The sequence below is a fragment of the Somniosus microcephalus genome, chromosome 9, assembly GCF_052327205.1.
Source record: "Somniosus microcephalus isolate GS21.2 chromosome 9, FLI_Smic_1.0, whole genome shotgun sequence".
Lineage (NCBI taxonomy): Eukaryota > Metazoa > Chordata > Chondrichthyes > Squaliformes > Somniosidae > Somniosus > Somniosus microcephalus.
The window spans coordinates 159,592,224-159,736,402 of record NC_140995.1 but is presented as its reverse complement, the minus strand read 5'-3'; the positions used below and the strand labels follow the sequence as shown (position 1 = coordinate 159,736,402).

The 144,179-nt window shown below is 45.8% G+C and overlaps 1 protein-coding gene across 3 annotated transcripts; it reads right to left on the bottom strand.

Moving 5' to 3' along the window:
- Window positions 1-24,756: 24,756 nt before the first annotated feature.
- On the bottom strand, window positions 24,757-113,369 carry ufl1 (UFM1-specific ligase 1). Of its 3 annotated transcripts, XR_015079568.1 has the most exons (20): window positions 113,119-113,369; window positions 108,554-108,699; window positions 106,086-106,114; window positions 105,204-105,301; window positions 100,168-100,282; window positions 93,068-93,198; window positions 91,981-92,039; window positions 86,656-86,802; window positions 81,473-81,648; window positions 80,657-80,836; window positions 65,535-65,658; window positions 63,069-63,185; window positions 59,850-59,970; window positions 54,836-54,996; window positions 37,936-38,066; window positions 37,346-37,426; window positions 35,105-35,190; window positions 29,447-29,627; window positions 28,412-28,737; window positions 27,426-27,546 (listed from the first exon to the last, which is right to left on the bottom strand). XR_015079568.1 is itself a non-coding variant. In XM_085997418.1 (19 exons), the coding sequence occupies exons 1-19, from the start codon at window positions 113,193-113,195 to the stop codon at window positions 27,322-27,324; spliced, it is 2,385 nt and encodes a 794-aa protein (XP_085853544.1). In that variant the 5' UTR covers window positions 113,196-113,363; the 3' UTR covers window positions 24,757-27,321. The 3 variants fall into 3 exon arrangements, 2 of the variants coding, with proteins under 2 accessions (XP_085853544.1, XP_085853545.1); XM_085997418.1 differs by lacking the exon at window positions 28,412-28,737 and having other exon boundaries at window positions 24,757-27,546; window positions 113,119-113,363; XM_085997419.1 differs by lacking the exons at window positions 28,412-28,737; window positions 105,204-105,301; window positions 113,119-113,369 and having other exon boundaries at window positions 24,757-27,546; window positions 108,554-108,612.
- Window positions 113,370-144,179: the final 30,810 nt, after the last annotated feature.

Below are 144,179 nucleotides of genomic sequence, written 5' to 3'. Positions count from 1 at the left end.
AAATTGAAGAGCACCAAGACACTGACGATGAAGATGTAGCACAGTCACACTTGCAGCCACCAGCTCAGATATGACACTCCATGGGGAGGATAGGTTAGAGGCGGGACCTGCACATGGCGAGTCACTGGGCACGAGTTGCCTACAGGGCTTTGCGCAGAGCTTAGAGCCCATGATTTCCAACATGGAAGTGATGGGCAACTCCATTAGCGCACTTGTGGACCCAACCATGCAGCATCTGATGGCCAATGTCTCAGCTTCCATTGCAGCACAAGCAGAAGCCACCAACTGTCTGAGTGCTGCAGTGGAAGCTCAGATGGCTCTCATGCAGGCTCAGTTTGCTGCCATCATAGCTGCATTTACCAGTGTGGAAAAGGACTTGCAGGGTCTCGCAGCAGTCCAGCAATCTGTCCACCAGTAGATTACCAGGATTGCTGAGGCATTGTCCTGGGGGAGTGGCAGTGGCTCCGTGGAGCACGAGCCTGCTGTCCTCTCTCAAGATGACAGCATTCGGCCTCCCACCACTGCCACTCCGCCTGTGCCCTTGTTGTCGCCTGTCAGCCAGCCAGCCCAGACTGCTGCCGCCCATGCCCAGGTGCTGCAATGTAAAGCCGGGCCTTCTAAGCCCAGAGCTGCTCAGGGTCATCCTGGAAGGCCATCTGCAGTCTCCCCCACTGAAAGTCAGCAACCTTCCACCAGCCATGCAGCAGCCATTTGGGTAGCACGTTATAGGACCACTAGAACAGGCAAAGGTACACAGAAGACAGGCACTAAGGGAATGCACAAGGGTGATTAATTGACTTTGTTATGTAATATTGGATGGATTGACGTATAAAGTTGGTTTGGAATATTTCTTTTATGGTGGTTTTTATTTCAGCATTGTGGCCAAGAGGACGCTGTGATGGTCCAGAACAGAGGGATGGTAAGGTGTGTGACTGTTGTACAATAGGGATTTGGGTTTGAGTTCAGTGGAACCGTAGTCGAATAAGGTGATCACGGACAGCCCGGCCAGAGACAGGATGTGCTGGTTGCCTCCTCCCTTCCTCTTCCTCCTCCTCCCCCTCCCTCTGCGAGCAGCTTGTACTCTTCTTTGCTGCCTCTGCTCCATCTGCCTGTCATGCTGTAGGCCAAGGGGAATGGCAACTACAGCAACCATGACTGGGAGCAAGTGGTCTGACCAGAATCCTTGAAGTCAGAACCAAGGCCTTCTCCACTTGCAGCACCTCTCCCAGTCATCTCACCAACTTTAAACAACTCTAGAAAGCTCCAAACACTTCCACAAACTTACAGAGCCAGTAGAAATGAATCAGCAACTGACCTGAGAGTGGTTGCTGATCCCTTTAAATATTGCTGGTAGAGGCTCCTTGTTGTTGCTGAACACATGTTCAGCTGTGCGAGGTTAAGACAGGCCGTTAGCTCCAGCGGTGAGGACAAAAATGGCAGCGCTGGGGTCAAATCAGGATGCCATTTTCAACAAAAAACAGCACCTGTAGCACTGAAAAATCGGGTGCTATGGAGCCGAAGTTCTAGCCTATTGTTCTGCCTAATACTCTCCTGTCTTTGAAATAGACAGACAGACTGTGATAAAAAAGAGAAAGGAAACATAACTAAAATGAAAGCTCACTTAACATGCCATACTATTCTAAATGAATTTGGATCAAGGGAATTCCAACAGTTTGCACAGAATATTAGTTCAGTCACACCCCCAGCTCACCAAGTATCTGGTCAAATGGCAAAACAGGAAAAATTGTTAAAATTGCAAAGGTACTTCTAGAAAATGCAAGAGAGTCCAGCACAGATCTTAACCTGGCTCTTCTTCACTAATGCAAAACACCAAATGAGATACTGGATAACTTTCCGTATCAAACACTGCTTGGCAGAAGAGCCAGAGCTCTCCACTCTATAGCAAGCTGTCTTCTGCAACTTAAGCCTACAATACCCGCTGCGGTTGTCCTGATTTCCCACTGTAACGTCAGCAGGAAAATCAGACGCTGGGAGGAATGTTCCGAGTTGCCACGCCACCAGCAGGGCCTCGCACACAACGGTTTTCTGATCAACCACATGCTGTGTGTGAGGTCCCACCGGTGGTGTGGGGCCATGGAAACTTCTGCCAACTATCTTTTAAACAGAACTGCAACAAATAAAGTTCTTACTGGAAGATGAAAGCTTTCCTACGATGCTTGCACAACTTTCAAAACAAATATTTATAAAAACTGAAGTGGAATACTAAGTATGATAAGCTTTTGCTTTTACTAAAGCATGTTGAGCAATATAATATGCCACTGCAAACAATCGAAACCACAACTTAATTCAAAGAGCTGGATATGGCTCAACTACAATAACATCCTATGCTTATTTATACAAGCAGAGAAGCATTTTATTTTAAGACACACATACTGAATGTGGTTCATATCTATCATGGCGCATTGATCCAACCATTTAATATTTTAATCTGAAAGCTTTGAAAGATAAACCTCAGCTTTCAGTGACTCAAAGCGTTTGAGTAATGTAAATATTTTTCCAAGTAACCTTTTATCACACATCACCCCAGGCATCAGTGAATTCCTAATTAATATAATGGAAGTGAGCAATACGGTGGTTTGTTTCACCTGGAGACCTCAATTTAAATACAGTCCAAATTAAATTGCAGGAATGTCTCTGTTTTCTGCTCACAGTAACAGTCTTAAGTGAGTGGAATTTGGGAAATTTCAACCCAGTTACTTATATAGATTACACAGGATATACAGCACAGAAACAGGCCATTTGGCCCAACCAGTCCATGCCGGCGTTTATACTCCACTCGAGCCTCCTCCCATCCTTCCTCATCTAACTCTATCAGCATAATCCTCTATTCCCTTCTCCCTCATATGCTTGTCTAGCTTCCCCTTAAATGCATCTATACTATTCACCTTAACTACTCACTGTGATAGTGAATTCTCACTACTCTCTGGGTAAAGAAGTTTCTGCTGAATTCCCTATTTGATTTCTTGGTGACTATCTTATATTGATGGCCTCTAGTTTTGCTCCTCCTCACAAGTGGAAACACGCTGGGTTGGATTTTTTCAACCTTGGCAGGTCCAGGGCGGGCGATGTCCATGGCGTGTGGAGACCTCGCATCTGTCTCGATCCTGGCCTCCAACAAGATTTTACGTTAATAGGGCTTGTTAAGCCCACCCTGTGAGGTTCCCGGCCAATTAATAGGAAGCGGATCTGATGACGTCATTTGATGACGCGTCATCAGCCGGTTTCCTTAAAGGGGCCATGTACAAATTGATTTTGCGAGTTGTGCTGTCAGTGTTCTGCAGCATTGAGGTGCTACAAACACTGACAAGCACTGCACAAAGGTGCACGGCTGCACCCAGACTCTCCCATTACTCCCTCCGTATGCTTATGGAGGGAGTCACAGCACGCAGGGAGGTTCTCTTCCCTTCCAATGGGCGGAAGACACCTCCCCAGGACACCACGCAGCCTGGTTGCACATTGCACAGGAGGACACAAGCAGGGATGTCATCAGGAGGACCAGGCTGCAGTGCCGCAAACCTTTCAATGATCTCAGTAAATCACGAAACATTACTGCAAAGCCACACTCAGCCTCATCCTGCTGTGCCACCCATCACATCCCCATAACTCTGCCTTCCCTACCCTACTCCTGCAAATCCTTACATCAGCTTACCTTGCACCTCCACCCATCCCTCTCTATCTACATTATCACATCTCACTAGCCATCCATCACACTCGCCCTAGTCCAATCGTACCAACTAACAACACACAAGAGTAGGCACTTGGGTGTTTTATCCAATGTTCATGTGAAGTTTCTGTTAATGTGTTGTCAAACATTGAAATCTCTATTTTCAACACTGCCTTCTTGGACAGATCTGTGTGCACCTTTGGAAGTGGCTTAGTGAGTTGCAGTGAATGGTGAGACATAACGGTACCCCATGCAATGGCGATGAATGTGAAAGGAATGGCTTGGGCATTGTAGGGATCCTTTATGTGCTGGTGTGGGGTGGTGCCAACCTGGCGCATCATGAGGCAGCCAGGGTGTACAGCATCAAGTGAAACAAACCTGACCATGGTGAGGCCATCCCTGGCCTCCCGGGCAGCCATGTGTTCAGGTGCTGATGCCCTGTGTCCTGTGCAGCACCAGGTGATTACGGAGATGGTTGGTGCTGTTGTTGGTGCTGCTGGTGTGCCTGGTGATGCTGGTGTGCCTGGTGATGTTGGTGTTGGGGCTGATTGTGGTGGGATTCTGAGGACCAAGGTGAGATTTTTTCCAGGGGCACCGATGCTGATGGAATAGATGACAGCTGAAGTTGAGATGACAGAAGCGATGTCAATGGTGAGAGAGGTTGCTCCAAGGAGGTGGCACTGGATAGCGAGTTTGCTCCAAACACTTCAAACCTCAATAAAGCTGAAAACTGTATTCCAAATCCTGAAGGCTCCAGCTTCTAAGACTAGAAATTGAACAGCTGTGAAATGGTAGCTTTTTTACCACTTTTGCAGCTGTCAACTATTCACAGGAATACAGAGTCATTGAGAACCCGACACACTTACCTGACGTGATCCCCGAACGCTGGGAACCTCGTAAAAAACATGGAAAAATTGTTAGGGCCTGGTAAAACTGCTGCTTAAATTCCTTTAAGCAGCTTCTTAAGTATCTCAATTGCCTGACCCGTCGCTTAGGGCTGCGCCTGCAAACCATAGGCAGGGCCGGCACTTGGGAAATTAGCAAAGAGGCAGGTTCAGAGCGAACTTCTGCTCCCGCTGTCAATCACTGCCATTTTGACAGTGGACCCGCCTCCGAACCCGCACTCTGACGCCAGCAAAATTCAGCCCTCTGTATCTACTCTATCAAAACCTTTCATAATTTTAAAGACCTCTATTAGGTCAATCAAATCAAATCAAATCAAATCAACTTTTATTGTCATTGTTAGTGCACAAGTGCAGTACAACGAAATGTAGGCTTGCGGCTCCCGAGAGTGTACAATTTGGATTAGGACACTTAAACATTTCAACATACATTTGTACATATATATTAGCATAAATATGACCATAATAAAGTGCATCGGCAGATGTGCAGGCTTTAGTGTTTATTTGTGGAGTTCAGTAGGATGACAGCCCTGGGAAAGAAGCTGTTCCTAAATCTGGTCGTACGGGTGCGAATGCATCTGTAGCATCTTCCAGATGGTAGGAGGGCGAACAGGCTGTGGCTGGGGTGGGTAGGGTCTTTGATGATGGACCGTGCCCTCCGTAGGCAGCGTTTCTGATATATATGTTCTATGGTCGGTAGCCGGGTGCCGGTAATGCGTTGGGCAGTTTTGACTACCCGCTGCAGGGCTTTCCGGTCATGGGAGCTACAGCTGCCGTACCATACCGTGATACAGTTTGTCAGGATGCTCTCTATAGTGCAGCGGTAGAAGTTAGAGAGGATCAGGGGTGACAGATTACATCCCTTCAGCCTCCTCAAGGAATATAGGCGCTGCTGGGCCTTCTTCACCAGAGAGGAGGTGTTGAGGGACCAGGAGAGGTCTTCCGTGATGTGGACTCCGAGGAACTTAAAGCTGGCCACCCTTTCCACCTCCGCCCCATTGATGTGGATGGGGGTGTGACTTCCGCCTTTGGACTTCCTGAAGTCCACGATTATTTCCTTTGTTTTCTTGGTGTTAAGGGCCAGGTTGTTGTCGGCACACCACTTCACGAGGTGCTGGACCTCCTCCCTGTAGGCTGACTCATCGTTGTTGGTGATCTGGCCTACTACCGTGGTGTCATCTGCAAACTTGATGATGGTGTTGGAACCATTAACAGCCACACAGTCGTGGGTGAAGAGGGAGTAGAGGAGGGGGCTCAGCACACATCCTTGTGGGGCCCCCGTGTTCAGGGTCAGGTGTGGTTACCTAATTTGACAGACTGGGGTCTGTTTATTAGGAAGTCCAGGGTCCAGTTGCAGAGGGAAGTGTTCAGGCCAAGAGTTTGGAGTTTGGTGGCCAGCTTGTTGGGGACGATAGTGTTGAATGCTGAGCTGTAGTCTATAAACAACATTCTGATGTAGGTCTCCTTACCATCTAGGTGATTCAGTGCCGAGTGTAAAGCAGTTGTGATTGCATCCTCCGTTGATCTGTTTGCCCGATAGGCAAACTGGTGTTGGTCAAGTTTGGTCGTTGTTGGTCATCCCACAGCCTTCTGTTTTCAAGAGAAAAGCGACCCAGCCTGTTCATCCTTTCCTGATAGGTATAACCTCACAGTTCTGGTATCATCCTTGTAAATCTTTTTTGCACCCTCTCCAGTGCCTCGATATCCTTTTCACAATATGGCGACCAGAATTGTACACAGTACTCCAAGTGTAGTCTAACCAAGGTTCGATACAGGTTTAGCATAACTTCTCTACTTTTCAATTCTATCCCTCTAGAAATAAACCCTAGAGCTTGGTTTGCTTTTTTATGGCCTGTGCCGCTACTTTTAGTGATTTGTGTATTTGTACTCACAGATCCCTTTTGTTTCTTGTAATTGCAGGCCTACAGTACAGAACTGCCTACAAATCTCACTCAAAGGGATTCATTTTAACCTAACCCGCACAGCGGGAAACTGACGGGATCAGGTCAGCAGCCTGTATTACACTCCGCTCGATTTGACTTTCCATTGAAGTTATTTCCATTGCTGGTAAAATGGGCACACTGAGTTCCAATTTCAACCCCTCTGTGTAAAGAATGTTTTCCTGCCCTCTGTTCTAAGGGGGAGAAATTCGGCATCGCCCTGTTTGGGGCGCAAAATTTTGAAAGCTGGAAAGATTAGCGCCAGGCGCGAATGATTCTCAGCTTTCGGTAAATTCAGTGTTAGCGTTCCAGGAAGGAAGTCGAGCGCTAAATCAAGCACTACCACTTATCTTCTGGAGCGCTAAACCAAGCAGGGGGGGCGGGTAGAGGTGCAGCGCTGCACAATGTCCCGTGCAGTGCTGCCGGGATCTGAGACTCCTTCCCTCCCTTAAAGGGAAGGGCCATCGCTGCAGGCTCTGCCTTTGAATGATCTCCATCGTTGCTGACGGCAGCCGGGGTCCTCGACGATCAGCCCCAAGCACTCTAACAGAGTGCAGGGCTGATCAATCGCAGCAGTTAAAAATTTTCAAAATGCGCCCGAAAGGAAGGAAACACATTTCCATTGCAGACCAGCGGCCTTACCTTTAATTACCGCTCCAGAAGCACCTGGCCTCCCGAACAGCGCCTCCTGCAGGTGTCGGTGTTATCAGCTGGCGATGCTAGAGAGGTCGTGACCGAATTTCGGGTCCGGGGTGCTACCGGGCGCAGGAAATGGTAACGCTAGGGGATACGGCCACCACAAACCTCCAGGTGAATTTCACAGATGGTGGTACTATCGCCGCACCTGGGCGGTAAGTCGTTAGTGCCCCGTTAGAGCCTCCCGGAGGCGTTAATGGGAGGTGCAAAGGAGGCAAATATCTAGCCTTAAATCTCTTACATTTGATCTTGTATCTATGAACCCTCACTCTTAACCTCCCAACTACTGGAAACATTCTGCTTCTATCTACCCTGTCCCATATTTTCATAATTTTAAACACTTCTATCGTGTCACCAGTAATCTGTGTTGTTCTAATGAAGAAAAACTTGGCATGGGCAGATAGAATGCAGTTGCCGTTCAATGTAGAAAAATGTGAAGTAATATATTTTGGGAGTAAGAATAGGGAAAAATAGATTTTAAATGGAGTAGATGAGCAGGAGGACCCTGGTGTACTAATGCATAGGTCAACAAGTAGATAAGGTTGTAGAAATGGCAAATGAAATCTTAGCGGGAGAAATTGGGTTGCTTTGCGCCTCTCGTTAGCGCCCCCGGGGGTGGGGTGCTAATGGGGCACAAAGGCCCTAGTGTCAAGGCGCGGTGCCGCTAACGCCTCCCGCAAAATTCAGTGGGACGTTAGGGGCGGCGGTAGCGCCCTGCTCCGTTGGTGATGATGATGTCATTGCCATGTGCAGCGTCCCAGCCGCAAACTTCCCTTGCGCCCCCTGAACTATCGCAGGGCGATGGGACCGACAGGATCAGGGGGCGGTTTTGCAGTGGCTGTAGCGTGCGGCGTCGCTATTTAAAGGACAGGTGTCGGGCGGCCATTTTTATTTTGGCCGACTGCCAGCGACTGCCCTCCTTTAACATTTCTATGCAGGGGGCCGGCTGCGATCGCTCAGCCCGGCACTCCTCTTGAGAGCTGGGCTGTTTCCATGGCACCCCGCTCCCTGGTGGTCCGGCAGGTCCCCGGTGCGCGCAGTGCTAGGCCCCTCCCCTTTAATAAACGCCGCGATGTTAAGAAGTAATGCCCCAAGAAGGAGGTGGAGCGCTTTCCAGTAGCACCCCGCCTCCTGCTTGGGGTGCTACCACCGAATTTACAGGGAGGGGCACTAACTCAACCCCTGCCCCCTTATGTGACAAGTGAAACTTTCTATTTGAAATTTTGCATTGCTTGCTTATTTTGTAATGTGTCCTGAATAGTTGGAGCTCTTATTTATCTGTATCTTAGAGAGAGCACACAAACAAGAACCTAAAGAGAATTCCTGCAGACATCTAGGCTTGGTCAGCAAATCAGTAAGCAGGATTCTAATGAGGCTGTTAAAATCATCCGAGCCTCACTGCTATCGCTCCTGGACAGGCTGGATATTCGCTGGGCCATGTTCCCACCCGGGAGCAAATACCAATTGCTGGGAGTGCACATTGGGAAATGTGTGTTTGGAGGTCTGCATGACCTGGGAATATTTTCCATCCTTATTTAAATTCCTGATATGCACTGCCAGTACACCAGGTTCTGGCCAAGAGTGTGAACTTGTAAAATCTACCTTTCTGCTTTAAGAATAAAAAAATTGGACTACATTTAAAAAATATTTGGTTAATGCAAGCTTCTTTCGGCTGAGACGGTAAAAGATCCCATTACACTACTTCGAAGAAGAGCAGGGGAGTTATCCCTGATGTCCTGGCCAATATTTATCCCTCAATCAACATAACAAAAAAACAGATGATCTGGTAATTATCACATTTCTGTTTGTGGGAGCTTGCTGTGCACAAAGTGGCTGCCGCATTTCCTACATTACAACAGTGACTACACTTTAAATTAACTTCATTGGCTGTAAAGCGCTTTGGGAGGTCCTGAGGTCGTGAAAGGCGCTACATAAATGCAAGTTCATTCTTTCTTTGAAAAAATGAGGGAGGTAAAAAAAGAAACAGAATTTAAGCTTTAAATAAAAAAGGTAATTGCAGATATAGTGGACTAATGATGCCAAAACATAAAAATCAAATCCTACCTTGTTACAGAATCTCATAACTGGTTGCGTAAAAAGTATATCTGAGCTGTTGGTCACTAGATATAGCCATTTAAAATCTATGTTTAATCAGCAATTGTACACATGCATGGCCTAGAAATTCGGTGGAGCCCCAAAAGGGTCGCCAAGCTCGCCTGGGTGCCGGAATTACCGCTGCGAATGGAGCCGTTGCGCCCGCCGGAAATTCAGTTTGAGCGCCCCAAGAGGGACGCGAGGCGCCCCGCGTCCCTCTTGGGGCGCTGAAACTGAATATCGCAGTGCAACCTGCCGCAGCGCGCGCGCTGCGGTACTGCAGGCCTTCCTCCCCTTCTTAAGGGGGAGGGGCCTGCACCAGCGTGATGACCGCTCGCGAGTGCCGGCAAAAGAGCCCGGCACCGAGGAAAAGTGCCGGGCTCTCGGGACACAGCCGGCACTGCCCAGGGGGGGGGTAATCAGGAGGCCGGGGACGGAGGTGCTGGCAGGCGACCACCAAAAAAAATGGCTGCCCCGCACCGCCACCATAATTTGTGCCACTGCCGCCACAGGTAGGCCCCGTGAACCGGGCGCGATTTGCGACCGGCGTTACACAGGCAGGCACGACCAAATATCGCGATCGGGGCGGTAGCGGGGCGCTGCGCACACCGATGACGTCATCGGTGGTGGCGCAGCGCTACAGGCTAATGCCGCCATTAGCGCCCCGCTAAATATCGCGGGAGGCGCGGCCAGTGGCGCTAAAGCCACTGAGTGCCCTCTTTAGGCGCTAACTGGTGGCGCAGCCCACCGAATTTCTAGGCCATGATCTCTTAAGATAGTACAGATTTTCCACTAGGTGTCAGCCGTGGCTTAGTTAGTAGCACTCTCCCTCTGACTCAGACATATTGTGGGTTCAAATCCCACTCCAGAGACTTGAGCACAAAATCTAGGCCGCGCTTCAGTGTAGTACTGAGGGAGTGCTGCACTGACAGAGGCGCCATCTTTCAGGTGAGACGTTAAACCAAGGCTCCGTCTTCCCTCTCTGATGGATGTAAAAGATCCCATGCCACTATTTTGAAGAACAGCAGGGGAGTTTTCCTGGTATCCTGGCCAATATTTATCCCTCAACCAATATTAGAAATCTACCTGTAAAAATGTCTAAAAAGGTTTGCTACAGGGTATACAACTCCTGCTTTATTGATTCTGATGCTGAAGTGCACCTGTAGGATGTTTGGGACCCACCAGGCACACACCCCCAAGCAGAGCAGAGCGGCTGAGGGCCAGTGGAGAGATGTGGCTTGGGCTGTAAATGCCAACTCAACCACATGACAAATTGTCACTCTGCAGGAAGAAGTTTAAGACTGTGGGAGACTACAGTCTCCCGCGTAAAGAAATAGGCAACACAGCGAGCTACAAGAAATAGGTCTTTACTCCAACTCTCACAATACAGTACTGAATTCGTAAAGCCCGCGAACCTGTGATGACTCACGGATTGGTCACCTGCTGGAACCTGATTGGTTTTCCTTCTCTCGGCAGCAGGCGAGTCTGAACATGCCTTATTCCTCTCAGCTTGCAACTGTCTTGCGGGGGGAGGGGAATACAGCAGTTAAAAGGGGATTATACAGGTTTATCTACATACACACAGTGTTTCCCCAATGTGGTAACGCCACATACGCCCCCCCAGAATCCTCGTTAACTGTAAAAGTCAGTCTCTGCGGAGGTTTGACCAAACGGCCATAGCGGCTGTAGTAGCCATCTGGCATGTGAGGAGGGCTGTCTGGGAGGTCGGCCGGTTGGTTCGTCAGCTGGTCTGGCGGCTGGTCAGCCGGTGGGCTGGCTGGACGGGCTGCCGGCGAAGGTGGGGCGGCGGCCGGGAAGTAAAGTTCTGGCGTGTCTTGGTCCTCTTGTGGGGCCGCCGCCAACGCGGGAGGTCTGCCCCGCCGTGGGGGAAGAGCCCGACGAAACGGGAAGCTGAGGTCCAGGTGCGCTGGTTTGAGGCGGTCTACTGAAATAAGGTCCGGCTTCCCGCCGACGTCGATAAGAAAAGCTTTGTCCCCCGTCTCCAATACTGAGAAGGGGCCGGTGTAAGGTGCCTGCAGCGGGCCTCTGTGCGCGTCCCGGCGCACGAAGACGAACTCCGCATGTCGTAAGTCCCGAGGCATGTAGGACGGCTGCGGGCCGTGTTGCGAAGTGGGCACTGGACGGAATTGCTGGGCTGCGTCCTGGTGCAGGGAAAGCTGTCTGGCGGCCGACCACGGCTCTGTTGTCAGGGGGAGGAAGTCACCTGGTACTCTGAGCGGTTGGCCGTAGACCATCTCGGCCGCGGAGGCGCGGAGGTCCTCTTTGGGTGCGGTGCGCAATCCCAGGAGGACCCAGGGTAGTTTGTCGATCCAGCTGGTGTCGGCCAGGCTGGCGTGGAGGGAGGCTTTCAAGGAACGATGAAAGCGCTCGCAGAGCCCGTTGGCCTGCGGGTGGTAGGCTGTTGTACTGTGCAACTTGGTGCCGAGGCCGGCGGTGATGGCATTCCACAAGTGGGAGGTGAACTGGGGGCCTCTGTCCGAGGATATGTCAGTCGGCACGCCGAACCGGGCCACCCATGTCGAGACGAATGCTCGCGCGACATCGGTCGTGGTGGTGGAGGCGAGGGGAACCACCTCGGGCCATCTGGTGGTGCGGTCGACGATCATGAGCAGGTGTGTGAAACCGTGCGACGGCGGCAAGGGGCCTACCAGATCGACGTTGACGTGGTCGAAACGCCTCTCGGGCACCGGGAAACACTCCAATGGCGCCTTGGTGTGCTGCTGGACCTTAGCGCGCTGACACGCCACGCATGTGTTGGTCCAGTCTCTCACATCCTTGGGGAGTCCAGGCCAGATGAACTTGGCGGACATGAGTTTCCGAGACGCACGCATCCCTGGATGTGAGAGGCCGTGGATGATGTCGAAAACTCGCTTGCGCCAGGCGGATGGGACGACCGGCCTAGGCGAGGGGACTGAGACGTCGCACAGGAGGGTTGTGCCGGCTGCGTGGAAGTGGATGTCGGCCAGAGTGAGGCTGGTGGTTGACGTCCTGAGGGCCTGGATCTCTGCATCGGCGGCCTGGTCTCTCGCCATGCTGGCGTAGTCGACGCCCAGGTGCACTGCGTGGAGCGAGGGTCTTGAGAGGCAGTCGGCCACCAAATTGTCCTTGCCGGCGACGTGGCGGATGTCCGTGGTGAACTCCGAGATGAAGTTGAGTTGGCGCTGTTGGCGCGCGGACCAGGGTTCGGTTACTTTGGCCATGGTGAAAGTGAGCGGCTTGTGGTCCACGAATGCGGTGAACGGCCGGCCTTCCAGGAGGAAACGGAAGTGCCGGATTGCCAGGAACAGGGCCAGGAGCTCTCTGTCGAACGTGCTGTAGGCCTGCTCGTTCTTGCGCAGCTGTCGGCTGAAAAATGCCAGTGGCTGCCACGCGCCTTCGACCCACTGTTGCTGGACAGCGCCGACGGCGTAATCCGAGGCGTCCGTGGTGAGGGCGGTCTTGGCGCCCGGGATGGGGTGGGCCAGTAGTGTGGCGTTGGCCAAGGCGCTTTTGGTCTGGTGGAAGGCTGTCGCCATCTCGCTGGATCAGGTGAGTTGCTCTTTGCCCGTTTTGCCCTTGGTGGCTTCGTAGAGGGGGCGCATGAGTGAGGTGGCCTTGGGCACGAAACGGTGATAGAAATTGACCATCCCCAAAAATTCCTGCAGCGCCTTGACCGAGGTGGGCTGGGGAAAGTCCGCCACCGCCTGCACCTTGGAAGGTAGGGGAATGGCTCCCCTTGGCGAGATTCTGTGGCCGAGAAAGTCAATTTGGGCTGCTCCGAACTGGCATTTGGCCGGGTTGACAATTAGCCCGTGTTGGCTGAGACGCTGGAAAAGAGAGCGCAAATGCGCAATGTGCTCGGCCTTGCTGGTGCTGGCCACGAGGATATCGTCCAGATAGACGAACAGGAAGCTCAGGTCCCGTAGGACGGAATCCATGAGCCGTTGGAAGGCCTGTGCGGCGTTCTTGAGCCTGAAGGGCATGCGCAGGAACTCGAACAGTCCGAAGGGGGTGATGACCGCCGTCTTCTGGACGTCTGCATGGTGGACGGGGACCTGATGGTAGCCGCGAATCAGGTCGACCTTGGAAAAGACGGACTTTCCTGCTAGGTGTGCCGAGAAGTCTTGGATGTGCGGAATGGGGTATCTATCGGGCGTGGTGGCGTCGTTGAGCCATCTGTAGTCGCCGCAGGGGCGCCAGCCACCGCCTGGCTTGGGCACAATGTGGAGGGGGGACGACCAGGGGCTGTTCGAGCGGCAGATGATGCCCAGTTTCTCCATCATGGCGAATTCTTCCTTGGCCACCGCCATCTTAGCTGGGTCCAGGCGTCTGGCTCGGGTGAACACTGGTGGTCCCGTAGTGGCGATGTGGTGCTCGACACCATGCTTGGCTGCCGCGGCTGAGAAGGTCGGTTGTGTGAGCCTCGGGAAATCTGCGAGTAGGCGGGCGTAGTCGTCATCCGCCGGGGCAGAGCAGGACCCGACGAGGGCCAGGCTGTTACTCTGCTGGCAGGCCAGTGAAGCGAAAGTTGCTGCATCGATCAGGCGCCTGTCACGGATGTCGACCAGGAGTCCGTGGGCGCAAAGAAAATCGGCGCCCAGCAAGGGATGTGCCACCGAGGCCGTCACGAAATCCCACGTAAATCGCTGGCCGTTGAAACAAACCTCAGCCCGTCGCTTTCCAAAAGTAGCGATGGCTGCGCCATTTGCCGCCACGAGGGGTGGGCCGCTGCAGCCTGCCTGGATGTTGAGCTGGGAGGCAGAAATTATGCTGCATTGGGCTCCGGTGTCGCAAAGGAATCTGCGCCTGAAAGGGAGTCGGTTATGTACAGCAATTTACCTGCAGTGCCGATGGCCATCGTGGCGGCGGGGGTGCGGTCGAGCGGGCCTAGACGGCAGCGCGGGGCTGGCGCGTTGGGCCGGGCGGCCATCTTGGTTTGATCGAAAGAGCAGGGTGCTCTGCAGCCTTGGGCCTTGTGGCCGAAACGCGCGTGGTAGTAGCATAGTTCTGCGGCCTGGCATGGCGGCGCACGCTCGGTGGTGTCGGGGAGCCTCGCGGCTGCACAGCCGAGTTGGGCGACGGCGAAGACTTTGTCCGCGGCGGCTGCCAGTTGTACGCAGTCCGTGATCGGGGACCCCGCGAGGGCAGTCTGTACCTGCTGCGGAAGCAGGCTGAGGAAAAGGGCCCGAAACAAGAAGCACTGCGGTTCAGAGCCCAGGAGCGCAAGCATTCGGCTCATCAACTGGGTCGGGGTAGAGTCGCCGAGGCCTGGTAGTGAAAGAAGCCTACGGGCCCTCTCCTCCCCGGACAGGCCGTAAGCCTGCAGCAAGCGGCCCTTAATGGTTGAGTACTTGCCGGTCTGTGGTGGGTTCCCCAGCAGGTCGAGAACTTCGGCGGCGGTGGAGCTTGCTAGTGCTGAGACTACGTGGAGGTACCTTTCTTCATCGTCTTGAACCCTGCGAAGGGTGAATTGGGCCTCCGTGTGTGCGAACCAAGCTGGTGCTTGGTGTTCCCAGAAGGTGGGGAGCTTCAAGGACGTGGCGCCGGCCGACATCGGGCTGCTGCTGGTTGCTGTCGGGTCGTTGCTGGCCTCTGTAGGGCTACGTGAGTCGGGGGCTTCGGCCGCCGACATTCGGGGTCACCAATGTGGGAGACTACAGTCTCCCGCGTAAAGAAATAGGCAACACAGCGAGCTACAAGAAATATGTCTTTACTCCAACTCTCACAATACAGTACTGAATTCGTAAAGCCCGCGAACCTGTGATGACTCACGGATTGGTCACCTGCTGGAACCTGATTGGTTTTCCTTCTCTCGGCAGCAGGCGAGTCTGAACATGCCTTATTCCTCTCAGCTTGCAACTGTCTTGCGGGGGGAGGGGAATACAGCAGTTAAAAGGGGATTATACAGGTTTATCTACATACACACAGTGTTTCCCCAATGTGGTAACGCCACAAGACGACCTTACCAGGTGAGGCAAGGCCAGCGGTGTCTGCCACACCTTCTAAGAATGCATGTCTGTAACTTAAAATCACCTTTGCTCTCAGTGTTGAACAGCTTACCAACACCATGGCCCAGGATTTAGGAAAGGCTACCCTTTGCATCCCCAGCCATCACCAGCAAGTGTTCCTTCAATCACTGCTGTATATACTTTAACCCCACAATAAGCCTCGTATTGTATGTAATTGCTTAGTCCATACACCTGTCATCACCCCTGTTGTGGTCTGCATGCTAACACCTGGATTTGGCTGCATCACATGACAACCCTTCTCACCTCTTATATTCTTTTTAAAGGCAGCAGAGACTGACAACAGGTGGTGCGATCCCCCAAACTTATACCCTCTCATTACATACAAGGAGGAAGTATTGGAGTTCCAGGGGAGATAGGACATAGAGGGATTCAGAGAGAGGGCTGCAAGAGGGCCAGCTGTAGGTGTATCACAAAATTCTGCTTTTCTTCTTTAACTTGCATTACCTGTCAGCAAACTACATCACAAAACAATCAGATTGCTCTCATCAACCGTGACATTTAAATTTTGCTCCTCAACAACTCTTTCTAGCCTTTTCTTTTAGATGTGTCTGGGGAAGTAGAGCAAATCACAATATATATTAATGATAGCAAAATACTGCGGATGTTGGAAATCCGAAATAACAACAGAAAATGCTGGAAAAACTCAGCAGGTCAGGCAACATCCGTGGAGAGAAATTTGAGTTGACGTTTCGGGTCGAACCCTTCTTCAGAACTGGAAAGAAAAGAAGATAGATCGGAGGCAGGGCTGCGATCGGACAAAAGAATAAAAGAAACAAAAGAAGTAAAAGAGACAATTAAAGGTATTAGAAGCTAGACGAGATGGTAATAGGCTGAGATTAGGTGTAAAGTGTACTGGCAGGGCAAGAGATAGCTGCCAGGTGTGAGAGAGAAATAAAAGGAAAGGGGGGGGAAGGAGTGGGAAAATTACAAGAAAAAATGAAATAGGGGCCGAGGTTATGATCTGAAATTGTTGAACTCGATATTGAGTCCGGAAGGCTGCAGAGTGCCTAATCGGAAGATGAGGTGCTGTTCCTCAAGTTTACGTTGACCTTCCGTGGAACAATACAAGAGGCCAAGGATGGTGAGGTCCGAGTGGGAATGGAGCGATGAATTAAAATGACAGGCGACCGGAAGCTCGGGGTCACCCTTACGGACTGAACGGAGGTGTTCCGCAAAGCGGTCACCCAATCTGCGTTTGGTCTCCCCAATGTAGAGGAGACCGCATCGTGAGCAGTGAATACAGTATACTAGATTGCGAGAAGTACAAGTAAATCACTGTTTTACCTGGAAGGGGTGTTTGGGGCCCTGGACAGTGGAAAGGGGGGAGGTTTAGGGGCAGGTGTTACATCTCCTCCGCTTGCACGGGAAGGTGCCAGGCGAAGGGGAAGGGCTGTTTGGGGTGATAGAGGAGTGGACTAGGGTGTCTCGGAGGGAGCGGTCCCTGCAGAATGTTGAAAGGGGAGGGGAGGGGAAGATACATTTGGTGGTGGGATCACTTTGGAGGTAGCGGAAATGCCGGAGGATGATCCGTTGAATGTGGAGGCTGGTGGGATGAAAGGTGAGGACAAGGGGAACCCTATCGTGGTTCCGGGAGGGAGGGGCAGGGGTGAGGGCAGAAGTGCGGGAGATAGAACTGACACGGTCGAGGGCAGTGTCAACCACGGTAGAGGGGAATCCTCGGTTGCGGAAAAAGGAAGACATGTCTGAAGCATTGGTGTGGAAGGTGGCATCTTCGGAGCAGATATGGCGGAGACTGAGAAACTGGGAGAATGGAATAGAGTCCTTACAGGAAGCGGAGTGGGAGGAAGTGTAGCCCAGGTAGCTGTGGGAGTCAGTGGGCTTGTAGTGAATATTGGTCAATAACCTATCCCCAGAGATGGAGACGGAGAAGTTGAGGAAGGGAAGGGAAGAGTCAGAGATGGACCATGTGAAGGTGAGGGAAGGGTTGAAATTGGAAGCAAAGTGAATGAAATTGTCAAGTTCGGGACGAGAGCTGGAAACGGCACCGATACAGTCATCAATGTATCGGAAAAAGAGGTGAGGGAGGGGACCCGAGTAGGACTGGAACAAAGATTGTTCCACATAGCCCACGAAAAGGCAGGCATAGCTAGGACCCATGCGGGTACCCATGGCAACACCTTTGATTTGGAGGAAATGAGTGGAGTTAAAGGAGAAGTTGTTCAATGTGAGAACAAGTTCAGCCAGGTGGAGGAGGGTGGTGGTGGATGGGGACTGGTCGGGCCTCTGTTCAAGGAAGAAGCGGAGCGCCCTCAGGCCATCCGGGTGGGGGATGGAGGTGTAGAGGGATTGTACGTCCATGGTGAAAAGGAAGCGGTTGGGGCCAGGAAACTGGAAACTGTTAAAGTGGCGGAGGGCGTCCGAAGAGTCGCGGATGTAGGTGGGAAGAGACTGGACAAGGGGAGAAAAGATAGAGTCAAGATAGGAAGAGATAAGTTCCATGGGGCCAGAACAGGCTGAAACGATGGGTCTACCAGGGCAGTCCTGTTTGTGGATCTTGGGAAGGAGGTAGAAGCGGGCTGTGCGGGGTTGGGGAACTATGAGGTTGGTGGCAGCTGGAGATCTCCCCCCCGCTGCCACCAACCTCTTAGTTCCCCAACCCCGCACAGCCCGCTTCTATGTCCTTCCCAAGATCCACAAACAGGACTGCCCTGGTAGACCAATCGTTTCAGCCTGTTCTTGCCCCACAGAACTCATCTCTTCCTATCTCGACTCTCTTTTCTCCCCTTGTCCAGTCTCTTCCCACCTACATCTGCGACTCTTCGGACGCCCTCTGCCACTTTAACAGTTTCCAGTTTCCTGGCCCCAACCGCTTCCTTTTCACCATGGACGTACAATCCCTCTACACCTCCATCCCCCACCCGGATGGCCTGAGGGCACTCCGCTTCTTCCTTGAACAGAGGCCCGACCAGTCCCCATCCACCACCACCCTCCTCCACCTGGCTGAACTTGTTCTCACATTGAACAACTTCTCCTTTAACTCCACTCATTTCCTCCAAATCAAAGGTGTTGCCCTGGGAACCCGCATGGGTCCTAGCTATGCCTGCCTTTTCGTGGGCTATGTGGAACAATCTTTGTTCCAGTCCTACTCGGGTCCCCTCCCTCACCTCTTTTTCTGATACATTGATGACTGTATCGGTGCCGTTTCCTGCTCTCGTCCCAAACTTGACAATTTCATTCACTTTGCCTCCAATTTCCACCCTTCCCTCACCTTCACATGGTCCATTTCTGACTCTTCCCTTCCCTTCCTCAACTTCTCCGTCTCCATCTCTGGGGATAGGTTATTGACCAATATTCACTACAAGCCCACTGACTCCCACAGCTACCTGGACTACACTTCCTCCCACTCCGCTTCCTGTAAGGACTCTATTCCATTCTCCCAGTTTCTCCGCCTCCGCCATATCTGCTCCGAAGATGCCACCTTCCACACCAGTGCTTCAGACATGTCTTCCTTTTTCCGCAAAAGAGGATTCCCCTCTACCGTGGTTGACACTGCCCTCGACCGTGTCAGTTCTATCTCCCGCACTTCTGCCCTCGCCCCTGCCCCTCCCTCCCGGAACCACGATAGGGTTCCCCTTGTCCTCACCTTTCACCCCACCAGCCTCCACATTCAACGGATCATCCTCCGCCATTTCCGCTACCTCCAAAGTGATCCCACCACCAAATGTATCTTCCCCTCCCCTCCCCTTTCAGCATTCCGCAGGGACTGCTCCCTCCGAGACACCCTAGTCCACTCCTCTATCACCCCAAACAGCCCTTCCCCTTCGCCTGGCACCTTCCCGTGCAAGCAGAGGAGATGTAACACCTGCCCCTATACCTCCCATCTTCCCACTGTCCAGGGCCCCAAACACCCCTTCCAGGTGGAGCAGCGATTTACTTGTACTTCTCGCAATCTAGTATACTGTATTCGCTGCTCACAATGCAGTCTCCTCTACATTGGGGAGACCAAACGCAGATTGGGTGACCGCTTTGCGGAACACCTCCGTTCAGTCCGTAAGGGTGACCCCGAGCTTCCGGTCGCCTGTCATTTTAATTCACCGCTCCATTCCCACTCGGACCTCACCGTCCTTGGCCTCTTGTATTGTTCCACGGAAGGTCAACGTAAACTCGAGGAACAGCACCTCATCTTCCGATTAGGCACTCTGCAGCCTTCCGGACTCAATATCGAGTTCAACAATTTCAGATCATAACCTCGGCCCCTATTACATTTTTTCTTGTAATGTTCCCACTCCTTCCCCCCCCCCCCTTTCCTTTTGTTTCTCTCTCACACCTGGCAGCTATCTCTTGCCCTGCCAGTACACTTTACACCTAATCTCAGCCTACTACCATCTTGTCTAGCTTCTAATACCTTTAATTGTCTCTTTTACTTCTTTTGTTTCTTTTATTCTTTTGTCCCATCGCAGCCCTGCCTCTGATCTATCTTCTTTTCTTTCCAGTTCTGAAGAAGGGTTCAACCCGAAACGTCAACTCAAATTTCTCTCCACGGATGTTGCCTGACCTGCTGAGTTTTTCCAGCATTTTCTGTTGGTATATATTAATGATCTGGACGAGGGAATTGGATGTAATATCTCCAAATTTGCAGACGACACAAAGCTGGGTGGGAGGGTAAGCTGTGAGGAGGATGTCGTGAAACTCCAGTACGATTTGGACAGGTTGGGTGATTGGGCAAAACATGGCAAATGCACTATAATGTGGATAAATGTGAGGTTATCCACTTTGGTGGCAAAAACAGGAAGGCAATTATTTGAATGGCAATAGATTGGGAGAAGGGGAAGTGCAAAGAGACCTGGGTGTTCTTGTGCACCAGTCGCTGAAGGTAAGCATGCAGGTGCAGCAGGCGGTTAAGAAGGCAAATGGTATGTTGGCCTTCGTAGCAAGAGGGTTCGAGTACAGGAACAAGGATGTCTTGCTACAGTTGTACAGGGCCTTGGTGAGACCACACCTTGAGTATTGTGTGCAGTTTTGGTCGCCTTACCTGAGGAAGGACGTTCTTGCCATGGAAGGAGTGCAGCGAAGATTCACCAGGCTGATACCTAGGATGGCAGGAATGACGTATGAGGAGAGATTGTGTCGATTGGGCTTATACTCACTGGAGTTTAGAAGATTGAGAGGGGATCTCATCGAAACCTATAAAATTCTGTCAGGCCTGGACAGACTAGATGCAGGAAGGATGTTTCTGATGGCCGGGGAGTCCAGAACCAGGGGTCATAGTCTAAGGATAAGGGGTAAGCCATTTAGGACTGAAATGAGGAATTTCTTCACCCAGAGTGGTGAACCTATGGAATTCTCTGCCAGAGGGCGGTGGAGGCCAGTTCATTAAATATATTCAAGAGTTGGATATATTTCTTAAGGCTAAAGGGATCAAGGGGTATGGGGAGAAAGCAGGGACTGGGTACTGAATTTGGATGATCAGCCATGATCTCATTGAATGGCGGAGCAGGCTCGAAGGGCCGAATGGCCTACTCCTGCTCCTATCTTCTGTTTCTATGTAAGACCCTTCTGCTCCTGACTCTGCCAGCACTTCAGAGCATGTTCTATCACTCACTCTTTCCCTCCTAAGGACCAATCCAGAGACTTCTATCTGGGAGCTTTAAAGAATGAGGTAGAGCAGGGCGCACGGGGTGAAACACAGAACGTGCTCGAAGTGGGGGTAGGTTTGGAGGAAAACATTGATGTCCAGAGTCAGGATACGTCACCCCTTGGCATGTGCTTGGGGAATCCAAATCTCATAGGTCCCATTTTTTCAAGAAGGGTGTTTGCAGAGTACCAAATGCTTGTGCAGGCACTGGGGACATTGTGCAGCAGATGGCAAGTCAATTGGGGGAGTCCAGTATCTGCAGCTGCAGTGTCCTGATGGCTGGCTTTACAGCACTACCCGTTCCAAGAACATTGGCAGAGTGACTCCAATGACATAGGCCCACGGGTGTCCGTGCTTCTTCCATGGATACTCTGACTGCTGCCAGAGGCCAGATCAGAGAGGGCTCTTCTTGATTCCAAGTGACTTGTGCAGAGATACACACTTCAGTGATATTAGTATCATTAGATCTGTTTTCCTCACAGCTCAATGAATGTGCAGAGTAAGTGCCTCATACTAATGGCACAGTAGAAATGCTCACTAATGATGGTGCTGGTTCTCAGTATAGCAGCATATGTGTACCCTCTCACCAGTCCTCTCTGATGCCTGCATGTGGCAGAAAGGACACAGGGCCACGCTGCCTATGCAGCAGCATAAGAGGTTCCTCTCAGAACTTAGCTACTATTAGACAAGGACCAGCTCAGTTGCAAGAGGCTCATATTGACCGACAGTAGCCAACCACCTCATGTAATCCTGCCACACAGGAAGCATGTTTGGAGCACAAGATTAGGGTTGAGTTCACACAAGGAGACGTACAATAGTAAGAAGCATTGGGCACCTATGGGGCTATTTACTATGGGGCCAAAAATTGATTGGCCAGGATAAGTGGGGAAGGAGGCAGATTGGCGGTCAGTGAGGTGGAATTTGGCGTGGTACTCATTTCCGCTGGGCTTCCATACCATTTGACTTCTGCCCTAAACTCGGGTGTGAGGTGAGCAGCTGATTCTTTTGCCTAGGGTCACTTTCCCCCCCCCCCCAAAGCCCCATACCTCAAGGGTGTATATCTGGTGAAGTTCTGGGATAATCCAAAATTCTGCCCATTATGCTCTCGAGGCCCAACAGAACATTTGCTAATTGCGAGCTGGCATAAGTTCCATTCAGGGCTTAGTAAAATCCCTAAAAGTTAGGTGGACAAAGGTAATCAATCCCAGTAATTTTATTTTTAAATCACAAGACACATTAAGGATGAGGAAGGCCAGTGAGCCCAAATTAATTCATCTACCCAGAACAAATCTGCACTCTCTCCATCTGCATCGAGGTTTCTTAAATGATTTCAGGGTTTCCACCTCCATCACTCTGCCCAAAAATTCATTCTAAATATTGATCACACTCTGTGTAGAGCTTTCTGATTTCTGTTCTAAAGTTGCCATTTACTAGTTTGAAACAGTGTCCTCTTGTCCAACTTCCACGGTTTAATATATATATAGTATTTCAGATAAACCTATTTCATGCCATTAACATATATTAACCTGCAAGATTAACTCGCACCTTTCAAGTCTTTCCCCACAACTCAGACCCCTGACACGAGGGATTAGGCTCGTGGTTCTTCTCTTCACTGCCTCCAACACTTGAATGTCTCACTTGTGTCTCCGTGTCTAGAACTGAGCACAGCACTCAATGTGTGGTCTGACCAGAGCACTGCAGTTTGATCACAACCTCCTCCGATTGTATTCTACTGTTCTGGCCATGTGGGTCAACATTCTATTGTCTTTATTGATTGCTGCATTGCATTGGCTGGATATGCTAAGCATTGATCTACTAGGTCTTCTCAACTTCATCCATACCTATTTCAATACCATTCATAGAGTATACATCTTGCCCATTTTTCCTTCATATGATCAACACTTTACACTTTTCTGCATTAAATTTCATCTGCCATTGTTCAGCCTGCTCATATATTTTGTTTAACTCTTTTTCTAGTTGCTGTCTCTTTCAATTCCACTGGCCCTCCTGGTTTGGTACTATCTGCAAATGTAACCAATGTGCATTGAGTTTCAGAATCCAAGTAAATTAGAAACAGTGGTGTAATACCAACAGCAAGCCTTGGGGCACCCTAATCAGTACTCCCCCTCACCCTGACATTACCCCTCTTAACGTGTACCAGTAGTTTCCTACCCTTTGGTGAGTTTCTGATCGACAACCAACTTTTGCCCTAAATCCCCACAGCTTTGAGCTTTATTATTAATCTTTCACGTGGGCCTTTGTTGTAGGACTTACCATGGTCGATTTGGGTTGTAACTTCCTCAAAAAAGTTAAGGATGTTGGCTAGGCAGGATCTTCCCCATCTAAAGCTGTGTTAAATGCAGTTTATTTCATCATTGTTGTACAATTCCTCAAGTTTACTCCTGAAACTTGGGCTCCATTATTTTACATGGAATTGCAATAACACTAATAAGCCTATCGTTGCTCATCTGTTTTATCACCATTTTTAATATGGGCATCAAATCAGCCCGTTTCCCTCAAAATGCTCATCAGTGCCTCGCAAATCTCCTGGCTAGTCTCTCGGCATGCTGGGATTTATTTGTTTTAAGCCCTTTCAACTCCCTCAATGACTTCCATCTCATTTATTTCAAAATCCTGAATTGTGCCTTGATACTCTTTTAAGGGAGCACATGGTATACCCTTCTCTTGTGAAATACATCAAGGAAATAATAATTCAGAATATTTACTATCTTTGTGCTCATCCTCAATTTTAAGTCCATTTGGAATGTAAAAAACCCCACAAAAACAAAATACAGCAGATGCTGGAATTCTAGAAAAAACAAAAACAGAAAATGCTGGAAACACTCAGCAAGTCAGGTACAGCAACTGTGGGGAGAAGTGACAAGATTTCAGGCAGAACCCTTTATCAGAATGGCAGTTATGCCTGAAACATGAACTTGTCACTTTTAATGTTCCCATTTTGTCTGTGGCAGCTATTATAATACTGAAAGAACTTTTTTTACTGTAATTTTAGTATCTCTTTACCCTGTGAACTCTGCAGCTCTCTGGTTTGAAAATTGATGTTAGCAAATTCAGACCTTGTTACCTGCCCAATTTCTTGCCTATTTCTCCCACTTCAACAGCCTCCATTTTGGATGTTTTTTTGTGCATCTATCCTATGCTTTTTCAGTGCTATACTAATGTACTTTCATGTCATTTTGCTATTTTGCCTTTAATATACAAAGATTATCTTTATACATCACCAATGTTCACCCCTTTCTAATATCTTCAAAATCTGTTTGCAATCAAGTACTTAACCACCTCAGTCAGCATTCCTGACTCTTGACTTCCACCGACTGTTCTCCTCCCCTTCCCTCCCTTCGTTTTGTTCCATCTGATTGAGATTTGATTATTTTTCAGTTGCCAATTCTGACAAAGGGGCTGCAGCTAAAACACTACAGTTCTTCTTTTCAGATGCTGATGGACCTGCTGCAACTTTATTTTTATTTAAGTAATTGTATAGGTTCTGTTCAATAACCTATTACATTCTTGTCACGACGGGTCACTTATATACAGGTATGACTATGCCCAATAACAACAGAAAATGCTGGAAATACTCATCAGGCCAGGCAGCAACCGCGGAGAGAGAAACAGAGTTAACGTTTCAGGTCTGGGACCCTTCATCAGAACTATTATATTATATTATATTATATTTTGCTATTATATGACTATGCCCATCTGGTAAACTTTAGGATAAATTTTGCAAGGCCCCATCAGTGGTATGAAGCCTCAGAAAATGTATCCATATATCTTAAACATCCGATAAATGAAGCACTGTTGCTTAACTCATTTTTTATTGAAGTTAAAAGAAATCCAAGGTTTAACCAAAGATACAACTTTGATGTAAATTAATTTAAAACAATTGTCTCTCCATACATTTAAGTTACTTTTCTTGGTTAGCAAAGTAGAATGGGCCAAGCTGTGTACATTGAACTGGTGACATCAGTCCTGGTATTCCTTCAATCCATCACGTACAATTATATAGAAAAGAAAACGTTCCCCTTCCTCTCAATGTTACCCTCCTGCCTCAAGCACAGGCCCTCAAACTAACTCTCAGGGAAATCTTGGAGAGCAGGTGGTCAATCAAGACAGTGATGCAAACTGGAGTCTCCTAGTCAAGAGTCTATCACTGTAGTAACTGGGCAAACATACTTTCCACATTTCCACAAAATGCATGTTCACAGTGCTAACTGTGGAGTAGGCAGTTGTGTATGGTATAGGAACCTAACTGGAAACAGTTAAGAGGACATACTCTCTGAATGTGGCAGAAAAAACTACTGAAAACAAAAGAAAACCCCAGCCTCAGCAACAAATCCATTATAAATAAAAGGAAAAGCACCTCACAATAAATGGATTTACTACTGTATATGGGAAGTAATACAATATTTGAGATCAGAGTTTAAAGTTTCCTGAAGCATGGACTTCTTGAATTTGAATGAAACATATTAAGCTACAATAATGAAATACCCTTTTGGAGTCATGAAATCTGCAGTGAAACTTTCTAGCACTTTGCATCATTTACCAAATATAATCTAGTATCACCAAAGCCCTTCTGAAAGTTAATACTGTGCTGACAGGGAGTACGAAGTACTACATATACTATAATCGGTGGTTTATGCCAACAAAAAACACAACTCGATATATGGAAATATTTCTAAAGTCCCAATGTGATTTGAATTTGGTAACTCATGGTACTATTCCTTTAAATTGCAAGTTTCATATGAAAGAGGCAACTTCTTAATATAAAACGACAGGATTCCACTTACTTCTAAAATTTACAGATTAGGTTTGCAGTTTGCCCTGTCTGATGTGTGTTAACACTGTAAGAGGTGGTGAAAACCTGAAACTCTAGGCACAAAGTTTCCGACACATCAATGGGATGGCAGCGAAGAAAAACTAGACCCTTTTCCTCAAAGAGAAAGAGGAAGGGTGGGTATGGCAACTTAGGGGGCTATCACAGCCTTCCTAGAGTCTAATTACAGACTGGCACAAGAGTAGGCAAAGACAGGGGGAAATTGTGTAATGATATAGCATACTATGCTATAGTTTCTTCATTACTCTAGACCACAAGTTAAGCAACTATGTATTTTAAACTAAATATACTGCAAACTTCTGTTTCATGAATTTCACCCAGTATTTTTATTTAATGAAAATTAACTTTTTTGTTACTGTAGTAGTAGACATCATTTAGCTTTCCCATAACAAAATTGCATTCAAAATTTCAGCAGCTATTCTTTGGCTGGTTTTCAGGAAGGAACTGTCTGCACAGTACTATATTGATACTGCAGTGCACAGTTCACAGGCTGCAATGGATCTAGCGAGCGTGTCTTTTCTCATCACTGTGGTACCGTGATCAGTTGGTCTTTTTTTTTTATGACCAAGGCACCACATCTATCCTATCCTCATGCACTTTCTGATGGGTATCGTGAATTTCTTTTCTCTTTCCCTCCCTAGGTTTAGGGTACGAAGATCAATTATAAATTATTAAACAATTTTATGTTTTAAAAGTAGGCTATTTAAGATTATCTGTTGTATAAGTTGGCTCAAAGCTTTTTAAAACTTCACTACTTTTTCCTACTTACATTAGTCCCCAACCCTTCATTCCAACTTAATTGGCATCTGCTCCATTTGGACCGAGAGGAACTGCTAGGATAGTTAAGCTCACTGACATCCGATGGGGCTGATAGTATAATGGTGTGCTGAAAAAATTCAATGCCCAAGAGATGCACCCTGAATGCAGGTAGATAATGCAAATGAGCTGACCTTGCATTGTGTGGTGAGATCTGCCCATATCTGTGCAGGCGCAGGCATCAATGGTGCATCGCCGCTTTGGCTGTATTATCGGCCCCCATCAGGGCTACTCGCTCTTTGGTCCATCATTAGGAATGTTTGAGCACTGTGCTTAGGGATTCTAACGTTGTCAATTCTTTCTCTTTCCAGCTCAAAAAAAAACTGCACCCTTGGGGAAAACAGTGTTAGTGGCAGTCCAGGCAGGTTAATACCTAGGCATTCAAGCACATCTGGATGAAACTTTACACATGTCCCCATATCTCAAATGTACTAGACGATAAAGAAAAAGCACATTGCTATCGCCAGCAATTGGATGACATTTGTTACAATTTGAAATGAAAGAGACTCGTAGATCCAATAATTCTATTAAAACTAATCGTCGTTACCCTCGTGTTAGGTATTTAATCAATAAAATCTGTTCCAGCGCAGCAGTTTAGCCTGTGTTTCAGATATAGATGGAATTTTTAAATTTGTCTAATTATAACCGGTTAATGCAGAAGTTGCTCGGTGAGCGTGGGCCATTCCGTTAGATCCCATTTCAACTGGCATTTCACTCTTCTGTCAGGGAGGTTTTTCTGGGTTTCAGTACAAGGTCTTTGATGAATGGTGTTAATTCCTGCAGCTCCGTTCGAACCGCCTCTGCATCATATTCACCCTCTTTCTCAACGTTGTTGCACTCGCCAGAGTCATCATCTCCTTGGCCTGCTTTTTTGTGCTGACCTACAAGTTGTTTCACTACCAGACCTTGGTACTTCACTAGGAGCTTGTACTGATCCTGAGGAAAAAAAACAAGACCCAACTTATTTAACAACAATTTCTTTTTGTGACAGCTAGTTATTTTCCCAACTGAACCATCGAGGTGTCTGAAGATGTGGTTAAAGCTGCCACGGATTTTAATACAAGAACACTTGAGGAAAGCAATGTGATCATAAGAATCTACATTTACAAATCTCTAGAGGTGGATTAATTAAAATACTTAGTTATTCCTCCCTGGGTAGCAATGGGATATGGTCCAAGGCTGCTGCAGACTTTGAACCAACAATGCAAGGAGTCAGGATGGAACACAGAATGGTGCCATCAAGGCTCTAATTTTCATCTCGGTTGTGCCCCATAAATGGGCACACAAGAGACATAATGGGCAGGAATTTCACTCAGGAGTCGGGTTGGAGGCAGGACTACAACTTTCGGGGTTGTAGTCCCACCTCCATTGAGATGCGGCCAATCCACGCGATTTTAACTTGATTGACCTTGTTGAGCCCACCCAGTGGGCTCAGCAGGCCAATTAAGGGTCACCCGGCAACAGGTGACGTTACAGACTGAAATTTCATCTGTCAAGACGTGTTGACAGATGAAGTATCAGTGTTTCACAGCTGTTTGAAGCTGTCAAACACTGACAGTCTTACTTCTAACCTGAGTCCTTCTCCACAGACTCAGTTAGAAATCTCTCCTGCACAATAAGCTGAAGGCTGTCACTTTTGATAGTTCGCAGCCATTCTGCTTTCTGTGCCAGTGAGATGAGGGACTCCCGGAACCTAAAGGAAGGAAGGCTGAAAAGGTAAGAAAAGGTATGTAAAACTTCTTTAAATCACTTTAGACACACCAAACACACTTACCTTTGCACTCATGCACACATCACTCACCTGAACACCGACATCTCGACCCCTCCAAGTCCTTCAACCCGATGGCCCGTCTCCTCTAACTTGGCGTGGTTTGGAGCAGTCGGGAATCCCACACTTCAACATCAAAAATAGGGATTAGGCTAAAAACTACCTGTTAACTACCTGTTAACAGGCAGTTAATTGGCACTAATCCCTTCCCACCTCGGGTACCCGCCTCCTTTGAAACTGGCATGGAGGCGGGTTTGGGTGCGGGAAGGGGTCGGGACCCCTGATTTCGGGATTTTAACCCCCCCCCCCACGCCTCCAATCCCGACTCCACGGCACAATGAAAATCCTGCCCAATGAATCTGAAAAACAAAATCGGCAAAGATCAGATGCCAAGTCTCTGCCCATTTTGTGCCCGACATGAAGTTACGGTGGCCATTTAAATTAATGCAGGAAGCTCCCACCAAGGAGAGGCAAGAGGATCATTGCAGTATGGTAATGAAGGCAGGATGATGCAACTTAAACATCCCATGACTCTTGGCCATTTATGTTGCTTCAACATTGATTCCTCATAACTTAAGAAAGCATGGAATGAGAAAAGCCATTCGGCTCATCAAGCGACAGGTCTTGTACAACTTACCCCACTCATTTAATCTTACAAGGGAAATTCTGCACAAATACGGAGTACAGATTATCAAGCATTATTCAAAATATTCATCCATCCTCACATTGCCACTATTCATTACTGAACTGCTAAGCTCCAGAGATTCCCACCCCAGCAGCAGAAGACAATTATGGTTCACGATCACAGACTACACATAGCTCCATAGCCTTTAATCCTGTTCTCAAAAACATATTACAAACTGGGCAGAAAACATAGCTCCAGCCGCTTGTTGCTTTTAAGAACCATTAGGAAAATTAGCACTGGTTTGATCAATGACACCTCATTTATATCTTAATTTAAAAACTGGCCTCGCAACATTTGATTTTTTTAATTTTTTTTTACATATACCAAAAAGTGAGCAGTTTTTTTAAAAACACTGAACAGTTGTGTTTAAGATGACAAGTTACCTCAGGAATCTTGGTGCTGAGGAAAGTGATAGTCTGTGGTACACATCTGCCAGGCGCGTGAAGCATGTTGTGTGTCGACAGCTGGAACAGCAGAACCGATGTCAGATGCAAAACTAGTGCCGAGTCCTCAGTGGCCTTAACTTGTTCAAGTAATGCCTGTCTGTGCTGGAAAATGACTTGTCTAGGACAAGAGAGCATTTTGGATAAAAGTCAGCCAGTGTTCCACACATTTTAGGACATAATTCAGATCTGTATTGATTCTGCACCTGATTTACATTCAACATAGTCCAACAGTAATAATGCAGAAATACAATCTTTGGTAAAACACTCTCTGTGTTGTGGATATAAGAAATTACCAAATGAAGAATTAATATTTGGAACAGTTGAGAAATTGTAAAAATAATTAAATTACATAAGAATTAGGAGCAGGAGTGGGCCATACGGCCCCTCGAGCCTGCTCCGCCATTCAAGAAGATCATGGCTGATCAGCGACCTCAACTCCACTTTCCCACCCTATCCCCATATTCCTTAATTCCTCTGGAGTCCAAAAATCTATCTATCTCAGCCATGAATATACTCAACGACTGAGCATCTACAGCACTTTGGGGCAGAGAATTCCAAAGATTCACAACCCTCAGTGAAGAAATTCCTCCCTCATCTCAGTCTTAAAAGGCCAGCCCCTTATCCTGAGGCTATGCCCCCTAGTTCTAGACTCTCCAACTAGGGGAAATAATCTCTCAGCATCTACCCTCAGCGTCAATCCCCTTCAGAATCTTGTGTGTTTCAATGAGATCACCTCTTATTCTTCTAAACTCCAGAGAGTATAGGTTCAATCTCTCCTCCTAGGACAACCCTCTCATCACAGGGATCAATCTAGTGAACCTTCGTTGCACTGCCTCTAAGGCAAGTATAACTTTCCTTAAATAAAGAGACCAAAACTGTACAACAACAACTTGCATTTATATAGCACCTTTAACATAGTAAAACATCTCAAGGCGCTGCACAGGTGTATTTCAATACAAAAAATTTGACACCGATCCACACAAGGATAAATTAGGACAGGTGACCAAAAGCTTGGTTAAAGAGGTAGGTTTTAAGGAGCGTCTTAAAGGAGGAAAGAGAGGTAGTGAGGTAGACAGGTTTAGGCAGGGAATTCCAGAGCTTAGGGCCTAGGCAACAGAAGGCATGGCCACCCAAAGGTTGAGCGATTATAATCAGGGATCCTCAAGAGGGCAGAATTAGAGAAGTGCACATATCTCGGGTGGGGGGGGGGGGGGGGCGGTGTTGTGGGGCTGAAGGAGATTGCAGAGATAGGGAGGGGCGAGGCCATGGAGGGATTTGAAAACAAGGATGAGAATTTTGAAATCGAGGCGCTGCTTAACTGGGAGCCATTGTAGGTCAGTGAGCACAGGGGTGATGGGCGAACGGGACTTCGTGCGAGTTAGGACACGGCTAGCCGAGTTTTGGATCACCTCAAGTTTACGGAGGGTAGAATGTGGGAGGCCAGCCAGGAGTGCGTTGGAATAGTCAAGTCTAGAGGTAGCAAAGGCAGGGATGAGGGTTTCAGCAGCAGATGAGCTGAAGCAAGGGCGGTGATGGGCAATGTTACGGAGGTGGAAGTAGGCAGTCTTTATTATGCTGCGGATACGCCAGGTCAATGTGTTCCCTCTAATTTTTATTTGTACTGGGCGGGCGATAAACTCCTCTGAGCGTGACGTTGTTGTTAACTGCCCATGGACAAAAATAACAGCAACAACGCCCTACCCAACAACAGCAGCAACAACAGAAAATTCAGATCTTTAATTATTTTTGTTCATTGCGCAAATTAATTTACTAGAATTTTACCAGGGATGAGGGACTTCAATTATCTGGAGAGATTAAAGAAGCTGCGATTGTTCTCCTTAAAGCAGAGGAGATTAAGAGGAGATTTAATAGAGGTGATCAAAATTTTGAGGGGTTTTGATAGAGTAAATAAGGAGAAACTGTTTCCACTGGCAGGAGGGTCGGTAACCAGAGGAGAATTTTTTTTTTTAACGCAACGAGTTGTTGTGATCTGGAATGCACTGCCCGAAAGGGCTGCGGAAGTAGATTCAATATTAACTTTCAAAAGGGAATTGGATAATATTTGAAATAGAAAAATTTGCAGGGTTATGGCAAAAGAGCAGGGGAATGGGACTAATTAGATAACTCTACCAAAGAGCCGGCGCAGGCATAATGGGCCAAATGGCCTCCTCCTATGCTGTATGATTCTATCTGATATCTTTCATCAAGCCCAAAGGCAGGTTGAGGGCAGGTTCGGGAATGGAAGGGGTTCCAGGCCCAGGATGCTGGGCAGGGGGAGTTGGGGAATTTTTTAAGAATGGCATTAGGCAAATTATTCCTTTTTATTTTCTTACTTATGTTTTCATTACTATTGTCTCTAAATCCCACTCAAACTTGCACAATAAGTAAAAAGTAAAAACAGAAAATGCTGGAGAAACTCAGCAGGTCAGGCAGCATCTGTGAAGAGAGAGAGAGTTAACGTTTCTGGTCGATGACCTTTCGTCAGAACTGGAAAAAAGCAGGAAATGGAACAGATTTTTAAGCAAGTGTAGGGGCTGGGAAATGGGGGAGGGGATGAAAGAACAAAAGGGAAGGTCTGTGATAGGATAGAAGGCAGGAGAGATTAAGAGACATTAAGAGATATTCAAGGCAAAAGGAGGTGGTAATGGGACAGGTTAAGAAACAAAGGATGGCTCTAGATGAAGTGTAAATTGCACTGGCAGAATGAAAGACAGCTGCCATGTGGGAGAGAAGAAAAGTAGAAACAAAAGGTGTGGATAATAAATATATATATGATAGGGGCTGAGGTTATGATCGAAAACTGTTCAACTCTATGTTGAGTCCAAAGGGCTGTAAAGTGCCTAATCGAAAGATGAGGTGCTGATCCTCGAGCTTACGCTGAGCTTCCGTGGAACAATGCAAGAGGCCGAGGACGGTGAGGTCTGAGTGGGAATGGAGCGGTGAATTAAAGTGACAGGCCACCGGAAGCTCGGGGTCCCCCTTATGGACTGAACGGAGGTGTTCCGCAAAGCGGTTACCCAATCTGCGTTTGGTCTCCCCAATGTAGAGGAGACCACATCGTGAGCAGCGAATACAGTATACTAGATTGCAAGAAGTACAAGTAAATCGCTGTTTCACCTGGAAGGGGTGTTTGGGGCACTGGACAGTGGGAGGGGGGAGGTATAAGGGCATGTGTTGCATCTCCTGCGCTTGCACGGGAAGGTGCCAGGCGAAGGGTAAGGGGCGTTGGGGGTGATAGAGGAGTAGACCGGGGTGTCGCGGAGGGAGCGGTCCCTTCGGAATGCTGAAAGGGGAGGTGAGGGGAAGATGTATTCAGTGTTGGGATCACGCTGGAGGTGGCGGAAGATGATCCGTTGAATGTGGAGGCTAGTGGGGTGAAAGGTGAGGACAAGGGGAACTCTATCGTGGTTCCGGGAGGGAGGGGCAGGGGTGAGGGCAGAAGTCCGGGAGATAGAACTGACACGGTCAAGGGCTGTGTCAACTACAGTACAGGGGAATCCTCGGTTGAGGAAAAAGGAAGACATGTCGGAAACACTGGTATGGAAGGTGGCATCGTCAGAGCAGATGCGGCGGAGACGGAGAAACTGGGAGAATGGAATAGAGTCCTTACAGGAGGCGGGGTGGGAGGAAGTGTAGTCCAGGTAGCTGTGGAAGTCAGTGGGCTTGTAGTGAATGTTTGTCAATAACCTATCCCCAGAGATGGAGACAGAGAAGTTGAGGAAGGGAAGGGAAGAGTCGGAGATGGACCATGTGAAGGTGAGGGAAGGGTGGAAATTGGAAGCAAAGTGAGAATGAAATTGTCTAGTTCAGGGAGAGAGCAGGAGACGGCACCGATACAGTCATCAATGTACCGGAAAAAGAGGTGAGGGAGGGGACCTGAGTAGGACTGGAACAAAGAGTGTTCCACATATCCCACGAAAAAACAGGCATAGCTAGGACCCACGTGGGTTCCCATAGCAACACCTTTGATTTGAAGGAAGTGAGTGGAGTCAAAGGAGAAGTTGTTCAATGTGAGAACAAGTTCAGCCAGGTGGAGGAGGGTAGTGGTGGATGGGGACTGGTTGGGCTTCTGTTCAAGGAAGAAGTGGAGCGCCCTCAGGCCATCCTGGTGGGGGATGGAGGTGTAGAGGGATTGTACGTCCATAGTGAAAGAGAGGCGGTTGGGGCCAGAAAACTGGAAACTGTTAAAGTGGCGGAGGGCGTCGGAAGAGTCGTGGATGTAGGTGGGAAGAGACTGGACAAGTAAAGTTGCAACACCAGACTTATATCATACAAACTTAAATGGAATGAACATCATAAAAAGAATATTTTATCCAACATTCTTTAACCATATAAATTTTGATTTAGCACTTGTTTTGTTGCTTTATTTTCCTTTTTTGATGTTTTTATCTTGTTTTTGGCTGTTTTTATTTCATTTTTGCCCCCCATTTTCAATGGGTTTATTTTGTCTTTTGATGAATTTTATTTTGCTTTTCTAAATTTTGATTGGTTTATTTTATATAACATTTTTGTTGAGGTGGGAGGGAGTTGGGGAAAGGTGAGGCAATTCACATTTCCATGTTGATTGCATTGAAGCCCCATCGAAACATATCACCAATTCTAGCCCTGGTTATAACAGTCCAACTTGATTGTTGACATTGACTAGCCATGCGCCGCTTATGTCACTCTTAATTTTCAGAAACATTTTTTCTCTTCTTTCCAGCGGTTTACTATATAAAAGCAACCGGATGTGGCAATTTTTTTTTTTTTTTAAATCATGGTTGACAGGCTGGTGGAGAAACATAGAAAAATAGGAGCAGGAGTAGCCATTCGGCCCTTCGATCATGTGATCATAGCTGATCCTCTATCTCAATACCATATTTCCGCGCTCTCCCCATACCCCTTGATGCCTTTTGTGTCTAGAAATCTATATATCTCCCTCTTAAATATATTCCATGATGACTTGGCCTCCACAGTCGTCTGTAGCAGAGAATTCCACAGGTTCACCACCCTCTGAGTGAAGAAATTTCTCATCTCAGTCTTAAATGTCCTACCCCGTATCCTGAGACTGTGACCCCTCGTTCTAGAACCCCCCCCAGCCAGGGGAAACATCCTCCCTGCATCCAGTCTGTCTAGCCCTGTCAGAATTTTATACGCTTCAATGAGAACCCCTCTCATTCTTGTAAACTCTACTGAATACAGGCCTAGTCGACCCAATCTCTTCTCATACGACAGTCCTGCCATCCCAGGAATCAGTCTGGTGACCTTCGTTGCACTCCCTCTATGGCAAGTATATCCTTCATTTATATTATAGAGTTTTTAAAACAAAATAATCAGTTATCCAAGTGAAACTGCCCAGAATGCTCAGAGCCAATGTTCCTGCTAAGCTGCGTGGCCGCGCAGCGGTCTGGAGGTCCCACGCAGGCCGCTCACCGTCTTTTACAGGAAAGAAACCGCTCATGCGCGAAGATTTGAATGGGCCGCGCACCCAGTTAAAGGAACCCCACACCAAAAAAAAATTAGAGGGAACATTATTCAGAACCACAATAACATTAACTCCTATAGCTGGAGATTACACCTCCTGATGTACATTTTCTAGGTCTTACTGAGCTTTACCTTTCTTTCTTTTTATCTCCCTTTTTGAGCATAATTCCACAGACTTCTGCCACACCATCCAATATGGAAAGAAACTCTTCTATATTCTTGAGGGAAAACAAAGAAAAGCAGTCAGTCAACCTAAAGCCTTTCTTAACTCAATCAGAAAATTTCCTCCAGAAGAGTTAATCCTGTTTTAAATGCATTGCCCCATTTACTAACCCTTTCGATTGGTACCCATTGCTTCAGGATTTTGATGCTTCACCATCTGCAAGTGCAGGCTAAGTAAGATTGCTGGGCAGGATCTAACTGCTTTCTCAAGTTTCAATCTCCAGTATACACCTGTGCAATCTTAAGAGCTACAGCATTTGGTGTTTTTTTTAAATCTGTTATCAAAGGGCGCAGAACAGCTTTGTCACACCTAATTTCATAATCTGCTCTGTGTTAGTCCTGAAAACTTCAGTTAGGATGCATCCTCCGTGAACACCCTAGACTACTTGTGCTGTTCCCCCAATTGCAGATTGGGCGCTGGAGTTTTAGCTCAGTCCAGCCCCACCAACCATTGTTCTCTTTTGAAATATCTCTCTTGATACAGTGGTCATGAAGTGAAAAGCTCCCCAAAAAGTAAACAAAGAAGCAAAAACTTTGGTGACAATTAATTTAATTCCCAACATCCTTAGCAAGTTAAGAAATTGCAGAAAGTGACTTTTTGAAGTATAAATTTGTCTGGGTTTCGGGCCCAGAATCGGTGCTGCGCAGATAGTGGTGCCAAATCACCTGGGCACGACTAGGAATTGAAATTGGTCAGGAGCCCCATTATCATTAAATAGGTAGGCCGCCAGCACTACTACCATTATTGATTGGCAGCTCTTGTAATGGGAGGCGGGAATATCTTGGGTTCCTGACACTTTTTAAAGGCAGTCTACACTTCAAGGGGAGGTACACTTTGGCTGCAAACAACTGTTACTGAAGGTTTCTCACAACAGCAGGCAAAAGAGATGTAAAGCCTGGCCCCTCCCCCTCCCCATGGATGCTGCACTGGAGATACTGGTAGAGGAGTTCAGCAGGAAAAGGGATGTCCTCTTCCCACCAGGCGGCAGAAAGGTCTCCAGACAAGCTGCTTGGCAGCTGTGGGCAGAACGGGCAAGCACCAGGTAACATCACGCCACAGACCTGGCTGCAATGCCGGAAGAAGTTTCATGACCTGACCAGGGTTGCTAAGGCAAGACTCCATCTCAGATCGCGCATTACTTTCTGCGTAACCCTGCACTACTTGTAGCTCCGGCACTCTCAACCCTTCACTCCCCCGATTACCTGCATGCTCCTCCCCCTATTACCTGCATGCTCCTCCAATAACTGCAGCACACCTCACTCCACCCCTTTCTGCTCCGAATGCCACTTTGCACCCGCTACTCTCCTCACTATTATTGCCTTCATCTCCTCAAACCTCTGCTAACCTTAACACGCTAGCACCACTATTCATCAGTGACGTGCACATCCTCAAAGCATCTCACTAGGCTACCACTAACAGTATCCCTTCTTTCTTGCAGGACAAGCTCACAAACAGGTACAGGGAGCAGGCGAGGACAAGAGAAGGGAGAGCATGCCTTGACGTCCTCTCCCCAGTTGAGGAGGACGTCGTGGAGATTATTGGGAGGGGGTTGCATCAGGATGTCGCGAGGTTGGGGTTGGATCCTGCAGGGTTCTTGGCTATCATACACTCTTTGTCTTCTCACTGAAATCTCACCCTCATACACTATGCGGGTCGATGTGTAGCTGCTTTCAGCAGACACTCATCTGTCTTGACGCTAAATGCTAATCCTTTTCACTCTCTTCCCTTTCAGGTGAAACAAATGTGGAGCGCCAAGAGGCCAAAGCACTAATAAAAACAGTCACTCGACCATAACCTAGCAAGTACCAGCTCAGATACTGGCACCACACGTTCTTTACAGGATAGGCTAGATGGGAGACTCACTGAGCACGAGTGCGCAAGAGCATGGGCAAGGAGACAGGATAGCCCCGGAAGCAGCTTACTGGAGGGAGAGTTCGCATCCTAGCCCTGTTGTCAGAGGGTGATCTCGATGGCACAGCCTACATAAAAAGACTGATCCCTATACACCAGGACCTTCTGACTGCACTAGTTAGCTTGAGCGTAATGGTACAGTACATGGAGAAATAGTTGTACAATTCGGCCTCTGTTAGCCAAGGTTTTAAAAAAAAAATTGTACTTTGTTGAACAATAACTGAAGAGACAAAACTTACTTTGCCATTCAGCGAGTTATGGAGCTTCAAGAGAGGACCTCTGGCTTCCTCAGGTAGTTTTGCCAAGATTTTCAATCTGAGCTGAATATAAAAAAAATTTCTTCAGAACTTCCACAATTTTACCTGAACCATGAAAGACCACTATAAACTGATAAATCAAGGGACACTTCAATGGCAAACTCTCCACTTGCAAACAACCACCATGGAAGTAAGAGATTCTGCCATACTGAGCCCAAAACATACAGCAATGGAAATATTTGACTAAAGATCAATATGCTGGAAAATATAAGGTTGTCTTCACTCACTGCAATAGTAACAGCACTTGATGTGCAAAGCATATGCTACTCATTTATTTAATCCTTGTGATTTAGCCTAAAATAAACAATCTTCATCACACATTCTTCACACCTCTGACCCAGGGTTATTAGTCTTGAGAATACAGGGCCTTTTTTATGATGCAGATTGAAAACTGCTTGAAAGCTAGATCTGCAAATACCATAATTAATTTATAATTTAAACCTCACCAAGTTAAAGGAGTAAGAATAAATGGCACAAACTTATTTCACACACAGCTACTCAGCTCTCCATACCTCGGAGGTTATTGTAGTGTAGCTTTCCACTGCCATCATTAGGTCTCCGGCCAAGAAGTTGAAAAGGAGGTTGGAAATATCGGTGCATATTGTCTTCAATAAATGTTTTCCTAGTTGAATGTGTATGTCATCTAAAATATCCAAGAACATGATTTGTTTGCATGGCATAGCTAACAAAAGGGAACACCATTAGGCAAATGTGATTATCAAACATATGTTGACTTTCAAATTCTCAGCACATCACAGTTGGCAAACAACTGCACTTCCTGGATGCATAGTGCAATGGTCACTGCACTAGGACATAGCAAAAGTTTGCTGTAAAGGCTGTTGATGAGGTTTACAAGTGCACACATAAGCTGATCCATAAATGTAATCATTCCTGTAAATTTCACACATCACTTCTATTGTATGTTGCAATAAGTGCTGTCTATAACAAATAGAGCCAACAAATAGCTGGAAGTATATTCCAAGGCTGTTAACAAAGAGGGATTCTGAAGCTATCAGAAACCGCAAGCTGTGTCAGGGGAAGATTACTCATCAAGATTTACCTGCTTGAATGAGTGGAAGACCAAGATGACATTTTTCTTTTCCCATCAATTTTCTCCCGTGCCCTCCTCCTCTCCTAAAGGCAAGGACTCCTTGGTAGTTTACATTTTCACAGGCATCAGGCCCCCTACAGTACATCACCCGAACGGCCATTCTTCAAGAGGGTGCATAGATTTAGCCTCAAAGTTATTTGATGTTGGAGGTCTGACCCTCTCCTTATTCACAGAATCATACTTTGCTGAAGAAGGGCATTCGGCCCACTGTGACTGTGCCGGCTTTGAAAAAGCTATCAAATTAGTCCCACTTCTTCCCAATAGCCTTGAAATATTTTCCTTTTCAAGTATATATCCAATTCCCGTTTGAAGGTTACTATTGAATCAGTTTCCACCACTGTTTCGGGCAATTAATTCCAGATCATTATAACCTGCTGCATAAAAAAATTCTCATCTCCCCTCTGGTTCTTTTGCCAATTATCTTAAATATGTGTCCTCTGGTTACTGTCCCTCCTGCCACTGGAAACAATTTCTCCTTATTTACTCTATCAAAACTCTTCATAATTTTGAACATTTCTATTAAGTCTCCCCTTAACCTTCTTTGGTCTAAGGAGAACAATCCCAGCTTGTCTAGTCTTTCCACATAACTAAAGCCTTTCATCCCTGGTACCATTCTAGTAAATCTCCTCTCTAAGGCCTTGACATCCTTCCTAAAGCGTGGTGCCCAGAATTAGACACAATACTCTAGCTGAGGCCTAACCAGTGATTTGTAAAGGTTTAGCATGACTTCCTTGCTTGGGTACTCTATGCCTCTATTTATAAAGCCGTATGCTTTTTTAACAGCATTCTCAACTTGTCCTGTCATCTTTAAAGATTTGTGTATGTGAACCCGCAGGTCTCTCTGATCCTGTACTGCCACGTGTCTGCTTATTTCACCAGTCTGTCTATGTCCTCCTGAAGTCTGTTACTATCCTCATCATTGATTACTACATTTCTGAGTTTCGTATCATCTGCAAACTTTGAAATGATGCCTCGTATACCCCAAGTCCAGGGAACACCACTGTACACTTCCCTCCAGTCTGAAAAACATCCGCTCACTACTCTCTTCTTTGTCTTTTAGTCAATTTTGTATCCATGAAGCTACTGTCCCTTTAATCCCATGGACTTTAATTTTGCTAACAAAGTCTATTATGTGGTACTTTGTCAAACGCCTTTTGTAAGTCCATATACACAACCTCAACCGCACTACCCTCATCAACCCGCTCAGTTACTTCATATCACACTGTTAGCAGGGCTTGTTAGATAGCAATCAGGAGCAAAATCCCAGGCAATTTTATCTTCCCTTACGTGGAGATAAAAAAACTAGTATCAGTAATGGTGACCATGAAACTACTGGATTGCTGTAAAAACCCATCTAGTTCACTAATGTCCTTTGGGGAAGGAAATCTGTTGTCCTTATCTGGTCTGGCCTATACGTGACTCCAGACCCACAGCAATGTGGTTGACTCTTAACTGCCCTCTGAAATGGCCCAGCAAGCCACTCAGTTGTACCAAACTGCTACAAAGAAGTATACTCACTGTGGGAGCACCTTCACCCCACGGACTGCAACAGTTCAAGGCGGCGGCTCACCACCACCTTCTCAAGGGCAATTAAGGATGGACAATAAATGCTGGTCTTGCCAGAGACGCCCACAACCCATGAATGAGTAAAAAAAAAAAAGATGCTGAGGCCAATTACACTGTTCCTATTACAGGTCGGTCTGAGATCAGTTATCTCAGTATAGACGAGTCAGAAACCTCCTTGGTACGTATGGTTCAGATACTCGGAACCTTCGCCAACTGTGCCATTGTATTGTCTATATTCAATATTTCACAATTAATTAAATTTCAAGGTTCGTATGTTATTGTTCTAGGTGCAGTGGTTTGTATAGTAAGTGGATGGTAACAGAAAACAGCATTCAAAACCTGGGATAATATTAATGGCCCAGAAATTCGGGTCGGAGGCTTCCTGCGAGTGCAAGCCTCTGACCTGCACTTACCTAGCGCGCCGGCCGTTGTGCTGTGGGCCCGCGTGGGATTCCGATCCTGGGCCTGCTCCAACTGCCAGTGCGCAGTGCTTGCGTATCCCAGGGGCGCAGTTAGTTCAAAGCGTCCCCTGGGATCACGTGGGCCATGGAGAGCCAATGGTAGCAGGGAATCTGTCTTCACAGATTTGACAGGAAGGCTTGTCAAATCTATGAATACAATTCAGCCCCAAAATATAACTAAAACTTCAAATAAATTTTTAAAAAATCACATTTTTAAAATAACTGTAAATTACATAAAATAACTATTTTAAACAATAATTTAAATTTTTGAAAAAATTAATTACAGTTTCTAACGGGGCTAAAAATAAACTTACCTTTCTTTAAAGTATTTAAAAATAATAAACCTGTGGAAAAAATGTTTTTATTTTACTTAATTCACCACTTACCTTGTTAAAAGCAGGATTTGCGACTGCTTTTTAAAAGCGTAGCTGCTGGAGACTTACCCTCCTGGAAAAACCTGCAAAAAAAACGGAAGTTCCAGGCGTACGTGCTGCCTCTCCGGTGCACGCGTTCGACCTGTGAACCCCTTCCTTTAAGGGAACGGAAGTTCCGGTTTCCCGCGCATGCACGAAACCGGCATTTTCGTTGGGCCTACGCGTGTGTACCCAGCGCGTACTCACCCGTGGGGACCCGAAGTTCTGGCCCAATAACATTTTACATTCATTATTTCATGTCCAAGAAAGCGGAAAACAGTAGCTTATGGTTGGGCTTTGGGCCATAAATAAAGGTGGAACTTGCTGCTACCCAGAGACTTGCAGGTAACCATGGTAGCTGTGTGAGGAGCAGGAAAATAGGTAAGTCAAAAATCCGACATTGGTAAAGTCTTCTCTACCAATGCCAGTTTTTTTCCGGATGCCTTCTGATTCTTTCCTCCCTCACTCCATACCAGACACCTCTTCGTGCTCAAGTACTTACTCCCACTCTGACGTCCTGCAGTCTCCCTCCTGTCTGACCAGCATGCTTTTGTAACGTATCCTCCCAGCTCTAGCAGCAAGTTACACATTCAGGGAACATGGTACCACAGCCAAATGCTACTTCGAGAGGGGTTAGGCCTAAAGAGGCAACGCTTCTCAATAGAGTTTGCTGAATCTCTTTTGCAGTGAAAAAGGAAGCAGATATGACAGCATTACTTTAGACAGAATACGAAACATAGCAACTAGAAAAAAGGAAATAATATTCTGATAATTTAATATATTTATTCATATATTTTATCAACAGAATTTTCATTTTTCTTAAGATTTAAGCCTGAAAGTTTGGTACTTGTTGGACTGACTATTTTTGAGATACCAATATGCACTGTGAGCAAACAACTTGCATTTATATAGCGCCTTTAACATAGGAAAACATTCCAATGAGCTTCACAAGAGCATTATCAAAGAAAATGCAATACAGCCACATAAGGAAATATTCCAGAGAATTGCAGAGCTGAGGGCCTAGGCAGCTAAAGGCATGGCTGCCAATGGTGGGGCGGACAAAATATGGGAATACGTAAGAGGTCAGAATTGGAGAAATGCAGTAATAGAATCGTACAGCACAGGAGGAGGCTGTACAGCCCGAGTCTGCGCCAGCTCTTTTGAAGAGCAATCCAGTTAGTCCCACTCCCCAGCTCTTTCCCCATATCCCTGCAATTTTTCTCCCTCAAGTATTATCCAATTCCCTTTTGAAAGCTACAACTGAATCTGTATCCTACATCCTGTCAGGCAGTGTATTCCAAATCCTAAACATTTGTTACATAAAAAAGTTTCCCTTAATATCGCCTCTGGTTCTTTTGTCAATCACCTTAAATCTGTGTCCTCTGGTTATTGACCCGTCAACCATTGGAAACAGTTTCTCTCTATCTACTCTATCTAAACCCTTCATGATTTTAAACAACTCTATCAAATCTCCTCTTAGCCTTCTCTGTTGTAAGGAGAACAACCCCAGCTTCTCTAGTCTAACCACGTAACTGTAATCCCTCATTCCTGAAACCATTCTAGTAAATCGGTTCTGTATCCTCTCCAAAGCAGTACCGACCTTCCTAAAGTGTGGTGTTCAGAAATGGACACAATACTCCAGCTGGGGCTGAACTAGTGTTTTATGTAGATTTAGCATAACTTCCTGGCTTTTGTACTCTATGGGGACGATTTTGCCAGCCCTAGGAAGGCGGGACTGCCGGGAAAATGGCAGAATTTGGGGGCTTAGCGAGGCGAGGCGAGTACTGGGTCTGCGGGGGGGGTGCAAAAGTGTGGTGTGAAGGTAAGTGATGGGTGCAGGAGTGTAGAAGTGGGTATCTGAGGTAAGTGCAAGTGTTTTTAAAAGTGTACTTACCTTTGTTTCTTCCTGCAGGCTTCAGTCGGTTTGTATGCGGAGTGTCTCAGACCTCCGTGTTGCAGATGAGAGATGGCCTTTGCATTCAGAGATGCAACAACCATCTAATTTCTGTAAAAGAAAGGTTGATGGGGTCTTGAATGCAAGACCTCATCAAACTACAGAGAATGTCACTGTTTGATAGCTTCACAGAGCTGTCAAACGATGACAATTCATCTGTCAAAGGTTTTTGACAGATGAAACGTCTTACGCTGACGTTCTGCGCTACTGGCTTTCCCTTAATTGGCCTGCTAAGCCCGCTGGGCGGGCTTAACAAGGTCAATCAAGGGAAAATAGCATGGGTTGGCCACAAATCGATGGAGGCGGGACTAAACCCCGACAAGCAGCAGTCCCGCCTCCAACGCGTCCCCATTCACAAAATCGCCCCCATTGCCTCAATTTATAAAGCCCAGGATCCCATAAGCTTTATTAACTGCTTTGTTAACCTGTCCTGCCACCTTCAAAGATTTGTACACAAATCCAGGTCTCTGTTCTTACATAGGATATATATGGCACAGAAACAGGTCATTCGGCCCAACCAGTCCATGCCAGTGTTTATGTTCCACTCGAACCTCCTCCCATCTTTCCTCATCTAAATCTATCAGCATAACCCTCTATTCCCTTCTCCCTCATGTTTGTCCAGCCTCCCCTTAAATGCATCTATAGTATTCACTTCAACCACTCCCTGTGGTGGCAAGTTCCACATTCCCACCACTCTTTGGGTAAAGAAGTTTCTTCTGAATTCCCTATTGGATTTCTTGGTGACTATCCTATATTGATGGCCTCTAGTTATGCTCTTCCCCACAAGTGGAAACATTCTCTCTGAATCCACTCTATCAAAACCTTTCATAATTTTAAAGACCTCTATTAGGTCACCCCTCAGCCTTCTTTTTTCAAGAGAAAAGAGACCCAGCCTGTTCATTCTTTCCTGATATGTATATCCTCGCATTTCTGGTACCATTCTTGTAAATCTTCTCTGCACACTCTCCAGTGCCTCTACATCCTTTTTTAATATGGCGACCAGAACTGCACGCAGTACTCCAAGTGTGGTCTAACCAAGGTTCGATACAGGTTTAGCATAACTTCCCTACTTTTCAATTCTATACCTCTAGAAATAAACCCTGGTGCTTGGTTTGCATTTTTAATGGCCTTGCTAACCTGTGGCACAACTTTTAGTGATTTGTGTATTTGTACTCCGAGATCCCTTTGTTTCTCTACCCCAGCTAGACTCGCACCCTCCAAGTGATAAGTGACCTTCCTATTCTTCCCACCAAAATGTAATGGCCCAGAAATTCGGGTCTCCACGGGTGAGTACGCACGGGGTACTCACCCGTAGGCCCAATGGAAGTGCCGGTTTCCTGCATGCACTGCGCATGCGCGGGAACCGGCACTTCCGTTCCCCTGAAAGAAGGGGTTCAGAGGTCGAACGCGTGCGCAGGAGAGGCTGTGCGTGCACATCGAACTTACGTTTTTTTTGCAGGTTTTCCCGGGAGGGTAAGTCTCCAGAAGTTAGACATGTAAAAAGCAGTTGCAAGGCCTGCTTTTTACAAGTGGTGAATTAATTAAAATTAAAACATTTTTTCCACAGGTTTATTATTTTTAAATACTTTAAAGAAAGGTAAGTTTATTTTTAGCCCCGTTAGAAAATAAAATTACTTTCTCAAAAATTTAAATTATTGTTTAAAATAGTTATTTCATCTAATTTATAGTTTATTTAAAAAAAAAATTATTTGAAGATTTAGTGATTTTTGGGGCTTATAGTATTTATAAGTTTGACAGCTAGAAATAGTAGATGCATTGCTGATCATCTGCCAACATTCGATGGAATCTGGAACAGTACCCATGGATTGGAGGGTAGCTAATGTTACCCCACTATTCAAAAAAGGTGGTAGAGAGAAAGAGGGGAATTACAGACCGGTAAGCCTGACATCGGTAGTGGGGAAAATGCTAGAGTCCATTATAAAAGATGTAATAGCAGAGCACTTGGAAAACAGTGACAGGATCGGACAAAGTCAACATGGATTTACAAAAGGTAAATCGTGCTTGACTAATCTACCGGAATTTTTTGAGGATGTAGTTGGTAAAATAGATAAGGGAGAACCAGTGGATGTGGTGTATTTGGACTTTCAGAAGGCTTTCGATAAATCCCGCATAAGAGATTAGCGTGTAAAGTTAAGGCACATGGGCCTAGAAATTCAGTTAAGGCCCGCCAGCAGGCTAACGCCCAAAAGTTAGCGCTGCGCGCGGAGCCCGTTGCGACCGCCAGAAATTCACTTTTAGCGCCCCAATTCGGAACCGGGCGCTGTTCCAGGGTGTGCCCGCCTCCGCTTGGGGCGCTGAAAGTGAATTTCAGCGCTCCAGCTGCCGCTGCGCCACCCGATGCGGTGCGGCAGGCTGGGGTACTGCAGGCCTCCTCCTTCTCTTGAGGAGCTGCCTGCAGCCGTGAGATCGCCGCTGGATTCTGCCAGCAAATGAGCCCAGCACCACGGAGAAGTGCCGGACTCACGGGAATCAGCCACCAATGCCGCGGTGGGGGTGGCGGAGGAGGCCGGGGAGGGAGGTGCGGGCAGGCGGCCGCCGAAAAAGCGGCCGGCCGCACCTCCACCTTAAAGCGCCCCAGTAGCGCAGCAGTACGGCCCCGTTTCACGAACGTTGTTTGCGGCCGCTGCAGAAGAGGCGGCTGCAACTAAATATGGGGTTTGGGCCGGAAGCGGGGTGGTACCAGGGCACTGCGCACACCGATGGCGTCATCGGTGTCGGCGCAGCGCTACCGGCTACCGCCGCCATTACCGCAGCGCTGAATATCAGCGCAACCTCTTATACTGGCGCAGAAACCCTCTTTAGGCGCCAACTGGGCGCAAAGCTTGCAGCGCCCAACTGAATTTCTAGGCCATGGGATTGGGGGCAAGGTATTGACTTGGATAGAGAACTGGTTGGCAGACAGAAAGCAAAGAGTTGGAATAAACGGGTCTTTTTTCGAGTGGCAGGCAGTGACTAGTGGGGTACCGCAGGGATCGGTCCTTGGACCCCAGCTATTCACAATATATATTAATGATCTAGACAAGGGAACTAGATGTAATATCTCCAAATTTGCAGACGACACAAAGCTGGGTGGGCATGTGTGCTGTGAGGAGGATGCCGAGAAACTCCAGGATGATTTGGACAGGTTGGGTGATTGGGCAGAAGCATGGCAGATGCAATATAACGTGGATAAATGTGAGGTTATCCACTTTGGTGGCAAAAACAGGAAGGCAGATTATCTGAATGGCAATAGATTGGGAGAAGGGGAAGTGCAACGAGACCTGGGTGTCCTTGTGCACCAGTCGCTGAAAGCATGCAGGTGCAGAAGGCGGTTAAGAAGGCAAATGGTATGTTGGCCTTCGTAGCGAGAGGGTTTGAGTACAGGAACAAGGATGTCTTGCTGCAGTTGTACAGGGCTGTGGTGAGACCACATCTTGAGTATTGTGTGCAGTTTTGGTCGCCTTATCTGAGGAAGGATGTTCTTGCCATGGAAGGAGTTCAGCGAAGATTCACCAGGCTGATACCCGGGATGGCAGGAATGACATAAGAGGAGAGATTGGGTCGATTGGGCTTATACTCGCTGGAGTTTAGAAGAATGAGAGGGGATCTCATTGAAACTTATAAAATTCTGACAGGACTGGACAGACTAGATGCAGGAAGGATATTCCCGATGGTCGGGGAGTCCAGAACCAGGGGTCACAGTCTAAGGATAAGGGGTAAGCCATTTAGGACAGAAATGAGGAGGAATTTCTTCACCCAGAGAGTGGTGAACCTGTGGAATTCTCTACCACAGAAGGCAGTGGAGGCCAATTCATTAAATATATTCAAGAAGGAGTTGGATATATTTCTTAAGGCTAGAAGGATCAAGGGGTATGGGAAGAAAGCAGGGACAGGGTACTGAATTTGGATGATCAGCCATGATCGCATTGAATGATGAAGCAGGCTCGAGGGGCCGAATGGCCTACTCCTGCTCCTATCTTCTATGTTTCTATCATTCCCTGTTACCATTGGCTCTCCATGGCCCACGTGATCCCAGGGAACGCATCGAACTAACTGCGCCCCTGGGCTACGCAAGCACTACGCGCCGGCAGTTGGAGGAGGCCCAGGATCGGAATTCCACGGGGGCCCACGGTTCAACGGCCGGCGCGCAAGTTAAGTGCAGGTCGGGGGCTTGCACCCTGGGGAAGCCCCCAACCCAAATTTCTGGGCCATTACCTCACATTTGTCTATGTTGAACTTCATTTGCCAATTATTTGTCCATTCTGCAAGTTTATTAATGTACTCCTGTAATTTGTTGCAGTCCTCCACAGTATTGACTATCCACCCCAATTTGGTATCATCCGCAGATTTAGAAATTGTGTTTTCGATTCCAAAATCCAAATCGTTAATGTAAATTTTGAACAGCAGTGGTCCCAGCACTGATCCTTGTGGAACACCACTACCCACCTTCTGGCACTGTGAATAGCTACCCTTTACTCTCACTCTCTGCTTTCTGTCTTGAAGCCAGCTAGCAATCCATTCTGTTACTTGTCCCTTGACTTCACATTCTCTGACCTTATTCATTAGTCTATTATGGGGTACCTTATCGAAGGCTGGAATATGGGATTAGATTAGACAGGGCGTGATGGCCGGCGCGGACACGATGGGCCGAAGGGCCTCTATCCGTGCTGTATAACTCTATGACTCTAAGTTCTATTCTCAGTCCCTCAAAATCAGCTTTTCTCCAATCTATTAACTTGATTTTTGTCATTCTTATGTTCTTCTCTATTGTCATCTTAAAGCATATTATATTATGGTCACTATTGCCTATACGTTCCCCTACTTTTACTTCTCTTATCTGCTCTGGCTCATTCCCCATAACTAAATCCAATAGCGAATCCTCCCTTGTTGGGCTTTTTACATATTGGGTTAGAAAGGAGTCCTGTACACATTGTAGGAACGCCATTCCCTTATCCCCTTTACCTACCTCTTCTGTCCAATTATTATCAAGGTAGTTGAAATCCCCCATGATTATTATTCTATGTTTTTTTACTCATTTCTCTAATTTGCCTGTATAGTTCTTCCTCCACCTCCCTTCCACTATTAGGTGATCTGTAGACTATGCCTATTAGTGTGATCCTTTATTATATTTTATCTCTATCCATGTGGATTCTATTTTTGTCTTGCTGATATCTACGTCCCTTTTTTCTACTGCTATTATGTTATCCCTAATAAGTACAGCTACTCCACCTCCCCTTTTTCCCTATCTTTTCTAAATATGTTATTCCCTGCAATGTTTAATTCCCAGTCCTGATTTTTCTGTGACCATGGGCGCGATCTTGCCAGCCCTGGGGAGGTGGGGCTGCCGGGAAAATTACAGAATCTGGGGGCGGGTGCCCATCCTGCACCCAACCCGTCTCCGTGCCATCTTCACAGGAGGCGGGTAGCCGACCCGCGCCGGCAGGTAGTTAACAGGCAGTTAAGAGGATTATTCCCATTTTTCCAACAGAGGCGCGGGCTTCCCGATGTCGGGAAACCCCGCCAGGGTCACCGAGGTGAGCAGTGGGTCTGTGGGGGTCGGATGGGTGCAGAAGAGCGCTGTGAAGGTAAGTGATGGGTACAAGTGTGAAGAGGCAAGTATATAAGGCGAGTGGAAAGTGATAGAAAATGTTTACTTACCTTTGTTTCTTCCTGCAGGCTTCAATCGTTTGGGATGCGGAGAGTCAAAATTTTTGACAGTTGAAACGTCATACGCTGACGTTCTCTGTAACCGGCTTCCCCTTAATTGGCCAGCTAAGCCCGCTAGGCGGGCTTAACAAGGTCAATCAAGGGAAAATAGCGTGGGTTGGCCACAAGTCGATGGAGGCAGGATTAAAACCCGACAAGCAGCAGTCCTGCCTCCAACGTGCCCCCATTGACAAAATCGTCCCCCATGTCTCAGTTAATCCCTACTATGTCTGGTTCCTCCCAACGCATGATTGCCTCCAACTCCCCTGTTTTATTTTGGACACTGTGTGCATTGCTGTACAGACAGTTTAACTAATTTTTTAATAGGATTTCCTCTCACTTTATGTTTAACCATCTTTTTAGATTCCTGTTCTATAACTCTATTTGCTTCCTTGCCGTCAATGTCCTCCCTTATTTTATTCTCTCCTATGCTCACTTTTCCTGTTTTGTTTATATTTAGGTTACTTATGTTTCTTGTAGATCCCTCTCCCCTTCTTACTAGTTTAAAGCCTTTGCCACCTCCCTATTTACCCTTTCCACTAGGACATTGGTCCCATTCCGATTCAGATGAAGTCCATCCTATCGGTACAGCTCCTTCCTGTCCCAGAACTGGTGCCAGTGTCCCATGAAAAGGAACTCCTCTTTCCCACACCAGCCCTTTAGCCACGTGTTAATTCTCCTGATTTGTCTGCTTCTAAGCCAATTTGTACATGGCTTGGGCAATAACCCAGAGATTATTACCCTCAAGGTCCTGCTTTTTAATTTAGTGCCTATCTCCTGAAACTCTTTCAGCAGGACCTCCTCCCTGTTCCTACCTATGTCGTTTGTTCAAACATGGACCACGACAACTGGATTTACCCCCTCCCTTTCCAAGTTCCTTTCCAAGTTCCTCTCCAGCCGCCGTGAGATATCCCTTACCCTGGCACTGGGTAGGCAACACACCCTTCAGGATTCTCATTCATGGCTGCAGAGGACGCTATCTAGCCCCCTAATTAGAGAGACCCCTATCACTACCACATTTCTATTCTGCTATTCCCCCCTTGGACAGCCTTCTGAGCCACGGTCTGCACTGTGGCTGTCCTCCCTGCAGTCTTTCTCCTTGTCCTCACAGGTAGTGAGCACATTGTAGCTGTTGGACAGGACCAGTGTCTGCGGGATCTCCTTCTCAACCTCTCGTAAATCCCCACTACCCGGCTCCCTAACAGTCACACCCTCCCATTCCTGAACCTGTGCTTTCCTCTGGGGTGTGACTGTATTCTGGATAAAACTGTCCAGAAAATCCCCCCCCCTCCCTTATGTGTCGGAGTGTCTCCAACTTGCACTCCAGCTCAATGACTCTGAGCCAGAGAGATTCGAGATGGAGACATCTCCCGCAGACGTGTTCGCGCAGGACAGTCTCGCTGTCCACAAACTCCCACATACTGCAGTCCAGACACACAACCTGCCCTGCCATATCTTAGTCTAGCCTTATTTTATTTATTTAATTAGTTAAAGTCTTTATTCAACGATTATTTATAGCTATATTAAATAGCTTGCGTCCTCTTTAAAATTGTACCATTTAGCTTGTATTGTCTCTCCTCATTCTTCATACCACAATGTATCAGCTCACATTTTTTTCCATTGAATTTCATCTGCCATGTGTCCAACCATTCCACCAGCCTGTCTACGTCCTCTTGAAGTCTATTATTATCTTCCTCACCGTTTACTACACTTCCAAGTTTTGTGTCACCTGCAAATTTCAAAATTGTGCCCTGTACCCTCAAGTCCAAGTCATTAATGTATATCAAAAACAGCAGTATTCCATGGGGAACACCACTGTATACCTCCCTCCAGTCCAAAAAACAACCATGCACCACAACTCTGTTTTCTATCCCTTAGCCAGTTTTGTATTCATGCTGCTACTGCCCCTTTTATCCTATTGGCTTCAATTTTGCTAACAGGCCTCGGCGAGTTGTAGGGCTGGAGGAGGTTACAGAGATAGGGAGAAGTGAGGCTATGGAGGGATTTCAACACCAGGATGAGAATTTTAAATTTGAGATTTAAGTGTCCATGTACACAAATCACAGGTACAAAATGTAATCAAAAAGGTTAATAGAATGTTAACCTTTGTCTGAAGGGGGCTGGAATATAAAAGTGAGGAAGTGATGCTTCAGTTGTACGGGGCCTTGGTCAGACCCCATCTAGAGGTTGTAGAGCCTTGGGCACTGCACCTCAGAAAAGATGTATTGTTCTTGGAGGGCATTACAGAGCAGGTTTATCAGAATGATACTGGGCCAAGTTTCATAAACATGGCTTGAATTTCTTTGAACTTAGATGGTTGAGGGGTGAGCTAGTCAAAGGTCTTTAAAATAAGGGCCGCGATTGCCCCTACCTCGGCGGGCCCATCACAGCTGGGGTCAGTGGCGGGTTGCGACCCACCTGCTGGCTCCAGCCCGTTGTCCAAAGTAATCTTATGCTGATTGGGCTTGTTAAGCCCGCCCAGCGTGTTTCCCGGCCAACTGAAGGAAGCTGGTCATTTGATGTCACTTGATGATGCGTCATCAGCCGGTTTCCTTAAAGGGACCATGTGCAAATTGATTTTGACAGTTGTGCTGTCAGTGTTCTACAGCATTGATGTGCTGCATCCTAGTCCAATCATACCAAGCAACAACACACAAGGGTAGGCACTTGGGTGTTTTAGCCAATGTTCATGTGAAGTTTCTGTTAATGTGCTGTCAAACACTGAAATCGTTATTTTCAACACTTTGCATCTTGGATGCATTTGTGCACCCCTTTGGAAGTGGCTTAGTGAGTTGCAGTGAATGGTGAGACATAACGTTACCCCCCGCAATGGTGATGAGTGTGAAAGGAATGGCTTGGTCATTGTAGGGATGCTTTATGTTGTTGGTGCGGGGTGGTGCCAACCTGGTGCATGTGCCAGCCAGGGTGTACAGCGTCAAGTGAAGTAAATCTGACCATGGCGAGGCCATCCCTGGTCTCCCGGGCAGCAATGTGGTTGGGTGCTGATGCCGTATGCCCTGTGTAGCATCGGCTGATTGCGGAGAAGGTTGGTGCTGCTGGTGTGCCTGGTGCTGGGGCTGATCGTGGTGGGATTCTGAGGACCAAGGTGAGATAGTTTCAAGGGCACCCATGCTGATGGAATAGAGGGCAGGTGAAGTTGAGATGACAGAAGCGATCTGTTAATGGTGAGAGAGGTTGTTCCAATGAGGTGACACAGGATACAGAGTTTACTCCAAACACTTGCAACCTGCATAAAGCTCAATCTGTCTTCCAGATGCAGTAAGCAACAGCTTCTAACCTTGGAAAGTGAAGGCCTATGAAATGGGAGCTTTTATAGACCATTTTCAGCTGTCAAGTTAGTAAATCATCCCATGCTGACACAACTCCCGACCTCCTTACCTGACGTGATCCCCGAGCAGCGGGGAAGCCATGGGCGAATTCTTAAAATCTAAAGGTGAGCTTAAAATAGTTTTTACATGCCTGTTAACAAGCTCTTAATAATCTAAACTGCCTCCCCCGCCGCTTGGTGTCGGGTCTGTTCAGCGACAACAGATCCGACATCTGGGAAACTGGCGTGGTGACGGGTTGCCTACCCGCTGTCAACATTTTTTTTCCCCCACCCAACCTGCTACCAAACGTGCCCGCTGACCCCCCGAAAAATTCCCAAGGGTTTTGATAGGGTAGATACAGAGGGCTGAATTTTAATGGGGGAAGGCGGGTCGGGGGCAGGGGGCTCCGAGGCGGTTGGGAAACCCGGGAGAACGGCAGGGCATGATTTGAATGGGAAGTCTCTATTTCCCATCCGCAGCCAGCCAGATTGAGATGCTGGCTGGCTCCGGGCGGGTAGGCCTGCGGTACTAGGCTGCACAGAGGAGGGAGGGAGGGAGGGATCGTGTGGGGAGCCGGGGTCGGTCTGGAGGAGTGTTGGGGGGACAGGGACGGGGACGTGGTGGTGGTGGACTGAAGATCGATCGGGGGCCGGCATCTGAAGTTCAACCGGGGACCGTGGAGTGGCCATAGCAGCAGAGGGGGTTGGGGGGCACCCCCTGAGGATCGGGGGCCGGAATAGCATTTGTGGGAGGGGGCAGGTAGGGGGAGATGCATAGTGGAGGGGTTTGTAGGCCCAGGCCGGGGGAAATCAGAGGCCTCGTGGGGGGGGGCTAGGCATGGACCCTGGATTCAGGATGGCACTTACCTCTTAGACGCACCAGTTCTTGCCTTGCTTTAGCTGGTGGGTTTCACGAAGCATACAAAACCCCACCAGCTAAAGTTAAATACAAAATAGAGGTTAAAGCAGAGATTTACAGCCTGATTATAATATTTATAAACAGACGACCCGCCTCTTGGCAGCGGATTGGCTGCCTGACCCCCTCCCTCATCCTACCTCTGTTAAAACTGGAAGTGGGCGGGTTGAGGTCAGGATTCACATTTTTAACACTTTAATCACCCCCACCCCCCCAACCCACCCGTTTTTTTTTTAGGATAAAATTCCCCCACCCCCGAGAAACGATTTCCTCTATTGGGGGAATCGAGAACAAAAGTGCATGATCTTAGAGCGAGGTCATTTAGGAGTGAGATCATGAAGCACTTTTTCACAAAGTGTAGAGGAAATCTGGAATTCTCTCCCCCAAAAGATCACGGGTGCTGGGTCAATTGAAATTTTCAAGAACGATAGATTTTTTTTTTGGTTAGGGTTTCCAAGGGATACGGAGCAATGGCGGATAAATGGAGTTGAGGTACAAATCCGACAGAGGGCCCGAATCTGCAGTCGCAGGCTTCCCGCGGACGGATGCCACCATCCGGCAAAAAATCTACGAACTTACCTTCTGCCTCGGGATCCACGGAGACTCGCGCTCCTGGGTCTTTAAGCGTAGACATGCGCAGAGGCTCACGTACCCCAGGGGCGCAGGTGGTTTACAAGCGCCCCTGGGATCACGTAGGCCGGCCCAACGAATGACAGAAGGGAATCCCCATTCATATTTATGGAGCTTTTATATGTACAGAAACCCCATAAGTATGAATTGGGAATACCCCAAAAAATACCTCTACACTTTAAATAAATAAAAAAATCACATTTAAAATTAATTAAAATGTCATTTAATTAAATATTTAAAACAATTAAATTTTTTGAAAAATTAATTTACATGTTTTAATGGGGCTAAAAATAAACTTATTTCACAGGTTTTTAAATGTATAAATTATTGAAAAAATTTATTTTTGTTTTTTTAAAACTCTTACGCTGGTAAAAGCGGGCCTTACGCCTGCTTTTATCAGGCGTAAGAATTTCACGGGCATTCGGTGGGCGGAAGTTGGACAAATAGCGCAACTCTCTGCCCGCGGATGCCTTTTTGCCGGGGATGTGGAGGATCTGTCAAGAAAATTCTTGACAGATCGCAAGTTCCGGGTTTTCGTGCATGCGCTTCGCATGTCTAAACCCGGAACTTGCGAGGCCCCTACGGGCATGTACACACTCGTAGTGGGGGGGGGGGGGGGGGTCGCAAATTACACCCAAGGATCTAATTGAATCGCTGAGCAGTCTCGAGGAGCTGAATGGCCTACTGTTCAAGTCTTTGTATTCCCCCCTTCATCTTTCCTTCTTTTATGATTTTACTTTATGAAAAAATTGTTTTCACGGGCTTCCATTGACCTGCATTCTAGAGATGTAACCCATACTTTTTTTGTAAACTCAGTCCAGTCTCGTTTGCCAGATGATCAGGAAACTGAACATTAAAGTTTAACCTGGTCGAATTGCTGGACAACCAAGTCAAATGTGGAAATCATTTTGCTGCCTACCTTTTGTAAACATGAAACAACCGAGATAATTTGCTGGAAGTCCAAAGAACCAAGTGCTGCTAAACAAGTTACTTGGAGCCAGTTGTCCAGACGTGGACCTATTTTGTTAAACTAAGATGCCATTCTTATTTGCAAGCCATTCTCCATTGATGTATCGGAATTCATCACAATTCTCATTTACCATCATCATGACTGGTGGAAAGAAGGCGATCCAATTTTCACAGGCTTGTGCTGTGTTGGCGCAGCACAATATCATGACAAGCCACTCAAAATGCTACACTGAATTACCGTATTACATGAGCTGTCAGTGGAAGTACATCTCCACAAATCCCCAGCGATGCTAGGGAACATCGCCTGGAATTGATGGAAAAACACATTTCACAGTATTAACACAGTGGGATTTTTTACCTGCAAAGAGTTTGGCTCCTTTCTCAAACAACCTTATATTGTTATGAAAGTTCGAGACCTCCTCCTGCAGTTCTTTTACAGTCTTTTTCCTACTGGCTCCTGAGGCAGAGGTGGACACAAACACTGAATGCAACACCTCCTGATAGCTTTTATTTAAAGGTCTATTAAAAGAAAAAAACATTGTAAACCACATTTTGTAAAGAATACACCTATTTTTAAAAGTACATCTATAGTTTCACTAACCTGTGTAATTACATTTCTTACCTTAACCATGAAAATAAGTAATGATAAATTATTGAGGTTCTCAAATAGCATTAAACAAAAACATTGGGCTGGATTTTCATTCAGAAGGAAGGAGGCGGGACTACAACTTTCGGGTTTTAGTTCCGCCTCCATCGGCGTCCGGCCAATCCACGCGATTTTCCCTTGATTGACCTTGTTGAGCCCGCCCAGCGGGCTCAGCAGGCCAATTAAGGGCCACCCGGCAACAGGTGACATCACAGATTGAAATTTCATCTGTCAAGACGTTTTGACAGATGAAATATCAGTGTTTCACAGCTGTTTGAAGCCGTCAAACACCGACAGTCTGACTTCTAGCCTGAGTCCTTCTACGCAGACTCAGTTAGAACTCTCGCCGGCACTGAAAGCTGAAGGCTGTCACTTTTGACAGCTCGCGGCCATTCTGCTTTCAGTGCCGGCTGAATGATGGACTCCCGAAACCTACAGGAAAGAAAGGCTGTAAAGGTAAGTACAGGTAATTTAAACTTCTTTACACACTTTAGACACACCAAACACACTTACCTTTGCACTCATGTACCCATCACTCACCTGAACACTGACATCTCGACCCCTCCAAGTCCTTCAGCCCGACGGCCCGCCTGCTCTAACTTGGCGTGGTTTGGAGCCTTCGGGAATCCCACACTTCATCAAAAATAGGGATTAGGCTAAAAACTGCCTGTTAACTACCTGTTAACAGGCAGTTAATTGGCACTAATCCCTTCCTGCCTCGGGTAGGTGGGTCCCAGTGTGGGGCGGGTACCCGCCTCCTTTGAAACTTACATGGAGGCAGGTTTTGGGCGGGATGGTGTCGGGACCCCCGAATTCGGGATTTTAGCCCCCCGCACGCCTAAAAGCCCACCTCACGTCACACTGAAAATCTAGGCCATTATAACTGGTGGGCAAAAATCACTAAGTGACGGGGCACTAAATTTTGGCAAACAATCCACACATCCAGAGGCAGCCTCAAAGATCACATGATTCTCTGTTTATGATTATACAATAAATTCTGTTTTTCATTCCTTTATGTATTATCAAAGTTGCAATGTTTTGGTGCATACCATATAATGTCCTCTTACTGGCACTAATCCAATTTCCAAATCACACTCTAAAAGGGGAATTTTAACTCCCTCTGCCCCACCCCCCCCGCCCAATTTCCACCGAGCGGGGGGAGTTAACACGGAGTGTGTGAAATATCCACCCTGTTCCCGCACTATTACGATATTAAAATCCCCGATTTTTCAGGATTATGAGGAGCCCACCGGAGTTAGGTGTAAGCCTCATACATGCAGATCGACGTCCTATTAAGTTAGTAGGGCTCCGACGCCATATTAACCCCAAAGAGAGTGGGGCACCCACAGCTGCCGGATCAGCAGCTACAACCAGTTCAGACGACTGACAGGGCCTTTCCCCAAGTTTCAAACTTCCCTTTGTTTAAATCCCCTGTTCTCGCTGACCTACATTGGCGCCTGGTCTGGCAACGCCTTGATTTTAAAATTTTCATCCTCGTTTTTACATCCTTCCCTGGGCTCAGCCCTCCCTATCTCTGTAACCTCCTCCAGTCCCACAACCCTCCGAGATCTCTGCTCCTCCAATTCTGGCCTCTTGCACAGCTCCGATTTTAATCACTCCACCATTGGTGGCCGTGCCTTCAGCTGCCTAGGTCGTAAGCCCTGGAATCCCCTCCCTAAACCGCTCTGTCTGTCCACCCCTCTCTCCTCCTTTAAGACGCTCCTTAAACACAACCCCTTTGACCAAGCTGTTCTAATATCTTTTAATGTGGCTTGGAGTCGAATTTTGTTTGATAACGTTCTTGTGAAGTGCATTGGGATGCTTTACTATGTTAAAGATGCTATATAAATGCAAGCTGTTATTGTGGGGACCCGAGGCCCACAGGAAAAGCACAGCCCTCCCCTGACCCAGACTCCCACCCCATTTCGTGACTGCCATGGAACCCCTGTCCTTGCACTTTCCTTGGGCCCAGCAGGCAGCCTCTGGGCCGCCTGTCTTTTTGCCGCCTCCCTCCCGTTTTAGGTGGGAGTCAGCAAACGGCTTGCTAATGAGGCCCGGCTGTTAAAATCGGTTTGGTCTCCTGCTGCCGCCCCTGGAAAGGCTGCCTACTTGCTAACTAGGCCGCTTTCCCATCCGGATGTTAAAATTCCCACCTCGATCATGGATTTTTAAAAACTTTTTTGATTTACATCAACTAGTATATCTCCCATGGTGTTCACAGTTGGTCTCCAACATGGGGCCGGGTAGCACATAGCAATCTGGTGAAACGGGAACTGGAGTTGGACAAGAGGCCTGTATTGAAGCTGTGATAAAGCCGAGTCGGACAAGAGGGAAAGAGGGCAGGAGTTAAAAATAACAAGTCCTGGCATGCTCTGTGAAAGGACAGTCTTGCAGTCAACAATATTTTAAAAAACCTCTGCCACCTTATGTGCCCAACTCCACACCAAATGTCATGGTATTCATTAAACTCAGAAGAAAAGCAGGATTAAGTTGCAAATTGGAAGTTGTAGTCTGCTACCTGGTTCAGCCATTATTATTGGAGTTTGTGACTATGCTTCTACAGCCCTCTGGCCTGAACGCTAACTTGAGCTAGATCCTCCAGGAGGAGGTGCTGTTGTTGTGGGGGTCTGTCTCGAGAAGGGAGGTGGGCTGGTATTTGGGCTTGAAACCCCTCATCAGAGCAGAGTGCTGGGAGTGGAATCTGCTTCTTTAGTATTGACCATTTTAATCTCTTCTTGAGGCTGGTGGGCCCACCAGGTTTTGCCGGCAATTTCTGTTTTTAATTCCCGACCCGATCTGCAGGCTTTCGGTGTTTTCAATTTCTCCCGACTTCACAATTTTTCCTTGGGTTGCTAGTTACACATTCTTTGTTTCTCTCAGAATAACTGAGAATAAAAGGTTTTCGGGAAGGGAAGAGCAAGTTACTTCCATTTTAACGAAGTTTTCTAAAGTGTTGGGCAAACAGCATTTACAAATGACAGGGTCCTTGACCGTGTCCATTCTATCTCCCACACTTCTGCTCTCACCCCTTCCCCTCCCTCCCAGAACAATGATAGAGTTCCCCTTGTCCTCACCTTTCACCCCACCAGCCTCCACATTCAACGGATCATCCGTCGCCATTTCTGCAACCTCCAGCGTGGTACCACCACCAAACACATCTTTCCCTCACCCCCTTTCAACATTCCGAAGGGACCGCTCCCTCCACGACACCCTGGTCCACTCCTCTATCACCCCCAATATCCCCTCCCCTTCGCCCGGCACCTTCCCGTGCAAGCGCAGGAGATGCAACACCTGCCCTTTTACCTCCTCCCTTCCCACTGTCCAGGGCCCCAAACACTCCTTCCAGATGAAACAGCGAGTACAGGGGAATCCTCGGTTGAGGAAAAAGGAAGACATGTCGGAAGCACTGGTATGGAAGGTGGCATCGTCAGAGCAGATGCGGCGGAGACAGAGAAACTGGGAGAATGGAATAGAGTCTTTACAGGGAGCGGGGTGTGAGGAAGTGTAGTCCAGGTAGCTGTGGAAGTCAGTAGGCTTATAGTGAAGGTTTGTCAGTAGCCTATCCCCAGAGATGGAGACGGAGAAGTCGAGGAAGGGAAGGGAAGAGTCGGAGATGGACCATGTGAAGGTGAGGGAAGGGTGGACATTGGAAGCAAAGCCATTTACACTTCATCTAGAGTCAGCTTTTGTTTCTTAACTTGTCCCATTACCATCTCCTTTTCCCTTGCACCATCATCCCTTTTGTCTCTTAATCTCTCCTGCCTTCCATCCTATCACAGACCTTCCCTTTTGTTCTTTCCTCCCCTCCCCACTTTCCCTGCCCCTACACTTGCTTAAAAACCTGTTACATCTCCAACTTTCTCCAGTTCTGACGAAGGGTCATCGACCTGAAACGTTAACTCTGTTTCTCTCTCCACAGATGCTGCCTGACCTGCTGAGTATTTCCAGCATTTTTTGTTTTTTATATTATAATAAATTATGGATGTTAAATGCACTATTTGAAGAAGAGCAGGGGAGTTCTTCTGGTGTCCTGGACAATATTTATCCCTCAAACAACATCGCTAAAAAAAAAATTGTCTCATCATTTATCTCATTGCTGTTTGTGGGACCTTGCTGTGTGCAAATTATCGGTCACATTTCCCTGCAGTGTCACAGTGATCTCACTTTAAAAGTACTTCATTGCCTGTGAAGCGCTTTGGGTGTCCTAAGGTTATGAAAGGCGCTATATAAATGCACTCTCTTTCTTTAACATAGGCTGATAATTAAAGTATGATAATTATAAAAGGAAGTATATGGAGGTTAATCCACTAGCTGTACTGTTGGGAAAATAAATCTGAAAATAATTTGTTTAAATTGAAAACATTTTCCCCTGCTTCTCTCAGATTCACTCTAGTCCAGCTTCAAATAGATTGTGGACGAGTTAAACTTGCTGAGAGCCCATTGACAATTTTGGACTAGCTGCCTGATTTTAGTGGAAGAGTACTGTAGGCTGATTGTCCTCCCCGCTCAGATAAACCCACCGATAGTTAGCAAAACTCAACTTTCATGGGAAGTCAAGTACCAATGACACTGGGATTTCAGCTTCAGTCTCCCAGTCCGCAATCTACCACTATGTTTACTGATTTGGCCTTTAGTTTTTTTGTTTTTGTTTTTTGAGTGTGGGTGAACTGTATATATAGATGCGTTATCAACGCTTCTTACGTTTTTCAAACTGTTATGATTTTACCTGATCAAATGTTCTGCGAGTTCACTTATCAGTTCCTCTGGACACTCGTGAAGATGATTCTTCAAAATGCCTTCAATTTCTTCCTGTGACATGAAAATTATTTCCTTTTGTCTGTGTTTACCTAACAAAGGCAGATGACAAAAAATTAAAGCATCACCCCAAACCTCAGCAACGTCTTTGTTTTGATCTCCTTAATAATGATGCTATTTCAATCATAGTTATACTTTCAGCTGCTTTTTCTTAGTAATTTAGGTTTCAGGTCTAAGAACACTGTTCTTCTCTGGGTTACAGCACACCAACAGCATTGAAATCTCAGCTTACTTTCCAGGCAGTAACAAACAATACATAGGTTCCCCAGTATCAGTAATAGAAGCTTATTTCGAAGTATAAAGAAATACCGGCCCACTACCAGATTTTCCCCATTTCTACCAGTAAGAAGTTAGAAGTAGACCTAATTTCCATGAACAACTAAAACACTGTCAGCTTGACTTTCATAAGATTCTTAGGGATAAATGGATGGTTTCAGATTAGTAGGATACAGATAGTTGAATGCCCCAGATATGGAGTGCTTGGAGCTAATGTTTTTTCCTTTATCTACTTGATTTGGACAAAGGCACAAGAGGAATGATACTGAAGTTTGCTGATATCATCAAATTAGGGGGCATGGCAAACGGTAAGGAGATTTCAGGAGGGTAAAAACATGTTAGCAGAATGGATATATAGGTAACAAATGCAGTTCAACGCAGAGAAATGTGAAGCGGTGCATTTTCGGAAAAATAACAAAGTATACCCTAAATGGTAAGATTCTTAAGAGGTACAGGGTAATCTGGCGATGCAGATACAAAAATTTTTTAAAGTGGGAATGCAGACAGAAAAATATAAAACAAGAAAATCATATTGAATTTTGCAAGACATTGGTTAGGCCAAAGGCTGGCATATCATGTGCAGCTCTGGTCACCCAATTCTAGGAAATATATTAAAGCATGGAATAGGTACTGTGAAGATTCACTAAAATAACACCAGGGTGTTATAATTATGACAAAAAGCTTGAGCAGAGAAGTCTAAAGAGCAATCCAATAGGAGGTTTCCAAAATTACAGCGGGTTTTGAAAAGGCAAATAGTGTTAGATTGCTTCCACTGGTTGGCAGATCGGTAACAATGGAGATAAACTGAGAATGATCGCGAGAAGGATGAAGGGGGATGGAAAAGTTAGGATAGCTTTCATACACAGGGTTATTAAAACATGGAATGCCTTGCTACAGGTGGGTATTAAGTCAGAGACAATAACATTATTTCAAAAGAGAATGGATGAATATTTGAAAAGGAAGAACAAAGTGGATTGGGGGAAAGAGCAGGGAAATAGAATTACAGTAGATATCTCCGGTTGAAGAGTTAGCGCCAGCACAGATTCAATGGACCAAATGACCTTTTATGTTGCTGTTTCTATCCTTCTATGAACACGCTTTCAGCAGGGTTCATGTAAACTATAGATGGCAGTCTTTAATTTTACTGTAACAATATAACATAACATCATTGTTATGGCTGAAGTCATCAGGAAACAGCACACATTGCTCTCTCGTGTTCTCCGTAGCAGTGGATAGATTTTTTTAAAATTTGTTTATGGGATGTGGGTGTCGCTGGCAAGGCCAGCATTTATTGCCCATCCCTAATTGCCCTCGAGAAGGTGGTGGTGAGCCTCCTTCTTGAATCGCTGCAGTCCGTATGCTGAAAGTGTTCCCACAGTGCTGTTAGGGAGGGAGTTCCAGGATTTTGACCCAGTGACGATGAAGGATCGACGATATACTTCTAAGTCAGGATGGTGTGTGACTTGAAGGGGAACTTGGAGGTGGTGGTGTTCCCATGCGCCTGCTGCCCTTGTCCTTCTAGGTGAAAGAGGTCGCGGGTTTGAGAGGTGCTGTTGAAGAAGCCTTGGCGAGTTGCTGCAGTGCATCTTGTAGATGGTACACACTGCAGCCACGGTATGCCGGTGGTGGAGGGAGTGAATGTTTAAGGTGGTAGATGGGGTGCCAATCAAGCGGGCTGCTTTGTCCTGTATGTTGTCGAGCTTCGAGTGTTGTTGGAGCTGCACTCATCCAGGCAAGTGGACAGTGTTCCATCACACTCCTGACTTGTGCCTTGTTGATGGTAGAAAGGCTTTAGGGAGTCAGGAGATGAGACACTCGCCACAGAATACCTAGCCTCTGACCTGCTCTTGTTGCCACAGTATTTATGTGGCTGGTCCAGTTAAGTTTCTGGTCAATGGTGGCCCCCAGGATGTTGATGGTGAGGGATTTGGCGATGGTAATGCCATTGAATGTCATGGGGTGGTGGTTAGACTCTCGCTTGTTGGAGATAGTCATTGCCTGGCACTTGTATTGCGCAAATGTTACCTGCCACTTATCAGCCCAAGCCTGAACATCGTCCAGGTCTTGCTGCACGCGGGCATGAACTGCTTCATTATCTGAGGAGTTGTGAATGGCACTGAACACTGTGCAGTCATCAGTGAACATCTCCATTTCTGACCTTATGTTGGAGGGAAGGTCATTGATGAAGCAGCTGAAGATGGTTGGGCCGAGGACACTGCCCTGAGGAACTCCTGCAGCGATGTCCTGGGGCTGTGATGATTGACCTTCAATCAGCACAACCATCTTCTTTTGTGCTAGGTGTGACTCCAGCCAGTGGAGAGTTTCCCTTTCCCACCGCCCCCCCCCCGATTCCCATTGACTAGGGTTCCTTCATGCCATATAATGGCAGCCCTGTAGTAGAAAGGCAGCCCGAGAGAAAAATAGGTTTAGGGATGAAGATAGCTGTTCAAATGGTAAAATTCAGCAGCAAAATCGCTGTCATCCACTTACATGGAAATCTATGACCTAGGAATCTAACTGAACTATTTGAATTAATTAATGTTTCTATGGTCACTGAACAGAAAGCTGTCAGAAATTATAATTTAATATTGAAATTATTTTTAAAGTTTCAACAGACATAATATAATTTTGTTCCAGAGACACCTTGAGTTTCCTGTAAACTGAATTCTCAAAAGAATACACAGTTAAACAATAAATATTTGCAAGTTAAAATCTTAGCTGTACAATCTTAGTGAGCAATGTTCAGTTTATAAAAAAAACAAGCATCCAAATCACAGCGAATGTATTACTTTGCTGGATTCAAAGTCAAGGGAAAATTGTCAATAATTAACCTTGCTGTATTCTCACAACATACTTGTGGCTGCTGTCTCTTCGTCGCTATCCTCGTCCCTCTTTCCCCTCTTCTTGCTTTTTCTGGTCCTGATTTCTCGAGCGTTACCACCACCTCCTGCTCGGGTACTTCCAGCCCCATCTAGTGGAGAAAGGTTTAAACACACTAAATCAGCACCCAAGATAAACTCAATTATAACTGTCAACAACAACTTGTATTTATATAGCAACTTTAACAAAGAAAAATATCTCAAGGCACTCACGCACGTGTAATTATTTTGAAATGGATGCCGCGCAAAAGGAGGAGAAGTTAGGAGAGGTGAACAAAGCTTTGTCAAAGAGATGGGTTTTAAGGAGCTTTAGAGGGGGGTTTAGGGAGGGAATTCCATAGTGTGCCACCGAGACAGTTGAAGGCACAGTCGCCAATGGTGGGGCGAAGGGAGGGGGATGCCAAGTGTTAGGCAGTTAGAAGTTTTAAAGTGCATTTGTAAGTAACCTAGGGGAGTTTCTTCCAAGTGTGGCACATAAGGAAGTGGGGTTGGAAGGGGGTGTGGATGGTGAAGGATACAAGGAGGTGGTCGGAGATAGCCTCGTCAGTGATTGAGACTGTGGGAGTAGAGGAGCCACAGAAAATAGGATAGTCGAGGTGTGGCCATGATTATAGGTAGGAAAGTTTCTATGGAGGGAGAGGAGGGCAGTGAATTTAGAGGAGAGGGGGGAAAGGGTAGCTGAGATAGTATTAAAAATCACCGAGGATGAGGAATCACTCAGAGCAGAGGCTGTGAGGAACATGGAGGATATCTTGACGAGAAACTCAGGGTGGTTCTTGGGTGGGCAGTAGACAACGAGGTGAGATACCTGAAGGAGGAGAAGGTGCTGGAGGAGGAGGAGAGGCAAATATGTGAGTTGGTGATAAGGGCCAAAGTACCATTGCAGCAGTTTGGGTGCATGGAACATATAGCAGGCAGGAGAGGTTTTCGTAAGGAGCAAGGTGTCAGCACCCATGAGCTTGTACTATGTTTTTAAATGAGATAAAACTTGAGACTTTTTGTTTTTAACCATGCAATGCTAAATGGAAGGAATTATCAGTAGTTTTCCCGTAACTATTCATGTCGCAGTAAAGAGTTACAAAGTAATTAATAAAATCAAGATGACAGCTGGGTAGCATAGTGGGCTAGCAAATCATCCTTTCACCAGGGTCACACCCTTACCCCGACAGGTGGAATGAAGGTTTCCCCTCTCTGCTTGAATTAAGGATATTGAATGAGTCCGAGTGGTCTCAACCCATTCCTCCTATGTGAAGCTCCATATTGCAACACCGCCCCCAATTTGACAGAAACTGGAAATTTCATTCGGGAGATGGACGGACGATGATGTGTAACAGAGGCGTCACACTGGTTCAGTTGTGGTGGTGTCCTCTTGAGGTTGGGTTTAAGGCACATGGGGCTTGATTTCACTGTTGCAGGGCATCCAATGACATCTGCCATTAGTTAGATTTTCTCTTGCACGTTTAGATTTTTCAAGTTTTTGTGCAGCAAGTCACTGAAAGTGCGAGCTGATAACGGCGCAGCGAGGGAAACAAAATGGAAGCATCTTCCACCGTGAAGGAAGTGTAAATTAGAATGGGTACATTCAATGTCAAATCAGGTACACAGAGAAATAAAGAGAGGGAAAGAAAGATTAGATTGAGAGAAAGAAAAAAAAGACAGAAAGGGAGAGATATTTTTTAATGAAAATAATTTTAAATTTTACATTTTTAAAATTTCCAGTAATTAAAACCTGAAGGAATTAGATTCCATGCTTATAATAGTTAATTTTCAGTGCCAGAGGTTGATTGGCAGTAACTGATACATCACATCGTTAAAAGGGTACTTAGATTTGAAATGACTTGACTTAACTTTCTGTGGCGAGTTGAGTTTAGGTCGTATCTACCATGCAAATACAGCAGCTTCACGATATTCAATGCATTTCAGCGGTGAGGCAGACAGCGAGATGCTTATTTTGTGAAGCGGACAGTAACCTTTGGATTTTTGAGTTTAACCGGGCCTCTGCCCCTCGCCTGAAGTTGCTGAACCATTTGCCTCACCATTATTTTGATAGCAAAATCTGGGCCATGGTTGCAACAGTATAGAGGAGGTTATAGGCTATAGCTGGCTGTACCAACACTCAGCTAGGAGCACTTGCCGCTGATAATGAATGTCTGAAGGGAGAAGCTGTTCCCTTCACCAGTGCTGGAACATTTCACTTTGCAATTTTTAAAAATGGCTTTTTACGCCTTTCAGACAAAGCAAAAACGAGTTAACCATTAGAAAACAAGGATAAGCTACAAGATAACACCATATACTTGAATATCTACGGTGAAAATACTAAATTGTAGGCTTTAATCTAAAAAAAATTTGGAATCAATCTGGATTTTGAAAGCTGCTAAAGGAAGTCAGTAAAAGTACGTACACAAGAACACATTTCCGAGCATTGTTATTTATAAACCCACCTGATGATTTCTTCTTCCTGTCCTCTCGCTTGTCCTTTTTAACTGAAATCATACTTTCTGCAATAATAGCAGCCTGCTTCAGGTCCTCTTCCGTCAACACGTGGGCATGATTGTTCTGCACCTCCTAAGAAAAAGGCAAACTGGCAATGGATAAATACAATATGTGAACTACAGCTCAAATTCAAAAAAACAAAAAAAAGTAGGATGCGTAAAGATGCTATGCAAAGAATGTACAAACCCAAGTCAAGAACATGGATGACAAGCAAGTTCCATGCAGCAGAAATAAAAAAAAACACAACAATGTCAAATGGCGTACAATGGAGTTAAAAAACCAATTGCTTTAAAAACGAATCGTTAATCTCTGATGCGCAGGTGACTAGAATTTCATTAAATATAGAGAGAAAAAAAAGCCCGTTCCCCTCCACAAACTATTTAAAGGGATTCTGTTTGCAATATAACCCAGGGAAATCGGTATATTTGAACCAAATGGATTAGTTTACTTGGGTGTGGGGAGTTTGGGAACAAATATCCTTTGCACTTCTGTAGCCTGGATTTGTACCACACCTCTCAAATTTTTCTCAGTTCTTAGAATAAAAACATTTCAATAGTTTCAATCCAATTTGTAGTGGACATAAGTCCACAAGGTTTTTTTTTTGGGGGGGGGGGGGGGGGTTAAATATAGCCGAACAATTTAGAACAGCCCTGTTAGTATTTATTTTATTGCAGAATATATCAGAGTAGGAAGAGAAGTGGATTAAATGTGCCAACATAAATCTTTCTACAAAATACATATTCAAAAGCTTCAAATCCTACCATTACCAAATTTGAGGATACAGTCTTTGTATATTATATAATATCAATTATTAATAATAATCCAGATTGAGAGCTGAAGTGGTCTTGTCCTCCATTCCAGTTCTTAAATTCAACTCGATACATGTTAGTTGGAGTCCTGAGCAGATCAACCACCATTATGGTATTGTTGAAGAAATACATTGGGCCTGAATTTGCGGTTGGAGGCTTCCTGCGGGCAGATGCCTCTGACCAGCTAAAAATATGGAGACTTGCGCTCCTGGGCCTCCATGCGTAGAGGCCCACGTACCCCAGGGGCGCAGGTAATTCGCCCCTGGGATCATGTGGGCCGGCCCAACGAATGACAGGAGGGAATCCCCATTCATGCTTATGGGAATTCTGTATGTACAGAAACCTCCACAAGTATAAATGGGAATACCCCCAAAAAATACAACTACACGTCAAATAAATAAATTTAAAAAATCACATTTAAAATGAATCAAAATGGCATTTAATTAAATATTTAAAACAAAAATTTAATTTTTGGAAAATAAACATACATGTTTTAAAGGGGCTAAAAATAAACTTACCTTATTTCACAAGTTTTTAAAATGTATAAATTATTTTTAAAAAAAATATATTTTTTTAAAACTCTTACGCTGGTAATAGCAGGCGTAAGAATTTCACGGGCATTCGCTGGGCAGAAGTTGGGCAAGTAGCCCAACTCTCCACCCGCGGAGGCCTTTTTCCCAGGGATGCGGCAGATCTGTCAAGAAAATTCTTGACAGATCGCAAATTCTGGGTTTTCGCAAATGCGCAGCGCAAGTCTAAACCCGGAACATGAGGCCCTTACGGGCGCGTACACACCTCGTACAGGCTGCAAAATATGGTCCATAGTTATCTCACTGCCTCCAACACCCCAAATATTCAACATGCAGCTGGGGGACCCGGAGCTCAGTGGCAGAACATTACGTTCCATCCCTCAACACTGGAAATGTTGAAAAATGCCAGCTCTGATCGAGAGGCCAATTATGTTGTGGTGAAGTGATTTAAAAAGAGAGAGTATTAGGCTTTATTTTAAACACTCAGGAATATGGGACTGATCAAGGAGTATTTCTTGAATTATGCCATTTAGATTGAATTTACCTGTGCAAATGAGGTTGATTACAAGACACTTCTCTTGTAACAGAAATATCACAAATGCAAATTCTACTGGTTTAGCAGTTAGGTCCTTGAGGAAGGTTATCGGGAGGGGGACCAAGCATGAGCCAGCAGCAGTCTTCGGGACTGCTGTGGAACAGGAGCACCACCCCACTCCACATTCAGGCAAGTATTTTTTTTTAAACTTACTTTTTTGGTGTCGGCCTCCAGAGGTTCCTTTAAGGACCGCTGGTTAGCCCGCATGTAAACTTGGTTATACGGAAAGCAGCAAGCCCGGCACCGGCAGGTTCAGGGCAGCCCAATTTCAGGAAAGGCCCCCAAAACAGGCGTTAGACCCTTTGCACGAGTGAATATGGGGTCGAACGGCTGTTCCAGACACAACCCCATGACACCTATACTTCAACCTTTACCCATATGGCAGTCGGTGCACTTCCGAAATATGCACACGCGCCGCCTGCCATTTTGAACGCTTAGGGGCCCATTTTACGCCTGTAAAATAGTGTCAACAAATTTCCATGCCATGTTCTCAAGGATTGCACTTAGCAGTGGAAGTATGCAAGCAGCTCCCACAATCGCCACTCTAGAACAGTAAGTTTTTGCCACTAGCTACAGTGACAGGTTAATTCTACATGAACATCACAGAGCTTTAATCTCTGGCAGTAATCAACAATAACCTGCATTTATGGAGGGCCTTTAATGTAGCAACCATCCCGAGGTGCTTCACAGAGGAAAAATAGATGTCAAACAGAAGTGAAAGGATTAGGAGACGTGAACAAAAACATGGTGAAAAAAAGTATGGTTCTGAGGAGGCTTTTAAAGGCAGGGAGAGAGGAAGTGAGGCAGGTGGGTTTAGGGAGGAAGTTCCAGACTAGGGCGAAGACAGCTAAAGACTCTACCACCAAATGTGAAACGGAGGGAGGGATGCTAACAACAAACATGACTTGATCGTCTCATCAACAAATCGCCATTAGAAAATGGAACCACAATGTCATCAATCTGTAAATTCACTGTGCTACTTTCTAATTATAGTCTACTCTTCATCACAGACCTTGGGCTGGATTTTCTCAGCAGTGTCGGGATAGCTGTTTGCCGGGTTCCGGACATGCTCCCGGCTGCAGCTGCTCTGTCAACGGGATTTTCCCTTGATTGGCCTTGTAAAGCCCGCCCTGCGGGGTTATCGGCCAATTAAGAGGAAACAGGTCTGATGATACATAGATACATAGAAGATAGGAGCAGGAGTAGGCCATTCGGCCCTTCGAGCCTGCTCCGCCATTCAATGAGATCATGGCTGATCATCCAAATTCAGTACCCGGTCCCTGCCTTTTCCCCATATCCCTTGATCCCTTTAGCCTTAAGAAATATATCCAACTCTTTCTTGAATATACTTAATGAACTGGCCTCCACCGCCCTCTGTGGCAGAGAATTCCACAGGTTCACCACTCTCTGGGTGAAGAAATTCCTCCTCATTTCAGTCCTAAATGGCTTACCCCTTATCCTTAGACTATGACCCCTGGTTCTGGACTCCCCGGCCATCAGAAACATCCTTCCTGCATCTAGTCTGTCCAGGCCTGACAGAATTTTATAGGTTTCGATGAGATCCCCTCTCAATCTTCTAAACTCCAGTGAGTATAAGCCCAATCGACACAATCTCTCCTCATATGTCATTCCTGCCATCCCAGGTATCAGCCTGGTGAATCTTCGCTGCACTCCCTCCATGGCAAGAACGTCCTTCCTCAGGTAAGGCGACCAAAACTGCACACAATACTCAAGGTGTGGTCTCACCAAGGCCCTGTACAACTGCAGCAAGACATCCTTGTTCTTGTACTTGAACCCTCTTGCTACGAAGGCCAACATACCATTTGCCTTCTTAACCGCCTGCTGCACCTGCATGCTTACCTTCAGCGACTGGTGTGCAAGAACACCCAGGTCTCTTTGCACTTCCCCTTCTCCCAATCTATTACCATTCAAATAATAATCTGCCTTCCTGTTTTTGCCACCAAAGTGGATAACCTCACATTTATCCACATTATAGTGCATTTGCCATGTTTCTGCCCAATCACCCAACCTGTCCAAATCGTGCTGGAGTTTCACGACATCCTCCTCACAGCATACCCTCCCCCCCAGCTTTGTGTCGTCTGCAAATTTGGAGATATTACATCCAATTCCCTCGTCCAGATCATTAATATATATTGTGAACAGCTGGGGTCCTAGGACCGATCCTTGCGGTACCCCACTAGTCACTGCCTGCCACTTGGAAAACGACCCGTTTATTCCAACTCTTTGCTTTCTGTCCGCCAACCAGTTCTCTATCCAAGTCAATACCTTGCCCCCAATCCCATGTGCCTTAATTTTGCACGCTAATCTCTTATGCGGGACCTTATCGAAAGCCTTCTGAAAGTCCAAATACACCACATCCACTGGTTCTCCCTTATCTATTTTACCAGTTACATCCGCAAAAAATTCCAGTAGATTAGTCAAGCATGATTTACCTTTTGTAAATCCATGTTGACTTTGTCCGATCCAGTCACTGCTTTCCAAGTGCTCTGCTATTACATCTTTTATAATGGACTCTAGCATTTTCCCCACTACCGATGTCAAGCTTACCGGTCTATAATTCCCCGTCTTTTCTCTACCACCTTTTTTGAATAGTGGGGTAACATTAGCTACCCGCCAATCCATGGGTACCGTTCCAGAGTCTATCGAGTTCTGGAAGATGACCAGCAATGCATCTACTATTTCTAGGGCCACTTCCTTAATTACCCTGGGATGTAGCCCTGTTCCTGGGACTAGGGACAGGGTCACTGGCAAGGCTTGGAAGCTAAGCAGAGCCAGGCCTGGTTAGTACCTGGAGGGGTAACCACCAGGGAAGACCAGGTGCAGAAGGTCACAGAAGGAGCCCCGAGGAAGGGCGGTTGGTGAGAAGGTCACGGAAGGAGCCCCGGGAGGGACAGCTGGTGAGCAGGCCCGGGCGTTGGGCTGAAGATTGTCGGACAGGGGGAATGGCGGCGCGCACAGACGCAGCGGCTTTGCTTCTCCCAGGATGGTGCTATTTACGTTTAATGTTAATGTTATTTGTACTGGACTCATGGGAGCTTGCAAGATCACATTTCGTTGTGCATTGTACAATGACAATAAAGTTGAATTATTATCAGGCCCTGGGGATTTATCGACCTTCAGTCCCATCAATTTTCCTAACACCATTTCCCTACAAATACTGATTTCTTTCAGTTCCACCCTTTCATCAAACCCTATGTTCCCCGGCATCTCTGGGAGGTTATTTGTGTCCTCCTTTGTGAAGACAGAACCAAAATATGTATTTAGTTGGTCCGCCATATCTTTGTTCCCCATTATCAATTCCCCCGATTCTGACTGCAAGGGACCTACGCTTGACTTCACCAATCTTTTTCTCTTCACATATCTATAAAAGCTTTTACAGTCAGTTTTTATGTTCTCTGCAAGCTTACTCTCATATTCTATTTTCCCTTTCTTAATTAATCCCTTCGTCCTCCTTTGTTGAATCCTAAACTGCTCCCAATCCTCAGGATTATTGCTTTTTCTGGCCAATTTATATGCCCTCTCCTTGGACCTTATGCTATCCCTAATTTCCCTTGTTAGCCACGGTTGGGTCACCTTTTTTGTTTTATTTTTATGCCAAACTGGGATGAACAAATTCTGTAGTTCATCCATTCGGTCTTTGAATGTTTGCCATTGCCTATCCACCGTCAACCCTTTGAGTGCCATTCCCCAATCAATCCTACCCAACTCGCTCCTCAGACCATCATAGTTTCCTTTATTTAAATTGAGGACCCTAGTCTCCGAGTCAACTACTTCATTCTCCACCTTAATGAAGAATTCGATCATATTATAATTGCTCCGACCCAAGGGGCCTCTTACAACAAGATTGCTAATTAATCCTTTCTCGTCACATAATACCCAGTCTAAGATGGCCTGATCTCTGGTTGGTTCCTCATTTGATGACGCATAAGAACATAAGTAGGAGGAGCAGGAGTAAGCCATACGGCCCCTCGGGCCTGCTCCGCTATTCAATAAGATCATGGCTGATCCGAATCTAGACTCACGTCCACTTCCCTGCCCTCTCCCCGTAACCCCTAATTCCCTTATCTGCTAGGAAACTGTCTATCTTCATTTAAAATTTATTTAATGTTGCAGCTTCCGCAGCTCTCTGGGGTAGCAAATTCCATAGATTTACTACCGAGTGAAGAAGTTTCTCCTCATCTCAGTTTTGAAAGGGCAGGCCCTTATTCTTAGATTATGTCTCCTAGTTCTAGTCTCACCCATCAGTGGAAACATCCTCACCGCATCCACCCGATCAAGCCCCCTCACAATCTTATATGTTTCGTAAGATCGCCTCTCATTCTTCTGAACTCCAACGAGTAGAGTCCCAACCTACTCAACCTTTCCTCATACGTCAACCCCCTCATCTCCGGAATCAACCGAGTGAACCTTCTCTGAACCACCTTGAGAGCAAGTATATCTTTTCTTAAATATGGAAACCAAAACTGCACGCAGTATTCCAGGTGTGGCCTCACCAATACCCTGTATAACTGCAGCAAGACTTCCCTGTTTTTATACTCCATCCCCCTCGCAATAAAAGCCAAGATTCCATTGGCCTTCCTGATCACCTGCTGTACCTGCATACTAACTTATTGTGTTTCATGCACCAGGACCCCCAGATCCCTTTGTACTGTAGCACTTTGCAGTTTCTCTCCATTTAGATAATAACTTGCTCTTTGATTTTTTCTGCCAAAGTGCATAACCTCACGCTTTCCAACATTTATATTGCATCTGCCAAATCTCTGCCCACTCACTTAGCCTGTCTATGTCCTTTTGCAGGTTTTTTGTGTCCTCACTCGCTGCTTTCCCTTCCATCTTTGTATCGTCGGCAAACTTGGATATGTTGCACTTGGTCCCTGCCTCCAAATCATTAATATAGATTGTAAAGAGTTGGGGACCCAGCACTGACCCCTGCGGAACACCACTAGTTACTGATTGCCAGCCCAAGAATGAACCATTTATCCCAACTCTTTGTTTTCTGTTAGATAGCCAATCTTCCACCCATGCCAGTATATTACCCCCAATCCCGTGATTTCTTAATTGATCAGTAATCTTTTGTGTGGAACCTTGTCAAATGCCTTTTGGAAGTCCAAATACACTACATCCACTGGTTCCCCTTTATCCACCCTGTATGTTACATCCTCAAAGAATTCGAACAAATTTGTCAAACATGACTTCCCCTTCATAAAACCATGCTGACTCTGTCCTATTAAATTATGTTTATCCAAATGCTCTGTTACTGTTTCCTTAATAATGGACTCCAACATTTTGCCAACCACAGATGTTAGGCTAACTGGTCTATAGTTTCCAGCTTTTTGTCTACTTCCCTTCTTAAATAAAGGTGTTACATTAGCAGTTTTCCAATCTGCCGGGACCTTTCCTGAGTCCAGGGAGTTCTGGAAAATAATCACCAATGCATCCACAATCCCTACCGCCACTTCTCTCAAGACTCTAGGATGTAGGCCATCAGGTCCGGGGGATTTATCCGCCTTAAGTCCCATTATTTTACCGAGTACCATCTCCTTAGTGATTTTAATCGTGTTTAGCAGCCCCCCCCCCCCGCCCATTGCCCCCTGTTTGTCCAGTGTTGGGATATTTTTAGTGTCCTCTACTGTAAAGACTGATACAAAATATTTGTTCAGCGTCTTTGCCATCTCCATGTTCCCCACCACTAGTTTCCCGGTCCCATCCTCTAAGGGACCAACGTTCACTTTAGCCACCCTTTTTCTTTTTATATAGCTCTTGCTATCTGTTTTTATATTTTTTGCTAGTTTACTTTCATAATCTATCTTCCCTTTCTTAATTAATCTTTTAGTTACTGTTTGCTGGCTTTTAAATGCTTCCCAATCTTCTATCCTCCCACTAGATTTGGCTACTTCATATGCCCTTGTTTTCAGTCGGATACTATCCTTTATTACTTTACTAAGCCACGGATGGCTGTCTTTTCTTTTATTCCCCTTTTTCCTCAGTGGAATATATTTATCTTTAAAGATGTGAAATATCTCCTTGAATGTAGAGCACTGCTCTTGTACCGTCTTACACTTTAATCTGTTTTCCCACTCCACTTTAGCCAATTCTACTCTCATACCTTCATAGTCTCCTTTATTTAAGCTCAGTACGCTGGTTTGAAATCCAACTCTCTCACCCTCAAACTGAATTTGGAATTCAACCATATTATGGTCACTCATTCCAAGGGGATCCTTTACTAGGACATTTTTTATTAATCCTGTCTCATTACACAGGACCAGATCTATGATTGCCTGCCCCCTGGTTGGTTCAGTTACATACTGCTCAAGGAACCCATCCCTAATACACTCTATGAACTCTTCCTCCAGGCTGCCATGCCCAATTTGATTAGTCCAGTCAATATGAAAGTTAAAATCCCCCATGATTATAGCTGTTCCCTTATTACAAGCCCCAACTATTTCCTGATTTATACTCTGACCAACAGAGTTGCAACTGTTAGGAGGCCTATAGACTACGCCCACTAGTGACTTTTTCCCCTTATTATTCCTTATCTCCACCCAAACTATTTCACTATCCTGATCCTTTGACTCAATATCATTTCTGACTATTGCAGTGATTCCATCCTTGATTAACATAGCAACCCCACCTCCCTTTCCTTCCTGTCTGTCCTTCCTAATTGTCAAATACCCTTGTATGTTTAGTTCCCAGTCATGATTATCTTGCAGCCATGTTTCCGTAATGGCCAGCAGATCATACCCATGTGTAGTTACCGTCAACTTGTCAATTTTGTTACGAATGCTGCGTGCATTCAGATAAAGAACTTTCAAATATGTTTTCTGACAATTTATTCCTACTTTTACCCCTTTTACTACTTTACCTTTATTGTTATCCATTCTGTCCCTTCCTGACATGCTCTGGTTTTTAATTCCCCCACTGCTACCTTGCTCTATTGCCTTCTCCGCTGTCATTTTTATTTTTCACTCTCTTAAAACTTCCCCCCCCACTAATTAGTTTAAAGCCCTCTCTACAGCCCTAGTTATTCGATTCGCCAGGACTCTAGTCCCAGCACTGGCCAAGTGAAGTCCGTCCCAACGGAACAGCTCTCTCCTGTCCCAGTACTGATGCCAGTGTCCCAGGAAGCAAAACCCATTTCTCCCACACCAGTCTTTCAGTCACGCATTTAACTTTCTAATTTTATTTACTCTAGCCAAATTTGCACGTGGGTCAGGTAGTAATCCAGAGATTATTACCCTTGTGGTTCTGCTCAAACTCCCTCAGCAGAACCTCCTTCCTTGTCCTATCTATGTCGTTGGTACCAACATGGACCACAGCAACTGGATCCTCCCCCTCCCACTCCAAGTTTCTCTCCAGCCCAGAGGAGATGTCCTTAACCCTGGCACCGGGCAGGCAACACAGCCTTCGGGACTCTCGCTCTCGGCTGCGAAGAACTCTATCTATCCCCCTAACGATACTATCCCCTACCACTACAACATTTCTTTTATCTCCCCCCACTTGAATGGCCCCCCGCTCCACGGTGCTGTGGCCGGGTTGCTCATCCTCCCTGCAGTCCCCGTTCCCATCCTCGCAGGGAGTAAGAGCCTCAAACCTGTTGGACAAGAGCAAGGGCTGCGGCTCATCCAACACTACCTCCTGGATCCCCGTATCTGCCTCACTTCTAGTCACACCATCCTGACCCTGGCCATGGACTACATCTGAATTAATTAATCTAATTGGTGTGACTACCTCCTGATACAGAGTCCAGGTAACTCTCCCCCTCCCTGATGTGTCTCAGTGTTTGAAGCTCGGACTCCAGCTCTTCAACACGGAGCCGGAATTCCTCGAGCAGCCAACACTTACTGCAAATGTGATCACCGTGAGCATCAATGGTGTCCACCAGCTCCCACATATTGCAGCAGCAACACATCACCTGATCTCCCATTCTATGTAATTAATTAAATTTATTACTATTATTCTTAAATACCCTCTGCCCCGATTCTAGATGATGAATATCGCACCTTAGAAACTATAAACCACAGAGTTTAAGCTTAAAAAGAGAGAAATACTTACCAACCAATCACTTACCCGCTTTCTGGTGACGTCACACTTGGATTACTTTTTAACCTCTCTCCTTCCAAGTTCCAAGATTGGAGATTGGTACGCCTTACCTGGGTCTCGGGAGCCTTTATACAGCCGCTCAGCCCGCGATTCCTGCCGATTCTCGCACTGAGGCCTTACCTGGGTCTCGGGAGCCTTTATATAGCCGCTCAGCCCGCGATTCCCGCCGATTCTCGCACTGAGGCCTTACCTGGGTCTCGGGAGCCTTTATACAGCCGCTCAGCCCGCGATTTCCTTAAAGGGACCATGGCCGCATTGAGTTTGACAGTTGTGCTGTCAGTGTTCTACAGCACTGAGGTGCCGCAAACACTGCACAGAGGTGTATGGCTGCACCCAGGCTCTCCCACGACTCCCTCCATATGCATATGGAGGGAGTCACAGCACGCAGGGAGGTTCTTTTCCCTTCCAAGGACGGAAGAGACCTCCCCAGGACACCAACGCAGCCTGGTTGCACATTGCACAGGAGGGCAAAAGCAGGGATGTCGTCAGGAGGACCTGGGTGCACTGGCGCCAACCTTTCAATGATCTCAGTGGATCATGAAATGTTACTGCAAAGCCACACACAACCTCATCCTGCTGTGCCACTCAACACATCCCCATCACTCTGCCTTCCCTACCCTACTCCTGCACATCCTTACTCACACCAACTTACCTTGCACCTCCACCCATCCCTCTCTATCTACATCATCACTTCCCCATCTCACTTGCCACCCCTCACACTCACCCTCATCCTACTGCAAGCATACCAACAAACAACACACAAGGGTAGGCATTTGAGAGGTTTAGCCAATGTCCATATGAAGTTTCTGGTAATGTGTTGTCAAACAGTGTAATCTATATTTTCAACACTTCACCTTATTGGACAGGTTTGCACGCACCTCGAGAAGTGTCTTAGAGTCATAGAGTTATACAGCACGGATAGAGGCCCTTCGGCCCATCGTGTCCGTGCCGGCCATCAAGCCCTGTCTAATCTAATCCCATATTCCAGCATTTGGTCCGTAGCCTTGTATGTTATGGCATTTCAAGTGCTCATCCAAATGCTTCTTAAATGTTGTGAGGGTTCCTGCCTCCACAACCCTTTCAGGCAGTGAGTTCCAGACTCCAACCACCCTCTGGGTGAAAAAGTTCTTTCTCAAATCCCCTCTAAACCTCCCGCCCTTTACCGTGAATCTATGCCCCCTAGTTATTGACCCTTCTACTAAGGGAAAAAGCTCCTCAGTATCCATCCTATCTATGCCCCTCATAATTTTGTACACCTCAATCATGTCCCCCCTCAGCCTCCTCTGCTCCAAGGAAAACAAACCCAATCTGCCCAGTCTTTCTTCATAGCTGAAGCGCTCCAGCCCTGGTAACATCCTGGTGAATCTCCTCTGCACCCTCTCCAAAGCGATCACATCCTTCCTGTAGTGTGGCGACCAGAACTGCACACAGTATTCCAGCTGTGGCCTAACCAGTGTTTTATACAGCTCCATCATAACCTCCTTGCTCTTATATTCTATGCCTCGGCTAATGAAGGCAAGTATCCCATATGCCTTTTTTACCACCTTATCCACCTGTTCCGCCGCCTTCTGGGATCTGTGTACTTGCACACCCAGATCCCTCTGCCCCTCCGTCTTGCCTAGGGTCTTACCATTCATTGTGTATTCCCTTGCCTTGTTAGTCCCCCCAAAGTGCATCACCTCGCACTTTTCCGGGTTAAATTCCATTTGCCACTGTTCCGCCCATCTGACCAACCCATCTATATCGTCCTGCAGACTGAGGCTACCCTCCTCGCTATTTACCACCCTACCAATTTTTGTATCATCCGAGAACTTACTGATCATACCTTTTACATTCATATCCAAGTCATTAATGTAGACCACAAACAGCAAGGGACCCAGCACCGATCCCTGTGGCACCCCACTGGCCACAGGCTTCCAGTCACAAAAACAACCTTCGACCATCACCCTCTGCCTTCTGCCACTAAGCCAGTTTTGTATCCAATGTGCCAAGGCACCCTGGATTCCATGGGCTCTTACCTTCTTGACCAGTCTCCTGTGCGGGACTTTATCGAAGGCCTTACTGAAATCCATGTATACCACATCCACTGCGTTACCCTCATCCACACACCTAGTCACCCCCTCAAAAAATTCAATCAAATTAGTCAGACATGATCTTCCCTTGACAAAGCCATGTTGACTATCCCTGATTAATCCTCGTCTCTCCAAGTGGAGACTAATTTTGTCCCTCAGAATTTTTTCCAATAATTTTCCTACCACTGATGTTAGGCTCACTGGCCTGTAGTTCCCCGGTTTTTCCCTACTTCCCTTCTTGAATAATGGTACTACATTAGCGGTTCTCCAGTCCTCTGGCACATCCCCTGTGGCCAGAGAGGTCCTGAATATATGTGTTAGAGCCCCCGCAATCTCTTCCTTTGCCTCACACAGCAGCCTGGGATACATTTCATCCGGGCCTGGGAATTTATCCATTTTTAGGCCTGCTAAAACCGCCAATACCTCCTCCCTCTCGATGTTAATATGTTCGAGCATATCACAGTCCCCCTGCCCTATTTCTATGTCTACATCGTCCTCCTCCATAGTGAAAACAGATGCAAAAAATTCATTTAGAACCCCTCCAACATCTTCCGGCTCCACACACAGATTGCCACTTTTGTCCCTAATGGGCCCTATTTTTTCCCTAGTTATCCTCTTACCCTTAATATACTTATAAAACATCTTAGGATTTTCCTTTATTTTGCTCGCCAGTGTTATTTCATGGCCCCTCCTTGATCTCCTAATTTCTTTTTTAAGTATCCCCCTGCACTTTTTGTACTCCTCTAGGGCTTCCTCCGTCTTTAGCCTTTTGTATCTGCCAAAAGCCCTCCTTTTTTTCCTAATCCATTCTCGTATATCCCCTGACATCCAAGGTTCCCTGTGGTTTTTGGAACCACCCTTGACCTTTACGGGAACATGTTGCCATTGTATGATCTCAATCTCCCTTCTGAAAGCCTCCCATTGCTCCGATGCGGATTTTCCTACAAGTAGCTGATCCCAGTCCATTTTGGCCAGATCCTGCCTTATCCTATTAAAATCGGCCTTCCCCCAATTTAGAACCTTTATTTCCGGCCCATCCCTGTCCTTTTCCATGACCACCTTAAATCTCACCATATTATGGTCACTGTCACCAAAGTGCTCACCTACTAGCACTTTTTCCACTTGGCCGGCCACATTCCCTAGAATTAGGTCCAGTACCGCCCCCTCTCTTGTAGGACTTTCTACATGCTGGCTCAAAAAGCTCTCCTGGATGCACTTTAAGAATTCTACACCCTCTGAGCCTTTCACACTTTGACTATCCCAGTTAATATTGGGGAAGTTGAAATCCCCCATTATTATTACCCTATTATTTGCACATTTCTCTGAGATTTGCCTACATATCTGTTCCTCTATCTCCCCGACTGTTTGGAGGCCTATAGTACACTCCCAGCAAAGTGCTTGCCCCCTTTTTGTTTTTAAGCTCCACCCATATGGCCTCATTAGAGGAACCTGCTAATATATCATCCCTCCTTACTGCAGTAATTGACTCCTTAATTAATATTGCGACACCCCCTCCTCTTTTACCTCCCCCTCTGTCTCGCCTGAAGATTCTGTACCCTGGAACATTGAGCTGCCAGTCTCGCCCCTCCCTCAACCATGTCTCTGTGATAGCAACAATATCATACTCCCATGTGTTTATCAACACCTTCAGTTCATCCACCTTATTTGCAAGACTCCTTGCATTAAAATAGATGCCATCCAGCCTTGCCCTTATATATTTGCCCTGTCTACCAAGCGGACTTGTTTTTTTCTCTATAATTGGCAGCACATCACCCCCTATTTCAGCTCCCCTCTGTATCCCATCCCCTTGCCAAGTTAGTTTAAACCCCCCCCAACAGTGCTAGCAAACCTCCCCGCAAGGATATTTGTCCCGCTCTGGTTCAGGTGCAACCCGTCCGGCTTGTACAAGTCCCGCCTTTCCCAGAAGCAGGCCCAGTGATCCAGGAAACTAAAACCCTCCCTCCTACACCAACTCTTTAGCCACGCATTCATCTGCACTATCCTCCTATTCCTATACTCACTTATTGAGTTCCAGTGAACGTTGAGACACAACTTCCCCACCCACCCCCGCTATAGTGAGGAGTGTGCATGGAATGGCTTGGACATTAAAGGGATGCTTCACGGTGCTGGTGTGGGATGGTGTCAACCTGGCGCATCATGTGGAAGCCAGGGTTTACAGCGTCAAGTGAAGAAAATCTGGCCATGGTGATGCCATCGCTGGCCTCCTGGGCAGCAATGTTGTCAGGGGCTGATGCCCTGTGTCCAGTGCAGCATCAGGTGATGGCAGAGAAGGTTGGTGTTATTGTTGGTGCGCCTGGTAATGGGACTGAGCGTGGAAGGAATCAGAGGAGCAAGGCGAGATAGTTTCTAGGGCACCGATGACAGAAGCGATCGTCAATGGTGAGAGAGGTTGCTCCAATGAGGTGGCACTGGACATACAGTTGCCTCTAAACACTTGCAAGCTAAAGAAATCTCTATATGTATTACAAATGCAGTAACCAACAATTTATGCGCTCTGAAACTCACCATCTGCAACATAGCATCCTTTACATCACTTCTGCAGCTATCAGCTTATCAGATAAATCAAAGCAAACTCAACTCACGCCAGGGTGAGCTGGCATGTTCCCCGAGCAGCGGATAACCCGTGGGGGAACACATAAAATTGGAAGGAAGCTTCAAAAAACCATTAAATTGGCTCTTAACAAGTCATTTAATGAACTCAATTGTCTCCCCCTTGGTGTCGGGTCAGTTCTCCGCTGACAGACCCGACACCTGGGAGACTTGCGTGGAGGTGGGTTGACAGCGCGTTTCCTACCCGCTGTCAATCTTTGCGATTTTGACAGCGGACCCGCCTCCAAACCCGCCCTCTGAGCGCCAGCAAAATTCAGCCCCTTGTTTCTGCTGCCTCAGAGTTGAATATGATCGGAATAAAGGCTTCTCTACCTTTTCAGCCTTATGTTGCATCATCTGCTCAAAGAGAGTTGCACAGCTGCTGATGAATTGTTCACTGACTACAAAGGTGTCACCAAAAATCCTGGAAGCAGACTGTTTGTGTATTGTCCTCATCGTCTGCTGGAGCAAAATGGAGGCATCTTCCACGGAGAACGAACTGGGCAACAGGGGCTGTACACAAAGCAAATCAGAACAAATATTCAAACAATGTTGGTGGGCCTCAACAGATATCAAAATTAGTACAATTCCTACTGCGGAAGTAGCCAGTAAACTTCAAATTTAATCCGATAGTTTCCTCCTCTTCCTGCATCTGCATTTATCGGAGCTTCAAATTCCTGGAAAAAATCCTCTGAATATATCACAAAACAATGTTTTGCTGGGGAGGGGTAAGCAAGGTCTGGTGTTACTATGTGGAAAGGTAACAATAAATGTGTGACCATCTACAGACAGTAAATCCTCCTTAAGGAAACATTCAAAATTAGAAACTGCTCATTATTGTAAACAATGAAAATTCCTCTCATTCTCAGCGTTCACCACCACCTTCTCAAGGGCAATTAGGGATGGGCAATAAATGCTGGCTTGCCAGCAACGCCCACATCCCAGGAACGACTAAGAAAAAATTTGGCATAAGCGGAGATCGTTATTTTCCCAGCATGAATCTGTTGATGAATATAGTGAGTTAACAAAGCTCAATACTTAAAAAAAAAGTATTTATCTTCCATTTCTTGTAAAATGAACTTTGTTCCTTCACAATACAACAGCAAATTTGAAAGCGTGCTTAATGGCAGTGTGTCAGAAAAGCAGTACCTGTATATCCACCCACGTGCCTGATCGGATAGCCTCCTCTACTGAAGCTTCCACCTGATCCACAATCGTATGCCCAACACAAACGGCTTTCAAGGTGGTCATTGATGCTGATTTGTATCGCTTCTTTATGTAATTGACAGGGTCGGGGATTCCCAATCTGCACAGAGTGTCAAACTCTAGAACAGAGGAAAGAAAAATGATTTCCTTAAAAGAACAGCTTTCTATACAAACACAACCTTCAAGAGTTACCAATAATTCCTGATTTATTAGACGAATGGGGGTAAGCTCCTATATCATTCTCACACTGTAACAATGAATTCCCTCATAAATGTGGGTAAATAATCTCACCTAAAAAGTGCATCAAGCTCAGCAATATAATTCCAGAAATATATAGGCCAATAAAACTCATGCTAGGTTGCAGTTAAACGTGTGCCAGCATTAATTATAGTTTTGGTTTCAAAACTCTGGTCTGTTCAGTGACAAATATATTATTAGCCAAGTTTCTGCTTCCCCACATCTCAGGTTGTGGAATGAAGACAAACTTAACAACAGGATGACAACTGGTTACGTTTGTCTTCATTTCACAACTTGGTATGGTTCACTTTCACCAAAAACCTTTCACTGGTCTAAATTGAAAAATGGAGCAAAGTGGAACTACATGGTCCCAAAATGAAATTCTACAAGTATTGGCCTGGAATTTGTGGAGGGGAATAAAAGCGAACTAACAGCGGTCGCTGCTATTACCCCTTTGAAACAGACTGCAGCTTCAGGATGTAGCGCATGCGCATCTTAACGGGGAAATCCTGAAGTTGCGGTCAGTCATTCACTGCTCAGACATTGGCTGCGCTGTGGACCCTCCCGCCATAGCTGGCAATCAGTGCAATCAGTGAAACGGACAAAAACTTGGGAGCTTTCTGCAGTTTTATCGCTGTTAAATACCCCATTAAATGTTAGGCCTTGTTGAAGTAGGTGTAACTGGGGTTGCTAAACAAACGTTATGGTCCTGAAAAACTAATTTTAATTTTGTGGAGTGTCAAATTTCTCCATTATGATAAAAATTTCAATTAAAAATTATTATTATTTTTTTAATCTATTTCTTTTTTAAAGTTTGTACATCTTTATTTCAGGTTTACCTTTCCCCATGTGAGAGCCCCAATCTTTGTTTTGCTCTCTAACATTTTTAGAAAGTCGGGACAAAAGCAAGTTCTCATTTCCTGCTTCCGGTTCTGTGAGAATTCTGCAATGTGTTTGGTTGCTTAGATAGCTTGTTGACATCACAGCGGCATCGCACTAGGGGATCCCCAGTACAGAGCGCTGAAATCACTTATGTGTCGGAAAAAGGCAAACTTCTCACCAGAGATCTTCAGGGCCAGAGGCAAATGCCTTTGCTTCACCGCTGACCGTGAATTCCGGGCCATAGGAATTTAATTCTCATCAATGTCAGTTCAAAAGCTATATACATTTCAGCACAGCTAATGATATTGCAGCTAGTAATATCAACATGAACTGAAAGTCAGTCCAAGTAACCAGACAAGACTGGCTACATCTATCTATATAATTAAAGGCTTGTGTCGAGTGCCCATCCATTGTGTCATGCCTCCGAGTGGCAAAAAGTAATAATAGATTGAAAGGAAGAGTTAAATTCCTGATCAAATATTCGTCTGATTAAATGTGTGTAAATCGAAAGCAGTTCAATTCAGTTGATAACTGCCAAAGTGAATGAAAAAGCAGAGGATTGAACAATAAGCGACCAATCCCAAACTGGCACATAATAGGAAGCCGCCAATCAAATCACTAAACTAATGTTGTGCGGTTGCTTTGAGCTGTTACCTTGAATTTTTCACCTACCTACATCAAAATTTATCAATTAAAAATAACATTTAGAACAGCAGAATCTCATGAAAATTAAACAATTCAGAATAAAAGGCCAATTCTTATTCACAGTTGCCTTTGAAGAGTTGCAATTCCCTGGAAAACAATTTTTTCCAAGGGCCTACTTCTAGGTTGGCAGCCTGAAGCAAACTGTGATAAGAACAGAAAGAATAAGACACAAATAGGCTATCAGAAATGGGAAGGTAGGTGGCAGATGCAATTCACTGTAGATAAATGAAGTATCACATTTTGGAGGTAGGAGTAAGGAAAGGAAATCCAACTTTCAAATTGAATAGTGCAGCTGAGAGACGGTTACAGGTAGATTAACAGGTCATGAAAAGATGGCAGTGCGAATTGATGTCATAACAAAAGGCAAATGGTATCTTTGGTTTCGTATCTATAGGCACATAATACAGGAAACTTTGTGCTAGACGGGACTGAGCTGTTGCCGTTCCCTCAAAACTGCCGGACACTCCAGCGCTAATGTTGAAACATATGGAGATTTTCAGCTCCGTGTGAATCAACAAACCCTGTTGCTTAGCAACAGCTTCTAAACAGTCGGCAAGCGTCTCTGTAGCGTCTCTAGCTGAAGCTGTTGCTTAGCTACAGACCTTGCAGAGCTTGATGTTGAGAAAAAAGCAACGAAAAGAAAAAAAACGGCTCCTGATTTTTGCCGGTGGCTCGAGCTTGCCGGACATTTAGCCTCCGGATAACACAAAGTTTCCTGTACAAATGCAATGAGGTAACTGATCTTGTACAAGACTTTGGTTAAGCCACACTTAAGAGTATGGTAAATAGTTTGGGCATCTCATTATAGCAAGGATATAAAAGCAATAAAAAAGGTGCCAAGTAGATTTATTAGCATGTTACCAGGGATGAGAGGTTAGTTATGAAGAGAGACTTGAGAAATTAGGCCTTTTCATTACTAGAGTCAAAGGATGATAGAGAGCTTCAAGATTATGAAGGGTAATAAAATAAATAGCGATAGATTGCTTCCACTGGTGAACAAGATGGTAATGAGAAGGCACACATTTTAAATATCACAAGAACAGGAACGTTTTGAAAAAAAATTAAACAAGAGGGTGGATGGAATGTGGAACCAATTACCACAAGTTGTTATTGAAGCAGAGTCCTTAAATTATTGTAAAAGGGAATTGGATAGTTGCTTAAAGAAAAGTATTATGACCAGGATGACTGAGCACAATTAGACTAGATGGCTCCTGTTGAGGTGGTCAGGGGCACAGACTTGATGAACTCAATGGCCTGCTTATTTTCTAAGAAGTGCTCCCACTACTTCACCGGACATATGGCAAAAACCCCATTTATGCTGCACTTGCGACAAAGTTACAACGGCAGAGCGGGAGCAGCTCCGAGGAAATTCCTGGCCTAGTCTACTTGTAATTAGATTTAGATTCTTTTAAAATCAGACTTAGGAAGTTGCTTAAGAGAGAGGAATATTAAAGGATATGGGGAATGAGCAAAAGAATGAAATTAGACCAGGCAGCTCATGTGGAGACCTGATTGCCCAAATGACCTTTCTGTCCTTTAACATTCTACAATTCTGTGGCTAAGTGATTAACTCTGGCCGCAGTGTTTGAGGCCAGCATCAAAAGCATTTCGCAAGTATCGCCCTCTGGCCCTGGCACGGCCAGCGGTCTCCCTCAGCAACACGAAAAAAATCTCAAACTATGCAAAATGTTCTAAAATATGAAATCTTATTTTTGCATTTATGCAAAGACCCGAGTGAAGAAAGAAAATAGTGACTGGGAAGCGGGTAAAGGAAGCGGATCGGTTTGTTTTGTGATACTTGCTTGTGTAAAAAAAACTGAAGGACTCAACTCTTCAGTTTTCTGCTGTTACCCAGTTATATTTAGTCAATCCAATCTGACTGGTAGAAAAGGCAATCATGATTTTCTTTTTACTCTATCCATATGTGATGTTTTGAGTGTGTGATATTTGAGACTACATCTTTATGTGTAACGCTTACTAAAGGCATGATGTTGCTGATGTGTGCAAAACTTATATTTATTATTTAGATAGATTAAATAAAAACCTGAGCTTAGAACAGATATAGGCCAGCAAAAGATTTCAATTCTGAACTTTATTACTTTCAAACTAATGACATCATGTTTCAGGTTTTCAGGCTGGAATTGTGAATGTACAATTCTAAGGCCTAGAAATTGGGTTGGGGCGCCAAAGTGGCGCAAAAGTCGCCTGAGCGCAGGTTTTAGCGCAGCGATCGGAGTGATACCGATCGCCAGAAATTCAGTTTCAGTGCCCCTCGAGGGAGACGGGGCGAGGCTCGAGGCGCGCCACGTCCCTCTTAGGGCGCTGAAACTGATTATCGCAGTGCAACATGCCGCAGCGCCACACGCTGCGGTATGGCACGCTGCGGTACTGCAGGCCTTCCTCCCACTGTTAAGGGGGAGGTTCCTGCAACAGCGCGAACCCCGATCGCGAGTGCCGGCAAATGAGCCCGGCACCAAGGAGAAGTGCCGGGCTCTCGGGAAACAGCCGGCAATGCTGCGGGGGGGGGGGGGGGGGGGGGGATTAGGAGGCCGGGGACGGAGGTGCTGGCAGGCGGCCGCCCCGCACCTCCACCTTAACTTGCGCCGCTGCCGGCACAGTAAGGCCCCGTGAACCGGGCGCGGGTAGCGAGCGGCGCAACTGCGGCGTTCGCTACCAAATATCGCAAACGGGGCATGAATGGGGCGCTGCGCACACCGATGTCGTCATCGGTGGCGGCGCAGCACAAATGCCTAACACCACCATTAGCGCCCCTACTGAATATCGCCGGAGACGCAGCCAGTGGCGATACAGCCACTGACTGCCTCTTTAGGCGCTAACAGGTGGCGCTACTCACCCAATTTCTCCCCCTTTATCTTTTCTATTACGTAACATTTAATGAAAAGCAAACAAAAAAGTTGGCAGCACAACAAACATAATTTTTAATTTAAAAGAAAACGAGATAAAGGGCCAAGGCAAACAGGAAGAGTTTTATTTTCCTGATAAAGTTGTTGCACATCTTTAACCAAAAACTGCCAAGCACCACATCATGGACATATCAGACCGAAACCGGTTTGGCTCAGTCGAACTGCAAGCTACTCTTAGCAGCTTTATATTTGATTCCATACAAGCATCTAGTGGATGCTTTCCAACTACTACTTCAGATTTCGACCAGTCTGAATCTGAAGTCCAAGTTAATCCGAATGTGCTCCTCTATTATACATCACAAATGACCATCCATAACTTCAAAGATCTTAAGTTCAATAAGGTCTTTTAACATTTACAGCCAATGTTAAAATAGTTACCCAAATAGCCGTTTTGTTTGAAAAAAGAATCCACCCAGTTATTTTGCGTTCTCGAGTAGATGTCAGGAATATAAACAGCCTTATCCTGTCTGCCACCAATCACCGCTCCGTTCAAACGGCCACTGCTTACAAACTCCTCAAGAAAAGCTGCAAAAATAATAATCCATGCAGTGATTTTAAGAAAAAAATGATAAATATTTCATAATTTCAGCCTTAAGAATGAAAATCTTTAACAAAATGCATGTATTAGGTGAACAGAATAGGAACATCCTGCAGCATCTAGCCAATTTGGTCACTGCAAATAACAGATGAAATAGTTCAATAAAAATTTTAACTAAATAATAATGCACTCAGAATAAGAACATAGAAATCATTAGCCAAATAAATCAAAAAGGTAAAATGATGACTTTTAATCTTATCAACTAGCGCAAGCCTAGCAAAATTCTCAGGTCATGCAAAATTCCAGCTCTGGCATTTCTATTAAGTTCGAACATTTCTAATTTTTACTCATGTCTACACCAATCTGTGATTAATGATATAAATTGCGATAATACTAATTTCAATGGTGCTCGGGTCTTTGCACTCCTAACAAGCTATCTCAACTGGTTATTGGGGCACTGACTCACAAATTGTTCCCCAAAGATCTAACTAAAGTTTAACCTGTTCAATCAAATGATGCCAGTATTTGAACCCAATGGCGGGGTGCCTGCAGCACTAGGGCCACCTGTCCCGAGGGGGTCACAAATCGCTTCTTCCTTGAACAGAGGCTCGTCCAGTCCCCATCCACCACCACCCTCCTCCGCCTGGCTGAGCTTGTTCTCACATTGAACAACTTCTCCTTTAACTCCACTCATTTCCTCCAAATTAAAGGTGTTGCTATGGGTACCCGCATGGGTCCTAGCTATGCCTGCCTTTTCGTGGGCTATGTGGAACAATCTTTGTTCCAGTCCTACTCAGGTCCCCTCCCTCACCTCTTTTTCCCGATACATTGATGACTGTATCGGTGCCGTTTCCTGCTCTCGCCCCGAACTAGACAATTTCATTCACTTTGCCTCCAATTTCCACCCTTCCCTCACCTTCACATGGTCCATCTCTGACTCCTCCCTTCCCTTCCTCGACTTCTCCGTCTCCATCTCTGGGGATAGGTTATCGACCAATATTCACTACAAGCCCACTGACTCCCACAGCTACCTGGACTACACTTCCTCCCACCCCGCCTCCTGTAAGGACTCTATTCCATTCTCCCAGTTTCTCCGCCGTATCTGCTCCGACGATGCCACCTTCCACACCAGTGCTTCCGACATGTCTTCCTTTTTCCGCAACCGAGGATTCCCCTCTACCGTGGTCGACACGGCCCTCGACCGTGTCCGTTCTATCTCACGCACTTCTACCCTCACCCCTGCCCCTCCCTCCCGGAACCACGATAGGGTTCCCCTTGTCCTCACCTTTCACCCCACCAGCCTCCACATTCAACGGATCATCCTCCGCCATTTCCGCGACCTCCAAAGTGATCCCACCACCAAACACATCTTCCCCTCCCCTTTCAGCATTCCGTAGGGACCGCTCCCTCCGAGACACCCTAGTCCACTCCTCTATCACCCCCAACAGCCCTTCCCCTTCACCTGGCACCTTCCCGTGCAAGCGCAGGAGATGTAACACCTGCCCCTATACCTCCCCCCTTCCTACTGTCCAGGGCCCCAAACACCCCTTCCAGGTGAAACAGCGATTCACTTGTACTTCTTGCAATCTAGTATACTGTATTCGCTGCTCACGATGCGGTCTCCTCTACATTGGGGAGACCAAACGCAGATTGGGTGACCGCTTTGCGGAACACCTCCGTTCAGTCCGTAAGGGTGACCCCGAGCTTCCGGTCGCCTGTCATTTTAATTCACCGCTCCATTCCCACTCGGACCTCACCGTCCTTGGCCTCTTGTATTGTTCCACGGAAGCTCAACGTAAACTCGAGGAACAGCAAATCATCTTCCGATTAGGCACTTTGCAGCCTTCCGGACTCAATATCGAGTTCAATAATTTCAGATCATAACCTCGGCCTCTATTACTTTTTTCCTTTAAATTTTTTCCACCCCTTTGTTTTGGGTCCTCCTTTTACCCCCGCCTCCCCCTCCTTTCCTTTTGTTTCTCTCTCTCACCTGGCAGCTGTCCTTATCCTGCCAGTACACTTCACACCTAATCTCAGCTGCCTTTTGTCTCCACGGGCCCATTAAGAACATAAGAAATAGGAGCAGGAGTAGGCCATACGGCCCCTCGGGCCTGCTCCATCATTCAATAGGATCATGGCTGATCTGAATCTAGACTCACGTCCACTTCCCTGCCCTCTCCCCGTAACCCCTAATTCCCTTATCTGCTAGGAAATTGTCTATCTCCATTTTAAATTTATTTAATGTTGCAGCTTCCACAGCTCTCTGGGGTAGCAAATTCCATAGATTTACTACCCTCTGAGTGAAGAAGTTTCTCCTCATCTCAGAATAAGGGGCTGCCCTTTCAAAACTAAGATTATGCCCCCTAGTTCTAATCTCACCCATCAGTGGAAACATCCTCACCGCATCCACCCGATCAAGAATCTGGCTTCTAATACCTTTTATTGTCTCCTTTTCTTCTTTTGTTCGATCGCAGCTTTGCCTTCGATCTTTTTATTTTCTTTCCAGTTTTGGAGAAGGGTTTCAACCCGAAACGTCAACTCAAATTTCTCTCCACGGATGTTGCCTGACCTGCTGAGTTTTTCCAGCATTCTCTGTTGTTATTTTTACTTTTTATTTTATATCATTTGTTAAATACTTCGGGATCAGTAACGTAATGCCGAGTGCCCATAGCGCTGCTGCGTAACAGGCACCGACTCTGGGTTATGGGACAACCGAGATCTGCTCCAAGCCGTGCTTTACCCCAAAGTGCCTGTGACACTCGGATTCAGAGGGCCTACCAGCCTGCTGGTACGGTTCATTATGACTCTGACTTTTATGTAAATTAGGGATCCTCCCCATTATGCAGCTGCAGTGCCAAATCAATATTCTTGAGGCTCGGTGCCCAGGAACTGTGTACACACCTGTAGGGACATCGGAAATGCCGGTTTCAGGCATGCGAAGCTCATGCATTGAAAACCAGCATTTCCGATCCGTCAAGAATGCTCTTGACAGATCGGACACCTGCCCTGGAGAAGGGCCTCTGCGGGCAGATAGTTCCGCTTTCTGGAGAACCTCCGCCCGCAGAAAACCCTTAGAAATCTTACGCCTGGTAAAAGCAGGCATAAGGCCTACTTTTACCAGCATAAGAGCTGAAAAAAGTTTTAAAAATTTTTTCACTCATTTATCATTTTAAAAACTTTTTAAAAAAAGTTTATTTTTAGCCACGTAAAAAACTTAAATTATTTTTTTCAAAATTTGAACTCATTTAAAAAAAGTGATGGTTTTTATTTATTTATTTAATGTTTTACTGTGTTTTTGGGGTGATCTCCATTCATATATCTGACAGGTCTGTCTGTCAAGTGTATGGAGGGAGATTCCCTTCTCCTATTGGCTCCCCATGGCCCACGTGATCCCAGGGACGCTTGCGAACCGCATGCGCCTTTGGGGTACGTGGGCCCTGCGCATTTCGAGTTTGGAGAGGCCCAGAAACTGAAGTATACACACCTCGGGAGCCCTCGGGTAAGTTCGCAGATTTTCTCAGATCGGCGGCCTCCGCACGCAGGAAGCCTCTGATCAGAAAATATAGCCCATTGTAATACTATAGAGACAACTAGTAGACACTAGGGTTTCTAGCAGATTAGAGCTCCCTCCAGTGACCAAACCAGGTACTGCAGCATTTCAATTGATCGGACTGCAGTGAAAATTTTCTGGTCCTCTTCAATCCATCAAAATCAACAAGAGCATACACTTATACAGTGCCTTTAACGTAGAAAAACATCCCAAGGTGCCTCATAGAGCCGTAATCAGAAATAAATGGATGCTGAACCAAAGCAGGGATGATCAAAAGTTTGGTCAAAGAGGAGGTTAGGGATAGGGGGGGAAGCCATGAAGGGGTTTAAATGAAGAAAGGGAGATGGAGGGGCTTAGGTAGGGAAATCCTGAGACTGGGGCCTAAGTGGCGAGGGAGAGGGTGAATGCACAAAAGGCCAAAGTTGGAGAACACTGAAATCAGTGGCAAGGGTACAAAGTTCGTGGTGGAGGCCGAAGATGATGACTCCGTCTTCCTAACATTTAATTGGAGGAAATTGCAGCTCATCCAAGACAGGACATCGTGCAAACAGTCTGACAACACAGAGGCAGTGGCGGGGTCGAGACAGGTGATGGAAAGATAGACATGGGTGACATTGGTGTACATGTGGAACATGTCCATCTGACCCCATGTCTGAGGATGATGTCGTCAAGAGGCAGCATTTAAATTAAGAAAAAAAAAAGAGGGCACCAAGGATGGATCCTTGGGGGACTCCCGAGGTGATGGTGCCAGGGTGGAAGAGAAGCCATTGGTGGAGATGCTCTGGCTACGATCAGATAGGTAAGTGTGGAACCAAATGAAGGTAGTCCCACTGAGCTGGACAATGGAGGAGAGGCGTGGGAGGAGGATGATGTGGTTGACCACGTCAAAGGCTGCAGAGGTCGAGGAGGATGAGGGATAACTCGTGATGGTCAGAGTCATGTTGGTTAGAGCTGTTTCGGGGCTGTGGCAAGGGCAGAAAAGATAGGCATGAACTTTGGAGGCTACAACATGTTCAAGAACTTTGGAGTGGAAAAGGAAGTTGAAGATGGGGCAGAAGGTCGAGGGTGTTTTTTTTGTAAGGGTTAGGGTGATGTTGGCAATTTTGAAAGGGAGGGAGACATTTACAATATCAAATCAAAATGCTTCAAGGCTTTAGTTTCAGCAGTTACCTCTATTATACCACTATAAAATTTCCTTTTTTTACCATCTGCGTTTGATACCAAATTCAAAACCAGGCTTATGTTGAGTACACGTCCTGGGAACTAGTTCAAAAATTGCTCAAACTCAATTCACCTATAGTTTATTAGAGTCAAAACATGGAGTCTGAGCTCAATACCAAAACAATAACGGGACTGTATTTTTATCAAGATACAACAAATAGTGTTTTTGATATTGTGCTTTGGTTTATTTCTCTGTAGAGAGACAATTGGAAGTGTTTTAATAGGCTATTATACTTGAAGTGAAATGTTATTAACTGCACTGCAATAAGGCTTAACCTCAAGCCTTATGCTACAAAGATCAATTCTGCATACAAGTAAGTTTTACCTACTGAACTGCATTTCAATACCAATTCTTTCTCTCTATAAAAAATATATAATTCCATTGACAACTTACAGTAAAGAAGATGTTCCTGAAATTTGTACTGAGATATCAAAGGGCTTATTGGCGTTGGCCTGTTGACGAAGAACATTAAACAGTCTCATTTAAAAATGTACTACATTTCAAGTACAACACACACACATTTTCCTCTGGATTCAAGCTCACCATATTCATTCCTAAAAACTCTCCGATTAACAAACTTTTGCTTTCCAAACCAAAACCCTTTTATTCCCAAATTTACAGAAATATTATTCATTAACTGGTTATATAAATATTTAGATACAGATTATAAAAAGGATATCAAAGAAAAATAGACCAAAATGGCCTTGAAACAACACTCCAATAAGTGTCCTTTTGAGTTTCAAAGTTGGGAAATTACATCATCAGTAACAATAGATGTCCTTCAAATGTCTAATACAGCATATTACACACATAAGAGACAAAAATGCATTTAAAAGTTTATTTGCAGTATTGTTAGAACTAACCATGCAATGTATCTTCTTTTGTGCAGAAATGTTAAAAAGAGCTCCTTAAAAGTGTAATTCATAAACTGGAAAATCTGAAAGACTGAGCTGTTCTTTTTCTGCACACAGCAAATTCCTTTTACAATTGGTTCACCAGACCAACAAAAGCAGCAACAGTAATTCACTCCAACACAGGAGTATAAAATAAACGTGTCGTTATTCATTATTTGTGGAGCATGTTGATTACACTGACAACTTAGAGCGCATTCTGAATAGTGCAAGAAGAAAATCAGGACAAAATGTTTGCAAGTAATGAAAATCAATAAATGCAGCTGATAATACAAAATGGCATTAGACATAAAATGAATAGCTAGCTACTGAAAAGAACAGAGACTTCAAGGACGATGATAAAGCAGAACTCACTGGTATTTACATTATGAGGTGTGCAGGGTCAGTTTACAGTCATACAAAATGTTTCAGTAAACTGATCTATAACTAATAGTAATTAGAATATGCACATCTCAGCAAAATTCGTACATTATGTTATACAGTCTTCCTGCAAGTATTAAGTTAATACTAATTCATTCACTTTTCTACTTAACTGGATGGATAAATAAGTGTGACGGCTCGATCAATACCTGGTTACTGCACTGAAAAGCCCACGAATCTGTGCCTTATGCTGAGCAACGAAAGCATCAGTGAAGATGACTCCTCGGTCATAGGTGTCCATCTGACCATTTATAATCCTGCCTAGACGCTGTGACAATACCTTTAAATTTAGATAGAAAAATACAAATATGTAAAAACTAAGGATGTGCAGAAACAATTTCAGCTTTTGCAAAGAGGCAGGACTTTTCAAAAAATATTTGTTGAATGCATTTTGGAAAGTGATAGATTTTAGATTTAGCCATATTATTGAATCTGCCATGGTTCTGCTATTGGTTAAGTCAAAGGATGTGCCATATTATAAGGATAGGGACATTATAATGTAAACTGCAAAGTGTATTCCCTTCCTAAAGTATAAGTATATGTCCTGTTAAGGTTATAAAATTCAATTGCTCTTAAGTGAACATGACCCTGTGTCCCCAATTTCTTTGATCCCAATCTATACGGTCAGTCACTGATCTCTCTGCCTGATTTGTCATTTTGTCTCCCCTCCAGCCCTCTTATCTTTGCTCCCATCTCTCACTGGCCCCAGTTCTCTCTCTGCCTTCATTTCCCTTTCATCTGCCATCTTCCTCTTTTTCAAATGATTTTTCTCCCCATTTTACTCTTTCTTTTTTCCGATTTCCATTGCTCACTTGTTCCCTTGCTTTCTCTTTCTCTCTGCCCACTTTGATTTCTACCATTAGTCTGGGCAGTCTGTTCCTTTGCACCAGGGCCTATGGATGTGGTGCATTGCCCCATAGTACATCAGGTACCTGTCAGAGGGAGGGGACATCAACTTATTCTGAGGCTATGGAGCGACTGGAAACATCACCTTCAGGATGGAAAGGTCTGTAAGCAGAAGTGTGTGGTCCAGAAAGAGACAGGCTTTGGGGAGAAATTATGGCCCACAGTAGCTTGCCGAGGCATTGAACTACAGCGGCACGGCATGGCCAGCAGCAGCTAGCAACAGACTGCAAGAGCACATTCTTGGGGGCAGGGCCAGCAGTTGATAACGAGCTGACAGTTGAGAGGATGCAGTCCTTGAAGGAGGTGCGGCGAGACAGTCGGTCTCAGAAAAGCAGGGGGAATTTTTTAAATTTTATATCAAGGAGGCCGATGGTTGAGAAAGAAATTGGGGGGAAACAGGCCTGAAAATTTACCCAACAGGTAGCACAATTTTTTCCGATGGAGCTGCTGATGTGGTAGGTGAGACACACAAGATTAAAAAACTTAAGTAAGCAATTAAAATCTTTTAAATTCGCACTACTTACTTGGCAGAGAGGAAAACTAATATGACTGCCAGAGTTTTTTCTTGAGAATATGAATTGCCTTTAACAAATCTGTGCTGGTTGTCCTTGATAAACCCATGCATTTTAAATAACCCATGCATGTTTTTTTTTAAATCATGTCGGACTCTCACTATGGTGAGCGTTATCTGATAGAGTAGGTGTATGTGAAGGTGTGATGCCTCGAACATTGAAAGTCCTATCACAGCACCACCTACAGGCATCACAGGTAACTCCAGGGAGATGTGAACACTTTAATGAGCGGGCGATTCTGTGAGTAAACAGAGCGGGTGATTCTGCCCAGTCGAGCAGCGGCAGAATTCGAGAGTGACGTCACAGTACAGAAAGTGACACCGGCACAAGGGAAGAAGCTGATTAGTGAGTAGTGGGTGAGTGCTTTTTTCCCTTCAATTTTAAGTTTATTTCTTTTAAGGTAGTTCATAGTTAAGGTAGTTCAGGACAGCGAGAATTCAAGAGTTTAAATTTGAGGTAAGAGTTTTTTAATTAAAAGTATGGCAGGGGACCTCAGTCCCATGCGTTGCATGGCCTGCAGCATGTGGAAATTCCTAGACGCTTCTTGCAGTCAGGATGACCACATGTGCAGTAAGTGCCAACGATTTGGCCAACTTGAGATCCGGTTTTCAGAGCTCAAGCGTCAGCTGGAGGCACTGCGGTGTATCCGTGAGGCTGAGAGTTACGTGGATAGCATGTTTTTAGATGTGGTCACCCCACAGCTTATGAAAGTGCAGTCAGAGAGGGAATGGGAGACCACCAGTCAGAAGGGGGGCAGGCAGGTAGTCAGGAAAGCCCCAGAGTGCATCTCACTCAACAACCGTTTTTCTATGTTGGAAAACGGTGAAAGTGATGGTTCCTCTGGGGAGTGCAGCCAGAGCCAAGTTCATGGCACTGTGGGTGGCTCAGCTGCACAAGGGGTGAGGAGTAAGAGTTGAAGAGCAATAGTGGTAGGAGGCTCAATAGTGAGGGGTGCAGACAGGCGTTTCTGCGGCCGCAGACGTGACTCAAGGATGGTATGTTGCTTCCCTGGTGCCAGGGTCAAGGATGTCACTGAACGGCTGCAGGGCATTCTGAAGGGGGAGGCCGAACAGTCAAAGGTCATGGTTCACATTGGTACCAACGACATGGGTAGAAAGAGGGATGAGGTCCTGCAACAAGAATTTAGGGAGCTAGGTAGCAGATTAAAAAGCAGGACTTTAAAGGTTGTAATCTCTGGATTACTCCCGGTGCCACGTGCTAGTGAGTATAGAAATAGGAGGATAGAGCAGATGAATGCGTGGCTAAAGAGTTGGTGCAGGAGGGAGGGCTTTAGTTTCCTGGGTCTGTTTCTGGAGAAGGTGGGACCTGTACAAGTCGGACGGGTTGCACCTGAACCGGAATGGGACCAACATTCTTGCGGGGAGGTTTGCTAGTACTGTTGGGGGGGGGGGGGGGTGGGTTAAACTAACTTGGCAGGGGGATGGGATACGGAGTGGAGCTATAGTAGGGGGTGATGCACAGCCAAATATAGAGGAAAAAACAAGTCAGCCTGGAAAGCAGAGCAAATATGTAACGGCACAAGGGAGTATGGCAAGGCTGGATGGCATTTATTTTAATGCAAGGAGACTTGCGAGTAAGGCAGATGAATTGAAGGTGTTGATGAACACATGGGAGTATGATATTGTTGCTATCACAGAGACATGGTTGAGGGAAGGGCAGGACTGGCAGCTCAATATTCCAGAGTATAGAATCTTCAGGCGAGACAGAGGAGGGTGTAAAAGAGGAGGGGGTGTCGCAATATTAATCAAGGAGTCAATTACTGCTGTAAGGAGGGATGATATTGTAGCAGGTTCCTCTAATGAGGCCATATGGGTAGAACTTAAAAACAAAAAGGGGGCAAGCACTTTGCTGGGAGTGTACTATAGGCCCCCAAACAGTCAGGGGGAGATAGAGGAACAGATATGTAGGCAAATCTCAGAGAAGTGTAGAAATAATAGGGTAATAATAGTAGGGGATTTCAACTTCCCCAATATTAACTGGGATAGTCAGAGTGTGAAAGGCTTAGAGGGTGCGGAATTCTTAAAGTGCATCCAGGAGAGCTTATTGAGCCAGCATGTAGAAAGTCCTACAAGACAGGGCCTAATTCTAGGGAATGTAGCCGGACAAGTGGTAGAAGTGACAGTAGGAGAGCATTTTGGTGACAGTGACCATAATTCGGTGAGATTTAAGGTAGTCATGGAAAAGGACAAAGATGGACCGGAAATAAAGGTTCTAAATTGGGGGAAGGCCAATTTTAATATGATAAGGCAGGATCTGGCCAAAGTGGACTGGGATCAGCTACTTGTAGGAAAATCCACATCAGAGCAGTGGGAGACATTCAGAAAGGAAATAGAGAGTACAGCGCCAACATGTTCCTGTAAAGGTCAAGGGTGGGACCAACAAGTCCAGGGAACCCTGGATGTCAAGGGATATACAAGAATGGATTAGGAAAAAAAGGGAGGCTTTTGGCAGCCACAAAGGACTAAAAACAGTGGAAGCCTTAGAAGAGTATAAAAAGTGCAGGGGGGTACTTAAAAAAGAAATTAGGAGAGCGAAGAGGGGGGGCATGAAAAAACACTGGCGGGCAAAATAAAGGAAAATCCCAAGGTGTTTTATAAGTATATTAAAGGCAAGAGGATAACCAGGGAAAGAGTAGGGCCCATTAGGGACCAAAGTGGCAATCTGTGTGTAGAGCCAGAAGATGTAGGTGAGGTTTTAAATGAATATTTTGTATCTGTGTTCACTATGGAGAAGGACGATGTAGGCATAGAAATCAGGCAGGGGGATTGTGATATACTTGAACAAATTAGCATCGAGAGGGAGGAGGTACTAGCGGTTTTAGCGGGCTTAAAAGTGGATAAATCCCCAGGCCCAGATGAGATGTATCCCAGGCTGCTGTGTGAGGCAAGGGAGGAGATTGCAGGGGCTCTGACACAAATTTTCAGAACCTCTCTGGCCACAGGGGAGGTACCAGAGGACTGGAGGACAGCTAACGTAGTACCATTGTTCAAGAAGGGTAGTAGGGATAAACCAAGGAATTACAGGCCAGTGAGCCTAATATCAGTGGTAGGGAAATTATTGGAAAAAATTCTGAGGGACAGAATTAGTCTCCACTTGGAGAAGCAAGGATTACTCAAGGATAGTCAGCATGGCTTTGTCAGGGGGAGATCATGTCTAACCAATTTGATTAAATTTTTCGAGGGGGTGACTAGGTGTGTGGATGAGGGTAGTGCAGTTGATGTAGTCTACGTGGACTTCAGTAAGGCTTTTGACAAAGTCCTGCATGGGAGACTGGTCAAGAAGGGAAGAGCCCATGGGATCCAGGGCAATTTGGCACATTGGATCCAAAATTGGCTTAGTGGCAGGAGGCAGAGGGTGATGGTCAAAGGCTGTTTTTGTGACTGGAAGCCTGTGTCCAGTGGTGTACCTCAGGGATCGGTGCTGGGTCCCTTGCTGTTTGTAGTGTACATTAATGATTTAGATATGAATGTAGGAGGTATGATCAGTAAGTTTGCAGATGACACGAAAATTGGTGGACTGGTAAATAGTGAGGAGGGAAGCCTCAAGCTACAGGACGATATAGGCAGGTTGTTAGATGGGCAGAACAGTGGCAAATGGAATTTAACCCTGAAAAGTGTGAGGTGATGCATTTTGGGAGGACTAACAAGGCAAGGGAATACACAATCAATGGTAGGACCCAAGGAAGGACAGAGGATCAGAGGGACCTTGGTGTGCATGTACATTGATTCCTGAAGGAAGCAGGACAGGTAGAGAAGGTGGTTAAAAAGACATATGGGATAGTTATATTCTATGCCTCGGCTAATGAAGGCAAGAGCAGGGAGGTTGTGATGGAGCTGTACAAAACGCTAGTTAGGCCACAGCTGGAATACCGTGTGCAGTTCTGGTCACCACACTATAGGAAGGATGTGATTGCATTGGAGAGGGTGCAGAGGAGATTCACCAGGATGTTACCAGGGCTGGAGCGTTTCAGCTATGAAGAGAGACTGGACAGGCTGGGGTTGTTTTCCTTAGAGCAGAGAAGGCTGAGGGGGGACCTGATTGAGGTGTACAAAATTATGAGGGGCATAGATAGGGTAGATAGAAAGGAATTTTTTCCCTTAGTAGAGGGGTCAATAACCAGGGGGCATAGTTTCAAGGTAAGGGGCAGGAGGTTTAGAGGGGATTTGAGGAACAACTTTTTCACCCAGAGGGTGGTTGGAATCTGGAACTCACTGCCTGAAAGGGTGGTAGAGGCAGGAACCCTCACAACATTTAGATGAGCACTTGAAACGCCATAGCATACAAGGCTACGGACCAAGTGCTGGAAAATGGGATTAGAATAGACAGGGCTTGATGGCCGGCGTGGACACGATGGGCCGAAGGGCCTCTTTCTGTGCTGTATAACTCTATGACTAATAACGGGATTTTCCGTAAAACTGGAATGTATCCGCTCCACATACCAAATTTAACATATTGGCCCGGAACTTACAGGGCCTATGACGGCATATGCACAGTGTCCGCCGTCCTAAGTGCTGTGAATGGCCCCGCAAGTTTCGGGTTTCCACATGCGTGAAAACCCAGAACCTGCGATGTCAATTTTCTCCTTGATAGATCGTACCCATCCGCAGAATTGGGCTATTTGCCCAACTACTGCCCACCGAATACCCACAAAACCCTTACGCTTATCATGCATATCATACTTTATATCCTGGTCATGCACAGCTGCCACAGATTTACAAGCACCTTCCAATTTAAAGAGCAATAATTACTCTATAATTGACTTCAGGATGTGTTTACTTACACCAAATGGATCTTCTGCCCTTAAAGGGAGAGGAAAGCTAACACACACCTCCAACTTAACAGCAGAATAATTCATTATGCTATGCATTACACAACTTAATGCTTCTGTCCTTATCTATAAAAAGCCTCTCTCATGAGGAATTTCACAGAGGATCTGCTAATAAAAAACAGAAAATCTTGGAAAGGCACAATAGGTTAGTTACCATCTTAAAGAAAAAAGGTAGGCTAATGTTTTAGGTGCAGGCCTCTATCAGAACCAATAAAGTTATACCTGAAATGGTAACCTATCTTTCTTTCAAAAGCTGACAAAATTTGCTGTAAATATTTTGTCGATTCATACTTCAGATTTTCAACATTTGTGGGTTTCCTTTTCGGGGGCAAGATTGCAGTCCCAGTGCAGTGGCAGTAGGACCATTGCTCTTCCAAGTGCTGTGCACACTTGACTGGACTGAGCTGAACTCACCTCCCTCTAAGATTCAAGGTCAGCTCATTTAATTATGTATCATGCAACTACCAGGCTGGTAGAAGGCGAACTAGATGGACCTTGTTTTTTTCTTCATCTAGCAACTCTTATTTTCCTGTAATAGTACAGCGCTCTCAGTACACAACATATGACCTGCAAGGAGCACACAAAGGGCCATGGGCAGGCTATCCTGCACCAGCAGCTCTTAACATTCTTTGTTATCGAGCCCATCATCTCTTAAGTTTCAAAGTACACAAATAAGAATTCCAACTTATTAAGGCTGCTGGTCCCTGATGCAATTTTCCTTTTACAATTGGTTGCTCAAAACTACAGAGGACTTAGTAACACACAATGCCAGTTTTATTAGTTAGGAATCTCTGTGGTATTTTAACACAATTCACAAGAAATTGTCAATGAAGCTTTTACTGCTTGGCTGTTGACCCAGTTCCTTACTGCGGTACATCAGCTGCTTCAACGTTTTACTTGTGGTGGAATGTTATCTACTCACCTCTGTTAGAAAGTCAGCTGGAAGGTCATATGACTTGCAGAGCTCTGCTATGGTCACCTGTCCAGCTTCCTGCAGTCGGTCATTTACCTCTTCGGCCATCTGATCCAGGTAGGTTCTGGTTAAGAGGCAGCAATATTACATCCTGTCTTTATTTCTTAGAGCTTATGGCCTAGAAATTGAGTTTGCGCTGCGCCGGGGCTTAACGCCGGAAATTTAGCGGCGGTGCTAAGTCGCGCTGTGCGCGCCAAAAATTCAGTAGCGCCACGCCCAAACGGCTGCCGGCGCTACTGAAGGCTGTTTGCGCCTGAAAACTGGCGCTACGCGCCGCATTGCGGCGCCCGATGCGGTGCGGCAGGCTCGGGAAGTGCAGGCCTCCTCCTTCAGTTAAGGAGGAGCTGCCTGCACCCGCCCGCTGGCCGGTTAAATCGCCACAAAAATGAGCCCGGCACCTCGGGGAAGTGCCGGGCTCGCAGCCGAGAAGCATCTGTTCCGCGGGGGGGGGGGGGGGGGGGGGGGGGGGGCGGTGGGGGAGTCCGGGGAGGGAGGTGCGGGCAGGCGGCTGGCGGGAAAGCGGCCGGCCGCCGCTCCACCTTTATGCGCCGGCGCAAAGTCGTGTAAGACTCTGTTGCCAGAGTCTTAGTTGCGGCTGCCACGGGCGAGGCGGCCGCAACTGAATTTCGGCGCTGGGGCCCGTCACCACGGCAACCGGGACGCTGCGCACACCGATGACGTCATCGGTGCCGGCGCAGCGCTACCGGTGTAACGCCGATGTTGGGCCCTAGTCAATTTCAAAACCGGCTGTAAGTCCAGCGCAATGCCCTCTAGCGCCGCAAAATGGGCGCTAAGCCCACTCAATTTCTAGGCCTATATATTTAACATACTCATTTTACTGCAGATAAAAATGTACTTAACGCAAGCATAGATTTCTACTGTACCAAATTATTATTAATATACACCGTTGCCATAATTGTGAAATTAAAATTTTCAAAAAGTTGTTGATAACTGCGTTATTAATTGATAAATAATTGCCAGTTTTCCTCAAATCTGTTTGTTCGTAATGTTTAATTTCATGGGTTTAAAATGTTGGAGAAAAAAAAATCTATTGGAGTTATTTTAACTTTTATCGCTGGGCAATAAACAGGTGATAGTGAACTGGCAGCCCGTTTTACACTTTGCCCGATTTTCTCTCCCACTGAAGTAAACATTGGAAAGACTGAAGCCCTCATCTTTGGCCCCTGCCACAAGCTTCAGCAGACTCGATCCTCATACCCAGCCACTGTCTCAGGTTAAATTAGACTGTTTGTAAACTCGCTGTCCTGTTTGACTCCGAGCTGAGCTTCCAACCCCACATCCAATCCATTACAAAGACCACTTACTTCCACCTCTGTAACATCACCCATCTCCACCCCTACCATAGCCCATCTGCTACTGAAACCTCAAACATGCCTTTATCACCTCCAGACTCAATTACTCCAATCCTCTCCTGGCTGACCTCCTCTCCTGGCTGACCTCTCCTCCTCCACCCTCTGTAAACTTTAGCTAATCCAAAATTCTGTTGCACTTACCTAATTCCACATTAAGTCCCACTTGCCCATTATCCTGCCTTCACTGACTGACATTGGCTCTCATTCCCTAATGCCACAAATTTAAAATTCTCATCCTTTTGTTTAAATCCCTCAATGGCCTCGCCATCTCTGTAACCTTCTTCATCCCTACAAACTCTGTTCCCCCAGGTTGTGTTCTCTGACTCTGGCCCCTTGTGCATCCTCCTCCCTTCGCCCCTCCGATTGGCGGTTGTGCTTTCAGGTGTCTAGGGCCCAGGTTCTGGAATTCCCTCCCTAAACCCCTCAACCGCTTCATTTCATTTTCCCATAGAAACATAGAAGATAGCAGCAGGAGTAGGCCATTCGGCCCCTCGAGCCTGTTCCGCCATTTAATGAGATCATGGCTGATCATCCAAATTCAGTACCCTGTCCCTGCTTTCTCCCCATATCCCTTGATCCATTTAGCCTTAAGAAATATATCTAACTCCTTCTTGAATATATTTAATAAGTTGGCCTCAACTGCCTTCTGTGGTGGAGAATTCCACAGGTTCACCACTCTCTGGGTGAAGAAATTCCTCCTCATCTCAGTGCTAAATGGCTTACCCCTTATCCTTTGACTGTGACCTCTGGTTCTGGACTCCCCCACCATCGGGAACATCCTTCCTGCATCTAGTCTGTCTAGTCCTGTTAGAATGTTATAAGTTTCAATGAGATCCCCTCTCATTCTTCTAAACTCCAGCGAATATAAGCCTAATCGACCCAATCTCTCTTCATACGTCGTTCCTGCCATCCCATGTATCAGTCTGGTGAATCTTTGCTGCACTCCCTCTATGGCAAGAACATCCTTCCTCAGATAAGGTGACCAAAATGGCACACAATACTCAAAGTGTGGTCTCACCAAGGCCCTGTACAACTGCAGCAAGACATCCTTGCTCCTGTACTCGAATCCTCTCGCTATGAAGGCCAACATACAATTTGCCTTCTTAACCGCCTGCTGCACCTGCATGCTTACCTTCAGCGACTGGTGCACAAGGACACCCGGGTCTCGTTGCACTTCCCCTTTTCCCAATCTATTGCCATTCAGATAATAATCTGTCTTCCTGTTTTTGCCACCAAAGTGGATAACCTCGCATTTATCCACATTATACTGCACCTGCCCAATCACCCAATCTGTCCAAATCATACTGGAGTTTCTCTGCATCCTCCTCACAGCACACACGCCCACCCAGCTTTATGTCATCTGCAAACTTGGAGATATTACATCTAGTTCCTTCGTCTAGATCATTAATATATATTGTGAATAGCTGGGGTCCTAACACCGATCCCTGCGGTACCCCACTAGTCACTGCTTGCCACTCGGAAAAAGACCAGTTTATTCCAACTCTTTGCTTTCTGTCTGCCAACCAGTTCTCTATCCAAGACGGTTCCTTCCCCCCAATCCCATGTGCTTTAACTTTGCACGCCAATCTCTTATGCGGGACCTTATCGAAAGCCTTCTGAACGTCCAAATACACCACATCCACTGGTTCTCCCTTATCTATTCTACCAGTTACATCCTAGTAGATTAGTCAAGCATGATTTACCTTTTGTAAATCCATGTTGACTTTGTTCGATTCTGTCACTGTTTTCCAAGTGCTCTGCAATTACATCTTTTATAATGGACTCTAGCATTTTCCCCACTACCGATATCAGGCTTACCGGTCTATAATTCCCCGTTTTCTCTCTACCACCTTTTTTAAATAGTGGGGTTACATTAGCTACCCTCCAATCCATGGGAACTGTTCCAGAGTCTATAGAATTTTGGAAGATGACCAGCAATGCATCTACTATTTCTAGGGCCACTTCCTTAAGTACCCTAGGATGTAGATTATCAGGCCCTGGGGGTTTATCGGCTGTCAATTTCCATAACATCATTTCCCTACAATACTGATTTCATTCAATTCCTCCCTCTCATTAGACCCTATGTTTCCCGACATCTCTGGGAGGTTATTTGTGTCCTCCTTTGTGAAGACAGAACTAAAGTATGTATTTAATTGGTCTGCCATTTCTTTGTTCCCCATTATAAATTCCCGATTCTGACTGCAAGGGACCTACGCTTGACTTCACCAATCTTTTTCTCTTCGCATATCTATAGAAGCTTTTACAGTCAATTTTTATGTTCCCTGCAAGCTTACTCTCATATTCTATGTTCCCCCTCTTTGTCTTCCTTTGCTGAATCCTAAACTGCTCCCAATCCTCAGGTTTGCTGCTTTTTCGGGCCAATTTATATGTCCTCTCCTTGGATCTTATGCTATTCCTAATTTCCCTTGTTAGCCACGGTTGAGTCACATTTTTTGTTTTATTTTTATGCCAAACAGGGATGAACAAATTCTGTAGTTCATCCATGCGATCTTTAAATGTTTGCCATTGCCTATCCACTGTCAACCCTTTAAGTAACATTCCCCAATCCATCCTAGCCAACTCGCACCTCATACCATCGCAGTTTCCTTTATTTAAATTTAGGACTCTAGTCTCTGAGTCAACTACTTCACTCTCCATCTTAATGAAGAATTCTATCATATTATGATCGCTCCTCCCCAAGGGGCCTCGCACAACAAGACTGCTAATTAATTAAGACTCTTTAAAATCCACATTATTGACCAAGACCTCGACTAATCTTTCCATCATTGGCCTGCCATGCACCTTTCCTATGTTAAGAGCGCTATATAAATGCAAATTGTTGTTCATAGAAATTGACCATGCGCGTATGGGAGGAAAAACCATTGGAAGAGATGTAGTATCTTAATTGAAACAGATACAAATGGAACTATGAGAGCAGTGTCACAAATAGACAGCAGAGGAGAGACATTGATAGAGGAGGAAGTGGCATACAGTACTGAAGGGAGGGCAAGAGGTACAACAAACAAAGGTCGCAGGTACAAATAACATTCTGTGTATATTCTCAGTGTGTTCAGCGAGTTAGAACCTGATTGGAGGGTCTTCAGGAGGGAGGGAGAGGTAGAAATGGTGGGAGTATAGTTGGGAGCAGATGTGTTCCAGAACTTTAGAAAGAGAAGGTTGGAGATGGGGCAGTAGTTGAGGAAAGGCTGATAACGGTAGTGTTGAAGTTGGTAGGGTTAGTGTCAGCGAAAAGGAGTAAGGTGATATAGGCAACCATGGGTCCAAGGACAGAAAGTTGTACGGTCAGGAGCTCGGCGAGGAGGGGATTGGTGGTGGTGGTGGTGGGGGGGTAGGTGGTGGGCTTGATGACAAAATAAATTTAAAAGACTGAGGGGGAAGATGAGGGAGAAAGTGTGGGGTTTGGCCTCGATCAGGAAATGGGTATATGGAAGGGTTAAGAATTTGAGAGGCCAGGTTACAGGTGAAAGAAACAGAAGCCAGTATAATTTTGAAGTCCTGTTACTTTTACTTCATGAAAATCTTCTGGTTGTTTTAGGGAAAAAAGAGAGAAAAAAAAATGTCTACTAGGATTAAGAAATTGTCAATACTCACTCATCAATCAGCTGGCCTAAGACAAGCTGGATACCTCTGTCTGATTTAACAATGTCACTAGCTTTGCTCTCAATGTGTGTTAGATCCACATTAAGAATCTAAAAAAATTTTGGAAAAAAATGGTTTTTAAAAAAAAAAAAGATTGTTAGCTTTTGACTGTACACATTACTTAAGAATAAATCATCAATATTTGGGGAAAAATACATAATTTGTATGTAAAAAATTTGCAGATTTGTTTACACATGCAATATTATGCTACTGAAAAGATCCATTTATTTTCAGCTAAGCCATTCAAAGTAGTTCTCTCCAAGTACTGTGGGTAATGTGCCTCAAACATTTAATGTATAACCAGTATTGCCCATAAAATATTTGCTGAAATGGTTGATACTATTCACTTTGCTGTAGAAGGTTGTATAACCTTTGGTACATAATCCATTTGGACCAATCTGAATTTCAAGAGGTGAGGGGCTATTTATGAACCAATACAAACAATTGGGTTAAAGGTAGTGCTCTTACATGGGAGAAAAATGAGCCCCCCTTTGGTTTTCTTGAGCACTGTTAGAGATAAGCTAAATGTTTTACTATGTACTGTCCTGGTGGGAGAGAATTCCCCTAACTTTTGGTTACTAAAGACAGTGTTAGGTAATTAAGTCCTTTTCATGATTTAAAAAAAATCACATTCAGGTCCTGTCTGTACAGTAAAAATAGGCAATCACAATACCTTTACTAGTCCAGCAATGTTTTAATTATTGATAATCAGTTATATGCTAAGGATTGTCTCTTGGATGTTATCATATTAATGTCTGTATCCTTGATGGAGCTAAAACTAGATATTCAATGTATGCAATAAAAACTTAATTAAAAAAATATTAATATACTCACATGCTGCAGATCCACAATATTTATCCTACCTGAAAAGTAAAGTAAAAACTTACATGGGGAATTCACAATCGTGTCGCAAAAAGTAACAACTATTAAAACACTTTCGCTCTGTTTTAAAATAAGAATTACAATTTTACCTGAATAAAACTTTTGAAATTTGTCCTCTAGCTTTTTATTTTAAACCAAATAATTTTGGAAAAATAACTAAGCATAAATTGCTAGAAACTAACTGAAAATATTCCATAAACAACTGGTGTATCCTAGGATATTAGATCCACTGCACATTGCACAATCTAAATTCAACTCGGAGCTCTGGGCAAAAATATCAAGTTCAAGCAAAGGCTTTTGGAAGGGACTGAGGCCTTCACGTAAAAACTTTAATGATGGAATTAAAATACACAAATGACAACTCAATGGACGTATCTAGTACTGCTTTTGTGAAATGTGTATTTTTTTTTTAAATTCCTGATTTTGGACCGTGGAAATTTCAATTACTGAGAAGAAAAAATAGCAATAAAATTTTGCAGAAAGCACTGAGTGATTTGAGGAAAAGTACACCGGTGGACACTCACAAAACAGTGACAGGGTAGTTATGATAGAGAAGGTGTGACACCTTTAACATTGAAATTCCTATCACAGCACCACCTACAAATGCAACTAGTATTGCAGAAAAATGTAATGCTTTTATAATGGAGCTCCCCTAAGTGCAGGTTCACAAAGGTGTTTTCAATGGAACACACGCCCCATGTACCACATTTAATATATTATAAACTAGCTGGGGAGCCCCGCGTTGCGAGGGCAATTTTGGGGCGCGAGGGCAATTTTGGGGTGCTTGGTCTCCCTGCCCCTGTGTGTCCCCCCCTCTCCCTGTCATGTCCTCTCCCTGTCCTATCCCTCCCTCCCTCCCGCCCCTCGCCCACCCCCGCTCCCCTCTGTCCCTCTCTCCGGCCCCTCCCCCTGCCTAGCGCCTGAGGTCCGGAGCTGAGGTCCCCCGCGTATGGCGCGGCTGATGGACGGCCGCTGTGGGCGGGCGGCGCGAGCGCCCCGCGATTTCCCGAGGCTCGCCCCCCCCCGCGATTTCCCGAGGCTCTCCCCCCCCCCCCCGCGATTTCCCGAGGCTCTCCACCCCCCCTGCGATTTCCCGAGGCTCTCCACCCCCCCCGCGATTTCCCGAGGCTCTCTCCCCCCTCCCCCGCGATTTCCCGAGGCTCTCTCCCCCCCCCCCGCGATTTCCCGAGGCTCTCCCCCCCCCCCCGCGATTTCCCGAGGCTCTCCACCCCCCCCGCGATTTCCCGAGGCTCTCCACCCCCCCCGCGATTTCCCGAGGCTCTCCACCCCCCCCGCGATTTCCCGAGGCTCTCCACCCCCCCGCGATTTCCCGAGGCTCTCCCCCCCCCCGCGATTTCCCGAGGCTCTCCCCCCCCCCGCGATTTCCCGAGGCTCTCCCCCCCCCCGCGATTTCCTGAGGCTCTCCCCCCCCCCACGATTTCCCGAGGCTCTCCCTCCCCCCCCCGCGATTTCCCGAGGCTCTCCCCCCCCCCCACGATTTCCCGAGGCTCTCCCCCCCCCCGCGATTTCCCGAGGCTCTCCCCCCCCCCCGCGATTTCCCGAGGCTCTTCCCCCCCCCCCCCGGCGATTTCCCGAGGCTCTCCCCCCCCCCCTATTAAATTGTTATTTAATTCCCTAACACATCATTAAAATATTTACCTTAGTTCCCTAACACACAGAAAGTGTGGGGGGAAACATTGTGAAAAATCAAGATGGCGGCCACTCACCTCGGTTCAGAAGGATAAGGCCCGCCCACACACGCACCGATTGGCCGACCGGTCAGGTCACCGAAGCGTAGGATTGGTCAATCGTCGAGTCACTCGACACTCAACTGTAGGAAGGAACCCATCGTCCGATTGGTGGACCTCGACGTCACACGGTCGCTAATGAGATGCTAATGAGCGGAACGCTGAACGTTTTTGGGATACCGCGGGCGGGATTTTTGTCCGGCCGAAACGTAAATACGCCTATGACCGGTCCGGAATCGCAAGCTTTCTTTTGAGGCGACGCGCGCGTCGGTACGCTCTGTAACTTTCAAATGTATAGAGAACGGACGGACAGACAGACAGACATCGGGACAGACAGACAGAAGAGCTCTTTTATATATATATATAGATAGATAGATAGATAGATACTCTCATAAATAATCAGCAAAATTAGTAAATGCATTCAACCAGCTATTTTGTTTCAATAATGCCCAAATAACTTAATAATGGTAACAAAATAACAGAGTTTATGGCAAAAAAAGAGGTAATGTAACAATTGTCACTATAATTATGCACTCTGGTTATCCCTGGGCTGTACTTCCCACTACTACCTAGCTCTGGTTTTCACATTTAACTTCATGTTGCTCTTACACAAGCTCTCTGAGATTCAGCTAAAATCCAGTTATCAGTTTGTATGTAACTTGCGAAACTCACCTCCATGAACATATAGCTCATCCCGTATCTCTCTGGCAATCTGCGCTGGAGTGATATACTCCTTACCATCCAGTGTGTGTACCACATCTAGTTGTTTCTCTGCTATTAGTTTAGCAACAATTTCAATACAGTTTCTTTCAGACAACCTGCACAAATAAAATAAAATGCTAAATACAAGGATAAAGTATAAGTCATGTATTTCAGTTCTTAAGAATACCTTTATGTGACATACAAAAGTTAGTATAAGTAAAACCACACAAGTACAATAACAGAGCACTTCCAACAAAAGCAAAGATTCACAAGTCACTGCATTTCAAAGTAATTCCTTATGTATGACATACTTTTGAAACCATTTCAAAGATGTGATAAAGTACTATACAAATTCAAATTTGCTCCCCTCACTTCCAGTCTTTATTGACATTTACGCCTGGGTTTGATTCATCTGGGGGAACTGTGCTTTATTACTGTCAGATTATCGCAAGGTAGCAAGAGGAAAAACTGGGCAGGGGGTCTTTAACAGCACATCAGTGTGACCTCTTGGCATTACTGAATATAAGAAGCAAATTTTGAAGAGGTCTCTGGCTAGATTATCCTCCCTGTCTAAAATAAGGTTACAACGCATTTGGAAGATGGATCTTTAGATACCAATGTACAGCACTGTCTTTTTGTATTTTATACTATTAAAGATTAATTAGTTATTACATAGCTGGAATGAGGTCAGGCGAAAGTGACAAGAGCAATTAGCACTGGCCTCTCAAGTCAACTGTTAAAAGATATGGGGATACATTTTCAATTTTAGCACTTCTGGTACTGAGCTTCAGGACAGTAGGAATTTGGCTGTACGCCCCTCATAATATTTTGTCAATTAAAATTAAAGGATGCAAAATTGTAGGGTATGTCCATTCCAAACCCCGATATGCAAGCAGCACTGAAGATGGAAATTTACCCCAAATTTTTTCACCTTACTCTTCCTCTCCTGATAGTAGTGACATATGCGGAATAAGGTTCTGTGGGAAGTGGCCTAAGTAACCATTCTTCAATGGTGCGCAATTGTTCTCAATGTCCTTGCAAGTACACTTCCTGCAGGATCACTGGTTAGTGATCAAGAAAAGGAACACCAAGGTCAAAGGTCGCACATTCACTATGGTTCGTATCAGTAAGCCCCATAAATGAATGTTAAGGGTTCTACTATACTTCCATAATTTAGCATATGTATTCTCAAAAAGAGATATCTTTTGTAACATTGTTTTAATAGAATGATGATTTACAAGATCTCATAAGATTTTGTTACTGTAATTTCTAGAGGCGGCCTGGATTTTCCTCCGTATTTATGCCCAGAGATGTGTAACCTGGGCGGAAATCAATTATGTGGCTTAAAAGATTGTGCAATTTGCTCGTGAGTTACGAATGTAACTATAATACGCCCAACTCTCCTCAATCTTTTGCGTCCAGCCAACAAACCCTTCATTAGAATGAATCGCCACCCACAAAACTGGCCATGCCCCCAACTCTCAAATGGGAGTATGCTCCAATTGGGAGGGTCTCACCTATTGCAATCAGATTTTCAGTGTTTTAATTACAATTTTTGAACTTAAAAAAAATAATTTATTCTCACTAAAACCTGCTCTGTATTTTCTGTTTCTTTGAATGGATTTTTATGGCATAATTGTGTCCATTAAAAATTGAAAAGCTTGCCCGATTACAGGCTCCTAAACATGTTGTGCCTGAAGACAAATTAGAGTGACAAATCCCCAGGACCAGATGTTTTCCATCCCAGGATTTTAAAGGAAGTAGGTGAGAACATTGCAGATGCCCTAACTATAATCTTCCAAAGTTCTCTCGATTCAGGAACCGTTCCTTTAGATTGGAAAACTGCACGTCACTCTGTTATTTAAGAAGGGTGAGAGAGGGAAACCAGGAAATTATAGATCAATTAGCCTAACATCTGTTGTCAGGAAATTACTAGTCTATAATTAAGGATAGAGTGACTGAACACCGTGAAAATTTTCAGCTGGTCAGAGAGCCAGCAAGGATTTGTAAAGGGTAGGTCATACCTAACAAACCTGATTGAATTTTTTGAAGAGGGGACTAAAGTAGTGGACAGGGGAATGTCTATGTTTGTTATTTATATGAACTTCCAGAAGGCATTCGATAAAGTCCCTCACTGTTAGCTAAAGTTGAAGCTTATGGAATTGAAGGCTAATTGTTGACCTGGTTAGGAAATTGACTGAGCAGCAGGAAACAGAGAGTAGGGATAATGAGCAGGTCCTCTAATTGGTAGGATGAGACTAGTGGTGTCCCACAGGGATCTGTGTTGGGGCCTCAACTATTCAACGTATTTATTAAAGACTTAGATGATGGGATAGAGAGCCACATATCCAAGTTTGCCGATGACACAAAGATAGGTGGCATTGTAAGCAGTGTAGAGGGAAGCATAAAATTACAAAAGAGATATTACAGGAAAAGTTCTGATATCCGGCACCGATGGGACTGAGCTGCTGCCGATCTATCAAAACTTGCGGATAGACCAGCGCTAATGTTGAAGGATAGGAGGTTTTCATCTCCGTATCTGACAACAAACACTGTTGCTTAGCAACAGCTTGTAAACACTCGGCCCGTACCTTGGAAGCATCTCTGAAGCTGTTGCTAAGCTACAGAGACACTTTCCAGAGCCTGACTGTTAAAAAAAAAAAAATGCTAGAAGAAAAAAAACCTAACCAAAAACGGCTGCTGATTTCTGCCGTTAGATCGAGGTTTCCAGGCATACAACCTCCAGATAAACCAAAGTTTCCTGTAATAGATTAAGTGAATGGGCAAAACTGTGGCAAATGGATTTCAATATAGGCACGCGAGGAGTCATCCACTTTGGACCAAAAAAAGGATAGAGTACTTTCTAAATGGTGAAAAGCTAAAAACAGTGGACGTCCAGAGAGACTTGGGGGTGCAGGTACAGTACATAGATCGTTAAAATGTCACGAACAGGTACAGAAAACAAGGCTAATAGAATGCTGGTCTTTATATCTAGAGGACGAGAATACAAGGAGATAGAAGTTCTGCTGCAGCTATACAAAGCCCTAGTTAGACCACACCTGGAGTTCTGTGTTCAGTTCTGGGCACCATACCTTAGGAAGGATATATTGGCCTTGGAGGGAGTGCAGCGTAGATTTACCAGAATGATACCTGGACTCCTAGGGTTAAATTACGAGGAGAAATTACACAAACTAGGGTTGTATTCCCTGCAATTTAGAAGGTTAAGGGGTGATTTGATCAAAGTTTAAGATACCAAGGGGAACTGAAAGGGTAGATAGAAACTAATTCTGCTGGTTGGAGAGTCTAGGACTCAGGGGCATAGTCTAAAAATTAGAACCGGACCTTTTAGGAGTGAAATTAGGAGACACTTCTACACACAAAGGGTGGTAAAAGTTTGGAACTCTCTACTGCAAACGGCAGTTGATGCTAGATCAATTGTTAATTTTAAATCTGAGATTGATAGCTTATTGTTAACCAAAGGTATTAAGGGATATGGGGCAAAGGGGGTTATGTGGAGTTAGGTCACAAATCAGCCATGATCTCATTGAATGGCAGAACTTTCTCGAGGGGCTAAATCAACTAATCCTATTCCTATGATGTGCATGAATGAAAGTTAAAGGAGTTGAAACTTAAATTTGCATAAATAAAGAAGAAACTTGCATAAATAAAGAACAAACATATGGTGTGGGTTTGGTGCTTTCCTTGGGCTCCAATTATTTATGCTGATTTTTGTTTAAGTTCGGGCGTATTCTAAAGAGATCGGGAGGATACTTGGGCGTAACCATTTTTGGGTCTAACTTCCCGGTTGCGTCCAGAGAAGAAACTCCAGGCCACGATCTAAAACCCTGCATTAATTGACTTTGTTGGTTAGCTTAGGCAGGTTTACATTGAACTTATTCCAGTTCCATTGGCAGAGGTTGTAAATTGCAAGCTTAAATGAGGTTTTAATCGTAATGCTTTATATGTACACACAAACTTTGAATTACTGTAATTTATTTCCCCAAACATATGGTGGCAGCCATCATCTCCAAATTATTTTAAGCTACTGTTTCTAAAAGTCATTATTTTTGTCTCGCTTTGTAAACAAGTTGCTCCAAAATTACAAAATTAACTTTTCATATCTTGTCAATTGATAATTTTCCAATGATGTAGTCGTGTTTAGCTTTATTGACCAGCAAGGAAAGTTGAACAGCTTTAGAATACAGAGATTAGGGAGCAATGCAAGTAGAGGAAAGGTGTACTACCTATGCTTCGTAAATGAGAAAGCGAGTTTGACACACACAAAAGTTCAGCAAAACTGTCCCCGTCCCTAAGCTCACACATACTGATCTGAGAGAGGCCTTCAGGCCAGGCTGCACGGCAGTGCAACGCGTTGCAAGACTCGAAGGGCGACCTCGCCAGTCAGTCCCAGCACTGACTCCGGGGTTGTTCGAGAGAGAGAGGAAAAAAAAGTTCGACCTGGAAAGTAGACGCCGCCAGGCAGGGGTTCAGGGGAAATAAAACCTGCATTGTTTGAAAAGCCCATGGCCCTCTACCTCTGCACGGTGCTTGCGAACTGCGCTCTCTGGAAGTCGGCTGCCAGCCGCCTGATCTCAGCCCAGTCTGCAGCCATGTTCAGGGCTGGCAGGCCCGCGCTCCGGGCCACACTCGGTCTCCCACTTGTCCCCTGGAATCCGCCCTTTGTGACGCTCGCACCGCCCGATCCCGCCTTACTCCGCAGCTCGCGCTCCGGGTCCACGTCTGGCAGGCTCTGCACAAACCACACGTCAACACATTGTACGGGCGCACTGCGCACACAAATTCCCCCTTCTGGCGGCATCAATGCAATGGCAAGTTTGTTTTTAGCTCCGAAATGCGTTCATAAACTCGAGTCGCATTGTGTATTTTTTAAAATATTGGAAGTAGAATATATTTCAAATACGCCTCTGCTGTAACAATATTAACCAAGACTATTAATCCGAAGCATTTATTTAAAGTTTCCTTCAGATGATTTGAATTATACCACCAAAAACCTGATGAGCGTGTGGAATTCACTACCACAAGGAGTGGTTGAGGCGAACAGCATAGATGCATTTGAGGGGGAGCTGGATAAGCACATGAGGGAGAAAGGAATAGAAGGATATACTGATAGGTTTAGATGAAGGCCATTTTTGATGGACCAACAAGGGGGGCACTGGGTTGCCCCGGGTCACCAAACAAGAATCATCACACCAAGTCCTTTTAAGGCAGTTCCAATTAAACTAAAAGATTGCAAATAAGTATCAAGTCCCACCAAAATAAAGGGATACCTTCTGAACTAAATCAAAATGTTAACAATGTCTACAAGACACTCTATACCCCGCAGTGCCCACCAGTCGCAGAAGGCATCAAGCGTGCTGGTGGACACCGCATACTCCCTGTTCAGGGACACCGGGCATGGACAACACTACAGAAGAGAGGCAGGCAGCCAAAGCAACCCCGCCCCCCCCTCCGATGGGCTCCGTCAGTCCTGGACCTACAAATTGCTGTCTTAGTCAGGCCCAAGAGCAGGCTCACAAGAAGATCCCCCACCCCCCTCTGCACTGGGCAGCCAAACTATACAGGGGCTGCAACCTCTCACACTGTACATAGACATGGGCCGCGGAATCCTATAGGTCACAAAAATCACACGTGGCCTGGTAATCCATGAAAGTGCTTAAAAACCTGTTGCACACAACTGCTGCATGCAGCACTCTCCACCCCAGAACTCCAATGGTGAAGGGAAGGACTCCTGTGTAGAGAGCCTTCCATTGGTGCTCCTTACCTCCGGCAGATGACAATAATCTGGATGGGAGACAAGGATGAGGAAGTGGTGTCTATGCAGGAGTAGCCCGTACAGGAAACCCTTCCACGTAGTGTGGAATAGCACAGATGGAATTTCCGTGAGACGCCTCAAGTTGTGAAGTAGGGTGGAAGGAGGCTCGTGTGGAGCATAAACACCGGCATAGGTTAGTTGGGCTGAATGGTCTGTTTCTGTGCTGTAAATTAGTCAGACATGACCTACCCTTCATAGAACCATGCTGACTCTTTTTGATCAACTGATACTATCTAAGTGCTCAGTCGTGATATCTCATGAATATGATCAAGTTATGTTGTGACTATATATAATGTAATAAGTTGTGCAACGTGGGTTGCTTTATTCAGGTGGGAAAACATTAGCAGCTGCCCTGGCTACAAACAGGTTAAGGAAATGTCATTTTCTTCAGTTAAATTTGTTTATTTTAAGATGGGGTACTAGATGAGTTTGTTTCTCATAGTATTGTAAGAGAAGGTGAAAGTAATGCTAAATAATTTGATATACTTGTCCGGTTAGTGAAGCTGAACACAATGACAGCTCCCCTCTCCATGCAATGTTGCTGAAGTCTAGCATTTTCATCCATGTTACACAGCATTTAAGCAGATAACCAATAAGCAGTTACCAAGGAAGCAAAACACATGATGATCAAAAAACACTCATATACTCTATTTTTTGTCATACCATTTTACCAACAAAGGCACAAAAAGTTAAAGTGCATATGCTGTGCGTATGAGTTTTTTGCAAAAAGTATTTGTAAGCTCAGAGTCGCATTGTATTTTTTTTATTATTTGAAGTACAATATATTTCAAAGAGTATACCTCTGCCATAACAAAATCCATCCAATTAGGTTTCCGTCCCACAGCACCAAAGTGCCACTAACCAAAGTTACGCACAGCATTCTCTGTGACTCTTGACAGTGGCCATGGTGCATTATCTCTTATCCTCCTTGATTCTCTGTAGCCTTCAACATGGCCAACCACACTATTCTCTGTAAAGTCCGCGCCTCAATAATACACGGACTTCGGGAGAACAGTTTAACAGGTACTTTACTGAACAAGAGGCAGCTTGAAACTGAAACTACAGAAGCCTGCTAGGGCCTTTTATACAGGGGTGGTCACTGCCGGTACTGCAGTCTAAGACCAGTTATTCCCTTAAAGGTACATACACAACAATTCTTCCCCTTTTAGATAAACAGTACATAACATTCATTTAACAACTAAATAATAACTAATTACAATTACAATTTTCTCAGTAATATATACATCAACTGAAATAGTCATTTATAAGTTCAGTCTTTGAGGAGGCTTCCTGATCCGGACTGGATAGCGCCTTTCTCGAGTATCCTGTTCTGGCGGTGGAGTCAATTCTGGCTCATTGTCATTGGTTGGTTCGTCAGCTTCCAATACCCCTGCCTCTGAGGTAGATGCAATCTGTACTTCGGGCTCATTACCAGGTGCACATGCTTGTGGTACAGGTTTGGCTTGTTCCTGTGACTCTAGAATCTGGTCAGCATGGCGTCTCACGATGCTCTCTCCAATGTCCACTGTATACATTAGTGGTCCCTGCTGTGTGCATATCGTGCCTGGCTGCCATTTTTCTGTTCGGTAGTCGCGGGCCAAGACTGCTTGCCCTATCTTGAAGCTCCTGGTTGGCTTCTCATTTATGTGCTGGAACTGCTTCTCCTCAACATCTCGTCTTATGTTTGGTTTGAGCAAATCCAGGCGACATCTTAGTCTCCGGTTGAAAAACAGTACGGCTGGAGTTTGGTTGGTTACTGCATGTGTCGCATTCCGGTAAGCAAACAGGAAGTTATCCACCTTGTGTTGCAGTGGTATGTCGTCATTATACATTGCCTTTATGGCCTTTTTAAAGGTCTGAACAAACCTCTCAGCCAATCCATTTGTGGCTGGATGATATGGGGCAGATGTGTAATGTTTCACCCCATTATTCTTCAGGAACCTCCGGAAATCCTCAGACACAAACTGTGGGCCATTGTCGGAACAGATCTGTTCTGCCAACCCATTCCTGGTGAAGATGGTCCTTAGGACTGCAATAGTTTTCTCCGTGGTGGTGGAGGACATTTTAATGACATCTGGCCATTTCGAATGGGCGTCCACAGCGATTAGAAACATTGAGTCCATAAATGGACCAGCGAAATCAATGTGTACCCGTTGCCATGGAGATGAGGGCCACTCCCATGGATGTAGCGGGGCCTGTGGTGGAGCGTTTTGGACCTTCTGGCATCCTGTGCATCTCTTGGTCATATCCTTGATTTCTTTATCGATTCCCAGCCACCACACAAACGCCCTGGCTAGGCTCTTCATTTTTACCCCTCCCAGATGACCCTTGTGACGCTCACTGAGTACTCTATCTCTCAACTTGGGTGGAATTACCACTCGGGATCCACACATCAAGGTTCCCCGGCACACTGACAGCTGTTCCCTCCTTGGCGAGAATGCTGGCAACAGTGAATCGCCATATGCTGGCCATCCCTTCACCGTCAAATCATAGACCCGAGAGAGTGTCGGGTCATTTCGGGTTTCCTTCTCAATACTTGCGTTTGTAACAGGCAAACATTCGACTATGGTCGCATGGAATATCTCCACCGGGTCCACTGCAGGTGCTTCTTCCGCCGTACGCAACGGTAGGCGCGACAGCCCATCAGCGTTTCCATGTTGTTTCGTACCTTTGTACTCTATGTCATACTGATGTGCCCCGAGAAAAAGTGACCATCTTTGCAGCCGTTGTGCCGTCATCACCGGAACGCCCTTCTTTGGGTTAAAAATTGAGACCAGGGGTTGATGATCAGTCAGTAGGGTGAATTTCTGCCCGTGCAGATAGTGATTGAACTTCTTCACCCCCCACACCAGGCTGAGGGCCTCCCTGTCAATCTGGGCGTAGTTACACTCGGCTGAGGTTAGCGAGCGCGATGCAAAGGCTATTGGCCTCTCTGAACCGTCACGGAATTTGTGTGACAGCACCGCTCCAATGCCGTAAGGTGACGCATCACATGCCAACCGAATCGGTAGTGTTGGGTTGTAGTGGGCCAATACTTCTTTTGAAGTGATTTGGCATTTACATTCCTGAAAGGCACGCTTACACTCATCACTCCATTTCCATGTTACACCAGTTTGAAGGAGGGCATTCAGTGGGTGCAGAATTGTAGATAAATTCGGCAAGAACTTATGGTAGTAGTTCACCAACCCGAGGAACGACCTCAGTTGCGACACATTTTCTGGTGCTGGAGCCTTGACTACAGCCTCAATCTTGTCTGGTGACTTATGCAACCCTTCCTCATCAATCATGTGGCCACAATACGAGATTTGTCTCCTGAAGAACTCGCATTTGGGACGGTTGGCTCGTAGCCCATATTCCTGCAATCTCGTGAGCACCTGTTCCAGGTTGGCAAGGTGTTCATTGTCATTTTCGCCCGTAACCAGGATGTCGTCCAAATAAAACTGGGTCCCCGGGATCCCTCGCAGGACTTGTTCCATTGCCCTCTGCCACATAGCCGGGGCCGATGCTACCCCAAATACCAGTCGATTGTACTGGTAAAGGCCTTTGTGAGTGTTTATCGTGAGGTATTTCCTAGATGCTTCTTCCACCTCCATTTGTAGATACGCTTGAGCCAGGCCAATCTTTGTAAAACGTTTCCCTCCAGATAGTGAGGCGAAAATATCTTCGATCCACGGAAGCGGATACTGTACTGTGTGCAGGACTGGGTTCACAGTCACCTTGAAGTCCCCACAGATGTGAACCTTCCTTGGCTCCCCAGGCGTGCTGCTCAATGCTTTCTTCATTACAGGAACGATGGGTGTGGCCAACTCGCTCCAGTCCACCTTAGACAGCACCCCTGAATGCTCCAGACTCTCCAGTTCAGCTTCCACAGCTGGGTGTATCGCGTATGACACCGGTCTGACCTTGAAAAATTTTGGGGTTGTGTTATCCTCAATCTTTATGGTTGCCTTTACTCCTTTTAGAGTCCCAAGTCCTTGTTGGAACACCTCTTCCGCGTCAGATAGAACTTGTGACAGACGTCCAGGTGCGACGTCATCATCTTTTTTGTCAGTCACAATTAGTGCCAGAATGGAATGCCAATCCAATTGTAGTCTTAGGATCCATTCACGTCCCAATAATGGTGGTCCTCCATCTCGTAGTATATACATGTATAGCTTCTGTGTTTCCTTTCCGTTATATTCAACTGGCACCCTTATTTTTCCTCTGGGGTAGACCTTTTGCCCCGTGTATGTCTTCAATACAATGGACATGTCCTTTAAGGGTATGTGTGAGAATAGCCACTCATAGTCTCGTCGATTCATGACAGTTAGGGCTGATCCTGTGTCCAATTCCATCTTCATTGGGGACCCTGCTATCATGAGGGTGACCCAAATGGTTCGGTGATCTTCTTTTGCGATCACGTTGTGTAACTTTAAACAACTTAGTCGCCTGCTCCCAGAGTCCTTATCACTCTCCTGATCTTCTGAACTATTATCTGTCAGTTTCTTTACTTTCCTGTACTGTTCCTTAGTAGTTCTTGTCGTGTTGGTCTTCTTTCCCGACCTGCAGACTCTTGCTATATGTCCCATTTTCCCGCATTGCCTGCATATTTTGTCTTTAAACCAGCAGTCCTTCTGCTCATGGGTTGTTCTGCCGCAGCGATAGCACTTTTCGGCTCCATACGCCATTTCGTTAGCGCTGTATTCTTGTGGTTTCTGTTGTATTTCCCCAGCTCCCCGTGCTGCTGCTTCGTAGGATACTGCCACGCTGAAAGCCTGTTCTAGCGTCAGGTCCTTTTTTGAAAGTAGTCGTTTCTGGGTTCCTTCACTCTGGAGCCCGCAGACAAACTTATCCCGTAAGGTGTCTGCCAGTCCTGCTCCGAACTGGCAGTGCTTCGATAACTTGCGTAGTTCCGTAAGATAGTCAGCATTGCTCTCATCTTTGTGCTGGTTTCTTTTATGGAACTTGAATCTTTCTGCTATCAGCAGTGGTGTAGGGCTTAGATGTTCCTGTAAGATATGAACAATCTCCTCAAAACTTTTCTCCATTGGTTTAGCTGGGGTAATTAAATTCCGCAATAGGCCGTACGTACTCGCACCCATCAGATTTAATAATACCGACGCCCTCTTTCCATCAGCCACCTCATTTGCCTTGCAGTACACTTCAATTCTTTCCACATACGTGGTCCAGTCTTCTACCTCGTTGTCGAAAGCAGTGATACTGCCACTTTTCGGCATCTTGGGCGATTTAAAATGGCGCCTCCCGCGCTTTTGCTTCTTCCCCAATGGAATAAAATGGCGCCTCCCGCGCTTTTGCTTCTTCCCCAACGGGATAAAATGGCGCCTCCCGCGCTTTTGCTTCTTCCCCTTACTGCCACGCTGCTCCTAGTGTTCTACGGGGTAATGGCGGCGACCCGCAGCTTCGGCGCATCTCGCTTTCCTTCCCCCCCGTTTAGTTTCTCTCCGCTGTCCTGTTCTCGAGCACCGACCGCGCCCTGTGCGCTCCACCCTCTCTTGTTTTCTTTTCCTGGCGACGCTACGCGGCCCGATTTGTAGAGCTGCTCGATCGAGCTTGAGCCCGTCGCAGTCCGGAAGGGTCAGCGCGCTACCTGCTACCAGCACGATTCGCTGGAACCACAGTCTCTCCCGCAATTCTCCAAACACCGATGGATTCTTTGGGCGGTTGCCCTCGGTCGACGCCCGTTGCTCAGACTACGACCTTCCAGGACCTTCCTTTCAGGCGAGATCCCCGTGAGATGATGCCACACTGCAGGTGAGTTCAAACTTACTCGTCGCCACTGTAAAGTCCGCGCCTCAATAATACACGGACTTCGGGAGAACAGTTTAACAGGTACTTTACTGAACAAGAGGCAGCTTGAAACTGAAACTACAGAAGCCTGCTAGGGCCTTTTATACAGGGGTGGTCACTGCCGGTACTGCAGTCTAAGACCAGTTATTACCTTAAAGGTACATACACAACATTCTCCTCCTTTGCCTCTGCTCCATTGTCCAGCTGAGTGGGACTACCCTCACTTGATTCCACATTTACCTATTCAATCACAGGCAGAGATTCTCTAGCAATGGTTTTTCTTCTCACTTGCTGACATTATCCAAAGACATGGGGCCAGCCTTCCCATCTGCCACTGAAACCCTCACCCATACTTAAGAACATAAGAAATAGGAGCAGAAGTAGGCCATTTGGCCCCTCAAGCCTGTTCCGCCAATCAATAAGATCATGGCTGATCTTCTACCTCAATTCCACTTTCCTGCCCTATCCCCACATCCCTTGATATCCAAAAATCTATCGATCTCTGTCTTGAATATACTCAATGACTGAGCCTCCACAGCCCTCTGGGATGGAGAATTCCAAAGATTCACCACCCTCTGAGTGAAGAAATTTCTCCTCATCTCAGTCCTTAATGGCAGACCCCTTATTCTGAGACTGTGACCCCTGGTTCTAGACTCCCCAGCCAGGGGAAACATCCTCCCTGCATCTACCCTGTCAAGCTCTGTAAGAATTTTGTATGTTTCAATGAGATCCCCTCTCATTCTTCTAAACTCCAGAAAATATAGGCCTAATCTACTCAACCCCTCCTCATAGGACAATCCCCCTATCCCAGGAATCAGTCTGGTGAACCTTCGTTGCACTCCCTCTATGGCAAGTATATCCTTCCTTAGGTAAGGAGACCAAAACTGTACACAATACTCCAGGTGTGGTCTCAGCAGGGCCCTATATAATTGCAGTAAGATACTGTTGGACTGCTTTTTGTTCTTTTTCATTTCATTGCTTCAAATGTCCGACTACACACACACACTCAGTTGTAGTAATGCAAGATCAGGTCATTATTGAAACCTCATACTATCCACAACCAGTATGAAGCTCAGGTCTTTTCATACTACACCATTCCAGTATGAGCAAGCTGCTGAGACATCACACTATCCGATTCCAGTGTGAGCTGCTAAACAGTGTTCCTTTACATTTCTTATACTAAATTTTCCTTTTGATCACCACATTCCATGCATACTATCAATAAATCATGGTACATCAAAAGTACATACAAATGCCAACAGAATGACAACATAAACAAAACAACCAGGCACTCAACTCTTCTAAATGTAGCAACAAAACTCCCCACTCCCTACTCCCTATGGCTGAATGACTCTTACACATTCTACTATTTTCTTTCCTGTGAAGATATCCTTACTTTAAAATCCTCTTAGCCAATTTACAACCCATGCTCAGCAGAAAGCTGTTTTAACTTTTAACTCATCATCTGCTGGTCTCGCAGACTGTGCAGAAAGAATAGCGAGGTATTCGGGTAATGCGGACTTTCACTCCCACACATACCTTTTGTCATGAATCTTACCATTCATGTCGAAATGACTCATGAGATAACACTGGGCGGCCAGCTGGTGGCGCCGTCCAAGGAAAGTATAAATACTCAGGCGTGGGCCCAGCTTGCTCAGGACGGTTTTGTAACCAGGAACAAGTGATGTAACTAGAACTCATGGTTGTGAAACAGTTGATTAAAGCCTTGTTTTATACTCAAACCAAGTGCTTAGTAGTTTTCTTACGTCACCTTTGTCACCCCCAGGCTAGATGTCACTAAAGTTCTCTCCCTTCACCCTTTGTGAACTTCAGATGATCCAAAACTCTGCCACCTGTATCTTATTCTGCACTAAGTCCAGCTCAACAATCACACCTGTCCTCGCTGAACTACATTGGCATCTGGTCCCCTAATTCCTCAAATTTAAAATTCTTCTCCTTATGTTTAAACCAATCCAAGGCCATGCCTAAACTTATCCCTGTAATCTCCTCCTTCCGAACTCTCCATTATTCTAATTCTGGCTTCTTGTGCCTCCTCCCCTCCCTTTGCCCCACCATTGGGCACTATATAAATGCAAGTTGTTATTGTTATATTGGCAGTTGATTGATAAATATAATTGTGAAAGACTAAGATGTTGATGAAATATATAGAAAATGTCCTCTAATCTAATTCATTGGGGTTAATAATAACCATACCTGTCCGGCAGGCACCGAGAAGGTGGGCAGTTAAAAATGAGCAGGTTACTTACCCACTTGGAATTTAACCCTTTCCCGCCGTCTCAAATATCAGCGTGCAGGAAACTCATGAATTTACATTAAACTATTACATTATCAGGAACCCAATGGCATTTTAACTGGGGCCTGAGTGGGGAAGCTACAACTGCTTTCCCACCAGGTTAAAGCAGGCCGGCAGCTTGTGGGAAGAACGAAGATGTCCTCCAATAATTCAAAACATTTCCTTCATGTAGCCAGGATGAATAGGAGTACTCCTCTGGATATATATTAGAAATTCACTGCTTTCTCTGCCCCGGATTCCCCATCTTCCCTCCCACGAGACACTCCCAAAACCCCCTCCCTGCCACTTACCTGGAGGCCTGCAGGAAGGGGACTGGGGGCATTTAAATGAGACCTGTGAGTAAAAATACTCTGGGTCCGAAATTTAGGCCAGTGAGCGCATTTAGCACTCACCCCACCACCACCCGCCCAAAATCTGCTTTTGGTTAAAATCGACCCCATAGTGACTAAGTTGATTTTATAAAGGGTAGATATAAACTCTATAATGTTATCATTATGCAATACTATAATTAGAGTGCTTTCCCAGATTGGGAGCGATTTTGCCAGGTGGGTATGGAGGCGGGACTGCCGGGAAAATGGCAGAATTTGGGGGTGGGTGCCCAACCCAGCCCCAACCCGCCTCCATGCCATCTTCCCAGGAGGTGGGTAGCTGTCCCGCGCCGGATCCTGTCTCCTTGGAGGCGGGCAGGGATTAAAGCCTATTAACTGCCTGTTAACAGGTTGTTAACAGGCAGAAAATAGGATTATCCCCTTTTTGCCCTCACAAGTGCGGGCTTCCCGAAGGCTCCAAAACCCGCCAGGTCAGCGAGGCGAGTACTGGGTCTGCGGGGGTGCAAAAGTGTGGTGTGAAGGTAAGTGATGGGTGCAAGAGTGTAGAGGTGAGTATCTGAGGTAAGTGCAAAGTGTACTTACCTTTGTTTCTTCCTGCAGGCTTCAGTTGGTTTGTATGCGGAGCGTCTTGGACCTCCGCGTTGGGATTGACAGGTGGCTGTTGCATTCAGAGATGCAACAACCTTCTCAATTCTGTTAAAGAAAGAGGTTTGATGGGGTCTTGTATTCAAGACCTCATCAAACTGCAGAGAATATCACTGTTTGACAGCTTTACAGAGCTGTCAAACGATAACAATTCAAATGTCAAAAAAATTTTGACAGATGAAACGTCATACGTTGACGTGCTCTGCAACCGGCTTTCCCTTGATTGGCCTGCTAAGCCCGCTGGGCAGGCTTAACAAGGTCAATCAAGGGAAAATAGCGTGGGTTGGCCACAAATCGATGGAGACGGGACATTGACCCGACAAGCAGCAGTCCCGCCTCCAACGCGCCCCCAGTGTTTTTCTTGCACATGAAGAAGACCTATGACAGAGTGGAGTCTTGTTAATAATTCATAATAATTACAGCGCATGTCGTTTAGCCCATTGGGCATGTGCTTGATGTAATTGTGTTACCTAGAATGCTGATTGTAACAACAACAACTTGCATTTATATAGTGCATTTAACATATATAAATGTGCTAGGGTGTTTCACAGAAGTGTAATCAGACAAAAATGGATGCCCAGCCAAAGAATGAGCTATTAGGACGGCTGATGGAAAGCTTGATCAAAAAGGTGAGTTTTAAGAAGGATTTTAAAGGTGGAGAGAAAGGTGACTCAGGCAGGGAATTCCTGCGCATGGGCTGTAAGCAGGGCTGCTAATAGTGGGGTGAGGAGGGGGGATTTCATAAAAAGGCCAGAATTGTAGAAATGGATAGTTCAGGGGAGGGGGCGAAGGTTGTAGGGCTGGAGGAGGTTACAGAGATAGAGAGGGGCGAGGTCATGAAGGTAGAGGGCGGGAGTGATGGGTTTAAGGAGATGGTCGGTAGTAGAAAAAAGAATCTGAGAGTTATCTTTGATCTCCAGGATGATCCTGGAACAGTGGACGGTTTTGGAAGAGGAGATTGAGGTCTGATTGCGATTGATGTGGACATCCAGATCTAGTGATGGATGGCTTTCTCCAACGTCCAGATGACCATAAGATAAGAGTCCTTCTCTAACAATGATATATAAATATACACTTGAAGTACAAATTATGGAGGAAGCCCATTCAAGTGAAATGTGCAAACTTTAAGGTAATTTTCTAATGATCCTTGCAAGGTCTTGATGCATAAACCATTCTTTACGTCAACCTGACTAGAAAGTGCCCAGCTTATGTGATGACTAAGTTGCTAATATGCCATACTTGGAAAGAGCTGCAATATCATGTCAAAATTACATTGCAGGGAATCACAACATTGTAGGAGTTTGGAGTCTGTTTACATTGTACACAGCGATTAAAGACAAGTTAGATGACGTATTAATGTTTAAGCAACTGGACAAGCTGCTGATTTCTGGCCATGGACTTGCATCATGACCACTGTGTCAGCAACAATGAATTGTGATATTATGTACTGCGAAATGCTATTAGATGTTAGCTTGTATGACTAATTTAATAACAAAGAAACTTCAACAATAGTAAAAACAGGAACAACCAGGGTTATGGAGAATACTCAGTACAAACAAAGACAATTTCCTGTCTCCGGTGTTGCTGAGTCTTACAGTTCAGGAACTTAGGAAGTTTTGATTCACCATCTCAAATCCTCATTAGTTGTATCAGAAATTTACTTGCCGGGGACGATTTTAGAATGGCCCGGATTTTGCCATGGGTAATGGCGATGAATTGTTAGCGATCGCCATCCTTACCCCTCTGAAACTGACCATAACTTCAGGATTTAGTACAAGTGCATCTAAACGCGAAAATCCTGAAGTTGTTGTCAGTCATTCACTGCTCTGACACTGGCTGTGCTGTGGAACCACCCCCCACCCCCCCGCCACCAATAGCTGGCGATTTGTGAAATCAGTGGAACTGACAAAAACTTGAGCTTTTCCGTACTAATATCGTTGTTAAATATTCCATTAAATGTTAAGCCTTGTTGGAGTAGGTGTAACTGGGGTTTTAACTGTGTATTGACTGCTAAACAAATGTTCTGGCCCTGATAAACTAATTGTTATATTTGTGGATTGTCAAATTTCTCCATTATGATAAAAATTACAATTTTTTAAAAACTTAATTAAAAAAAAAAAGTTTGTTCATGATATTTCAGCTTCTACCTTATCCCCATGTGAAAGTCCCAATCTTTATTTCACTCTCTTCAAATTTTTTTTAAAAGTGCAGATAAAAGCTGCGTTTTATTTCTTGGTTTGCTGTCTGTGAGAATTCTTCAATATGATTGCCTGCTTAGACAGCTTGTTGACGTCACATGCAGCTCTTTGCTGGGGATTCCCATTACACAGCGTGACAATCAATTGCACGTTGAAACATAGAAACAAAGAAACTAAGAAAAATATGAGCAGGAGTAGGCCATTCGGCACTTCGAGCCTGCTCTGCCATTCAATGTGATCATGGCTGATCCTCTATCTCAATACCATATTCCCGCTCTCTCCCCATACCCCTTGATGCCTTTTGTGTCTAAAAATCTATCTCCTTCTTAAATATATTCAGTGACTTGGCCTCCACAGCTGTCTGTGGTAGAGAATTTCACAGGTTCACCACCCTCTGAGTGAAGAAATTTCTCCTCATCCCAGTCCTAAATGTCCTACCCCGTATCCGGAGACTGTGACCCCTCGTTCTAGACCCCCCAGCCAGGGGAAACATCCTCCCTGCATCCAGTCTGTCTAGCCCTGTCAGAATTTTATACGTTTCAATGAGATCCCCTCTCATTCTTCTAAACGCTACTGAATACAGGCCTAGTCGACCCAATCTCTCCTCATACGACAGTCCTGCCATCCCAGGAATCAGTGTGGTGAACCTTCGCTGCACTCCTTCTAAGGCAAGTATATCCTTTCTTAGGTAAGGAGACCAAAACTGCATACAGTACTCCAGGTGTGGTCTCACCAAGGCCCTGTATAACTGTAGTAAGACATCCTTGCTCCTGTACTCAAATCCTCTTGCAATGAAGCCCAACATACCATTTGCCTTCCTAACTGCTTGCTGCACCTGCATGTTTGCTTTCAGTGACTGGTGTACAAGGACACCCAGGTCCCTTTGTACATCAACATTTCCCAATCTATCACGATTTAAATAATACTCTGCCTTTCTGTTTTTCCTACCGAAGTGGATAACTTCATATTTATCCACATTATACTGCGTCTGCCATGTATTTGCCCACTCACTCAATTTGTCTAAATCGCCTTGAAGCCTCTTTACATCCTCCTCACAACTCACAATCCCACCTAGTTTCGTGTCGTCAGCAAAATTGGAAATATTACATTTGGTTCCCTCATCCAAATCATTGATATATATTGTGAATAGCTGGGGCCCAAGCACTGATCCCAGTGGTACCCCACTAGTCACCGCCTGCCACCCCGAAAAAGACCCATTTATTCCTACTCTCTGTTTCCTGTCAATCCATGCCAGTATATTACCCCCATCCCACGTGCTTTAATTTTGCACACTATCCTCTTATGTGGGACTTTATCAAAGGCCTTCTGAAAATCCAAGTACACCACATGCACTGGTTCTCCCTTATCTATTCTATCAGTTACAACCTCAAAAAACTCCAGTAGGTTTGTCAAACACGATTTCCCTTTCAAAAATCCATGTTGACTTTGTCTAATCCCCTTGATATTTTCTAAGTGTCCTGTTACCACATCCTTTATAATAGACTCTAGCATTTTCCCTACTGCTGATGTTAGGCTAACCAGTCTGTAGTTCCCTGTTTTCTCTCTCCCTTTTTTAAATAGTGTGGTTACAATTGCCACCCTCCAATCTGCAGGAACTGTTCCATAATCTATAGAACTTTGGAAGATGACAACCAATGCATCCACTATTTCCATGGCTACCTCTTTTAGTATTCTGGGATGCAGATTATCAGGCCCTAGGGATTTATCAGCTTTCAGTCCCATTAATTTCTCCAGCACTATTTTTTTTACTAATACTAATTTCCTTCTTCTCTCTAGACCCTTGGTTCCCTCGCATTTCTGGGAAGTTATTTGTGTCCTCTTCCATGAAGACAGAAGCAAAGTATTTGTATAATTTGTTCTCCATTATAAATTCTCCAATTTCTGACTGTAAGGGACCTACATTTGTCTTTACTAATCTTTTTCTTTTTACATACTTGTAGAAGCTTTTACAATCCGCTTTTATGTTCCTTGCAAGTTTACTCTCATACTCTATTTTTCCCCATTTACTCAATCTCTTGGTCCTTTTTTGCTGAACTCTAAACTGCTCCCAATCCTCAGGCTTGCTACTTTTTCCGGCAACTTTATATGATTCCTCTTTGGATCTAATACTATCCTTAATTTCTTTTGTTAGCCATGGTTAGGCCGCTTTTCCTTTTGTGTTTTTGCACCAGAAAGGAATGTATAACTGTTGCAATTCATGCATTCATTCCTTAAATGTTAGCCATTGCCTATCCAGCATCATGCCTTTTAATGAAGCTCCCCAATCTATCACAGCCAACTCACTCCTCATACCTTCGTAGTTTCCTTTGTTTAGATTTAGGACCCTAATTTCAGATTGGACTACTTCACTTTCCATCTTAATGAAGAATTCTATCATGTTATGGTCACTCTTCCCTAAAGGACCCTGCACAAGATTATTAATTAACCCCTTCTCATTGCACAATACCCAATCTAGGATAGCCTGTTCCCTAGTTGGCTCCTCAACATACTGGTCTAAAAAACCATCTCGTACACACTCCAGTAATTCATCCTCCACAGTATTATTGCTAATTTGGCTTGGCCAGTCTATATGTAGATTAAAGTCACCCATGATTACTGTAGTACCCTTGTTGCATGCATCTCTAATTTCCTGTTTGATGCCATCCCCTACATTACCACAAATGTTTGGAGGCTTATAAACAACGCCCACCAATATTTTCTGCCCCTTGGTGCTTCTTAGCTCTACCCAGACTGATTCTACATCTTTATTTTCTGAGCCAATATCCTTTCTCATTATTGCTCTGATTTCGTCCTTTACTAACAACGCCACCCCAACTCCTTTTCCTTTTTGCCTGTCCTTCCTAAATATCGAATATCCTTGGATATTCAGCTCCCAGCCTTGGTCACCCTGCAGCCATGTCTCCTTAATTGCAATGATATCGTATCCATTTACATCTATTTGCGCTGTTAATTTGTCTACCTTATTACAAATGCTTCATGCATTCAGATACAGTGGACAGGATTTTCATTGGGCCGTGGAGGCAGGATTGGAGGCGTGTAGGGGGTTAAAATCTCGAAATCGGGGGGCACGAACCCATCCCACCCCCAACCCGCCTCCATGCCAGTTTCAAAGGAGGCGGATACTCGACCTGTGCTGGGAGCTGCCTCCCCGAGGCGGGAAGGGGATTAGTGCCAATTAACTGCCTGTTAACAGGTAGTTAACAGGCAGTTTTTAGCCTAATCCCTATTTTTATTCCTGAAGTGTGGGATTCCCGACGGTTCCAAACCACGCCAAGTTAGCGAGGTGGACCGTCGGGCTGAAGGGCTTGGAGGGTTCGAGATGTCCGCTGTTCAGGTGAGTGATGGATGCATGAGTGCAGAGGTAAGTGTGTATGTGTAAAGTGTTTAAAGAAGTTTTACTTACCTTTTCTTACCTTTACAGCCTTCCTTCCTTCAGGTCTCGGGAGTCCCTTATCTCACCGGCACAGAAAGCAGAATGGCCGCGAGCTGTCAAAAGTTGCAGCATTCAGCTTTCTGCTCTGCAGAGATCTCTAAATCAGCCTGAGCGGAAGGAATTAACTTGGAGTACAGATTGTCAGTGTTTGACAGCTTCAAAGAGCTGTCAAATGCTGATATTTCATCTGTCAAAAGCTTTTGACAGATGAAATGTCAATCTGTGACGTCACCTGTTGCCGGGTGGCCCTTAATTGGCCTGCTGAGCCTGCTAGGCGGGCTCAACAAGGTCAATCAAGTGAAAATCGCGTGGGTTGGCCACAACTCGATGGAGGCGGGACTACAACCCCAAAAATTGTAGTCCCGCCTCCTACATGCCTCCAGTATCAAAATCCAGCCTAGTGTCTTTAGATTTGTCTTTTTAACATTTTTAGACATCTTAACATTTTTTTGTACTATGGCCCTATTTGTCTTATTATCATTTTTTCTTACCCGGACCCTATTTGTTAGTGCACTCCTTTGTTTGTATGCTCTGTCCCCTCCTGACACAATCTGGTTATCCTTACCCCAATCACTTTCCTGCACTGCTTCCTTGTCTTTTCTCTTTAGCATTCTAGATTTCTCCCCATCAGGACCACCCCCCCTCCCCTTATTTACTTTAAAGCCCTATCTACCTCCCTAGTTATTCAATTCGCTAGAACTCTGGTCCCAGCATGGTTCAGGTGTAGTCCATCCCAACGGAACAGCTCTCTCTTTCCCAAGTACTGGTACCTTGAGAAAGGCAAACTTCTCACCACAGAGATCGTGAGATACTTTTTCCTATTTGTTTCTTTCAAATGAACATCACTACCTTGCTCAACAAAAGCAAAATACTGCGGATGCTGGAAATCTGAATTAAAAACAGATTAAAGGCAATTATCTGCCTATTAACAGGTACTTGTGAGCAATTTTCAGGGTCTTTTTCAATTTTCCAGCTTCTGGGTTGGGTTTTATGACATCCGGACAACACGCCAGGTAAGTGTGGCGTGTTGTGAGTCTGGTCTGATGTTTGTGTAAAGATGACAGCTGCAGAAGTGGTGTGAAGGATGCCATGTTGCACATGGTGAGTTTCAGAGCAAAGAAAATGTTGGGTACTGCATTTTTAAAAGATTTACAGATTTCTTTAGCTTACAAGTTTTTAAATCCAACTGTATGTCCAGTGCCACCTCATTGGGGGAACCTCTCTCACCAATGACAGATCGCTTCTGTCATCTCACCTGCAGCTGCCATCTATTCCAGCAACATCAGAGCCAATGAAACAATCAGACCATGGTCCACCGAATCCTTCCACAATCATCCCCAACACCAACATCACCAACCTCATCACCAACCTTCGCCGCCATCACCTGATGCTGCACGGGACACAGGGCATCATCCCCTGACAACATTGCTGCCCAGGAGGCCAGCAATGGCATCACCATGGCAAGACTTTCTTCATTTGATGCTCTAAACCCTGGCTGCCACATGATGCGCCAGGTTGACACCATCCCACACCAGCACCGTGAAGCATCCCTTTAATGTCCAAACCATTCCATGCACGCACATCACTATAGCAGTGGGGGGTGGGGGGGGGGGGTAGTTATGACTGAATAATCACTGGAACTCAGTAAGACACTTCTCAATGTGCGCTCAGATCTGTTCAATAAGGGGCACTTTTTGAACAAGAGATTTCACTGTATGACAACACATTACCAGAAACTTCACATGGACATTGGCTAAACCTCTCAAGTGCTCACTCTTGTGTGTTGTTAGTTGATGTGCTTGCAGTAGAATGAGGGTGAGTGTGAGGGGCGGCTAATGAGATGGGGAAATTATAAAGTAGATAGAGAGGGTTGGGTGGAGGTGCAAGATAAGTTGGTGTCCTGGGGACGTCTCTTCCATCCTTGGAAGGGAAGAGAACCCCCTACGTACTGTGACTCCCTCCATAAACATATGGAGGGAGTAATTGGAGAGCCTGGGTGCAAGAGTTCACCTTTGTGCAGTGATTGTCAGTGTTTTCAGCACCTCAATGCTGTCAAACACTGAAAAATCAACTGTCAAAATAAAATAATGCATGGTCCCTTTAAGGAAACCGGCAGATGACGCGTCCTCAAATGACGTCATCAGACCCGCTTCCTGTTAATTGGCCGGTAAGCCCGCAGGACTGGCTTAACAAGGCCAAGCAAGGGAAAATCACGTCTGCAGAGCGGAGCCAGCTGGGGGCGGGACTGGAACCCGGAAACCAGCTGACCGACCCCCGTCATGACACCAGTGAGAAAATCGCGGCTGTTAACTCTGTTTCTCTCTCCACAGATGCTGCCTGACCTGCTGAGTATTTCCAGCATTTTCCGTTTTTATTTTAGATTTCCAGCATCAGCAGTATTTTGCTTTTGTATTAGTGTTTAATTCACTGGCACTGCTCTTCTAGGAATGCCCACCTTGAAGAAGTTCTGCTCTTCTCTCCGACGGGATTTCCGTTTGTCTCTTTTACCTTGTTCATCTTCATTGCTTTCTGTTTCCCTTAATCTCTCCTGCCTTCCATCGCATCACAGACCCTCCCTTTTGTTCTTTCCTCCCCTCCCCCCTTTCCCTGCCCCTACACTTGCTTAAAAACCTGTTCCATCTCCAACTTTTTCCAGTTCTAACGAAGGGTCATCGACCTGAAACGTTAATTCTGTTTCTCTCTCCACAGATGCTGCCTGACCCGTTGAGTATTTCCAGCATTTTCTGTTTTTATATCAATACCTTGCTGTTGAGAACATGAGATTGTCCAAAACAGTTACACTTCCAATGACCTTGTTGGTAAAAGAGAAGTTTTCCCTCCTCTCAAGCAGACCCCCTGAGATAAGGGGTCGACTCTTGCCCTATAGCAACCACAAATTCACCAGACGGACACCTTGGATAAGTTTCACGATCTTTATTCAAGCATATGCAAGGGGAAAATCTCAGTCTCACCCCAGAGAAAGGATCCATCCACCGAGTATCAAATACGTACAGCAATTATACCCTAACTTGAGGCGTGCACCCCTCGTGCACCTCCCTTCTACGCTCATTGATTGGTCTACAGAATCATGCTTTGAGAATCTGTATGTCCTGTCTTATCTTAAGCAAGGACACAAGACCAGCTTATTAACTTTACAGTTCCTGTTTTGTCTAGGTCCTACATTCCTAAGCAAGGATAGGAGACAAGCTTATCAGCTTCGTTTCCACTAATTTTAATTCTAAGAAGTTATAGTTTCTTCTAACTTTTAATTCTAAGAAGTCATTTTTGTCCCCTTACAACCTCTTTAGTGCAGATTGAACCCTAAACCTCACTGCTTACTCCCAACCTCAACCCCAACCTCAATCTGTCTGCCTCCTGCTCCAAAGCCTGCTCTCCCAATTTACAGGCCCCATTCATTCTGTACTCGCTTCCCATATAAGCCCCACTCCTGCCATTTCCAATCTGAGCCTCCTTTCTACCAACCTCCCTGCTTGAGCATCGATCCCTGTTTCAACTTTGCTGCTTTTTCCCTTTCCTCCCTTCTACAGTAAAAATATTGATTGCTTTAATAAAAAAGAGTACTGTGCACAGTTCTGGTCTCCATATTACATAAAGGATATAGAAGCACTAGAGAAAGTGCCAAAAAGATTTTAAAGGGTGATATCAGAACTGAGAGAGTACAATCATGAAAGATTGAGGCTCTTTTCTCTAGAAAAGAGGAGACTGAGAGGTGACCTGATAGAGGTCTTTAAAATTATGAAGGCGTTCAATAGGGTAGATGTAGAGAAGATGTTTCCACTTGTGGGGTATCCAAGACTAGAAACCATGAATATAAGATAGTCATTAATAAATTCAATAAGGAATTCAGGAGAATAGAAGGATTTGTTGATCGGGTGAGATGAAGTAATGTCAGAGGAGGCTCGTGTGGAGCATAAACAGCGGCATAGACCTGTTGGACCGAATGACCTGTTGTGCTGTAAAATGGAATTTTTGGATCAATCCATTTTTCAACTGGCTACATGTTTGAAATGCGATGGCACTGTGCGATCCATAATTATTCTCATGAAGGGAAACATTTTCATGACATCCACAACTGCTTCCCTTACAACCCACCTTTTTGTTCATAGCTGGTGAAGGCCAGCTGAACAGACTGGTTCTCCAGCTTGAAAAAATAAAATAAAAATGTCTTTTTGTTGAAGAGGAATGGTAGCAATTTTTTCCCCCACCTACATACTGTAGTTTAGTTTAAATGTTTATAGTTAATTGTCCTGGCCAATATTTATCCCTCAACCAACATCACTAAAACAGATTATCTGGTCATTCTTATTGGACATGTTGAAGAATTAAGAGTTAATACAGGAACGGCGGCATAGTGCTTTTGTTACTGGACCAGTAATCCAGAGGCCTTGATTAATGATCCCGAGACTTGAGTTCAAATCCTGCGACGGCAGCTGTGGAATTTAAATTCAGTTAATTAAATGAAAATTAATAAAAAGCTAATGATGACCATGAAAAACCGTATTGTCATAAAAATCCATCTGGTTCACTAATGTCCTTTAGGGAAGGAAACCTGGCGTCCTTACCCGGTTTGGCCTATATGTGACTCCAGACCCACAGCAATGTGGTTGACTCTTAACTGCCCCTCTGAAATAGCCGAGTAAGTCACTCAATTGTCAAGAAGGCGGCTCATCTCCACCTTCTCAAGGGCAATTAGGGATTGGCAATAAATGCTGGCTTTGCCAGCAACGCTTACACCCGTGAATGAATTAAAAAAACTGAATTATAGTAACCATAACTGGCCGATGGACCAGCAAGTTACCTGGAAACACAAGGAGGGGGGATGAATTATGTTCCGCTTCATATGTCTTCTTATCATCTGCATGGAATACATGTGCAAGGATATGCGTGACTGGGACAACATCAACCATGAGTGATTTAGTGATTAGTGTAACAAATATAAGCCGAGGGATCAATTAACCATAGTATAGTGTGGATGTCTGTTACAATTTGGGTAAATACGCTGTCCTTTGGAACTCCGGAGACAGCTAAATCATAAAGTCTGGAGGTAATTGATCATGAGGAAATTAGATAGGTTAGAAGTCTGAACGTCTACTTTTCTGTGAAATGTACTTTTGAAGTAAATAACTAGGATATAAGAAGGAGGGTTTCCAGGGCTGCTAATTCAGAGGAAAGGAGAGTTTACAGAGAGGAAGATTGTAGTACTGGAGGAAGTTACAGAGGGAAGGCAAGGCCACGATGATGAGAATTTTAAATTTGAAGCAGAAGAAGGAGAAGGAGAAGGTGAAGTCAGGAGGGTGAAGCAGAAGAAGCAGAAGAAGGAGAAGGAGAAGGTGAAGTCAGGAGGGTGAAGCAGAAGAAGCAGAAGAAGGAGAAGGAGAAGGTGAAGTCTGGAGGGTGAATCAGAAGAAGCAGAAGAAGGAGAAGGTGAAGGTGAAGTCTGGACCATAAGTCAATGAAAATGAAATTAGGCCAGTTTCTATAATGGCTAGATAATCTGCCCTGCTGGTTTACTGCGCAAATGGTGACGGTGAAAATTACCCCCTATGGTGCTTTACATTTCAATTCAGACGTTGTGCTTTTTTTTGCACTGGCTCTGCCTTAGTTTCTACAACACTTGCAGCTTTCTAAACTTGTTTAAAGTTTCTGAGGTCACAGGGAGTGTTGCTGCAAGTGGAGAATGCCTTCATTCTCATTTCAAGGCTTCTGCTCACACCACTTGCTTACAGTCATGGGCTCCCTGATTGCAGTCCCCCTCGCATTCAAGTATCTTTGGGAGAGAGAGCAGAGGCAGCGAAGAAGAGGAGAAGATGCTTACAGCAGGAGGAGGAGGGGGGCCAGGAGGGCTCTCAGCAGGTGTCCTTACCCAACTAGGGTCTTCCGGGAGCACTTCTCTTACCTCCACTTAAGCGAGGAGCAGTGTATTAGGAGGCTCCACTTCACCAAGGAACTTTGCCACCTCCTGCAACTAGCCCTGCAGCCGCAGAGCAGGAGCGACCACGGCTCTCCCAGTTTCCCTCAAGGTCACCGTGGCCTTCAATTTCTTCGCCAGTGGATCCTTCCAATCTGCAACAGAAGACATCCTGAGAGAGGACAGCAGGGCACTGCTCCACTGATCCACTGCCACTTCCCCGGACGGCACCTCAGCATTCCTAGCAACCTGGTGAAGGTCAGATTGCTGGTCTGCTGTGACACCCTGCAAGCCACGTTCGACAGTGGTAAACCCAGCCACGATGGCAGCAGTCTGAGTTTTGGTAGTAGCAAGCTGAGATTGCATGAGAGCGGTCTGGACTTCCGCTGTAGCACTAAGACGTTGGGTCACTTCCGCCTGTGCTGCAGTGGCAGCCGCGATATCGCCCATCACACACAGCATCATGTCTGGGTCGCCATGGTCTCTCCGGGAGTTTGCTATCACTTCCAGCCTAGAAATCATGGGCTCCAAGCTCTGCACAATGTTGGAGGAGGACTCCTCCGTGCTCCTTGACATTGCCAAGAGGCTCTCTGTCACCTAGCAATTCGGTGTGCATGCCCTATCACCCTTCTGCAGAAGGCCACCTCATCTGAGTTGTGTGCAGCAGAACCCGCGCACGAACTTGCCCTCCGGGGAGTTGGCCTTTGATCTACCCTATCCCCCTGGCCTTGCTGCAGCCCACTCGTGCCCGGTGCCTCACCCTGTTCAGATCCCGCATCTACTCTACCCTCTAATTTCTGCACAGTGCCAGTTTCTGAGTTGGTGTCTGCGAGTGACAGATGCAGGGATGCTGTGTCTTCTTCTTTTTCCCACTCGCTCTTCTCCATCGCTTTGGGGACAGGCTGGGCTGCTGCTTGTTCTTGATTATCTGAAAGCAGAAAGGCACAAGAGTTGTGTTATGTTGAGGGGTGGGGTGGGAGAAGCAAGATATACATGCATACAACATCAGCAGCTTGTAAGTGAGAAGAGATTGTGGGATGAGGGGAAGTGAGATGTGAGAAGAAGGATTAGGAATGAGCATACTGTTATAAATCTCATCATCATAAAGAAACTACTCATGAAATAACGCTGGACGGCCAGCTGGTGGTGCCGTCCAAGGAGTATAAATACTCGGGCGTGGGCCCAGCTTGCCCAGGGACATTTTGTAAGACAGGAGCTAGTGAAGTACAACTAGACCTCCATGTTCTGAAACAAGTTGATTAAAGCCTTGCTTTATACTCAAACCAAGTGCATAGTGAGTTTTATTACGTCAATTTAATCAACTTGTTATCGACTCCACGCTCTGAGTAATTCGGGAACAGCCAGCTACGACTTCAACTGCAGAAGGGAACTCCGGCGTAGTAATCAATCCATCATGGACAAACTACTCAGACCCGCCCGTCTGGACCTGGACCCGAATTCACCTACAACTGCTAAGGTATGGAAACATTGGTATGGAAACATAGAAACATAGAAGATAGGAGCCGGAGTAGGCCATTCGGCCCCTCAAGCCTGCTCCGCCATTCAATGAGATCTTGGCTGATCATCCAAATTCAGTACCCTGTTCCTGCCTTCTCTCCATATCCCTTGATCCCTTTAGCCTTAAGAAATATATCCAACTCCTTCTTGAATATATTTAATTAATTGGCCTCTACTGCCTTCTTTGGCAGAGAATTCCACAGGTTCACCACTCTCTAGGTGAAGAAATTCCTCCTCATCTCTGTCCTAAATGGCTTACCCCTTATCCTTAGACTGTGACCCCTGGTTCTGGACTCCCCGACCATCGGGAACATCCTTCCAGCATCTAGTCTGTCTAGTCCTGTTAGAATTTTATAAGTTTTGATGAGATCCCCTCTCATTCTTCTAAACTCCAGCGAGTACAAGCCCAATCGACCCAATCTCTCCTCATACGTTGTTCCTGCCATCCCAGGTATCATAGAAACATAGAAGATAGGAGCAGGAGTAGGCCATTCGGCCCCTCGAGCCTGCTCCGCCACTCGATGAGATCATGGCTGATCATCCAAACTCAGTACCCCATGATGCACTATCAACAACACCAAAGACTACGAGTTGAACTTATACGAAGTAGGCTTTTATTGACTAAGAACTGGAGCATGCCTCTGCTAGTGGATCCATCCTAAGAGCTCCTGGGGGAAGGGTGGTGAGTCACCTTTATACCCGGGCTTAGGGGTGGAGCCAGGGGCGGAGACATGCCCGGACCTGTACAGAGTTAACAGTGGTTTACCACACCCCGTACCTGCCTTCTCCCCATATCCCTTGATACCTTTAGCTCTAAGAAATATATCTAACTCCTTCTTGAATATATTTAAAGACTTGGCCTCAACCGCCTTCTGTGGTAGAGAATTCCACAGGTTCACCACTCTCTGGGTGAAGAAATTCTTCCTCATCTCTGTCCTAAATGGCTTACCCCTTATCCTTAGACTATAACCCCTGGTTCTGGACTCTCCGACCATCGGGAACATTCTACCTGCATCTAGTTTGTCCAGACCTGTCAGCCTGGTGAATCTTCGCTGCACTCCTTCCATGGCAAGAACATCCTTCCTCAAATAAGGCGACCAAAACTGCACACAATACTCTAGATGTGGCCTCACCAAGGCCCTGTACAACTGCAGCAAGACAACTGTATCGTACCTTCAGCAACTTTCTAAGGGTGTGTGGTGAGAATGTTCCTGATAAATTAGAGATACTTGCCAATTATGTATCTCCTCATGTGTTTGACTATATCAAAGACTGTGTAGACTATGACTCCGCTATCCTAATATTACAGCGACTATATGTTAAGGCCCCAAACGAAATTTTTGCTCGGCATCTACTGGCCACAACTCGACAACAACCCGGGGAATCACTTGACGAATTCCTTCAGAAACTTCGCAGGCTCAGCAAGGATTGTAATCTTAAAGCTGTCACAGCTGAGCAGTACCAGGAGGAGTTAATTTGTGATTCCTTTATTAATGGGATTGCGTCTCCCTTCATACGCCAGCATCTGTTGAAGAATAAAACCCTCGAATTACAGGCTGCCTATGACCAGACATGTTCCCTGGACTTAGCAAAGAGGAATGCAGATACCTATCTTTTACCTCGTGCACGGGCTGCTGCTATCACTTTTAATGACTCCTTCGATAGGTCTCGGGCGGAAGCCCTCACTGATGATGACTCTAACCTAGCGGATGACAACCCCACCCTAGAAGCCTTCACTGATGACGACCTCGCCCTAGCGGCATCTTGGCAATCTGGAAGGAAGTGTTTCTTCTGTGGGGGTGCGTTCCATTATAGGAAATGTTGTCCTGCTCATAATGCAAACTGCAATCATTGCAGCAAGAAAGGTAACTTTTCTAAGGTATGCCAGTCAAGAGCCTCTGTTAGTAAGAAAGGCCACAGCTCCTGTTAGTTTTGCAGCTACTAGCTATAAAACTGCTCCTCCCCCAAGAGCCACTATTAAGGTTACAGCTGCTGATGTAATAAAACTCACTACGCACTTGGTTTGAGCATAAAGCAAGGCTTTAATCAACTTGTTTCAGAACATGGAAGTCTAGTTGTATCCACTAGCTCCCTTGTCTTTACAAAATGTCCCTGGCAAGCTGGGACCAACGCCCGAGTATTTATACTCCTTGGACGGTGCCACCAGCTGGCCGACCAGTGTTATTTCATAGGTGGTTTCTCGATGATGAGATTTATGACAGCTGCTATCTATGAAACTGCTCCTCCCCCAAGAACCACTACTAAGGTTACAGCTGTCAAGGGTAAAACTGCACTTCCTCCCATCACAGCTGTTTTCCCCCAAAGTCTGTCCCATGCAGCCACGAAGGTTTCGGTAAATGGACACATTTTGAGTGCACTAATTGACTCATGCAGCTCTGATAGCTTCATTAGTGAGTGGGCTGTCAGTAAGTTAAAACTGCATATTTACCCCTCAGACAGGGAAATTGCAATGGCTTTGACGACACTGACCACCAATTCTTCCGGCTTTTGTCTTGTCGACCTTATTTTCAATGGCTGCACTTATTTCTCCACCCGGCTCGGGGTGCTCAAAAACCTATGCACTGATGTGCTCCTGGGACAGGATTTCCAGAAACAACACAAAAGACTCACTTTCGAGTTTGGAGGGTCAAAGCCTGAGCTTACTATTTCCAAAGTACCGTTTTGTGCGCGTTCGGTGGCTTCGCTCGATGAGCCCTCCTTGTTTGCCAATCTTTCCCCCCGATGTAAGCCCATAGTCACTAAATCACGACGTTTCAGCCAAGATGATTGATCCTTTATCGAGGCAGAAATCTCTCGCCTTCTAGCTGACGGTATCATTGAGCCATGTTCATCTTCCTGGCGGGCTCAAGTCGTCGTTGTTAAAAATCCTCTGAAGCAATACAAGAAACGTCTTTGCATCGATTACTCGCAAACTATTAACCAGTATACCGACCTGGATGCCTATCCACTACCACGCATCGATGACATGGTCAATAACCTTGCCAACTACAAGGTATTTTCAACTTTTGATTTAAAGAGCGCATATCATCAAGTACCGTTAAAGGACTCTGACAAGAAGTATACGGCCTTTGAGGTCAATGGTCGGCTTTACCAGTTTTGTCAGCTTCCATTTGGGGTCACCAATGGGGTGGCCGTCTTTCAATGGGCAATGGATAGCCTAGTCAAACAGGAGAACTTAATGGACACTTTTCCATATCTAGATAATATCACCATTGCTGGTCATGACCAGAAGGAGCATGATGCCAATCTCCAGAAATTTTTTGACGTTCTCCGTCGTCGCAACTTAACCTTAAATGAATCCAAAACTGTGAAATCAGTACCATCAGTCAACATCCTTGGCTACTGGGTGGGCAACGGTGTCATCAGACCGGATCCGGAGCGACTTCGTCCGCTTCAGGAGCTCCCTCCCCCTACGAATCTCAGCTCTCTTCGTCGGGCACTCGGCATGTTCGCCTATTATGCAAAATGGATACCCCACTTCTTCGACAAAATCCAGCCCCTGCTTCACGCAAAGTCATTTCCATTGGAGGCAACGGCTATTTCAGCTTTCAACCTCCTCAAGCGACAATTGGAAAAAGCCACGCTTCATTCTATTGATGAAAATCTTAATTTCGTGGTCGAGTGCAATGCATCGGATGTGGCGATCTCTGCTACCTTGAATCAAGGTGGTCGACCCGTTGCATTTCTGTCCAGAACTTTGCAGGGTAGCGAGCTCCATTACCCTCCTGTTGAGAAGGAGGCTACGGCCATCATCGAAGCGGTACGTAAATGGAGTAATTTTCTTGCTCGTCGCCATGTCACACTTATAACCGATCAGCGCTCCGTGGCCTTTATGCTGGATAACCGGAAACGCACTAAGATCAAGAATAACAAAATACAACTCTGGAGGATGGAATTGGCTGCCTTTGGATACACCATACATTATCGATCTGGCAAAGAGAATGTGGCTCTAGATACCCTCACGCGGGAATTCTGCTCTTCTATGTCAACTTCGACTCTTGCGGATCTTCATACTGACTTATGCCATCCTGGCGTTATCCGTATGTTGCATTTTGTGCGATCTAAAAATCTCCCGTTTTCTACGGAAGATGTGAAAAGAACATGCTCCTCCTGTAGAATTTGTGCAGAATTAAAACCGCAATTCTTCCGTCCATCGGATGGCTCGCTCATACACGCTATGCAGCCTATGCAGTGACTCAGCATTGACTTTAAAGGGCCATTGCCTTCCTCAATGCGAAACATCTATCTACTTACTATGGTGTAGAAAAGGGGGGGTCAAACCAGATGGGGTGTGGTTTTGGTTGCCCCTGGGGTTTGTCTCTGGCCAGTCAGAAGTATCTGAGCTGCTCCAGGCCCCGTGCGGTTTTGAATCGCTCCCTTTTCTGGTTCTGACCGCCGGACTTATTTCAGTAGCGATGTAGACAAAACAAGACTCGTGGTTGAGTGCAAAGAAGACCAGTATTTATTGAAATAAAGAATAAATTGAAAATAATGATGAATACAGCACACTTTTACTTAATACAGCACACCTTTGCTTCATACAGCACACCTTTGCTTAATACAGCACACCTTTGCTTAATACAGCACACCTTTACTTAATTCAGCACACCTTTGCTTAATACAGCACTCCTTTGCTTAATACAGCACACCTTTGCTTAATAGAAACATAGAAGATAGGAGCAGGAGTAGGCCATTCGGCCCCTCGAGCCTGCTCTGCCATTCAATGCGATCATGGCTGATCATCCAAATTCAGTACCCGGTCCCTGCTTTCTCCCCATATCCCTTGATCCCTTTAGCCTTAAGAAATATATCCAACTCCTTGAATATATTTAATGAATTGGCCTCTATTGCCTTCTGTGGTAGAGAATTCCACAGATTCACCACTCCCTGGGTGAAGAAATTCCTCCTCATTTCTGCCCTAAATGGCCTATCCCTTATCCTTAGACTGTGACCCCTGGTTCTGGACTCCCCAACCAGCGGGACCTTCCTGCATCTAGTCTGTCCAGTCCTGTCAGAATTTTATAAGTTTCAATGAGATCCCCTCTCTTTCTTCTAAACTCCAGTGAGTACAAGCCCAATCGACCCAATCTCTCCTCATACGTCATTCCTGCCATCCCAGGTATCAGCCTGATGAATCTTCGCTGAACTCCTTCCATGGCAAGAACATCCTCAGATAAGGTGACCAAAACTGCACACAATACTCAAGATGTGGTCTCACCAAGGCCCTGTACAACTGCAGCAAGACATCCTTGCTCCTGTACTCAAACCCTCTCGCTACGAAGGCCAACATACCATTTGCCTTCTTAACCGCCTGCTGCACCTGCATGCTTACCTTCAGCGATTGGTGCACAATGACACCCAGGTCTCATTGCACTTCCCCTTCTCCCAATCTATTGCCATTTAGATAATAATCTGCCTTCCTGTTTTTGCCACCAAAGTGGATAACCTCGCATTTATCCACGTTATATTGCATCTGCTATGCTTTTCCCCAATCACCCAAATAGTCTAAATCATCCTGGAGTTTCTCGGCATCCTCCTCACAGCACACACGCCCACCCAGCTTTGTGTCGTCTGCAAATTTGGAGATATTACATCTAGTTCCCTCGTCTAGATCATTAATATATATTGTGAATAGCTGGGGTCCAAGGACCGATCCCTGCGGTACCCCACTAGTCACTGCCTGCCACTCGGAAAAAGACCCGTTTATTCCAACTCCCTTATCTATTTTACCAGTTACATCCTCAAAAAATTCCAGTAGATTAGTCAAGCACGATTTACCTTTTGTAAATCCACGTTGACTTTGTCCGATACAGCACACTTTTACTTAATAGGGGAGGAGAAACGGACACATCGAAGGAAAATTGAGTAAAATTACAAGTTAACAAAATTCCTCTTTAATTCCCACCCCTAATACCTATCTAGGTTGCCTTGTAATGGGCCAGAAAGCTTATGCTCACCAGTGAACGCCTGCTCCGTGCCCCTGCGGTCTGTCTTAGATTCTTCACCGCCCCGAAGTAGAGATACCCCAGTAATTCAAAAGTAACTGCTGGTATTCCACTTCTTTGGGCGGGCTGTTGAGCTGTTCCTCTTGTAGGCAGTGCATCGGAAGCAAGGCGGCAGAGAGAGATCGAGTGGCTTCCTGAGGGGCTATCTTTATACCCCATTGGGAGCCGTTATCTTCGCGCCCAAATCTGGATGTATCTGGGCTATACAAAAGGGACCGATCTGTCCCCATTGACTGTAATGGGTTTGAATGTGTGTCCCATTCGTCTAAACTGGTATGTGCTCAGTTTAAAATGTCTCAAGTGCTGGACAAACAAATCCTTAAGTGTTCAGTCAACAGCACTCAAGTGCTTTATAAACAATCCATTGTCTTGTGGTCACCGCCCAACTGCAACTGATTGACAGCTTTAAGTACTTAAGCCCTTGAGTCAACATTGTAGAGAGCTCGTGTAAACAAACAATCCTTTTGTTCCTCTGTTGAACTTCCTAAACCGCAGTTGATTGACAGTTTTAAGTACCTCAAGTACTTCAGTCAGTGATGGGAGATGTTCAGACAGGCTGCCTTTGTCTTCTGCCACGAGGCCTGACAGCCATTTTTGATGCCCTGGGTTTTTAAGGTACATTCCAACCACATAATCGGATATCTCCTGCCACAGCCTTCTGGACATATGGGCTGATGGCTTCCTGCCGGCTTGCGGGAAGAGGACAACCTGCCTCCTCTCCACGGCCACCACCAGTGCCTCCAGAGCCGCTTCTGAGAAGCGACTTGCTCTCTCCCTGTGCTGGGGCTTAGCCATCTCTTTGTAGTTGGTTGTGCTTCCATGTGGAGTTCCAAGTGGAGTGACAATGAGGTGCTGTTGCATCAATGCACCTCCCCTTTAAGTAGTGGATAAAGCTAGGCCAAACATGACTGGGAGTTAGACTGCACCCAATATTGGCCCACCTGTTGAGCGGTAAGCCAATGAGCAGCGGGTTTAGTGTTGAGATCAGCACTATAATCATGTTAATGAGGACTGAGCATGAATTTTGCGTGCTACCTAGACCAGTTTGACCTGGCGCAGCTTAATAGTCCTGAGCCATGACATCGCTCAATTTTGGGCCATATCCAATTTCTAGGCCTTTGTTCTTGATTCAGGTTTGTCCTGTAAGACAGATGGGGGGGAAAAATTCAGTATCGCCCCGTTTGGGGCGCGATTATCAGCCGTGCGCAAAGTTTAGCGCCTGGTGCTAATTATCACCTCCGACAGCAAACTTGGCTTTTATCGCCCCCAGAGTTGATTGGAGCGCTAAATCAGGCGCTACACACCTCTCTTAAGGCGCAAAGGCCAAGGAGCAAGGTGCTAACTCAGAGCGCGGGCGCAGCGCAGGTGCTGTCAGTTAGTGATGGAACACAGACACACTGGCGCCAGACAGTTCTTAAAGGGGAGGGTCGATCTTGCTCTCCAGCCACACCCTGCTCATTGGAGCCTTGAATCTCGGCCTGGAGAGACCTGTGCCTAAATCTTGCAGCCAAGGACTCTGGAAAGGGCCAGGGAGTGAGCACATCGCTTCAGCGAGCGGGCCTT

Excerpts from the sequence above, each read along its gene's own strand:
- ufl1 (XM_085997418.1), bottom strand. The coding sequence starts at position 113,195 with ATGGCTGCAGACTGGGCTGAGATCAGGCGGCTGGCAGCCGACTTCCAG. Across the intron at positions 65,659-80,656 it reads TGCAACATAAGGCTGAAAAG|GAGGTGCAGAACAATCATGC; the intron begins GTAGAGAAGCCT and ends CCTTTTTCTTAG. Across the intron at positions 63,186-65,534 it reads CAGGAAGAAGAAATCATCAG|ATGGGGCTGGAAGTACCCGA; the intron begins GTGGGTTTATAA and ends TTTCTCCACTAG.